Source organism: Lotus japonicus, chromosome 2, assembly GCF_012489685.1.
Source record: "Lotus japonicus ecotype B-129 chromosome 2, LjGifu_v1.2".
NCBI lineage: Eukaryota > Viridiplantae > Streptophyta > Magnoliopsida > Fabales > Fabaceae > Lotus > Lotus japonicus.
In genome coordinates, this window is record NC_080042.1 from 39830165 (window position 1) to 39974343 (window position 144179).

The 144179-nt window shown below is 40.0% G+C and overlaps 4 protein-coding genes across 7 annotated transcripts; 3 read left to right on the top strand and 1 right to left on the bottom strand.

The window, feature by feature from the left end:
- Positions 1-15813: 15813 nt before the first annotated feature.
- Positions 15814-21681, top strand: LOC130737993 (replication factor C subunit 3). Its single transcript, XM_057589867.1, has 11 exons — positions 15814-16015; positions 16128-16238; positions 16648-16680; positions 18193-18361; positions 18708-18889; positions 20040-20176; positions 20275-20373; positions 20580-20649; positions 20724-20798; positions 21112-21157; positions 21403-21681. The coding sequence occupies exons 1-11, from the start codon at positions 15932-15934 to the stop codon at positions 21459-21461; spliced, it is 1065 nt and encodes a 354-aa protein (XP_057445850.1). The 5' UTR covers positions 15814-15931; the 3' UTR covers positions 21462-21681.
- Positions 21682-24664: 2983 nt separating this feature from the next.
- LOC130737994 (uncharacterized) lies at positions 24665-25928 on the top strand. The gene is made up of 3 exons (XM_057589868.1): positions 24665-25031; positions 25157-25210; positions 25687-25928. The coding sequence occupies exons 1-3, from the start codon at positions 24759-24761 to the stop codon at positions 25852-25854; spliced, it is 495 nt and encodes a 164-aa protein (XP_057445851.1). The 5' UTR covers positions 24665-24758; the 3' UTR covers positions 25855-25928.
- Positions 25929-27225: 1297 nt separating this feature from the next.
- Positions 27226-27870, top strand: LOC130736422 (uncharacterized). The gene has a single exon (XM_057588257.1). It carries the CDS (start codon positions 27226-27228, stop codon positions 27868-27870), a length of 645 nt encoding a protein of 214 aa, XP_057444240.1.
- An 18801-nt stretch (positions 27871-46671) lies between these two features.
- Positions 46672-96687, bottom strand: LOC130737995 (valine--tRNA ligase, chloroplastic/mitochondrial 2). Of its 4 annotated transcripts, none has more exons than XR_009019078.1 (27): positions 96415-96687; positions 96032-96116; positions 95484-95610; positions 94521-94604; positions 91730-91824; positions 90278-90369; positions 90035-90088; positions 89483-89535; positions 89336-89403; positions 88438-88513; positions 86162-86245; positions 82528-82676; positions 82329-82446; positions 82097-82213; positions 77824-78044; positions 73921-74010; positions 70296-70407; positions 64071-64181; positions 63823-63960; positions 62155-62205; positions 61960-62072; positions 61642-61795; positions 56555-56716; positions 49298-49402; positions 49081-49182; positions 48433-48815; positions 46672-47228 (listed from the first exon to the last, which is right to left on the bottom strand). XR_009019078.1 is itself a non-coding variant. In XM_057589870.1 (27 exons), the coding sequence occupies exons 1-27, from the start codon at positions 96569-96571 to the stop codon at positions 47100-47102; spliced, it is 2925 nt and encodes a 974-aa protein (XP_057445853.1). In that variant the 5' UTR covers positions 96572-96686; the 3' UTR covers positions 46672-47099. The 4 variants fall into 4 exon arrangements, 2 of the variants coding, with proteins under 2 accessions (XP_057445853.1, XP_057445852.1); XM_057589870.1 differs by lacking the exon at positions 56555-56716 and having other exon boundaries at positions 48433-48599; positions 48743-48815; positions 96415-96686; XR_009019079.1 differs by lacking the exon at positions 73921-74010.
- Between the last annotated feature and the right edge of the window lie 47492 nt (positions 96688-144179).

Below are 144179 nucleotides of genomic sequence, written 5' to 3' on the forward strand. Positions count from 1 at the left end.
TTCTAAGTTTTGTGGAGTGCTTAATGATGTGACAAACAACATTGTATCTGTTGTACAACCTCATGTCCGGACATCTGGTAGGACATTGTGTTTAAGGTTGCTGGTAGTGTTTTACGTGGTTCACGTTTTGATTTTTATTGTGAAGATTCATCGGTGCTGCACACGGTTTCGTTAGCTAGACGTGTCTTCTGTGTTTATGGAATTAACCTATTTAGGGAAATAGAGTTCATTTGTTTTAGGCCGATTTAAATGTTGATTTGGTCTTATTTGTGGAGAAAATCTTCTTGATGACTTACTGCCACTTTGCTACATGGACTCCTTGATGCTCAAGCCCATTGAAGACCTCACCGGTGGAGCATCTATTTTAAGTGTTGAAGAAACCCTAGCTGATCACGAGAGAGATTTGATAGTGTTAGTTGTTTTCAGGGTTTTCTTTGAGAGTTCGTTGTGTGTGTTTTGTAATCAACTCACGTGCTTCCATTGATCAAAATAGGCACTGAGTTGTTGTGTTTCATTGAGAGTGTTTCTCTGCAACCATTTGTACTTTGAGATTCAATCACTGAGGCAGTGATTGTGAGAGGGGTCTCATACTTAGGGGGAGTTCTAAGTAACAATCCATTGGTAGGAATAAGTAGAAAGGCTGTGAACAGGGTCTGTTCAACTAAGACCTTGATATACTTGATTCTCTATAATAGTGGATTATCTTTCTCAAGCTGAAGCCCTCCAGACGTAGGTGACATTGCACCGAACTGGGTTAACAACTCTTGTGTTATTTACTTTTTCAATTGTTGTTACTTGTGTTTAGTTTTAACGCTGTGTTTTATTTTGTGCATGTTCTGCACAATGTTCTGAACATTGTGTAATACATCTGTCTGAGGTGAACTAGAATTTTCATTATTTAGTGATTGTATAATGTTCCAAACGGAGCGAAAAAGATACTTTCCATCTACAAGTTTGGGATTTGTTCGCCACTCAGGCGAGGTGGAAGGATTGTCAGAGGAAATATGGGAAGTTATTGAGAGGGTTTGACCAATAGGAAAACTAGAGCTGGAGGGCATGGTAGAGGACGTAGAGTCAGAGTCGTCCAAAACAACGACCTCATGACTGACATTGACCTCATCGTCGTCGGAGAAGGAAGAAAAAGAAAGAGAATAAAGGGTTTCGTTTTGAATGGACATTCTAGGAAATTTCATAGAATGAAGATGAAGAAATAAAGATAAAAGGAAGCAAAAGCGAAAAGAAGGAGAGAAAACTGACCGAAAGTGAGAGAAGTAACAGGGAAGCAGCAAGCAATGGTGGCGGAAGAAGCACAGAGGTCACCGGAGCAACAAAGTGAGGGGACACTGGAAAGGAAAACTATAAAAAGTGAAGAGGGAAAACTATCACTCGGGTTTTATAGAAAGAAAAAAAAGTGAATGAAGAAGAGAAAGAAGGAAAGAGGAAACGACACGTTCGGGATTCGAGGGTTTTCATGAAACGAGGAAATCCCTCGAATCCCGCGTGAGAAGACAGCGACAGTTAATGCTAATGATGAAATTTTTTTGAAAACGGTGAAGCGTGTGTAAGACGAAACGGTGTACCGATTGATGACGCGAGCAAGGAGGTGGCGATGGATTCAGGATGCCAAGTAGGAAGGGGCGAGCGATAGTCATGGGCGAAGTTCAAATTCTTTTTCTACTTAGAAGACATCTCAGCTTCAAGAAAGTTCAAGCTTCATGTCTTATGGGCTAGGCGCGCGCCCATGGACAACAATGACACAATTCTTTTTCTACTTAGAAGACATCTCAGCTTCAAGAAAGTTCAAGCTTCATGTCTTGTGGGCTTGTGGACCGGGCAGGCTATCACAGGCCCGTAACCCCGCCCGGTATAAAGGATGCTCGCTAGGAGAAGGGACACCCGGCCTGGCGACTATTAAGGCAATGAACAGACACGCAGTAAAGATGTGGTCCCAAGCCTATTTTGTCTTATTTGTATTATCTTATATGTATTTATCTTATTAGTATTGGGATTTGAGTCTTGGTTGTAAGGCCCAAATCCAAGAATATTCTAGATAAGGACCATACCTGTAACACCCCGATTTCGGTGGCGTCACTTTAGTAACCAAAAATAAACTAAATGCGGAAAACATGAATATTTTTTTTTTCTTCGATAATATAAACAAGATTGAAATAAATAAAACGCAAATGCGAAAGACAACAGAACTGATATACAATATAAATTACAGCCCCCGCTGTAAGTAGCAACCTCGTCACGAGTAAACCTCTAGTGACGGAAAGTAGAAAAGTGTAACGCCCGAAGGCAATATGTACAGGCTAAAGTAAAGGTGAAGTGTCCCCAACACAAACCTCAAAAACGAGAATGAGTTAGCCCAATCGGCCTAAAACAAGACCTCCTAAGTCCAACCAACTCTCTGTGATCCCCGTAGAGAACCACACAAAAAGCTATCGGTGGAAACTACCCTGTCCCCAAAGAAACAAATGATGTTCAGAACTAAGACTCTACTCCTACACTAGTCCTATCTCGACGAGTTCACACCAGCACTAAAACCTACATGCTAGCATGATCGTCGTCTGAATCTGAATCCAGAACGACCAAGTCTATGTACACTACCCGTCCTCCTCTCGCAACCGCGATGCGCTCCGGTGCTACCCTCTCGGGCTTAGGTCCCGAACCATGATCATCAATGATAGCAACGGTGGGTGCGCTGGACTCTGAAGAATGCACTCCCACAGGCTCCTCCTCTGAAGGGTCCTCATCATCAGAAGATGACGGTGGTGGCGGTGCTCCTAATCCTGGTCCGCAGTGTACTCCAGGCGGCAAGTTGAAACTGACAGTGCACCTCCTCAGCACTCCTTCCATCAAGTGTCCTACTCTGTCTACCCGATCCTCCATGATCCTCCCCGAGTACGTCGCGCGATGGCTAGCGGGGTCTACCACCCACGCGCCGGGGTCATCCTGATCTATCATCTCGTATCTAATCCCCCCCGAAGGGTGGACCATCGTGAACCAGTCCGCTAAAGACATCTAAGAATGGGCGTAGTCCGCCAAAACACAGACAGAAGACGCGAGGGTCAACTCCAAAGAATTATGTAAATAATATCACCAATAGATACAGATAAGAGATTAGCCACTTAGGCTTATAGCTAGGGATAGCATCCTAGGATTGTATATTCCATAATGAATGTAACGACAGTAATAACAAATAGCATGCTTCAAGTAGGATTAACAAGTAACAATCACACTCCGCAACTAAGTTAGTATGCATGTTGCATGAAATGCAATGCAGGTTAACCCAGTTAACCAAATGCATTCCGGAACGGATGGACATCAACGGATCAGCCCTAGCACCAGCCACGGTGGGACCATTTCAGCCCGCGTGCCTCTTATACCAACAACAACGGTAGTCAGATCGGCATAAAACCCGAAGGCCTGCCATTTCGGTCTGCTACTAAGAGTCACCTAACAACGCTCTTACGCGGAAATCCGGGTCTTATAACCATTTTGGAATCCGCCGTGGTCCGGCATCTCACCGTGTTTAAACCACTTAATGAGTGCATGCAATGCAGTGATTAGCCATACAACGTCTCCGACCTCACTCGACACGTCGCCACGTGTTCTAGCTAAATTAATGTCTCTAAAAACTTACCCTAAGGTAAAGTCGATTCTGCGACAGAAGACACTTCTTTACAACAACATAGTAACTCAAGATGATCTCCAAATCATCCGACTCATCTCAATCCCATGGTCAAAACTGCTCAACGAGCAAAGAGTATCAACATACTCGGAAACTACCTGTTTCCCGACTTATCTCTCAGATAGCCCAACAACACAACTGCTCCCAGAGCACAAGAGTATCAACATACTCAAAACTACTTAACATTCTCAACACTTGGATCCGACGACACTTCTCGCTTTCCAAAACTAAGATTTGCATCCTAAGCTTCCTTTCGAGTTTATTATCATTATTTGAAGATTTAGAGGTTGTTTAATGTCTTATGAGTTTTCTTTCCAAAATAATATCCTTTTAGTCTTATCGCAAATCTTATGAGTTTCCAACATCCCATAATCCCAATTAACTCCCCGAGAATGTCTCGATCCATTATAACCATAACAAGGCCCGAATCTCATTCGTCCTATCAAACTTTCCCCAAAATCTCAAAATAAAATCGGCATGACCTGCCCGCTATTATCACTACTCAGAATCACAGATATCAGTGAAAAGACATAATTAAATCAGCACAGTCAACAAACATGTCATATATCAACACATCCTAGAATAATCACGTAGCACTTAGCATATAAAGCATGCATCACACATCCTAGATTACCCACTTAGCATGTACCATGTAACTCAATCTCAAAAACAGTCAGTAGATGAATCATCTACATTGTCAGTCGAAGCCTCAGAAAACATTTTTCCAATCAAACACAAACAAGTGCATAAACAGTAAATCAATGTCGAAAGCATCGACCCTAAGCATTAACTAAGGATTCAGTGAGTAGCCCTCACCTGTAGATTCTCCAGGGTTCCCGTCTAGCGTTCCTTCACAATCAATGCCTTGCTCTTCAGGAAAATCCTCAAAAGCACCTTTAGAGTTAAACCACAGAATTCCATCAAAAACTATCAGAAACTCAGTAATCAAAACTCACTAAGGCTACACGAAGTAGTACATACTCCGAGGTACGATAATCTAGCGCGAAAGGACAAGTTTTTGAAATAAGAATTTTTTTCCTCCCCCCCTAGGGTGCTCGGCCACTATTGGTAATTAGATGGGGTGATTTTTCTTCGATCAAACTTGGTTCCTAGGTGATTATTAGTCGTAACTAAGGGTATTCTAAACTCGGAAAAATTATCGGATCGAAAACTGTCGCAGGGGTATTTTGGTCAATATTTTTAGCTCAGAATTTCAAAACTGAAATTTCGAAAAACAAATTGGATGGGGACGTCACCAACGACGTTTATGACAACTAATCCTACTAGCACTAAGCTAAGGCGATAGTTTTCAGCCCAAAGGACGAAGCTTTGCCCCAAAATGGGTATTTTAAGCAGAATTGAAACTCGACGGTAGTTTTTCGAGAATCGGCGGAGTATTATTAGCTAAACATGCTCTTGGGCACGTAGGGAAGATGTTTAGATAGAAAAATGAAGTTATCAGGATAGTTTTGCAAAAACCTCAAAACTATGAGCACAGAAAGACATAGAGAAAAGCTATGGAAAAGACGATCAGAGGTAAGGATTAGCGACTATACCTCGATACCTTCAAGCAGCAACTGTCGAATCAACGATCAAGCAAGAAATGGAGAAAATCTCTTCTCCTCCTCCTCTTGTGAAACTCGCGGCCTTTGGAGAGAAAATGGGTAAGATTTTGTGATTTTTTTCTCATTTCTTGGCTATATATAGAGGTTGGAAAAACGCGGGAAAATGAAAGTTTCGCGATTCCGATTTTTCCGGCTTCATTCTCCGTGAATTCTAAGATAGGTTTTGGCGACATAATTCCAAAACTAAAAAGAGGTTTCCCTGTATTTTAGGTGACTAATGCAAAGTCGGTGTAAAACTATTTTACCCGATAAGTTACTTTTTGCATCGAATGTCGGAAGAGAAAACTTCCTTCTGAAGAAAGATTGAGATCATCAAGAGAAATGGGTGTACGCGTGTAGAATCTTCATTTGAAGCTCCGAATAGAAAAAGTCTTCATTGTCGGTTGATTCTAGGGTTTTGAACTATCAGGGTTTTAGTTTCGGCAAACTTCCGAGGATTGGAATCGGACGTTCGTACATCCTAGAGTTTCGCCTTGAAACGATTGTTATAAAAAGGAATAAGAGAAAGTCTTATATTCCTCTTGAAGATTTTTGGAATTATTCCTATAGTGTTCCAAGGGTGGAACTTAGTCTTTTCCTAAGGTTCTTGTCCTAGGTTTAAGCGAATCGATCGTGCTATACCTTTTATCGATTTTGATACAATCCTTAGACTTTTCCTAAACTTTCTTCTTCATAAATTTATTTCATTTGGTAAACTCTTGTTCAGGTTTCCTTTCACAATACATCAACCCTAATCGTGAATAAGTTTTTATTCACTTAGCATAACTTAAAAACTTGGGTCTTACATTACTACCCTCCAAAAAGAAAGTTTCGACCTCGAAACTTAAGGGTCAGTAAAAAGTTCTGGATATTGTTCTTGGATCTTCTCCTTCAGCTCCCATGTCGCATCACCGGTGTCTTTGTTCCATATGATCTTCACTAACTCGATCTCCTTTCCCCTCAACTGTTTTATCCTGGTGTCACCAATGCTAATTGGCGGTGTCTCGAAAGGCAGATTATCCTTCAGCTCAATGTCATCCAGCTCGATAACATGTGTCGGATCCGCAATATATTTCCTCAGTTGTGACACGTGGAATACGTCATGAATGTTCGATAGAAATGGAGGTAGTGCAATCTGATAAGCGACTGGTCATATTCGACGAGTGATCTGATAAGGTCCAATAAACTTCGGCGTAAGCTTCTTTGACTTGATTGCTCGACCAACTCCCGTAGTCTGAGTAACTCTCAGAAATACATGGTCTCCTTCTTCGAATTCCAGAGCTCTGCGCCTTTGATCTGCATAACTCTTCTGTCTACTCTGAGAAGTCTTCATCTTTTCTCTAATCTGCTTGATCTTCTCGGTTGTCTGTTGCAGAAGTTCTGGCCCTACTAACAGATTTTCTCCATTTTGATACCTACACAAAGGTGTTCTACACTTGCGGCCATACAAAGCCTCATACGGTGCCATACCTATGCTGGTATGAAAATTGTTGTTGTATGTGAACTCAATCAATTGCAATAGGTCATCCTAACTGCCCTTGTTGTCTAACACGCAAGCTCGTAGCAAATCCTCCAATGATTGGATAGTTCTCTCAGTCTGTCCATCAGTCTGTGGATGATAAGCAGAACTTAGTCTCAGCCTCGTTCCCAAAGCCTCCTGAAGAGTTCCCCAGAAATGTGAAGTAAACTTTGGGTCTCGATCGGAAACAATACTGGTCGGTACTCCATGGAGTCGTACAATCTCAGCTATATAAATCTCTGATAGTTTCTCCACGTTGTACGTAGTCCTCACAGGTACAAAATGAGCCGACTTAGTCAATCGATCCACTATTACCCAAATAGAATCATATCCCTTTTTAGTTCTTGGCAAAGCCACGACGAAATCCATTGATATGCTATCCCATTTCCATTCTGGTACATCTAAGCTTTGTAGCATACCTGAAGATTTCTGATGTTCCACCTTCGCCTTCTGACATGTCAAACATGCAGCGACATACTCAGCCACTTGTCTTTTCATTCCTGGCCACCAAAAATTTACCTTCAAGTCCTGGTACATCTTTTTCATTCCTGGATGAATGCTTAACTTGCTCTTGTGACCTTCATCCATAATCAACCTCCTCAAGTCAGGGTTGTTAGGTACGCAAACCCTATCCTTACACCGTAGGATATTGTCATTTCCTACCTTGAATTCCGGGTCCTTACCTTGAATTACCAAGTTCCTTTTCCCGAGTAGGAACTCATCTTGTAACTGTTGGTCTCGGATTTCTTCCATCAATCCATTGGCAATTCTGATCATTCCGAACTTCAGTTCTCCCTCGGATAATCTCACATCCAAGCTCAAATCTCTAAATTGTTCCAGTAGTGGAAGCTCCTTAATCATCATTGACGAGATATGCATCTTCCTGCTCAAGGCATCAGCAACAACGTTAGCCTTTCCAGGATGATATTGTAGAGTAAACTCATAATCTTTGAGAAATTCCAGACAACGTCTTTGTCTCATGTTCAGCTCCTTCTGCTCAAACAAGTACTTCAAGCTCTTATGATCACTGAATATGGTGAAATTGCATCCATATAAGTGATGTCTCCAAATCTTCAGCGCAAATACGATGGCAGCTAGCTCTAAGTCATGAGTTGGATAATTCTTCTCATGAACCTTCAATTGTCTTGAAGCATAAGCAACTACCTTCCGATGTTGCATCAGCACACATCCCAAACCTTGATGCGAAGCGTCACAATACACTTCATACGGTTCCTCTGGTTGCGGTAAGACGAGTACAGGTGACGTCGTCAAACGTTCCTTCATCGTCTGAAAACTAGTTTCGCACGCTTCAGTCCATGCGAAAGGTTGATCCTTCCTTGTGAGTTGAGTCAAAGGTCCAACAATCTTGGCGAAATTCTCAATGAAGCGACGATAGTATCCCGCCAAGCCAACGAAACTCCTAATCTCAGTCACTGTCTTTGGTCGTTCCCATGACAATACGGTCTCTACCTTTGCTGGGTCCATAGCTATACCCTCCTTAGAGATCACATGGCCTAAGAATTTTACTTCTTCGAGCCAAAATTCGCACTTAGAAGGGTTGGCGTACAACTCCTTCTCCCTCAGCACTTGTAAGACTTGTCGCAAGTGCCCCTCATGATCCTCAGCATTCTTTGAGTAGATCAGAATATCGTCGATAAACACCACGACGAACCGATCTAAGAATGTATGGAAAGTCCTGTTCATGTAGTCCATGAATATGGCAGGTGCGTTTGTCACCCCAAATGGCATCACTAAGTACTCATAGTGTCCATAACGGGTTCTGAATGCCGTCTTCTGGATATCCTCAGTCTTGACTCTGATTTGATGATAACCCGACTTCAGATCGATCTTTGAGAATATCGCAGCTCCTCGCAGTTGATCCATCAAATCATCAATTCTAGGTAACGGATACCTATTCTTGACGGTTACCTTGTTCAATTGTCGGTAGTCGACACATAATCTAGATTTCCTGTCCTTCTTCTTCACCAATAAGACTGGGGCTCCCCAAGGTGATACGCTTGGTCGGATGAATCCCTTCGACAAAAGATCTTCTAGTTGTGACTTCAATTCCACTAGTTCCGCAGGTGCCATACGATATGGTGCAATCGAAATCGGCCCTGTTCCCGGTACGATGTCAATAGCAAACTCAATGTCGCGTACAGGCGGCAATCCAGGTACATCGCCAGGAAAAACATCCACGAAGTCTCTCACCACTGAAATATTATCAACTTCCGGATTCCCTTTACTCTCCAAGCTTAACAAAACGGAATACTCTTGAGATCCCTCGTTCAAAGAGACGCTAATGTGATTGGCAGATAGATACTCGGAAAGATCCGAATCAGGAAATACCACTCTCTTTCGGTTGCAGTCCAAAAGGCAATGATAGTAGGACAACCAATCCATTCCTAGGATAACATCTAGGTTCTTGAGAGTTAGGCATACTAAGTTAGCATGGTAGACTCTATTGTTATATGTTATCGAACAGTACATACATGCTGTATTAGCAAGTAGAGTTTTGGCAGGAATGGTAACTATAAGGTCGAAGCTCAAAGCAGTAATAGGAAGTCTTAATCTGGTCGCACATTCTCTAGAGATAAATGAATGCGTTGCACCGGAATCAAAAAGTACGGATAGGAGATTACCGTCAATTTCGCAGTATCCCCTGATCAGCCCATCGACCCCTTCAGCATCTTCACCATCCATGGTGTAGACTCTTGCCTTTGCAGCAGGACGCTTTCCACAAGCAGTGTTGACGGTTGGTTCCGTCTTGGGTACCCTGCACTGAGCAGCAGTATGCCCCAATTTGTTACAGTTGAAGCATTGAGGTCTCGTGTCGGGACAATCACGAGCATAATGCCCCGGCTTCCCACACTTGTAGCAAGTCATCTCCCTGTTCACGGTCTGGTTTCCGGAACCACCGGCAGTACCCATCATGGGCCTGTAAGATCCTAAAGCAAACCCTCTACCAGCAGGACGCTGATACGGCCTCCTGTTCTGAAATTTCCCTCGGCCTTGGAAATTTTGAGAGCCCGACCTCATCGGCCCTCCAGTTCCAGCACGGTTCACTCTCCGGTTCTTCATCAGTTCCACCTCCGTGGCTTTCTCAACCAAAGACTGAAAACGCATGATTCCCAGCGGCCTCACTGAGTCCTCAATATCAGGCCTCAGTCCATTAACAAAGCGCTTGCACATGTAGCGCTCATCAACATGATCATTAAAGAATTGAAAATGCTTCGCCAAAGACTCCAGCTTGGAAGCAAATTCTGGTATAGACATACCTCCCTGACGGAGTGTCAGAAACTGTGCCTCCCGCTCATCCCGGGCACTTGTTGGAAAAAACTTTTCCAAGAACGCGGTCCGGAAAGAGTTCCAGTTGATCTCTTCCTGGTTGGCTTCCATGATTCCCCTGGTGCCCTTCCACCAGTACTCAGCATCACCGAGTAGCAGATAAGTTGCCATGCCCACCTTGGCACCCTCAACAGTCTGCAAAACACCGAAAATCTTCTCGATTTCCTGAATCCAGAGATCCGCTTTGTCTGGGTCAGTACCACCCGAGAACTTTGGTGGATTTTTTCCTCCTGAAATCATTCGGGCCTTTGTTCTGGTCCAGAGTTACTTCCCTCTGGCGTTGATGCTGATCACGTGCTTCTTCAGCAGCACGCCTGATAGCATTATCGTTCGCTTGCGCTGTCACAGCTTGGGCCATAGTGGCCATCATCTCAGCTAACTGGTTAGTATTCACCATGTTCTGTTAAGTGAAACAAACAGTTAGTACTTATCATAAGATAGCATCTAGCATAACTATACAGTATGATTAAGCAATAACTTCAATCAATTCTAAGTGAAAAATCTCTTGCAGACAATCAATTTTCACTCTTTGCAGAGTCACACAACCTAGCACAGAAGACCTATTCCCCAAAGACTCCCGAAAGATTCGACAAGCTCTGATACCACAATGTAACACCCCGATTTCGGTGGCGTCACTTTAGTAACCAAAAATAAACTTAATGCGGAAAACGTGAATATTTTTTTTTCGTCGATAATATAAACAAGATTGAAATAAATAAAACGCAAATGCGAAAGACAACACAACTGATATACAATATAAATTACAGCCCCCGCTGTAAGTAGCAACCTCGTCACGAGTAACCTCCAGTGACGGAAAGTAGAAAAGTGTAACGCCCGAAGGCAATATGTACAGGCTAAAAGTAAAGGTGAAGTGTCCGCAACACAAACCTCAAAAACGAGAATGAGTTAGCCCAATCGGCCTAAAACAAGACCTCCTAAGTCCAACCAACTCTCTGTGATCCCCGTAGAGAACCACACAAAAAGCTATCGGTGGAAACTACCCTGTCCCCAAAGAAACAAATGATGTTCAGAACTAAGACTCTACTCCTACACTAGTCCTATCTCGAGGAGTTCACACCAGCACTAAAACCTACATGCTAGCATGATCGTCGTCTGAATCTGAATCCAGAACGACCAAGTCTATGTACACTACCCGTCCTCCTCTCGCAACCGCGATGCGCTCCGGTGCTGGCCTCTCGGGCTTAGGGCCCGAACCATGATCATCAATGATAGCAACGGTGGGTGCGCTGGACTCTGAAGAATCCACTCCCACAGGCTCCTCCTCTGAAGGGTCCTCATCATCAGAAGATGACGGTGGTGGCGGTGCTCCTAATCCTGGTCTGCAGTGTACTCCAGGCGGCAAGTTGAAACTGACAGTGCACCTCCTCAGCACTCCTTCCATCAAGTGTCCTACTCTGTCTACCCGATCCTCCATGATCCTCCCCGAGTACGTCGCGTGATGGCTAGCGGGGTCTACCACCCAGGCGCCGGGGTCATCCTGATCTATCATCTCGTATCTAATCCCCCCCGAAGGGTGGACCATCGTGAACCAGTCCGCTAAAGACATCTGACAATGGGCGTAGTCCGCCAAAACACACACAGAAGACGCGAGGGTCAACTCCAAAGAATTATGTAAATAATATCACCAATAGATACAGATAAGAGATTAGCCACTTAGGCTTATAGCTAGGGATAGCATCCTAGGGTTGTATATTCCATAATGAATGTAACGACAGTAATAACAAATAGCATGCTTCAAGTAGGATTAACAAGTAACAATCACACTCAGCAACTAAGTTAGTATGCATGTTGCATGAAATGCAATGCAGGTTAACCCAGTTAACCAAATGCATTCCGGAACAGATGGACATCAACGGATCAGCCCTAGCACCAGCCACGGTGGGACCATTTCGGCCCGCGTGCCTCTTATACCAACAACAACAGTAGTCAGATCAGCATAAAACCCGAAGGCCTGCCATTTCGGTCTGCAACTAAGAGTCACCTAACAGCGCTCTTACGCGGAAATCCGGGTCTTATAACCATTTTGGAATCCGCCGTGGTCCGGCATCTCACTGTGTTTAAACCACTTAATGAGTGCATGCAATGCAGTGATTAGCCATACAACGTCTCCGACCTCACTCGACACGTCGCCACGTGTTCTAGCTAAATTAATGTCTCTAAAAGCTTACCCTAAGGTAAAGTCGATTCTGCGACAGAAGACACTTCTTTACAACAACATAGTAACTCATGATGATCTCCAAATCATCCGACTCATCTCAATCCGATGGTCAAAACTGCTCAACGAGCAAAGAGTATCAACATACTCGGAAACTACCTGTTTCCCGGCTTATCTCTTAGATAGCCCAACAACACAACTGCTCCCAGAGCACAAGAGTATCAACATACTCAAAACTACTTAACATTCTCAACACTTGGATCCGACGACACTTCTCGCTTTCCAAAACTAAAATTTGCATCCTAAGCTTCCTTTCGAGTTTATTATCATTATTTGAAGATTTAGAGGTTGTTTAATGTCTTATGAGTTTTCTTTCCAAAATAATATCCTTTTAGTCTTATCGCAAATCTTATGAGTTTCCAACATCCCATAATCCCAATTAACTCCCCGAGAATGTCTCGATCCATTATAACCATAACAAGGCCCGAATCTCATTCATCCTATTAAACTTTCCCCAAAATCTCAAAATAAAATCGGCATGACCTGCCCGCTATTCTCACTACTCAGAATCATAGATATCAGTGAAAAGACATAATTAAATCAGCACAGTCAACAAACATGTCATATATCAACACATCCTAGAATAATCACGTAGCACTTAGCATATAAAGCATGCATCACACATCCTAGATTACCCACTTAGCACGTACCAAGTAACTCAATCTCAAAAACAGTCAGTAGATGAATCATCTACATTGTCAGCCGAAGCCTCAGAAAACATTTTTCCAATCAAACACAAACAAATGCATAAACAGTAAATCAATGTCGAAAGCATCGACCCTAAGCATTAACTAAGGATTCAGTGAGTAGCCCTCACCTGTAGATTCTCCAGGGTTCCCGTCTAGCGTTCCTTCACAATCAATGCCTTGCTCTTCAGGAAAATCCTCAAAAGCACCTTTAGAGTAAAACCACAGAATTCCATAAAAAACTATCAGAAACTCAGTAATCAATACTCACTAAGGCTACACGAAGTAGTACATACTCCGAGGTACGATAATCTAGCGCGAAAGGACAAGTTTTTGAAATAAGAATTTTCTTCCTCCCCCCCTAGGGTGCTCGGCCACTATTGGTAATTAGGTGGGGTGATTTTTCTTCGATCAAACTTGGTTCCTAGGTGATTATTAGTCGTAACTAAAGGTATTCTAAACTCGGAAAAATTATCGGATCGAAAACTGTCGCAGGGGTATTTTGGTCAATATTTTTAGCTCAGAATTTCAAAACTGAAATTTCGAAAAACAAATTGGATGGGGACGTCACCAACGACGTTTATGACAACTAATCCTACTAGCACTAAGCTAAGGCGATAGTTTTCAGCCCAAAGGACGAAGCTTTGCCCCAAAATGGGTATTTTAAGCAGAATTGAAACTCGACGGTAGTTTTTCGAGAATCGGCGGAGTATTATTAGCTAAACATGCTCTTGGGCACGTAGGGAAGATGTTTAGATAGAAAAATGAAGTTATCAGGATAGTTTTGCAAAAACCTCAAAACTATGAGCACGGAAAGACATAGAGAAAAGCTATGGAAAAGACGATCAGAGGTAAGGATTAGCGACTATACCTCGATACCTTCAAGCAGCAACTGTCGAATCAACGATCAAGCAAGAAATGGAGAAAATCTCTTCTCCTCCTCCTCTTGTGAAACTCGCGGCCTTTGGAGAGAAAATGGGTAAGATTTTGTGATTTTTTTCTCATTTCTTGGCTATATATAGAGGTTGGAAAAACGCGGGAAAATGAAAGTTTCGCGATTCCGATTTTTCCGGCTTCATTCTCCGTGAATTCTAAGATAGGTTTTGGCGACATAATTCCAAAACTAAAAAGAGGTTTCCCTGTATTTTAGGTGACTAATGCAAAGTCGGTGTAAAACTATTTTACCCGATAAGTTACTTTTTGCATCGAATGTCGGAAGAGAAAACTTCCTTCTGAAGAAAGATTGAGATCATCAAGAGAAATGGGTGTAAGCATGTAGAATCTTCATTTGAAGCTCCGGATAGAAAAAGTCTTCATTGTCGGTTGATTCTAGGGTTTTGAACTATCAGGGTTTTAGTTTCGGCAAACTTCCGAGGATTGGAATCGGACGTTCGTACATCCTAGAGTTTCGCCTTGAAACGATTGTTATAAAAAGGAATAAGAGAAAGTATTATATTCCTCTTGAAGATTTTTGGAATTATTCCTATAGTGTTCCAAGGGTGGAACTTAGTCTTTTCCTAAGGTTCTTGTCCTAGGTTTAAGCGAATCGATCGTGCTATACCTTTTATCGATTTTGATACAATCCTTAGACTTTTCCTGAACTTTCTTCTTCATAAATTTATTTCATTTGGTAAACTCTTGTTCAGGTTTCCTTTCACAATACATCAACCCTAATCGTGAATAAGATTTTATTCACTTAGCATAACTTAAAAACTTGGGTCTTACAATACCCACTATAAAAGGGGGTCCTCACCTTATACTAGGTACCTTTTTTGATCATTAATAAGATAATTCTGTTATTCTTACATCATTCTTACACTTTATACTCTACTAGGGTTTGATAAGGACATAGTACGTTACCTTAATAGACCTTAGAAAAGAACATTAATAATTATTGTTTTCTTCATAATTCGCCTTCAAGTTAGTCAAAAGTAGACCTTACGTCACTTTCACAAAATAGTTCCTCTTGGCTGCACTTGTATTTGAATTTCTCTCCACATTTTAACCATGCTCATGAAAATTAATCACTCACTTCATGTTCTATCCTCAGAACATAGAAATAGGGTATAGTCCCTAATGTGAGAGGGTTGCGATGTAAGAGTCCTAGAGAGAAAAAGTGAAACCGGTTAGAGAGAGAATGTAACTGAATTTTAAGCTTGTTATTTCACAAATGAGCTAAGAGCCCCTTACAATTGGTAACCGCCCCTATTTATAAGCTTGAGGTTGGGCCTAGTGTTCTTAACCGTCCTTAGTGGGCCAGTTGGGCCTCTCAAGGAGGCCCAAACTCTCTGGCTCACTCACCGCCCTAAGGCAAGCGCCTCTGGGCGATGGCCCCTGGGTCTCGCCCAGTCCACTTAATGATCACAAGATCACAAATAAAATATGGGTTGGAAAACACACATGGGTATTTCATATACCCTCACATAATAGAAGGGGGTTTTCTCCAGACTTGTCGCTGAGCACCTTCCAAACTAGTCTGATGTGTCAAACAATTAGTTGTGTTATTTATCTCTTCTTTTCATATTTTTTCTTACAATCATTTTTTATCGTGGAATTTTGTTTATTTTTATTTTTACATTAAAAAAATAAATTGCATCTTTTAGGGATTGAAACCGAACATCTTCTACCCAACCTATATGTTACATAACTTTTACCACTATTGGTGAAATTTTGTTGGAACCGAATAAACTATTTAAGTGTTTAATACTGAAAAATAAAATACCAAAGTGAGTGTCCTAGATAAAAAGCCTCTTCTTTCCCGCCACAGCTATTAGGGTATGTGCTCTGTTCTCCTCATCGAGCGATAGAGTGAGTGTGGAGTGTGTGCAAGGTTGAAGAAAAAGGATGTTGTGGGTGGACAAGTACCGTCCCAAAACCCTAGATCAGGTTATGGTCCACGACGATGTCGCTCAAAACCTCAAGAAATTGGTACTCTCCATCTCTCTCTCTACCCTAATCAACTTTGTGTTTGGTTTAATTTTTTTCAATTTTAATCACTTTTTGTTTCGATTATTCGTGTTGGTGACTCTGTTGTGGACAGGTTACGGAACAGGATTGTCCCCATTTGCTATTCTATGGTCCATCTGGTTCTGGCAAGAAAACCCTAATCATGGCGCTTCTCCGCCAAATGTTCGGAACTGCTGCCGAAAAGGTTCTTTTTTTTCATCTTTGTTTTCAACTTTGTAACTATTGAGTGTGACTGAAAAAGTAAACTGAGTGTGTTTGTTTCAGAGACAAATTTAATAAAAATGTGTATGAGTAATGTAGTTTACTTTTCGTTTATTCCGACTAGCTGGGATCGGCTACATGTATTAAACCATTCCATTTTGCTATATATTAAGTTTGACGGGAAATTGTTTAGCTTTAAATTTCTCTTAATAGAATTTAAGATAATATTATATTAATTCTAGTAAGGTTTATTGTCTAATATTTAATCGTTATTTTAATGTATCTTGGGTTTCTGTTTGGTTTTCTCGTGTTAGAATTGCGCTTCTTCTCGTCTAATCTTCGTGCCCTATACTTTTGGTTCCTTTCCTAAATGGTCTTTGTTGATGTTGCAGGTGAAGGTGGAAAATAGGACGTGGAAAGTGGATGTAAGCTTCATTCTTTCTCATGCGGTGTTCTTCTTTTTGTTGTTTTGACTTATCAGGAATACCCTTACGTTCGCATAGTTTAGGGTGTTTTTTTATATGATTTTACTGGTACCTTAAGTAATGACTAGTAATGAGTGTGGAGTATGTAACTGATTATTTGCCACTAGTTGCCAAGCAAGAGGTACTGGTTACCTGGGGAAAATGAAGGAGGATGCTGGCGAAACATTTAGAATTGTTTGGTTGGAGGAGAACGGAGGGGAGGGGAGGGGAGGGGAGGGATTTTTAAAATTTGATTTTGTTTGGTTCAAACTTTAGGAGGGGAGGGGAGGGAAATGGAGGGGAGCAAAATCCCTCCAACCTCAATTTTTTGTTCCCCCAAAAGTGGGGGAATTAAGAGGGGAAATAAATTTCGGACAAAAATAACCCTGCACAAATTTAAAAATTCCAATTTTGTATTCTAGGGCTTCCCCTCTACAATTCACATCTTTGGCTAATGACTAGGGAGGTTCCAACTTCCAAGCCACCTGTTGTGGAGGAAGACAAGGAGTTCCTGGAGAAGAAAGAAAGGATTCATGAACTTGAACAGTAATCAATGGTGCATCTCAACGGGTGTTATTTTCTTGGGGTTTAAATGATGTTTTTTTGCTTTTTAGTGAGAATTTCTCTTCAATTGAATAAATGTGATATCCATAACCAAGATGAAAAGCCTGGTAGTGTTGGTGCCGTTTTTGCAACCTTGTTTCGTGTTATAAACTAGAATGTTTTTGCTTTTGTATGATTGTTCATTGCTTTACATGCGTTTGGGTGGAATACATGAACTCTTGCAGAATTCGTACTTGTGGGGAATGAGGAATGGTTGAGTCATGAGCGTTGAGTGGTTTGGATTCACGAAACTGTTAAGAATCAGAGTAATTGTTTTTTTTTTTTTTTAAAAGAGAATCAGAGTAATTGTTGATGAAGAAGGATGTATGTTATATTGTGTTGTTAGATTCAAGAAAAAATATAAAAGGATATAAAAGTGATTTTAATTATAAAATCTCTTCCCTCTCATGAACTAAATAAAAATAAGTTTGTTTCCCCCCCCTCCCCTCCTATGAACCAAACGTAATAAGTATAAAAATCCCTCCCCTCTCTTCCCCTCCCCTCCCTTCCCCTCCATTAAATGTTTTGTTGAGACTTGAGATAGAAAGTTCCATCTGAAGTAGCTAATTTTGTCAAATATTTTGCCAGCGGGATATGACTTGGAGAATATCAAAGGCCAATTCACAACATGCAAACTTTTTTAGTTTTTCCTTTGGTTACAAATATCATGGTCTTAAATCTTGATTCTTGAGAATGTCCATACCATGTTCAATTCCCGTAGGAGCACATTTGTTCAACTTTGTGAATTATCCTCGGTGCTGCTCTTGAGGCACAAGCGTGAATTTTATTGATTTCTCATAGGTTTGTTATGTACAGTAAACTGAAGCAGTATTTTTATTTTATTTTGAAGTTCTTTGAAATTGGTTTCAGGCTGGAAGTAGATCAATTGATTTAGAGCTGACAACATTGTCTAGTGCCCATCACATTGAAATGAGTCCAAGTGATGCAGGCTTTCAGGACAGATATGTTGTTCAAGAAATCATCAAAGAAATGGCTAAGAATAGACCCATTGATACTAAAGGGAAGAAAGGATTTAAAGGTAACTGGCTATATTTATTTTAACCTTTGTGTTCTTTTAAGCATATAGAAAGCGGAACCTGTGCATGGTCAACAATTAGTTTGGAGTTTTTTTCGTATGTATGTTCTATCTTTTAAATCTTATCTGTGTTTGTAACATTGCATCTTCGATTGTGTAGAATGCTGTTATGTTTGCTAGTGTCTAATTTACTTATCTAATGCATCCTTCTTTTCGTTTTGTAATACCCATGTCAAATAAGTAAGCTCTCCACCTTGGCTTGAAAATCAATGCTAGGATTAGAAGCATTCACATTTATCTTTTTTGTTATACTTGATTTTTTCAAGCTGGTTTATTTTGTCTGTATCAGTACTAGTGCTTAATGACGTTGACAAGCTCTCTAGAGAAGCTCAACATTCTCTCCGCAGAACAATGGAGAAATACAGTGCTTATTGCAGATTAATTCTATGTTGCAATAGTTCTTCAAGAGTCACTGAAGCAATCCGCTCCCGTTGTCTAAATATACGAATAAATGCACCAAGTGAAGAACAGGTCAGTTAATTTTTAACATCTACTGATTTGGCCAAGGAAAGAAAGGAATCTGTTTCCGTTCTTGTTTTAAGTTTCTATTAAGTAAAGGGATTTTTAGCTTTGAAACTGTTGTTTTCTCTGGCAGGGTTGTGAGTAGTAAGTAGTTTCCATTTTTCCCTCAGTATTATTTTGCTTGCTTGTTATTTCTTGTAGATAAATTGTGGTCTTACCAGGTGTCATGTTGCTGTTGCAGGCATGAATGTAGGATAGGTTCATACTTCATAATTAATTTTTGTTATGCATTATTCCTTTTCATGAGTGATCTCATTGTTATAGAGAGGATGGTCTTATGATATATGACTGATAGCATAAAATACGATTAGTTACAAAATATATTATGAAGAGAGAAAGTTGGGTCAGCTCATAATGGAAACTATAAGAGTCTTGTCCTAGGTGGTTTGGAAATATGTGTGGAGAAGATATGTTGAAGGACTGGAGCATCGATGCGGAGGATACACTAGATGGAGAATAGTCCAATAGCTAGAATATATAACAAACCATTATTAGAAATTTAGGTTTAAATAGCCTGTTAAGGGACTTGATTCATGACAGAATATGTTCTATTTAGCTGCCTCCACCCAGTGGGTATTATTGTGGTTGTTTTTATTCCTCATCATGACAGGATTAAATACTGATTAAGAAACTTGGAGAGGATGTTTGAGTTTTAGATTATAGAACGCTTTTGCAGATGTAATGAAGGACAGCAATATTACTTTCTTAGCAGAGCTTTGGTGGCAAAATCTCTGCTAAGAATCTTACTTGTACTTAATCATCAAATAATTCAAAATATATCTTTGACAATCATTATGATTAGGCCTGGTACTTCTTTGAAAACAAAAAAGGCCTGGAGATCATGTAGTTAGCTTGTTTGTCTCGGATGCTATTCTTTCATTTTTTTTTTCTGGCTCCCGTTGCTGTAAAGGGTATGCCAAAGGTATTCATATTTCATAGGATTTCGTATGTTATGATAATATACGACAGATCAACCTCCACAAAAGAATACCATACCATTAGACAATATTATATATGCTGATATTGTCTGGCATAAGCATTCTCTAAATTTCATATTCATAATTCATCATTATTGAATTATTGGAAATCTATGTGGCAGATTGTTGAAGTTATAGAGTTCATTGGTAAGAAAGAAGGGCTGCAAATTCCTTCTGGTTTTGCTGCTCGCATAGCAGAAAAATCAAATCGGAATTTAAGGAGGGCCATATTATCATTTGAGACTTGCCGTGTCCAACAGTAAGCCCCAGAATCTAATTCATTAGTGGATGTGAACCTCAGATGGGTGACTACTGACAACTGTTCCTTTTGCATATTGTTGCCTGTGTTACTCATAGGTATCCTTTCACGAACAGGCAAACAATTCCCCCAATGGACTGGGAGGAATATATTTCTGAAATAGCATCTGACATAATGAAGGAACAGAGCCCAAAAAGGTTTGCTTTTGATACAGTTTACTATTGTCTGATCTTTCATAATAGAATTTTTTTTGAATATTGAAATTGGTCAGGTTTATAGATATCCTACCCAATTGTTTAGTCAACTAATCTCATGTTTTAGTTTCTTATTCAGTGATTTAGTGATCTCTGTGGCTTCTGTTCTGTGAAATGCATTTTTCATCTCTCGCTGTCTCATATCTTAGGTTGTTTCAAGTTCGAGGGAAGCTGTATGAGCTTCTAATTAATTGCATTCCCCCAGAGATGATTTTGAAGGTATGTGTGTTCCTTTGCAAATGTCCCTATGTAATTTTTTTGCCTGTCCTTCAATGTTAGCTTTGTTGGCTCAGAGGCTTCTTTTTGAGCTATTGAGGAAACTGGATGCAGAACTAAAGCATGAAGTTTGTCACTGGGCTGCATATTATGTAAGTGCATTGTTAATATTATATTGTATATAATATAATTCAGAATACGGCAGCTGGAATTGATATGGTGTTCAGGGCTGCTGTATTTGTTTCTCCTAATTTGTTAATTTCTAAGCCTCGACTGTTCTGTGGTTTGTTATGTACCTTCGGTATAAGCATTCGTAAAATATCCATGTGTTTTTCCCCACACTTATATATGGCCTCATTAACTTGGAATTTCTGAATTAATAGATGAAGATTTTGTCTAGCCATTTTCTCTTCTTATTTTTCAAGGGTAAGGATTCCCTCTGATTCTTCTTTTCAATCAATACAGGAACATAGGATGCGCCTTGGACAGAAAGCAATTTTTCACATCGAAGGTATATAAACCTGAATGTGTTTGATAGTTAGATTGACATTTACAGCTTATGGATTTGAGTGCTGACCATGGCAAGTTCTTATGGAGACCCTGTCTATATTTATGCAATGTGAATATAAGCTGGGCCTATAGAATATTTCTTGGCAAACTTCTCGTTATTTATTTATTTTTACCCTAACAGGAGGGTTTAGACATAAATTTATTTCTGACAACCTCTTTTTTTCTTTCGTATGTTTACATTGGCAGCATTTGTGGCTAAGTTCATGAGCGTCTATAAATCCTTTCTCATTGCTACATTCGGCTGAATGTGAACTGAAGATTTGCTTTTTCCATGCTACATGTTTAATGGTTTGTGTACTAGAAATAACTTCGTATATAATGGAGTTTTAACATCTTCCGTGAGTTTTTCTCATGTATGCATGCTGCAACTGCAATGACAGAATTCTGATGTTTCGGTTTGTAAGAGGTTTTATGATTTATTAGATTTTGTGGACTTTGCATGATAAATGGATATTGAATTCCCCACCTTCTCCTCTTCCCCTCTATTGCCATTTGAATACAAATAAAAAAAATGCTGATGTTTCATTATGAAAATACTATACATAACTAATTTTTGGGAATGTTATTTTTGTTGATGGATTAGATATATTTAAGGTTATTGAAATGAGCTCAACAAAGTTATATGTATGGATACACTGATTTGAAAAGCTTATAAAAGTAAGCTTAAAATAGCTAATATGTAATTTATAATCTCTTTTCATATGCTTAACTAAAATCTTATTAGGTGTAAATACTATAAAGTAATCTCAAATAAACTAAATACCCATTGTAGACCAGTATTGCAATATTTTTTCCAGCATTTTTTCTTTGCTTAACATACTTGTCTAACTTATATAAAATAATAGTTTTTTTTATTAAAGATCAGAATTTTAATAAAATACATGTAAATGCATAATAAATCATGAAATTATCAAAATTTTAATAGTTATTTTTACAACCAACGTTATATTATTGAAGTAAAATTCTCATTTAAAAGAAATAAGAATGCCTTGAGTTACCTTAATGATTTTTTTTTTGACAAAAATTGTCGAACGAAAAGAAAGTGTCTCCAGACTATCGGACAGGGTGGTAGTGACATGCTGGGGAGATAAGGAAAGACTCACTTTTAGATAGGGGCGCCAACTGATTTCCCTTAAGTTAGCTTAATGTTAGTACCTTAATTAGGTGTACCAATATAAGGAAGTAGGAGGTGCACACGGGTGGGGTCAACTAGTTATATTCAACCAACCCAACTCGATTCAAAGGCAAAACATCGGTTCGGATTGGATTCACAGGTCAATTTGGATTTTTATCAATCCGATCTTATTGGTTCTGGTCTCGGGTTCGAAAAATTTCAAACTAAACCTACCCGACCTATTACTAAGAGCTCATTTGGTACACCGTATTACTAAAAATTTCATGCGGTCGTGGGCCTATGTTGGAAAAAAGGAGGAGAAAAGTTTTGAAAATCACTACGAACGTGTGTAGGATTTTATCTCGAGAAATTACATGATATATGTGATATATGTATGACATTAGAGGCTTAGGAAACTTACTTGGTAAATGCTTTACTTGGACTTCTATGTGTTGAGGCAAGTTGCCTCTAAGGGAAAGTTCATAGATGTTGTTGATTGAGTGATGGACTCTTGGAGCAAAAGGAATTGGAACGTTCGAGTTTGGGACGAGCGTCCAAAGGGAAAGGGAAACAAGAAGAAAAACGAGGTGAGGGCAACTTTACCATTACTAGCTATATGTTAAACACCGAAGTGTCGGTGCGCTTGTGATGATATGAAATGATAATGATGCATGCTTGATTGAATTGTTGATGTTGTTGAAGCATGCTATTGAGATGTTGATTGATATTGATGCATGACTGATTTGATAGTATGCATGTATATTGTTTACATAAATGTTGAATTATGCTGAGAATTGATATTATATCGAGTGTAAACATGGAGTGTTTGAGTGTTAGCAAGTAGGATTTGACGGGTGGTTTGAACTACTGCTGTTGTTGTGGATCGAGACTTTCTGTGAAACGTTACCTCAGGGGGAAGGGGATCTTTTGAAAATGATAGATTTTGGAAAAAGAAGAAAAGACTTCAAAGTTTGGAGAATAAAACTTCATAATGAAACTAATCTAAGTAATAACATTTTTTGTAGTCCAAAGAGAATCTTTTGAGAAGGAGACTTAGGATGTTCAAATGAGTTTCAAAAACAGGAAAGATCGACGATCCAAGAATTGGGAAGAGGAAGAGAACCTTAGTTGTAGACATCAAGGTGATGTGCAGTAGTGACGAGTGGTTCACTAGGGTGCAGGTGGCATTCCTTGCTTGTTGAGGCAATTTTGTCGAAGAACCGATGTAACCTATGGGTACTGTGGAGACAGTGATTGTTAGCTAGATACGTGTATACTTGTGAGGACTTTCTGTTGCCTAACCATGTTGCACCATGTACACTTATTCTGACACATGCGAGTCAGAATGGTCGACTGGAGCGGGTTAGATCGATTCAACGATGTCATCAGACACACGCAAGTCAGTATGGTCGACTGGAGCGGTTAGATCGACTTAGCGATGTGTTGTTTGACATACATTATTCAGTATGGTCAACTAGAGTGGGTTGGTTCGACTTGACGATGTTTAGGTAGTAAGCGACACCCGAACGGAAATGGTTAAACACTAGGTCAATGTTACGACCGACTTTGAAGTGCCCAACCTATTAAGTGGCAATTCTGTTGTTTTGCCCCATCACCGGAGGGGGTGACGTTTATCCGGATCATCTTTGAGTATACTTTGCACTAGCATACCATGCAACTAACTTAATGCTTTGTCGTGTTGATTGTGACTTGTGGTGTGATAACATGACTTGGATAAATAACATGCTATAATATGTGATGTTGATTATGTTTAATAATGTTATTCATTGTTATAATATGACATGATGATGTGTATTATACTTTATGTTGGGAAGTTGACCCTTGCATGTCTTGTTTATATTTTTGTGTTTTAGCGGTCGACAAACTGCCAGATGTTGGAGGACTGGTGGTTGGGAGCTCGCCACGCGGGGTAGGTCCACTATGAGATGATCGATCGAGATGAACTCAAATCCTGAGAGGTGGACCACACCATCAGGAGGGGAGCCTATACTAGCAAAGTGGTCGAGGACATACATAACGAGTACGAACATCTAGTTAAGGGACGACTACGTCGGTTGATTGTTTGGTTGAGTTTTGTTGATTTATCCTATTTGTGAGAGGGTTGTTCTCATTATATTTTGTTCTCATCCAATAATATATCTTTTGCTGTAAAAAATATTATACTATCAAATTATCATCTTATTTTTCTTACTACAATATTAAACAACAATATTTGTGAAACCAGAGACTAAAGTTTACAAATCAAAGTCAAAGTATGGAACGCGTCAATTTTGAGTGGGAAAAATAAAATCAAGTTTAAACAGGTGTCCGGCTGTGATGTCATGTGCAAAATTATCTTCATTCTTCCCCATTCTCTCTCTCTATACAAAAGTCAATTCATCCAATATCCCAATTTCGTCGAATTTTGATGGCGGAAGAAACATCGCCTTCGCCTCCGCCTCAGCCTTCGCAGTTCCATGAGGTGAATTGCAGGATCTCCGGCAAGACGTGGCGGTTCGCGGTCGGGACCGATGCGGGATTCGCGGTGTCCCTCATAAATCGGAAGCTGAAGGGATCGGTTCCGGTGGTTGTATCGCACATAGAAGCAGTAAAGAATGGTGAAGAGGAACCAATCGCTTTTGGGCCGAATGCGGTTCTTTCCAATTTCGGTGAAGCTTGGAAGCTCCACACTGTTCCTTCTGGAAAGTTCAAAAAACCCTCACCCTCTTCTATTCTCAATATCAATGCCTTTTCATTCATTTTTATTTTGGTGTTAGCCACAATTATGATAAAATACTTACTATTGTTTTTGGATTAATGTGTGCAGAAGAAGTGAGAAATGGACACGTTCGGCTGATGGCAACACAGACACCAGGACTTGTAAGTTTATTTGCTTGATATATCTTTTTATAACTATATTCAATATTTAGTGAGAAATAAACCACTTTAGTGAAAGTATATATACCATATTTTTCACCCAAAACTCTAAGGTATTGTGTCTATGAGTCTTTCTAGTTCTACTTATATATTACTAAACACTTTCTTTTTTATCCAATGTTAGAATTCTTTACTATTTTTTATTTTTTACTCACACCTTGAAGTCTCCACAAATTCCAGATGAATAACTCTAAGTGATCATACATGACTTGCAAATTACGTCTACAATATTATTGTTTTTTTTTAATTAAAACTCTGAAATTTATGATCCTTCTTTTATCTTTGTTTCAATTAAGGCACCTTTGACTGGACTTTTATTTGAGTTTGGTAAAATACTTATTTAAATTATTCACATTATTTGAAGATTGTTAAGCTTAGGAGCTGAGATTATTGTCCGTTTGTTGACTTTCTTTCTCCAGGTTTCGGGATTCTCTGGTGATGAAAAGATGGTATTCAAGCCAATCAGTTTTCACTATGGTGTTAAAATAGTGTTTGCTTTTATTTTGATTTTTGTTCTTGGTGCAATTTTTACTTTGTTTCTTGATAATCTTCCTGCATTGATATTGTATGTTAAATCCATAGTTTAATGCTCTTCGATCTGTTGCTTGACACTTATGTATGAATTAAATAAATTGTTTGATCTATTGTCTTTTTTGGTTAACCAGAACTCAAATTACCAATGCCAAGTAAGCTATTAGGATTCGGTTTGATGTGAGAGATTTAGCTAGTTTTTATGCGGTTATATGTTTAATCCTCAATGCCATCACCTTAAAATGGAAAAACAGATGTGAGAGCACCATGTTCCCCTTACTGCACTCTTTACTCACTTAGACACTAATAACATCATAAATAAACAAGCTGGTAGCTCTTTCCAACGTTTAAAAGTAAACTGATACCTTTGTTTGCTTGAACACACATGGATTTCAAAACTATTCAGTGTGCAATGTGGGCATCATTACATAGGTTAAAATGGTATTTCCTGAGGGCTCTATGTGATGGGAATGGGATAAAAGATTTGTTCAAACTCTTTGATGATGTAGCTCAAAAAGAAAAGAAAAAATATTCTCACGTGGCCTGTAATTATATCCCCTGTTAAATTGGCTGGCTGCAATAAGATACATATGGTCCTTCTGTAATAAGGTGATCTTTAAGGAAGGACAGATTGATGTTTCTTCTGCGCTGGATGTGATTCAATACTGGTCGTGGATTTGGCTCAAATCAAAGAAAATAAAGGCTTCACATTCTCGTTATATGAATGGTTTGTAAACCCCCTTTGGTGTTTGGGAACCCTCTAACTTGTTTCCCTTGGGCAGAATCGTGTATGTGAGTTCCTGGTCTTGTCTAATGCTGCTGTCTATCAACTACAGGCTCTGCATTATATTTGGCCTCGTTGCTGTTTTGTTTTGCCTTGTCTCTGTTGGACTCTGGCTTTGCTTTGGGTCATGCTGGATGCTTTCTCTTTTTGCATTCTTTTTTGCTGCTCTCCTCTTGGCTTTTGGCAACTTGTTGGATCTTGAGGAATTTGAAGTCTTATGTGCAAACGGTTTTGTGGTTTTTGCACAGAGGCTCTATTTGTCCTGCTTTTCTGTTTTTATTCTTTCTTTGTAATTACAGTTTATCTATTGTACCAAGGGTTGGAGTAACCCTTGTACTCCCTTTTAATACAATCTTTTGGCTTACCAAAAAAAAAATGTCCCCTCTTTAATATTTGGGAATTTTGACAATCAAAGCAAACATTATTTTGCAACCATGGTATAAGATGTAGTATCTGCACCAAAGTGACAATTTTCATGGGGAGATTTTGTTTTTTCATCGAAAAGATAAATTACATCATTCAAACATTGCTTTTGTTTTGCTCTTCCATAGATTTACAAGGGTTATCTTTTCATCTTTCTCTTCTTCTAAACCTAATAAACTCTGAACTAAACTCTATTGTTAGAAAATATTCACGAACCCTAATGGAAGTGGAGAGCGAGACTGCAAACGTCGAAACCACTAACGGCGGCGGTGGCGGCCAAACCGGTAAGTCACTGGAGCCAATGCGGCGGCCAACATTTAAAGAGAAAGTGCTAGGGAAGAAAGCGGTGGAGGAAAAAAGGAAGCAGGTACGTAATCTTGTTGACGCTGGTATCATGAAGAAGGACCTTGTGGATGGGAAAAACTATTTCCCAATGTTTGATTTTAAGGATGACGACTCCTATGAAGCAATCTGCAAACCATTTGAGGACTGTTTGGTGGTGCAACTGCTTGGCAAGAGCATTGGCTACAAAGCCCTGTGTGATAGGCTCCAATTCTTATGGAAATCGACTGGTGGCTTTGAGGTTCGAGATCTACATCATGGGTACTTTCTAATTCAGTTTGATCTCACAGAGGACAGGGAACGTGCCATGGCTGGAGCGCCATGGATGATTTACGATCATTATCTTGCTGTTAAACCATGGACCCCGGATTTTGTGGCTGCAAATTCGAAGATAAGCATGACGGCGGTTTGGATACGCATCCCTGGGTTGGGGTTCCAGTTCTATGATGAAAGCATCTTGGTAACCCTAGCGTCAACAGTTGGCACACCTATTCACGTTGATATGAACACGACTGACATGTAGAGAGGGAAGTATGCACGAGTATGTGTCGAAATTGATCTCACAAAGCCGGTCCTTGGTAGGGTGGGTCTCCGAGGTGTGCGGTACAATATTGAGTACGAAGGTTTACACTTGTTACGTGCTAAGTGTGGCCGTTATGGCCACCTCTCAAGAAATTGCACTGGTACGCCAGTGCCCCAACCACAAAAGACAGAGAAATGTCACCCAAATGTGAAATGTCATCCTCTCCATTAACGTATGTTAAGATTTTTAAACGTTAAATTTTTAACGCCAGAGAGGCAGAGACTAACTTGAATGACGTTTTCCATATTTAGGGAGTGTGAGATGGATTTTAAAAGTTTAAGGACCAACTTGAAGGCGAGGGTGACACATTCAGGGACCAACTTGGCTATTTATCCCATAGGAAATATGAGGACAATCAAAATAGTATAATCAAAAGCTTATTAAGAATGTATGAATTGGTGTTGGGTTTGGAAGCAAACTTTCACAAGAGTAAGATTGTGGGAGTGGCAGCAGTACAAATACGAAATACGGTAGTTTGTTTGAAATGTTAAATTGGGGAAGTCTTGAGACAACTTTTGGGCAAGTTGAGAAGCATGCTTTTTACTTCATTCTTTTCTTCTTGGTTCAGCTTCATTAATTTGTTACTTCAGCATTTTTGTTCTTCTTATAGTTGGTTCTTTGAGTGATGATGTCTAATTGAGTTGAACTGTTGCTTTTCCTGTTGATACATGACTTGTATCATTTTCAGGATGCATATAATTGATCCTTATTGTCTTCAATTATTCTTTGTAGATGCTCGATTCTTCTTATTGGACGCTGAACGTTGCTTGCTGAATTCTGAAGTCTTCAGACGATGCATGTAGACTTCAGACTGTTGAGTATGCGGACGATGTTGTTCTATGGACTTTGTCCACTTGATCTTTGAGTAATTGCGTTGACTTCAGTGCTTTGTCATTTCTCTTCAAGTCTTTAATGTTTCTTTCTTGAGTTTATTTTCTCCATTCTTCTTTTTTATCTTCTAAGAGGCCTTTATCTTGATCTTCTTTGCTTTGCCTCGATCTTCAACATCTTGTCTTGATCTTCATGTCGCATGTTGATCTTCTTTTTTTCCTGAAGCTTTAGCATTGTTCTTGCTGCTTTGTTCTGGTCTTCTTTGCTTTGTTTTGTCTCCATTGTCTTCTCTTGTTCTCCGTTGCTTTTGACATGGTCTCTATAACTTTTGTCATTATTGAAACATATTAAATTATATGTTTTTTTATGGGAGAACTCATGTAGACCTTACAAATCTAATTATGAAAGGAAAATACAAACTTATACTATCAACGTAACATAAGATTGGCTTAGAATTAAGATAAGACTAATTGGTGACCTAATCATAAGAAAGTGAACGTTCTAAAATTAAAACAAAAGAAATAACATAACAACATTCTAAAATCAATAACTAAACATGAGTCTATTAAATGGGTCTCATGTATAAGAATGACATGCTCCAACCACGAGTTCTTATTTTACTTTTGGTTGGCTCCACAATACTGCATATATTTTTATTTTTATTTTCACGTGATTTGAATTTTAATATTTTTTAAATATTAATTCAACACAACTTATTTAATATTTATAACAATATGATATAATTAAATTTAACATGACAAATTAACAAAGGTTAGAAAAATTACATTATATTATATTATCAAATGTTTAAAAAGAGTGATTATATTATAGGTTTTTTATTAATGAAAAGATATAATATGCAATGCTTGACAAAAGTGGTTTACAGTTACTCCTTGGAAATATCTATATTATTTTCCCTTTTGCTTTTAAGTGCTTCACTCAACGCCTCTCTCACTCACTCTTGCGCTTTCTCCTTCTCAAGGAAAGGCATCTTCCTTCACTTCCCCTCTCCCTAAGACACTAAAAAGCCTCTCCCTTAGTGTCAGCTTCCTTACACTGTAATGCCCCGAATTTCGGGTGTCACTTTAGTAACCTATTAAAGTAAACATGCAATGTTTTCCAAAAGGAAGTATAAACACGAGTATATATATTTTCTTTTCTTTTCAAATGTATTTCCAAAACATGTAATGCCTACTCCCAACAGTAAATAGAATCTACATCACGCCTTGAACAAGGCGAGTACCCGAAACCCCAAATATAAATTTCTAAAATCATTATGCAGGCTTAAACCAATAATGGTTAGCTCTCTAACCCAAGGCTCTAACCGTACACCCGACTCTATTCTTCAAGTCTTCCACCGTTCTTCAAGTTCTCCTCTCCGACTCGTACGAAGGTCAAGCTCCATCGAAGATTCTCCATCGCCTAATAGCGTTAAGCGCCCAAACAACAAGTAGCAAATAGAAAGGGTTAACTCCATGCCATTACCACGTATGAAAGAGAAAAACATGCTATTCAGATATAATTGCATAACATAGCACATACGCTAGCAACCTAATTCAAGATAGATGACGACATATATTCAACAATATAGATTTAAATCAACTATCAACAACCTCAACAATATTTCTACTCAGATATCAGCAACTTAACAACCTATATATTAACTCAGATATCAACAACTTAACAACATGTAACATTTATTCAGACATCAACTTAACAGCATATAACAACTCGGATATCCACAACCTCCACCGTATAGGATCAAATCATATGACAACAATCTCAACAATATAACATCAAATCAAATAACAACAATCTCAATCTATAACATCTAATCAGATGTCAACAACCTTGACAATATACCATCAAATCTTATATCAAAGACCTCAACAATATCACGACAAATCAGATATCAATAATCCTCAACAATATAACAACAAATCAAATATCAATAATCCTCAACAATATCAATCAAACAATAACGTCTCACAAGACGGGACAGTCCTGTGAAAATATCCACTCCACTGTCACTAAGTAACGCCTCGAAGGACGGGATAGTCATGTGAAAATATCCACTCCACTACCACTTGATAACGTCTCGCAAGACGGGACGATCACGTGGGACAATCACCACCACACCGCCACTTAACGCCACTATGGACGGGATAGTCATGTGAAAATATCCACTCCACTACCACTTGATAACGTCTCGCAAGACGGGACGATCACGTGGGACAATTGTAACGCCCCAATTTCTCAACTGAGGAGTCACATTAGTAACCTAACAAAGTCTAAGGACTATTTCGTAACCCTAAGAAAACACGATAATTTTTTTCCTTTTCAAAACAACCAAACACAGTTTATACATATCATACTCTTAATTAAATATCCCGTTCCCGACATAATAATAATAGTGTCTTACATCATCATGAACAAGTTTCCAAAATAAGTACGCTCACTTAGACAAGTGGCGAATATAAGGTTTAAACAACAGAGTTTTCAGAAGGAAAAGAAACTCAAACATAGTTCTCCAAAAAGGGAGAAGCAACTGCTTCATCCACCTCTACTCGACCGCCCACGGTCACCAACTTGAACAGCTAAGCTTCAGCGGAAGGCTCTCCATCGCCTAATAGCGTTAAGCGCCCAAACAACAAATAGCAAATAGAAAGGGTTAACTCCATGCAACTACCATGTATAAAAGAGAAAATCATGCTATTCGAATTTAATTATCTAGCATGGTAAATAACCTAGCAACCTAACTCATCTCATATATCAACATCTTAACATAGATTAACTCAGATAATAATAACCTCAACAATGTAACATCAAATCAGATATCAATAAAACAATAACTATAATTCAACAACATAGGGTCAGGTGTTAGTTCCCTATAATGCAACTATATGCTGCTACCAAAATGGATCGATCAGCAACATCTCTCAAGACGGGACGATCACGTGGGACAATCACCACCACACCGCCACTTAACGCCACTACGGACGGGACAATCACGTGGGACAATCACCACCACACTGCCATTTTAGGACATCTCGAAAGATGGGACGATCACGTGGGATAATCACCACCACACCGCCACTTTATAACGCCTTAAAAGACGGGACAATCACGTGGGACAATCACCACCACATTGCCACTTCAAGTTCAAGCCCTAAATGTCGAGTTAGTCAACAACAATCCTCAACCTCAGTAATCACTCGACAACAGTCTCAAATCCAACAATCAATTCAAGGTAACCACATGTTATTCATAACCTCAACGAACATAAATCAATTCAATGCATACCAACTCAGTTCAATGACAGAAACCAGTAAACGGCCGAAGCCTCTCAGAAAACGGAGACACACGTCTCAATAAGTTTACTCGGCCGAAGCCTTCAGAAAACATTTGGCACAAGCCTCAGAAACAGTCAATATAAGCAAGCATACACCATTGCAAGCATAATAATCATAATCCAATGTCAATCAATATAAACATCTTCATCTCAAACGCAGGCAGTGCGATAAAAACAGGCAAGACTCAAAGACACTCTAAAACCGAGTTACCCTTACCTTCGTGAGTAGAAGTTGGGCATGGAAATTGCGAACCCAGAATAAAGAAAACACAATCATCAACACAAGCTTCACTAGGAGCAACAAGATCTACTAATACTAATCGAAATCGTAAAGAAAGCCTCTAAAGCTTCAGAGTTCCTATTTAGGCACAAATTGACAACGGAGACTTTGTTCGCTAAAACGAGCATAACTCGAGCTACAGAACTCGGAATGACACGAAACCGGCGCCCAAATTTCGACAATTGAAAGAGATACGCAATGGCTCAGGTCATAGAGACCCAAAAATTATTTTTGGACACGGTACCCAAGTAATTAGGTTTCGGCCACTATGGAAAATAGGGTTTTCGAACTTTTTCTTCGATCTAAATCAATTCCTAGGTATTCTTAGGCGATATCTAGGCCAGGGAAACTCTCAGAAAATTTATCGGGTCGAAAACTGTCGCAGGGGTATTTTGGTCAATATTTTTAGCTCGGAAACTCAAAATCAGAATTTCGAAAAACAAATTGGATGAGCGTGATCCTAACGACATTTATAACAACTAATCCTACTGACGCTAAGCTCAGACGAGAGTTTTTGATTCAAAAAGCGGAACCTCAGCATAAAAATGGGTTTTTGAGCAGAATTGAAGTTCTGCGGCGATTCGACGAGATTCGGCGAAATGTAATCCGCTAAACATGCTCAGGGCCACGTAGGGAATAAGTTTAGACACTAAAATCAAGTTATTTGGACAGTTTTACAAAAAGCTTAAAACTTTGAGCACAGAAAAACATAGAGAAAAGCGACAGAATTTACGATCAGAGGTAAGGAAAAGCATCAGTACCTCGAGGCCTACGCATAGCAACGAACAGAACGACGATCGGTCAAGAATTTTCAAAATCACTTTTCTCCTCCTCCTCCCCTTGAATCCTCGGCCGTGTGTGTGTGTTGTGATATTTTTTTGTTTTTTTTTTCATTTTTCAAAGTATATATAGGAAATTGAGAACGTGAGAAAATGATTATTTCGCGATTCCGATTTTTCCTACTGATTCCAACGTATTTTAGACACGATATTCTTCCCGCTGAATCTTCTAATTCTTCAAAGAAATATCAGTATGATTTTTGGTTTTCGAGGCTTGTTTTTTAATGTTTACCGGCTTAAAATGCACTTTATGCACTTTTTGATTTTGACCTCGGATGCAGAAACTTCCTTCTGAAGAAAGATTTAGAACGTCGATTAGAGTGGGCGCACGCGTGTGGAATCTTCGTTTGAAGCTCCGAACAGGAAAAGTCTTCATCGTAGGTTAATTTAATAGCTCTAGAAAAACCAGGGATTCGGTTCGGCAAACCTCCCGGAATTAGAATCGGACGTTCGTACATTCCAGGGTTTCGTATCGAAACGCTTAACATGGAAGGATTAAGAGAAATTCTAACATTTCTCTGAAGATTTTTGGAATTAGTTTCCATCGTGTCTTTAAGTGTAAATTAGTCGTTTACTAACGTTTTCTTCTTCATAATACTAGTCCAAACATTAAACGAAAGTCAAGCTCCTCTCACGCTTACCCAGAATCCTATGCGTGAGCTGGAAATTATTTATTTATTTAATTCTAAAATTTTGGGTCTTACAACAATCACCACCACACCGCCACTTATTGCGCCACACCAGGCGGGACAACCGGGTGAACACAATCACCTGACCGCGGCTTATACGTCACACAAGACGGGACAACCAGGTGAACACAATCACCTGACCGCCGCTTAAACGCCTCACAAGGCGGGACAACCAGGTGAACACAATCACCTGACAGCCACTTATTGCGCCACACAAGGCGGGACAATCGGGTGGACACAACCACCTCATTGCCGCTTATCGCCACACAAGGCGGAACAACCAGGTGAACACAATCACCTGATCGCCTCTTAGGCTTAGGCCCTAAATGCCAAGCCAGTCAACAACACTGCCCAAACCAATTATTAATTCGGAGTAACCACATGTTATTCCTATTATCAACGAACATAAATCAATTCCATTGCATACCAACTCAGCTCAATGACAGAAATCAGTAAACGGCCGAAGCCTCTCAGAAAACGGAGACACACGTCTCAATAAGTTTACTCGGCCGAAGCCTTCAGAAAACATTTGGCACAAGCCTCAGAAACAGTCAGCATAAGCAAGCATACAACATTGCAAGCATAATAATCCTAATCCAGTGCCAATCAATATAAACAACTTCATCTCAAACGCAGGCAGTGCGATAAAAGCAGGCAAGACTCAAAGACACGCTAAAACTGAGTTACCCTTACCTTAGCCAACTTCTCCATCCAAGCTCAACATCCCAGTCCAATCCAAAATAAAGCTCCCGAACCCAGCAAGTTCTCCGAGCGTCCTCCTCAGTTGTGAAACCTCACCAATTGCTCCAAAGTCTCTAACTCATTCCAAACCTTAAGCAAAGTATCATTGCTTAGTCGCTAAGAAACAAAACAACTAATAACACTATCAAAACCCGAAAAGAAGCTTTCGAAGCTCTAGAGTACGACATTTAGGCACGAATGGACAATAAGACATGTTTTCGCTAAAATGCGCATAACTCGAGCTACAGAACTTGGAATGACACGAAACCAACGCCAAAATTTCGACAATTGAAAGAGCTACGCAATGGCTCAGGTCATAGAGACCCAAAAATTATTTTTGGACACGGTACCCTAACAAATAGGTTTCGGCCACTCTCAAAAATAGGGTTTCCGAACTTTTTCTTAGATCTAATTTAATTCCTAGGTATTCTTAGGCTATCGGGTCGAAAACTGTCGCAGGGGTATTTTGGTCAATATTTTTAGTTCGGAAACTCAAAATCAGAATTTCAAAAAACAAATTAGATGGGGTCGACACCAACGACGATTATGACGACTAATCCTACTAACGCTAAGCTCAGTCGAGAGTTTTCAGTCCAAAGGATGAAACTTTGGCTAAAAATGGGTTTTTCAAGCAGAATTGAAACTCGGCGGCCTTTCGGCGACATTCGGCAAAATGTAATCCGCTAAACATGCTCTTGGGCATGCAGGGAAGAAGTTTAGATAGGAAGATGAAGTTATTTGGACAGTTTTACAAAAAGCTCAAAACTTTGAGCACAGAAAGACATTGAGAAAAGCTACAGAATTTACGATCAGAGGTAAGGAAAAGCATCAGTACCTCGAGGCCTACGCGTAGCAAATAACTGTGTGACGATCAGGCAAGAAACGGCGAAAATCTTCCTCCTCCTTCTCCTCTTGAAGCTCGCGGCCTCCATGGGTGAAAATGGTGAGGATTTTGGTTTTTCAAGCTATTTATAGGAGAGGGAAAATGCGGGAAAATGAAAATTTCGCGATTTCGATTTTTCCTGTGCATTCCTCTGTGGATTCTAAGATAGGTTCTGGTGACAGAATTCCAGAACTCGAAACGGGTTTCTCAGAATTAATGCAGACGATCCAAAGTCGGTGTAAATCGATTTTACCCGAAAACTACTTTTTGCAGTTGATATCGGATGAGAAAACTTCTTTCTGAAGAAAGATGAGAAACATCGAAACAAATGGGTGTACGCGTGTGGAATCTTCGTTTGAAGCTCGAATAGAAAAAGACTTCATCAACCGTTTATTCTAGGTTTCTTGAGCTATCAGGGTTTTAGTTTCGGCAAACCTCCGAGAACTAGAATCGGACGTTCGTACATTCCCGGGTTTCGTGTCGAAACACTCGTCAGGGAAAGGAATAAGAGAAATTCTAACATTTCTCTGAAGATTTTTGAATATCGTTTCTACAATGCTTTAAGAGCAAATTAGCCATTTACTAACGTTTTTGCCCTAAGGCGGAAGCGAATATGACTCGTGTTATAACCTATAGCGACTATAGAACTATTCTTAGTCATTCCCTGAGCTTTCTTTCTCATTATACTAATCCGAACATCAAACATAAGTCGAGTTCCTCTCACGCTTAAACATAATCATATGCGTGAGGTGAAAATTAATTAATTTATTTTAATTCTAAAATCCTGGGTCTTACATACACCGAGCCAACATCTCAACCTTTGTCTGCCACAAAGCTTCAACCTTTCTCACCACAAGGCAACCTTTATCACCCACGATCAATCCTTCCTTTCACTGTCGCAACTTTCGTCGCATCTTCCAGCATCGTCGCACCAGATCATGAAGCACATGGTCACCTAGGAGGAGCCCACCCCCACCCTCACCCGCTACCCACCCCAGAAACCCACCCCCACCTAGAACCCCTCGCAACCAACCCCACCTCACCCGCAAGTCTCCCTAGAAACCCATTATAAGTATATAATTGATGCACTTTATGCGTGACTTTCTAAACTACATTATATTTATTTTGTGCTTAATTTTTATGATTTATCCATGTTTTGATCATTAGTGCTTAGTTGAATTATTCTATGACTCTTTTTCTTGAACAGGTTGAATCCGAAGCTAGGGTGATCCGAATGGAGCGTGTAATATATTTTTGGAAATATAGAAGAAAGCCCTACAACTTTCATGTTTAGCCGAATTACAGAAAACACCTCTAACTTTGTAAGAATTGCTTTGCTGAGTTTCTGTCCCTGATCTTGGGAGACTTGAACAATTTGGACTAAATTGATCATAACTTAAGCTATAGAACACAGAATTAAGCGTGGTTGGAGGCTATAGAAAGATAACTTGAAGAGTTACAACTTACATGAATATATGTTTTGAAGATTAGGCTATCAACAGTTGTTTGTACAGCTCCGAAGTTAGTAGACCTGTCAACACTTTAATTGGGTCAGTTGAGCAATTGACCACTTACTCCTTTTGGGTCCAGAGTTGCATCAACTGAGATTAGCTTCTCAATTAGATAAGATATTATTTGAAAACAAGTTTACTTGACGGAGAAGTTTATTATTAGCGTAAATAAGTGAGGTTTAGGTCTTTGTTAGACACCGCATCGCACCTCACTTCATCTCATCTCTTCTTCTTAATCTTTATTTTCATAATTTTAATATGAGTTGCTAAACTCCTTAGTTAGTCTTAGGTTTTTTAATATTCTTGTGTTTGCAAACCTGAGGTTCGGTTCTTAATAAATTTATTATCCAAGCGAGTTGAGTCAGTTATACAATTCTTTATCTGATGATGAGACGATGAAGCGATTGTGAATTTGTTCTCTAAGAACATAGTGAAGGTATGAAAACACTAGAAATGGAGGTTTGAATAGGGTTTTGCAATAAAAACGTTTCCTTTTTGAGTTTCACGTAAAATCATTGGTAGCATTGAAAGAAGGGTGAAAAGGATGAAGGAAAGCACACCGTGATTTTATCCTGGTTCACTTGAACAAATCCTCAAGCTACGTCCAGTCCACCCGTTAAGGTGATTTTTTCCTTCGTTGAATGAAGGTAATCCACTAATCAAAGGTTGTTACAACTGCACTAGCACAACTAGCTCAGTGACTAACACACCTAAGAACTAGAAACCACTAAGACACACAAGTCTTAGTCTTCTCAAGGATCCTGACCTAACCGGTCCCTTAAGGAATACAAACAATATGATCAAGGTTTGGGTTTACAAAGAGTGCTTCTAAAACAAGCAAGGTGTAAACAAATTTAGAACAATGAAGAAAATGATTTCTAAGGTATTCGCTTGAGTGTAGATTGTATGCAATAAGTTTCTTAGCATTTTCTTCCTTTCTTTAGCCTTTAAATACTCCAAGCCTTGAGAGATTTTTCCGTTGTGAAATTCTATCCGTTGGAGGGTACATCTAGAATTTCCAGATCGTACAATGGCTAATCCTCGTTAGGTGGTGGTCAGGAAGTACACTGCGATTGTACTATTTGATAGTGACCCTTGCCTTTTACATTTGACTTCTGATCTTCAGATGCGCTTCTAATGTGAACTTGTGAAGCTTCTAATCAGAGTCACGAGGATGCTTGGATCTTCAGAACTTGAAGTCTTAAACATCGGGACCGTTCCCATCAGAACTTCTGGTCTTCAGAATAGAAGCACTTGGTCTTCAGATCCAGCTTTCTTTGGGTCTTTGTCCATTCACTCAGAAGTTCTAATCAGAGTCTTTGACCGTTCACTCAAAACTTCTGGTCTTTAGAACGTAGTGAGTGCAGAAGCGGTTTGTTGGTCAATACTTTGGTGTTTGACTTCGGATGAATACCACTTTCAATCAGAATCAAAACCTGTTTGTCAAGCACATAAAAGACAAACGTTAGAGTATCAAAGTTATTCATACTCAAAATATATACTTGTTATCATCAAAACCTAGAGATGTACACATAACCAAATCTTGGTCTAACACATAGATCTCTAACACCGATCGGTTGTTAGCTTTGAGGATTCTGTGATCATAGATAGTTCTTGTATTTAGAAGCAGCGATTGCCAAGCTTCTTAACTTCAACGAATCATATTCTTAATGATTGTTCAAATGAGAATCAGGATTTCCATCTCACGATTGTGAGTTGAGATTCGACTCAAAGACTTGATAAAAGCAGAATTAATCTTTCATAATCAAGGATGGTTTGTTGCACTTGAATATTATAATCCGAGGATTAACGCCATCTCTCGTTTGAATATAATTTATTTAATTATCGCTTTGTTACCTTGCAAACAAACAATCAAAACCCCTTCTTTATTTGCTTTTGTTTTACTCTAATCTCAGTTAATACTTCACCTAGTCCTTGTAAAAACGATCTTGGTGTTCAACACCTTGAATTGCACTTAATAGCAAAAATACTTCGAAATGCATTACAACACTGCGTTCGTCAATGTAACGCCCCAATTTCTCAACTGAGGAATCACGTTAAGTAACCTAACAAAGTCTAAGGACTATTCTGCAATCCCTAAAATCCAAGAGTATTTTTTTTAAAAATGAAAAGACTAAATACCATAGGGTTGGAAACGTTACATAACTTTATTTAAATAACCTTTTTCCCGACATAATAATATACATAACATAGAGTAGTTCACAACACCATAAACGGGGTTCCAAAATAAGTACGCTCACTTAGACAAGTGGCGAAAATAAGGTTTAAACAACATAGTTTTCAGATGGAGGAAGAAACTCAGACATAGTCCACCAAAAAGGGAGAAGCAACTGCTTCATCAACCTTTACTCGACCGCCCACAGTCACGGTATCCAACTCGAGCAGCTAAGCTTCGGCGGAAGGATCTCCATCGCCTAATAGCGTTAAGCGCCCAAACGACAAGTAGCAAATAGAAAGGGTTAACTCCATGCCATTACCACGTATAAAAGGGAAAAGCATGCTATTCAAATTTAAGTGCATATCATGGCACATAAACTAGCAACTTAATTCAAGATAGATGACGACATATATTCAACGATATAGATTTAAATCAACTATCAACAACCTCAACAATGTTTCTACTCAGATATCAACAACTTAACAACATATATGTTATTTCAGATATCAACAACTTAACAATGTAACATTTATTCAGACATCAACTTAACAGCATATAACAGCTCAGATATCCACAACCTCCACAGTATAAAATCAAATCATATGACAATAATCTCAACAATATAACATCAAATCAAATAACAACAACCTCAATCTATATCATCTAATCAGATGTCAACAACCCCAACAATATCACATCAAACCATATATCAACGACCTCATCAATATAGATTAACTCCGATATCAACCACTTAACATATCAGATGACAATTAAACCAACAATATGAGTCAAACAATAACGTCTCAAAAGACGGGACAATGATAGGACCACATTTCCTCATCGCCTCTTATATCACCACACAGGGCGGGACAATCACGTGGGACAAACCCACCTCATCGCCACTTATTGCGCCACACAAGGCGGGACAACCGGGTGAACACAATCACCTGACCGCCGCTTATACGTCACACAAGACGGGACAACCAGGTGAACACAATCACCTGACCGTCACTTATACGTCACACAAGATGGGACAACCAGGTGAACACAATCACCTGACCACCACTTATACGCCTCACAAGACGGGACAACCAGGTGAACACAATCACCTGACCGCCACTTATTGCACCACACAAGGCGGGACATTCGGGTGGACACAACCACCTCATTGTCGCTTATCGCCACACAAGGCAAAACAACCAGGTGAACACAATCACCTGATCGCCTCTTAGGCTTAGGCTCTATATGCCAAGTCAGTCAACAACAATGCCCAAACCAATTATTAATTCGGAGTAACCACATGTTATTCCTATTATCAACGAACATCAGTCAATTCAATTGCATACCAACTCAGTTCAATGACAGAAACCAGTAAACGGCCGAAGCCTCTCAGAAAACGGAGACACACGTCTCAATAAGTTCACTCAGCCGAAGCCTTCAGAAAACATTTTCCCAGTTCAGCACAATAATCATAATCCAATGCCAATCAATATAAACACCTTCATCTCAAACGCAGGCAGTGCGATAAAAGCATGCAAGACTCAAAGACGCGCTAAAACCGAGTTACCCTTACCTTCGTGAGTAGAAGTTGTGCAGGGAAATTGCGAACCTAGAACAAGGAAACACAATCATCAACACAAGCCTCACTAGGAGCAACACGATCTAATAATACTAATCGAAATCGTAAAGAAAGCTTTTAAAGCTTCAGAGTTCACATTTGGGCACGAATGGACAACGGAGACTTCGTTCGCTTAAACGAGCATAACTCGAGCTACAGAACTCAGAATGACACGAAACCGGAGCCAAAATTTCGACAATCGAAATAGCTACGCTATAGCTCAGGTCATAGAGACCCCAAAATTATTTTTGGACACGGTACCCTAACAAACAGGTTTCGGCCACTCTCAAAAATAGGGTTTCCGAACTTTTTCTTCGATCTAATTTAATTCCTAGGTATTCTTAGGCGATATCTAGGCCAGTGAAACTCTCAGAAAAATTATCGGATCGAAAACTAGAACAGGGGTATTTTGGTCAAGATTTTTAGCTTGGAAACTCAAAATCAGAATTTCGAAAAACAAATTCGATGGGGTCGATACCAACGACGATTATGATGACTAATCCTACTAACGCTAAGCTCAGTCGAGAGTTTTCAGTCCAAAGGATGAAACTTTGGCTAAAAATGAGTTTTTCAAGCAGAATTGAAATTCGGCGGCAATTCGGCGAGATTCGGCGAAATGTAATCCGCTAAACATGCTCTTGGGCATGCAGGGAATAAGTTTAGATAGAGAGATCGAGTAATTTGGACAGTTTTACAAAAAGCTCAAAACTTTGAGCATAGAAAGACATAGAGAAAAACGACAGAATTGACGATCAGAAGTATGGAATAACATCAGTACCTTGAGGCCTACGCGTAGCAACGAACTGTGTGACGATCAGGCAAGAATCGGCGAAAATCTTTCTCTCCCCCTCCTCCCTTGAAGCTCGCGGGTTGTGTGTGTGTTGGTGGTGATGTTTTTGTTTTTTTTTTTTCATTTTTCAACCTATTTATAGACAATGGAAAACGCGGGAAAATGAATAGTTCGCGATTCCGATTTTTCCTGCACATTTCTCTGTGAATTCTAAGATAGGTTATGGCGACAGAATTCCAGAACTCAAAACAGGTTTCTCAGAATTAAAGCAAACGATCCAAAGTCGGTGTAAATCTATTTTACATGAAGAAAGATTAGAAACATCGAAAGAAATGGGTGTACGCGTGTGGAATCTTCGTTTGAAGCTCCGAATAGAAAAAGTCTTCATCAACAGTTTACTCTAGGTTTCTTGAGCTATCAGGGTTTTAGTTTCGACAAACCTCCGAGAAACGAAATCGATCATTCGTACATTATAGGGTTTCGTGTTGAAACACTCGTCAGGGAAAGGAATAAGAGAAATTCTTATATTCCTCTGAATATTTTTAAATATCGTTTCTACAGTGCTTTAAGAGCAGATTAGCCATTTTCTAACGTTTTTGCCCTAAGGCGGAAGTGAATAAGACTCGTGTTATAACCTATAGCGACTATAGAACTATTCTTAGTAATTATCTGAACTTTCTTTCTCATTATACTAATCCGAACATCAAACATAAGTCGAGTTCCTCTCACGCTTAAACAGAATCCTATGCGTGAGGTGGAAATTAATTAATTTATTTTTATTCTAAAATCCTAGGTCTTACAGTCAAACCACCCCATCCAGAACCAAGGAGAAGATGAAGAAGCAGAAAACATAGATGCGAGAAGGAGAGCGATGGATATTGGAGTGCGAGGAAAATATTCTCGCATTGTTTCCGTTGCCATCACAGCCATAGAGATCTAAAGATGGCTTGATGTATTGGTGTTGGAGTGTTGGGAGAAAATTCTACGAAAAGGGTAAAGGGCCGAGGCTTTGGGGTTTTTCGGTTGTGAAGGTTGGTTCGAAGCTTGGTGAAACACCAAACCCGTAGCTCACCTCTTCTTCCTCCCCCTCCAGATCCGAAAAAGGTACATTAGGGTTTGATTTTCAAGAGAAGGGAAAAAGGGAGAAGGGAAGTGAGAGAGAACCGAGGGAGAAGGATGTTTGTTGGGTCTGTGGTGGCTATGGAGGCCTTGGCTTGGCGATCTGGTTGTGGGGAAAAGGTTGGATGAGGGAAATTTGTGTTCGGTTTGAGTGGTAATGAATTAGGGATGATACAAACAAACACTAATGAACTTGAAGAACACGTTGAATCTGGGTGAAATGAGATATGAATTCATTTAATTGAGGATTAACGTGTTATGGGTTAAACGTGAAAAAGGTCCCTGAACTTTGAGTAAAATTTGATTTTCATCCCTAACCAAAAAATCTTCTTAAATACGCTCTCTTACTAACTTAAGTGGTTGGAAACCGTCCCTGCCGTTGATCAACCTTCGACTGCCGTCCCCAGGTGTCACTAAGTATCATACGTTGACATACCACATCACTTAATGAAATTAGGTGTATTTTTTTTAAATAAAACACTAAAATAATTAAATTTGAATTAACCCCCAAAATATTCTTTATTAACCCAAACTTATAATCAACTAAATAACCCTAAAACTAATACCCTAATCGACACTTATCCCTAATCATTCACCCAATCTGAAACTCATCCCTTTCTTCTCATCTACTCGAACCACAATGAAGGCGACGACAATGAACTTCGAAGGCGAGGAAGGTAACTTTGAAACTCAGATCGACGACGAGGAAGGTGAGGTTTGTGTCCCTTTACTCTGTTTATGTCCCTTTTTTGTTTGTATTCTTCTTCTCTGTTTATGTCCATCTTTTGTTGTCAATGCTCTGCGGTTTATTTCGAAGGTTCTGGAGCCACAGAGTTATGATTTTTTAAGTTGGGGAATGTGATTGGGTGTGATAGAACCCTAGTTTGTTTGAAAATTTCTACTTGTGAGATTTGATAGAATATAGGGCTTTTGTTGTTGAACCACCTTTCTATTTTGGTCAACTTTTATGCATGCTTGTGATTAATCTCTACGGTAATGCTTAATATAGGATGGCTTTCAATGTAATTGTTCATCACCTCGGTCAATTTGTTGTGCAGCCACGCTTGCGTTACATAGATGTTAAAGTGACTGCAGTTCCAATTTCGGTTCGTAGGTGGAGTTCTTTTGAGTGCCTTGACAATGTAGCTGACTTGGGGTATACAAGAGGGAAGTTCAAAGTATTTTGGATGACATATGAGGATTTTGTTGCTCATAATCTTAGACCTTTTTTGACCAATGATGAGGCAATTGTGGTGGCTACTTATGCTACTAACAACAAGGGGAAAATGCATCTGTTTGTTAAGCATGATGTTGAAGAGTTGTCATCTACTCCACTTGATTTGCTCCGGGTCCTTGATGGCAGCAGCAATAGAAAGAACAAGGAGAAGAAAGTGGAGGCTCCAATGAAGACTAATCTGGTTGCAAATAAGTCATTTAAACCTCCATCCAAGAAGCAAGTTGATGCTCCAATGAAGACATCATGTTCAAACCCTAAGTAGTTGAAACCTCCTTCAAAGAAGCAGTCGAAACCTCCTTGCAAGTAAGGGTGAGCATCGGGCGGGTTCGGGCCCGAACCCCGGTTTTAATCGGGTGAAAATTTCCAAACAACCAGACCCACCACCGACCGAATACTATCTTCGGGTTGTTCGGTTCCGGGTTGTTCGGGTTCCGGGTTATTCGGTCGGGTACGAGCGAACTGTCACCGTTTTCGCTTCAGGCGCTCTTACTCACGATCTCTCTAACTAGTAATTATTTCCTTCTTGCAATCGACGTTGAGGATTGAGGAGAAAAACTAGATGACAGATTGAGGAGGTTGGTGAATGAAAAGAGATCGAAATGTGTTGAATGTTAGAGGAGGTGGTGCGGTGGCGTAGATGACTGAAGATGGTGGTCCGCGGTTGCGCCAAGCAGAGGTGGCAGCGGCGTGTTGCTGGGAAAGGGAGATTTAGGGTTAGGGGATGAAGTGAGTTAGTGAGAGATGAGAGAGTGGTGGCTGCTGTGCATTTAGGAGAGAGAGGAGAGATTGTCTAGGGTTAAGCATTTATCTGCTGAATAAGGCCTCTGAAGTCCGAACATGATTATTGGGCCTCTCACTATCAGGCCTTTCACTACCAGGTGCAAAGGGAAAAACAAAAAAATATATAAGACCGGGTTGGGTCGGGTATCGAGGTTTTTAAAAACCAAAACCGGGCCCGACCGAATTAACCCAAACAAATCCATTTATAAAACCCGTTTAAACCCTAAACCGACCCAGCCCGACCCAATAGGTTTTTTGGCCTCGGTTTTCTTAGGTTTGGGTCGGCCGGATAAAAGGTCGGGCCCAAAAGGTTTTTTGGCCTCAGATCAAGCTCTGTCTAATTTCCAATAGAAGAAGTTATCTCCTTCAAAGAGACCTGCAACCTCCAATCTTCCAGTAAGGAGGTCATATAGGGTAAGAAGCTTTGGCGCCCTCTGAAAGAACAACAATCGCGAGCCTGTTTTATTTTTTCCGTTGAAGGAGGTTCCTTTGAAGCTTGCTAATCTTCTTCTTACTTTCCTCAAGTTTCCTGTTTGTATCCTCCAATTTCGCCTTCATTTCATCCAGTTTGTTCTTCGTATCTTCCAACTCTATCTTCCACATATCAACACCTCCTTGTAATCCTGAACCTTGGACTCCAACATCCCCATCCCACAAGAAGAATCCACAGTCCTTTGGTGTCTGTAACAAAAATGAAAAAGGGTTGGGTTTGAAAAAACAGAACAATCAAATTGGCAGACATGTGCGAGACGATTTGCCTTGAAATTCCCACATCTCTTGAACTGTTTTCCGGGGTTTTTCTAGTGTGTGGGATGTCAAGTACAAAATTAGTTCCCCACACGCACAGATTCCTCCCAGAGGCATGAAGTGAGTACCCGAAGATGCACAATAAGCAGATGAACAAGGCCTTTTCATGGTTGAAGAGAGAAGAAATCGAACCAGAAGAAGAGAGAAGAAGAAATCGAGGGAATGAAGTGAGAAGAATAAATCGAGGGAATGAAAAGAGAAGAAGTCGAAGGAGATAAAGAGAGAAGAAGATGCTGAACCCTAAAAGATTTTCGAATTCAGAAGGAGGAATAATGAAATGGGTTGCCCAGAATATGTTGATCAGATTTTATGAAGTGATGAAGCTAGGTTAGTGTTAGTTTTAGGTTTTAGAATTAGAGTTTTAATTAAGAAGATTGGGGAGAGGGGGTTTAATTAAAATTTAAATATTTAGTTATTTTTATTTAAAAAAAAGTAATTTCATTGAATGATGTGGCATGTCCACATAGGATCCATAGTGACACCTGGACACGACGACCGGAGGTCGATCAGCGGCAAGGATGATTTCCAACCATTTAAGGCAGTATGAAGGCGTATTTAGGAAGATTTCCAACGAGGGACGAAAATCAAATATGAACTCAACTCACAGCGGAATCAGAACGTCGAATGAGATTGACTCTGTATCTCTTTCAGACGGGGAAGAAGTAGGTAGTTAACCGATAGCTTTAGGAGTTAAGGGACCTTTTTCACATTTAACCCATGTGTTTTTATGTAATGTTTATTTTTTAATAAATGACTATTTGGATTCTTTTAATTAATACGTTTAATTTAATTATTTAACAAATACATGTAAAATAAGTTTAATTACAATCGCGGAGGGATACACCTCCCTTTGCCTTAGCTTCTTTGTATTTTGATTCTGTTAGCAGACCTTAGTTTATATTTGTTACTTTTCCACCTGTAACAAAAAAAAAAAGTTTAATTAAAAATGATGTGGATAATATCATGTTAGCTCTAGCCTGCCACTAGGCATGCTCACCAGAACTCCGCGATCCAGTGAGGACAAAAACCAAAACACAAGAAATTTTAAAGAGATATAGCTTAATATTTTTCGAGGAGGGACTAAATTCAAAACCAACTACAAAGACATGGACTAATTTCACCATTAACGCTAAGTAAACAACACAAGTCATTTATCGCATTGCTGCTTTACTTTGGATTAGAGCACTTGATTTGTAACCAAATATTGAGGAACAACAAACATTAACCAATGGGGACATACAAAGACCCACTATTTCTAACATCTCACCTTGTGGTTACATAAGCCAGTGTAGAATGATCCACAACAACCAATATTTGTAAAAAAAAACTATTCTCTTGGAGTGATGCAGAGTAGAAGAGCTGTGGTTTGTATTGCTGATACGCATAGGGCATTCAATGCCGCAGTAAAGAGATGCCATATGTGATTAATCATGAAGAACCATGGCCTAGGTCCTTGGATATGATGGGCATTTAGCTTGAACAGGTAATGATGAAGTAGCAACTCTGGCCAAGCCTATTTTGAAGCTAGAACACTAGAGTTCAGGAATTCAAGGCGTTTTTTGGTTAAAGTGATCTTTTCTTCTGCTTCCGCTGCTTTTTCCTGCACCCCACGGACCACATTTTCTGGGGCCTTCTCCACAAACTGCAGAAAGTAATAGCCAGTGGCAATTGGAACAGATTAATTTTGTATGAACATTGCAGAAGAGATCTACACAGACAATTCTAGTATTAAAAAATGCTAGCAACACTCAATTTAATACATTTTCTAACACTTACATTGATAGGTTAAAAATGATAGGGGGACACATTTCCCCACATCCAATTTAGTGGGGACCCACAAAAGTTTCAACAAATCAATGAACAATGAGAAATTTTTTAAAAGAGAGAGTATATTAACATAAACAACCTCACAGTAACAGACGTCTTGCTAATTACTAAAGTAACACAAGATATTATGACATGTTGACAAGTTAAAAAACAAAAATAAAAAGAGACAATAAAATGAAGATCAGAGTGGGAAGAATTTACAATTTTAATTTTAATTAAAACTAAACGTAAGGATTGGAAGTCTTTAGAGAAGCATCCGCATTTATAACAGCAATAACCCTAATCCCAGTTATATAAGTTTTAATTCATATTAATTGCCATCTGCCAAATGAATTTATCTCTCACCAAATCGACTCTGCTGACATATCATCTTTGATATTCGCAACAATACTAGAATGGCAACCACAAAAGTTAGTTCCACAAGAGTTCAAAAACAGCTACCAGATAACACTCAAAGTCAAAACTTCAATGGGTTTATATTAATTTACATTAGAATGTTTAATCTTAATTTTAGATTGCCCTCCTAAAGATAGTGTTAAAAAATCAGAAAAACCCATTTCATTCCCCCACTTCTGTTTAATGTGTCTATTGAAGAATGAATACCTCTGACAGTATCAATAGCGTACTCAAGTATATAATCTCTACTCTCTGAACTTACAGGTTTTCAATCCACGGTGCTTCTCTTCTCAATATATCCTTCTGATGTTCCTCTTCCTCCCTATATATGTTGCCCTAAATGTTGAAACAGACTGCTCCGGACCATAAATGCCTATCCTCATTTTTATTTCTAATATAAACCTTTATCCTCATTTTATTCGTAATATATATAAACCTTTATTGGGATTCGGGGGGACTTACAGATTAAAATGCATGTAAATAATCAGCTCTGTATTTGTCTGTGCATTTAACTCCAATGGGTTTGCAAGCTGATTTTAATACTTAACAGCATATATGGACAATGGAAAAAGTAAATGTTTGTGCACATTTATCAAGTGGATAAAGTAAATTTCTTTTCATACTTGAGGAGAACTGATTTTAGCTATCAATGCGTCATACTCCTTCTGCATCTTGGAAAGGCGTTTTGAGAGACGTTGAGCTTCTGCAGAAATATCAACCATATCGGCCAGAGGAAGATATGCCTCAAGCCCTTCACCAGCCACGAGATGAACTGATTGATCTGCATTTCCTGAAGTATGTTACATGACATCCACCAGAGAAATTAGTCAGAGACCGGTACTCATTTGGACCCAATAAACAAGTGTCAAGGGGGGAAAAAAGGGTAAAATTCAGTCTTCAACCCGATAGTACAAAATTAAGTAGAAATCATGCCTGGAGAAGAATTTGAAAAATGCAGATTTGGTATATCCAGCCGGGAGAGAAGTGCTAAAACCTCTTTTTCTTCCTGAAAAACCACAAGACAAATCATAACAGTATATCCTAGTAACCGAAATCACATGACTCCAATGTGGCAGGTCATATTGTTAGCAGCTATATGAAAATACAAAGTATCAAAAGCATAGGGACAGGATTTATAGATTAAAAAAAGAGGTGCATGATACAAAGATTAAAAATTGGACTGACAATTAAAATTGCAATTCAAAGATAGGAACTATCAATTTTTCCCCAAAGACTGGGAATTTGAGAAATGGGGATTAAACCACACGTACAGCAATATATTCAATAACTTCATTGCTTGCAACCACAGATGCTGATATCCGTTTTGCAGGCTCAACAGAATATTCTGCCCGAGCATTCCGGATAGCTCGAACCTAAAAAGAAGATAAAATGAGATAAAATGATCCTATGGTTCTATAAAATCATTATGATGACCGTAAATAAATAACAAAGCAGTGTTAGCTAAAATGAGGAAGAAAAAAAACGGACCAAAGCTTGCAAATTTTCAAATTTTCTTATAGAGCTGGTGTTCCTTGGTAGTTGACTCTCTGGCCAAGGTGATACAATAAGGGCTTGCTTCCGGTAAGGGAGTGCCTGTTGATAAACAAAAATGACTACTTCAAAAAGCTTGCATCGTAACTGATTTTGAAGGAATACTGGTATAGAATACGTTTAGTTTTGGTCAAACGAGTGGAATGAGCAAGCACTTGAGTGAATCCGCGTGTCTCAATTACATACAGAATAATTATGTCATAAATACAGAAATCAATAGTTACCCTCTACTATAAATACATAAATAATACACAACAGAAGATCAGTCTAAAATTAACATACTTACATTATTTCCAGAGCAATATCTTTAAATGTGCAGGGCTTCCTAATTGTCACAAAATGAGTGCAGGGCGTCCTACTTACAAAAATCAATGTGCAGGGCTTCCTAATTGTCACAAATGAGTTCACCTTTGCAATATCTTTAAACCTAATTGTTAGATATCTTGTAAATAAGTAGGATATCTTCTACTAATTGAAAATAGGTAGAATAATCATGTAATTAGAGAAATAAGATATTCTGTATTTATTGTACCTTTATGGTACCTATTATATATAATGAACTCCGCTGTGTAGTTCAACACACGGATTCACCAATTCCTCTTGTTTCTTTTCTTGTCATTCAACATGGTATCAAGAGCCTAACAAGAGGCAACCCTAATCCTAATCCGTGTTTCGGTAGACCCACTGTCTATCGGGGATATTTTTTTTTCCAGAAACCGTGTTGCATCTCCGGTTTCTGGCTCTTAGTGTTGTCGTGCCGCATTCCGACAACCCTTTTTGGCTCGCACCGCTGCTGTCCAGCCGCTACCGCCGCCTTCACCCGACGGAAACCGACTCCAACCACCCCAAAAGGATCTCCTGGAGAAGTGCTGTTTGTTCCCGGCGATTTCAACCTGAATGCGCATTCCACGCGCCTTCACGCGCCACCGCTCTCTGCGCATGAATCCCACGCGCCGCTCACCTCAGCCGCGCGATACGGCGCGTCCCGGCTCCGTTCAGACCGCCGCTTCTTCCGCCATGCTCGCCTTCTCCTGCTCTCTCCAGATTCCGCCGTTTTTACCTCCAGCTACCACATCTGAAAAGGAGATCGAACAACGACAATCTTTTTTCATGCTTCTCGCATTATATGGGTTGCCTACGGAGTATTCATCTGTTCGTGATTAGATATTGGGCTCTCCTACAATCCCCACTTTGAATGCTACTTGGTCTACTTTGCTGCGTGTCCCAGCCAAATCATCCTCTGAAGGAGGATGCTACCTACACCAGTTGATTCATCTGCCTTGGTTTCTCAGGGGCGTGATCGTACTCAGGGAGGTGATCGTCCTCAAGGCAATGATCGTGGCCGATTCCAGAAGACGGGCAAGCCTCGTCCCAAGTGTGATCATTGTCATAAGCTTGGCCACACTATTGATCGATGTTTTGCTTTGAAACCCCCCCCCCCCCTCCTTGAAATGCCAACATTGCACAAGCGGTTCAACCTACTACTCCATCTCTGCCTAATTCTACAGCTCCACCGGCCATCTTCAATGACTTCATCAAGTGGTATGAGGAACGACAGGTTGCTGGTTCCATTGCTTTTGTCGCGCACATGGGTAATTCCTTTGCTGGTCTATCTCACTCCACATCTCTTGGCCCATGGATGCTTGATTCAGGAGCCACTGATCATATTACTGGTAATAAATCTCTTTTTTCCTCATTCTCTACTTCTGGTTTATTACAATCTGTCACTATGGCAAATGGTTCACAAACTCCATCTCAGGGTACTGGTACTGTCTGTCTTTTTCCATCTCTATCCATGTCTCATGTCCTTTATGTCCCCGGGTCTCCTTTTAACTTATTGTCTTTGAGTCGTTTGACTCATTCTCTTGACTGTATTGTCTCCTTCACTAAAGATTCTGTTTTCTTGCAGGACCGGAGTTCGGGGCGGATGATTGGCACCGGATGTGAGTCTAATGGCCTTTACCCACTTCAGACTTTTGCACATGCAGGCTCGTTTGGTGGCCAAAGGTTATACACAAGTGTTTGGCTTGGATTATGGTGACACGTTTTCTCCCGTGGCTAAAATGGCCTCGGTCAGATTATTCCTCTCTATGGTAGGTATTCGCCATTGGCCCCTTTATCAGCTTGACATTAAGAATGCTTTCCTACATGGTGATCTCACTGAAGAGGTTTATATGGAGCAGCCTCCTGGATTTGTTGCTCAGGGGGAGTCTTCTGGACTAGTTTGTCGTCTTCGGAAGTCTTTATATGGTCTCAAGCAATCTCCTAGGGCCTGGTTTGGGAGATTTAGCACTGTTATACAGCAGTTTGGCATGACACGAAGTGAGGCTGATCACTCAGTTGTTTATCGTCACTCGGCTGCTGGGAGTATTTACTTGATTGTGTATGTGGATGACATTGTCATTACAGGCAATGATCATCATGGAATCACACAAGTAAAACAACACCTTTGTCATCACTTCCAGACAAAAGACCTTGGCAGACTTCGTTATTTCTTGGGCATAGAGGTTGCACAATCCAAACAAGGGATTGTGATTTCACAAAGAAAGTATGCTATGGATATTTTAGAAGAGACAGGATTGTTAAATGCCAAGCCAGTTGACACTCCTATGGATCCCAATGCCAAGCCTATGCCAACTCAGGGGGAGCGACTCTTGGATCCAGAAAAATATAGGAGATTAGTTGGAAAATTGAATTACCTAACTATTACTCGTCCAGACATTTCATTTTCTGCTAGTGTGGTGAGTCAATTTCTTAATTCTCCTTGTGAAGGGCATTGGGAGGCTGTGATTCGCATACTAAAATATATTAAAGGGGCTCCAGGAAAAGGTTTATTGTACGAAGACAAGGGACATACACAGGTTGTAGGATACTCAGATGCAGATTGGGCAGGTTCTCCTTCTGATAGGAGATCAACCTCTGGGTATTGTGTTTTTCTTGATGATAACTTAATTTCCTGGAAGAGTAAGAAACAAAGTGTAGTGGCAAGATCAACTGCAGAGGCTGAATATCGAGCCATGGCTGCAGCTACTTGTGAACTTGTATGGCTCAAACAGTTGCTACATGACTTGAGGTTTGGTGATGTCTCACAGATGACACTTATTTGTGACAATCAGGCAGCCTTACATATTGCCTCAAACCCAGTGTTTCATGAGAGGACTAAACACATTGAGATTGATTGCCATTTCATCAGAGAGAAGATTTTATCTGGAGACATCAGCACTAGATTCGTCAATTCAAATGATCAGTTAGTTGATGTTTTTACTAAGTCTTTGAGAGGTCCTCGAGTTAATTATATTTGTAACAAGCTTGGTGCATATGACATATATGCTCCAGCTTGAGGGGGAGTGTTAGATATCTTGTAAATAAGTAGGATATCTTCTACTAATTGTAAATAGGTAGAATAATCATGTAATTAGAGAAATAAGATATTCTGTATTTATTGTACCTTTATGGTACCTATTATATATAATGAACTCCGCTGTGTAGTTCAACACACAGATTCACCAATTCCTCTTGTTTCTTTTCTTGTCATTCAACACTAATTTAATTAAGTAGCTGTCAGAGCCATCAAAGTTCACATGCTACTGATGCCATGGCTCGATATTGTAGTTTTGCACTTGACTTTACCAATGCATTCCATGTCTTGGTCTTCGAGGCGATCAAGTTATCACCAATGAAAATGCAGTGCTCAGAAGTGGATCTCCTGTCAAAAGTAGAACGTGTCCAATCTGCATCCAGTAGAATGTGTCCAACCTTTGTCTTTATACATGAGACACTTTCCTAGAACTTCCTTAATGATTTCTGCATCCAGTATCCAACCTTTATGGATGATTTCTCAAGGTATACTTCGAAACTTCAAACAAAGGATTGATTTGAATCATATGGTGGCAATGTGCTATATTTACAGCACTTCAGTACATCTGGGTGGAACATAGTTTGCACTCTCGATTTTTTTTGTCCTTAGAAGCCAACTGTATATTGACTTTACTAGTTGATAGAAACCTGATTTTTATTGATAGAAAACCCTAATTCCCAATTGGAAACTACGGAGAGATACAAGAGGAAGGGATACCAAACACCCTTCCCAGCCTAAGAGAGAACCACTTCTCTCTCTAACCCAATTCCTAAACAGAATAACAAGATACTCACTAACTCTCTCTCACTCTTATTTATAGGCCACAAGCCTCATTAACCTTCTAACTAACTAACCCTCCCAACTAACTAACCAAAAATACCTATTTATATGTGAGTACCTATCAATACTCCCCCCTGAAAATTCACCTTGTCCTCAAGGTGAATGACAAATTACAAGCAATCTAAATGAACAGCAACACCACAGAGCCAATGGAGACAATCACAGCTTCCAACTGGATCCCATAGCATGATGCAAATGGCCTTAGTCATGTATGAAGGGTTGAACACCTTCCCTGAGCACCCAAAACAGAATCTGGCAGGAGTGATATGGCAGAAATTCCAGCAGATGCAAACTAGAAACAGCCAAGGAGCAACAACTTCAAAAGCAAACTCAGCTAAAAATAAGTTGGTAAGCATCTCCCCATATCCAGCCCACAAATGCTCAAAGAGACCAATACTTGAATCAACATTAAAAAGGGGTTGAATTAGCACTAGAGCAACCTCTTCAAGAGCAAACTTAGACATGAAAGAATTGACAGGTATCCCAAAATTAGCCAACCAAGTCTCAAGTAGTCCAATACTTGAATCAGCACTAAAAATCAATACTCCCCAATGTGACTCAAGTTGGAACAGATTCCACCTGGTACAAACAGAAACATGTTGATACCAAAATAGAACATTGAACTTAGCCACTTGAGAATGGTCCCTTAACCTTTGAATTAGCAAGCTAGTGCAATCAGCAACAGCTAAGTCCCTCAAACTAATAATTCCCGAACCATTTTCCTTCCCACTACCAACTTCAACTTGATTTGTATGAAGAAATTTAAGGGTTGTAACATGGCCATCACTATGCTGAAATTTCCCTGTTAAATCCAAATTATTCTGGGCTCTTCCTTCCTCCCAAACCCTTTTGTTATATTTGTGCCCCAACAAATGTGCTAGGCCCAGGAATTCCAATGCTCTAGGAACAGAGGCAGTACACAGAATAAGAGCTACATCTTGGAAAAACAACAAGCTAGTAGCAAAAATACTGTCATGCTTCTTTCTTGTACCAAGTTGGAGATGGTCTAAACTAGCAGTAAAAGCTTCAACATACCATTTTATTGTACTACTTTGGCCTTGTTCCAGTCTACTAAAATATTTAAATGCATACCTGTGGTGCATCTCACAATTAAAGCGGAAGTATAATTTTGACACAACAGCCCTAACTTCTGTATTACCCCCCATTTGTAGTTAACACCATGGTTCCAGTAAAATCTTGGGAGTGACCACAAGCTCTTTCACTTAGCATTTGCAAATTACCATGTGACTCTTTGAAGTGAATTCTGATTCGTTGCTGCCTCAAGTAAATGAGTAAATTGGTTTTTAACCCAAAAGCTGTAAAGTTGGCCCAACAAGCCAAATTGTCTCTACCAGTCTGTTTTATGGCCCAATTCATTGCATCTGTGAGTTGAGAAGTGTTATGGGCTGGGCCCGTTTGGTCAAACAGTTGACCCAAAAATGCAAGTCTATCCTTCTCCTCTGCCCCCATGCTCTGCGTTTCAGATGCTTCTGCCCTCCATTCTCTGAGCACGAAAATCCTCATCCACCACCGCTCGATACAAGCTGCGGCGCCAAGTCAAAGCCACCGCCACCCCACACGTCCGGCGGTTCTTCCGGTGACCAATTCGCCTCTTCCGGCCTGCAAGGATGCCAGTTCAACAACCCAATCCACCCAAATAACAACCCTCCCGCATGCAGCACTCTCACCACGATGTGCGGCCGTTTCGGTGGCGGCCGTTGAAACGATTGCATCTTTTGTGGTTGCAACCTCTGCCCTTCCACTTGTCAGCGCCGATGGCGGTTGGTGATTGCGTTTCTCCATCACATTCGGTAGTTGATGGGTCTCTCGTCGTCGACTCCATCGGTGTCCAATCATCTTCCCCACACCTCTTCTTTCATCCATTGCTTCAAGATTGAATTGGTGCACCCTGGATTTCAGCGATTCCTTCCCCCTTCGATCCAACGCCACTCCCTGCATCTGAAATGATAATTCTTTCTTCATCTCCATGGGCGACTGTGGTTGTGTCAAAGTGATAGGAACCCAAATATTAGTAGTCTTAGTATTGCTAAGGTATTTGTTCGGAAGGGTAGAAGGGGGAATGCCAAGCTGATGTGGCAGTATCCTCAGGGTGCTAGGAGTGTGAAAGAGAGAGAATGCTGAGAGAGATTGGGGATTATATAAGCATGTTTTGGGTGAGAGAGAGGTTAGGCTTGAATTCGGATTAGGCTTGGACTTGGGAGAGAATAGAGGCACTCTCTAATTTGCCTCTGCTATCTTTTCTGTTTTCTTTCTACTTTTTCCCTGTAATTTTCCTGCAACACTGCTGCTTCTGGGTATTCTCCAGAGGATTCAGTGCACATGTTGAAAGTCAAATGCAATTAATTAGCACACTAATTAGAATAATTAGAGTCTGATTTGTACAGCTAATTAGGACTTTTATGTTAATGTTATTAGCATTCATAGAGAGAATATTTTCCCTGATTTTTAGGCTAGAATAGTGCCCAGGTCTTTAGTCATTTGTATTCTATAAATACTGCTCATGTATCATTTTACCTATCAATATAATATCATACATTTTCCGCAGCACATCTATCATATTTCTAGTTTACTACACTCTACTATTTTTCTGGTTCCTAACATTGGTATCAGAGCACCGATCTAGGTGCTGTGGTAGCCATTGATTCATGAAGATGTTTCCAGAATTTGATGGGAGATGGGCTTAAGGATGGATCATCACGGTGGAGCAACACTGTGAGGCTAAAGGAGTATCTGAAGAGAAGAAATTCTCAGAGTCAGAGAAGGTGTTGACGTGTGATGCGTTCTTTTGGTGGTATTCCTGGAAAAAACGAAATCAGAGGGCAAAATGGTGGGATTTTGTGATAGCATTGTTGAGGGAATTCGAACCACATTCAGAACTGTATCTGCCAGATCCAGTTGAAGATTCAGGGGAGGAAGAAATTCCTGGAGAAGAAGAAATTCAGAAGGAAGAAGCCAGAAACATCAAGGCATCAAACCTGGATAGGGATGGCACCCGCGCGGGGCGGGGGCGGAGAGTGCCTCCCCTGTCCCCGTCCCCGCATCTCTTTCATGTCCCCATCCCCACTCCCCATTCCTGTGGCGGGGTGAATTTTCTCGCCATCCCCAATCCCCACCTCACCACGGGTCCTCGCAGATTCCTATGGAAACCATTAACATATAATTAAAAATAAAATAAAACTAAATTAAATATAAAAATTCTTAAATGTCTACGTGGACTACAAATAGTTAAATATAGAAATCATAAATGAGAATGAAATATGTCAAGTTCTATGAAAATATATAATAAAGTTCAAATAACATTCAATTTACTATTAAAGGTATTATTGATTTTTTACCTATGCATATAAGGCTGGGATTGCGTGGGGCGGGGAGGGTGATCCCCACCCCCATCCCCAAATTTATCTCGGGAGAATTTTTGTCCCCATCCCCATTCCCACAGGGATAAATTCTCCAAGATCGGGGCTCCTAACGGGACAGTCCCCGCGGGGATCCCCATATTCAGGTGGAAATTGCCATCCCTAAACCTGGAACTGAGAAGAAATTGGTGTGAAGAATGGATCAAATCCAGAGGCTATGGTGATGAACAACGGCGCGAAGGAGGTGGAATTTCAGAGGATGAGAAAACTGAAGATGATCTGACAGAGAACGTCATTGCAGTGGAAGAGATGACCATTGCCGCAAAACTCCAGATCTGCGACATCCTTCAGGAATCAAGAGGTGAGGCAGTGGGAGTGATGCTAAGCGTCAAACAACCACCACCACAACCACTGGATCGATCGTGTCATGCAGCGGTTGAAGAGACGCTCAGAGGAGTAAAATGGAAGCAAACACAAAAACGGCCACCACCAAAGCCACCGGAGCTCTTGGACTGTGAAGGTAATCCGGCAGCGTACGCCACAACGCCGGCGCCGGCGAGGTCGGCGACCCAAGTTACACAGACGACGGTAACGACGATTGCTAAAGATGAGAGAGATATTTCAACAAGGAGGGGCAAAACTGGAATTACAACAAATTAGTCAACTCCTTCCTCTTAGTCAACATCTGAGGCCACCCTTTGACCTAATGGGCCTGGCCCAACATGATAGTTGCTATTTTGCAACAGGTAATTTGCTTCTTAAACTTCTGATTGCTTTTGGCAAAATAGAGAGAAAGTTACAAAATTTGGGCCTATTATTTAAACCAATAGATTATGGCCCAATAACTGGAAATAGAAATAAGCCTTCTAAAAAAGGGAATCAGATTTGTGGAGTTCTTCGTACATGTGTCAATGTTTATCCATGGTTGAATCCCAAGATGTTTATGGATGCTAAACGTGGTTCAAATGCTCAAATGTCCTTCTTTGAGGCTAGCAACCTACAAGTCCTCAAAGATTCATCCCTTATTCATTCTAATGCAAACCTGGGATTTCATGGACACAACTTTTTGAACTTGTCTGAACTTGGAAATTTGATTGAAGCCAAACATCTAATTTTGTCATTACTTACTAATAGCAAGGTTGGGACTGGACCTGTACTAAAAGGTCTTTTAGAGGTTTCGGGAGAAGATAACATGATGGTAGCACAACTCTACTGGGAAATTGAAAATTGCATGGTGGAATTGCCTCATCCTCCTGAAAAGTGTAACATGAATTCTTCATGGATTCTCACACTTCAGAAATGTCGGGTTGAAGTTGCAAGTGTTGAAGGCGCCACAACTGGTTCGGGTATGCGCTTTCACTGGATTAGAAGGCTCCCAGTAGAAGTGAGTATAGATGTGGATGTTCCAAAAATAATACAGCTCCAGGTACAATCCATAATATCATTCTGCAGTATTTTTAAAGCTCTTTCTCCTTATGAGATAGTCACGCAAGGGGTACAAGCTGTTTTCTTAGACAACACAAATGGAATTTGGTATGTGAATTGGCAGAAAGATTCTAAGTCATTCTTACTAGACTCTTGTGTAATTTACATGATATTGAGAGTTGTTAAAGCGGATGCTGAAAACACAAATAACATTCTAATGGAGAAGCACATGGACCCTTCCTATGTCATTTGCTCGTTGGAATACAGAAGGTTGATCCAGGAAATTCAGAAGCTCATTGAGGGGCAAAGTGACATAGTTACAGTAAGAGTAAGAATGAGGAACATGGTTGTTTGTATTATTACCACACTGACTAGTAGTACACTAGAAGTCAAGAAGGCTAATGAAGAGACTGAACAACAACTAGTGATCTCTAGCCATATGTTCATTTCTAGAAGGGTAAGGGCACCTGACCTTGTACCCTGTTAGAAGTCCCACATTGGCTAGAGATAGAGCATAGATAGCCTTTATAAGGATAGTGCAAACCTTAACTCTTGAGCTAGCTTTTGTGGTTGAGTATAGGCATCCCAATTTCTAATATGGTATCAGAGCCTATCCTAGATCCATTTGTTGTTTGTTGTGGAGACCTCCCATTATTGGGCCACCCGTTGTTGTTGATCCCACGTTCCAGGTTGTTCAGTCCTGGACGTGAGGGGGTGTGTTAGAAGTCCCACATTGGCCAGAGATAGAGCATAGATAGCCTTTATAAGGATAGTGCAAACCTTAACTCTTGAGCTAGCTTTTGTGGTTGAGTATAGGCATCCCAATTTCTAATATACCCCAGGCTGTCTGCTATGCTTACTCACAAGTTGATTTTGCTGAGGAAATTTTTAGCAAGTCCTGGACACATGATAGCAGCTAAGACTCTATTGCTTGGTTTGCTTCTTGCTATTGAATGCAAGATGAATACATGGGACCCTGGAGGTTGTTCTTATTTTTCATCAACAACTTGGTCTACATCCTGTTTCAAAACCCCGGGATCCAGGATGTGTATTTCTGAGTCAACCTCTTCCCTCTTGCTTAAATGAAGAGGGAACTGCAACCTGAACTTGAGCATCTACTGGCTTCAAGATCTGGACAGCAGGAAGATAGGGAAGTGCCTATGAAGTGGAGGACCCTACCTGATTTTGACAACTCATGGGAGTCCTTGGCAGCCATGAAGGAATGTTTCCAACCTCCATCCTTGAGGACAAGGATGTTTTTTAGGAAGGGAGAGATGATAGGAACCCAAATATTAGTAGTCTTAGTATTGCTAAGGTATTTGTTCGGAAGGGTAGAAGGGGGAATAAAATTGATTCCCACTAGTGATAACTGCCAAGCTGATGTGGCAGTATCTTCAGGGTGCTAGGAGTGTGAAAGAGAGAGAATGCTGAGAGAGATTGGGGATTATATAAGCATGTTTTGGGAGAGAGAGAGGTTAGGCTTGAATTGGGATTAGGCTTGGACTTGGGAGAGAATAGAGGCACTCTCTAATTTGCCTCTGCTATCTTTTCTGTTTTCTTTCTACTTTTTCCCTGTAAATTCCCTGCAACACTGCTGCTTCTGGGTATTCTCCAGAGGATTGAGTGCACATCTATCATATTTCTAGTTTACTACACTTTACTATTTCTCTGGTTCCTAACACAGAGATTCTTGACCCAAAATGTTGCTGTTTGCGTTCTTGGAAGCTTCATTCTTGCTTCCGATTTCTGTTTCTCCTTTCTGCTGGAACAATACAACCTCTGCGATCTCTTCCTCTTGCGACGCCTCCGCCTTGGTTGATGCTCGCTCTTCCTCCGCTGTCGACTCCGTTACTCTCAGTGACACCTCTACTGCTGCTTGCTCAGCTGCAATTTCCGCCTCTGTTTTCACTGACTCAGCCTCAGATCTCTCTGCGATGCCTCTGCTTCTCTCCTTTCTTGTTCCCTCTGTTTTCTCCTCTCTTCAAGCTCTCGCAATCTATTCTCCAATCTTGAGATTTCCTTCTCAAGATCAGGGTTTGCAACGAATTGCACCCCCAATTTCTTCACAACTGCTGCAAGAAATGACTCGTTCTTCGCTGTCATGGCTTCAAGCGACTCCATTCTCGCCATGATCTCTTCCATAGCACAGCAAAGAATTTGTGGTTCAGGCACCAGATCGGTGCTCTGATACCAATGATAGAAACCTGATTTTTATTGACAGAAAACCCTAATTCCCAATTGGAAACTACGGAGAGATACAAGAGGAAGGGATACCAAACACCCTTCCAAGCCTAAGAGAGAACCACTTCTCTCTCTAACCCAATTCCTAAACTGAATAACAAGATACTCACTAACTCTCTCTCACTCTTATTTATAGGCCACAAGCCTCATTAACCTTCTAACTAACTAACCCTCCCAACTAACTAACCAAAAATACCTATTTATATGTGAGTACCTATCACTAGTCTATATGTTTAATCATCTCTGTAATTTTTATTTTTTATTTTTTTGAAAATACAAATGTATTGAAGTAAGTCAAGAATACACAATCCTTCTTGAAAGGAAAGTAGGACCCAGCAAAAAGGAGGAGAGAGCAAAAAGAAGCAAACAACCCTAACACCCCCAAAAATCCAAACAAACAGAACAGTAACCCTTAATCACAGCCAAAACCCCAAAGCAATTTCAGGAGACCAAAGAAAGTTTTCACGGAACCACCCAAAAAGAGTAAAGCACCTCAAGCACTCAAAAATCCAAGAGAACAAACAGCCTAAAAATCATGCAAGCCAGCTCACTATTCTAACTCTTATACCCTATCTCAATCTGCGAGAACTAATCCGAGCCACAAGGCTTTGAAGAGCAACCTCGCCAGAGCAATCATAAACCATACCAATAAAAATCAAGAAGAAAAAACTAAAAACAAATCGCAATGCTAATCAATTGCACCAAATCACAATATATTAGAACATATTTCAAATGAAGGTGTCACACTGTCACCTAAGTTGAGAGGGAAAGTGCAATATTTACTGCACTTAAGGACATTTACGTGTAGCATAAGTATGCAATTTTGAATTGTTTTAGGATATCTACAGAAAAAAATGTTGGTGTTTCCCTGTAGAAGCAATTGTATATTGATTTTATATTTAATCATCTTTATGTAATATATGAGAATATAGGTCAAGAACAATAAACTAAAAATAAATCGCAATAAAAAACAAGAACACATTAAAGTGTCGTTAGACATCTATTCATGCAGCACTATATAGATTCTGCATCATATTTACCTGCCATAGTTCCTCAGTTACAAATGGCATGAAAGGATGCAGCACTTTGAGTACGTTCTCAAAAGTATACAATAAAACAGCCTGTGCCACTGAAGCATCCGAGCTGCCTCCAGTTCCAGAGTTATAAAGCCGCACTTTGCTGGCCTCAATATACCTTAAGAGAGCAAGAGGGGGAAAGGATTCAGAAATCAGAACTCATAATAAAGGCAAAGAAGACACGCCAACATCATATAGAAAATATTAGGCATGTGAACAAAAAATAGTTAAGATCTTTTGGGATATGTACATAAATATACTAATAGTATAAGAGCAACATACCAATCAGCAAAATCAGCCCAAAAGAAATCATATGTTTCTCTTCCCACTTCTCCAAAGTAAAATTTATCGTAGCTTGCACTGACAGAATCAATGAGCAAGTGAAGTTTTGACACCTAAAAAATATATAATAAAATTATCACAAAGCTGCGAAAAATTTTACAAACATAAAAAATGTAAGTACACATATTGCCTTACCACCCAACACTCTGGCAAAGGAAGATTAAGTACAGAGCCTTCACCATCAAACTGAACACACAAAAAAATATGAAGTGTAAGTTGAGACCAGTAATAACTAAGTATCTGTTTTAGATAAAATAAAACGAAGTTGCAGTACTATCTAAAATATGTATGTCAAAATGCAATGTGGCAATGAATTAGCAGTACTAATTAGCTGCATCTTTCTTCCAGCAACAGGACCGGTTGTACAGTATTATGATAGTCCCTGCAAGTTGTCAAATATGGAACGGCAGTTTCTTATTTGTTTAACTTCCCAATTATTGAAGATCACTGCCTAATTGATTTTATAGTTTCAAATGGATGTTCACATGGAAAATGTATATCCACCTTTGAGCGTTGGCTTTGTGCGAAACTGGGTAATGACTCTCATGTTAACTTTAGGGAGGACCCTGAATAGTGAATTTCCCTTTTAGGGATCTCCATCAGCATATTTATCTGCTCTTCTCCTGACAAGAATCCCATATCCGTAGTTTTTATAGTGAGTTTCCATGACTTCTTGAATCATCTTATAACCTGGTGAAAAGGATTTGGTCCCCCCACATTTTTAAGTGTTTGCGTGCAAATCTATTTTTACCATTCCTCACTCATGCTTTGAATGAGGGATGCTTTTCTTCTTGATAAATCCCTTCTTAAATCCTAAGTTCCCTTAACAGCCAAGTGTTTTATTTCAACTGCAATACTTAATAGAGTAATTACGAATGAAATGTTCCATGTTTGTAATCTGCTTAATCAACAATGACATGTATTAGAGATAAAGACAATTTAGAAGAAGATAAGTTTCTATTATTGATACACTTATTAGTTACAAAAGCAGAGAGAGATTAGTCATCAAACTTCCTAACTAACTTCTAAGAATCTAAGAGACTAACCAATAACTAACAAAACTACGATCCTATACAACTGACAGTAGAATAGGTACTGTGCACTCTCCGATTACCATATACTCTGATAACATGAGTAATATATGTTGTCTGCTCAGAATAAGCTACATGTTCTCAGATTGTTCTGAGATGGTTTCTTTATGACATCCTTTGTTAAGAATATATGTTTTTTTTTTGATAGGCAGTTAAGAATATATGTGAATGTTAGATGCATCCTAGCTCTCTAGATAAATTTTTGTTGATTAGTTTTAGTGGCTTAGGTAGAAGTAAACAGGAAAATATTTTGAATTTGCAGCAAAGCACAGTCTAAGCTGTGTTTTGGTGTATTAGTTTAAGTGTAACTCTAGTAGTTTTGAAGAGATTCGGATGGTACAACACTTGATTTGTGCTATTATGAGGTGTTTAGCTTCTAAAATAAGGCACATGGCCTCTTTAATGGGCTCTAGTAAGCAGATATGTTAAAGAGTTAAGTATCTTTGTCACATTAATTTCCCTTCATTGTTGTTATTTTCTATTTTATACTGTTCAGAAGGATTCCATATCTTCCCCTCTCTAATTTTTTCCATTCGTCTTAACGATTTTTTTCTTTTATCAGAAGATAAAAAAATAAAATACATTTTATATAGAAATTAAGTAACAAGCGATTCGAAGGGTTAAACCTATTGTCATCCTTTCAAAAATGTATTAATCACATAAAGGAGAAAATTCACCTAACAATTTCTTTGATGCTTAGACTGTTTCTCACCTTATGAGACAATATGTTTTCCCAAGCAGATGTATCATTCTCATTGGGCAAATTCTGTAATATAAATTTGCCAGCGTTCCACAATTTGTTTGTGAAGGCCTTGTTGGACGTTAAGCGCTCAGAGGACAAATTAAGGTCCTGTAAAAGCAGTAAAGGAATCTCATCATTGTCATTAATAAGCTAATCAAATTCCTCAGGGAACAAATATTAACTAACAGTTAGACCTCTATGAGCACATCAAAACAAACCTGGCCAGCTGTTCCTAAAGCTAGTGTGAATCGTAAAGCATCTGTCCCAAAGTCTTTGATAGTGTCAATGGGGTCTATTACATTCCCTAAGGTCTTAGACATTTTTCTACCCTGAAAAAATTTGTTATATAATCAGCGCACTGATATGGAATAGTTTCAAGCAGGGTTAGATTATCAATAAATACCTCAATCAAAATTATAAGCTGTAAGATTTGATACTGAGAAAGTTGACGTATCACCATATCAGCGAAATCGTATATAAAAAATAAAACTACCCAACTAGTGCATGAATATAAGTATGTCAATAATTTATGCTGTGCCTAACAATAAATAAAGCTTCTTTTTTTAATAAAATTAAAGCTTAAATTTCTTTATAAACTAGAATCAGAATTTCAATCGATCGGGTGTGTTCAATTTATATCTTAATACATAAATTTGCTAATATGGAATTCAAGAAAGGATTTCATAGTATTTCTTTGTTTTACCTTGACCTATAATTTTCAAACTGATGGTGCAACGCTTCTTTCACACTTATAAGATCAATCTAAATTTTAATGTAGAACCTCACCATACGTTAATCAGGTATGTGTGTAGAAGACCAATCGAAGCACGAATAAAGAGGGTAGAGCAGATTCAGGATAGTTAAGTAGTTGGAAGTAGAGGTCCAACATCCTCTTACTAAGTATGGTTTATATAAATAGTTAGTTGTACTTTGGATTGACAAATGCAGAGAGCACTTTTATAAGGCTTATGAACCATGTTTCAAGGAAATTTCTAAGGAAGATTGTTGACATGTTGTTAATTGTGATGACATACAAGTCTTTCATAAGAGTCTTGATGAGAATATTGAACCGATTTGCATGTGCTAAGGAAAGAGAAGGTGTTGCCAACTTGGATAAATGTTCCTTATGTACAAATAATGTCCTTCTTGGTCTTGTTGTGAATGCTAATGGTGTGCAATCCGATGAAGAAAAAGTGAAAACCATTAGAGATTGGCGAGCACCACAACTAGTGAGTGAAGTGAGAAGTTTTCATGGTTTGGCTAGTATCTATAGGAATTTTGTACAAAATTTTGTTACATTAGCATAACACATTAATGAGATTATTAAGAAGCATGTTGAGTTTGCTAAAAATAGGGTGTTACATGTCACTACCCAACCTCTAACTCCTAATTGATTTGTTGCCTTTGCTTAACATTTCTACTTTATTGCTTAAGGATGGAAAAGCTAAGGCCGATTATATGAGGAAACTCCATGAAGAAGTTAAAACTCAAACTGAAAAGAAAATGAAGCATTATGATAAGTGTTGAGAAGTCCCATATTGACTAGAGATATGGTCCGGATAGCCCTTATATATATGGGAAGGAAATTCTCACCTCTTGAGCTAGCTTTTGGGGGTAGAGTTAGGCCTCCCAAATACTAATATTGTATCAGAGTCTATCCGAGATCCGTTAAGTGGAGACCACCTGTACATGGGGGACCCGCAAATGATCATTCCTACAAATCCCTCGTTCCAGGCCTTCAGCCCTGGGCGTCAAGGGGTGTGTTGAGAAGTCCCGCATTGACTAGAGATATTGTCGAGATAGCCCTTATATATGGGAAGACAATTCTCACCTCTTGAGATAACTTTTGGGCTAGAGTTAGGCCTCCCAAATTCTAGTACTAAGCAAAAGGACGAAGAAAATAGTGTTGAACGCGGTATTAGTTGTTTCACATGAGGAAGGAGAAATTTACTTCTCAAAAGAAATCCTATTAGAGTATATAGTGATATGAAAATATCGGTTATGCTTAGTGTGTGTGTGCCAGCTGGACACAGTTGTTAATTCTGTTTTGAACAGCTGTCAATTCTGTTAGAGGTTGTTATCATTCAGTTAGAGTTAGTTACCATTGAGTTAGAGTTAGCTTAGCTGTTAGCTTAGCTTGTAGAGCAAGCTTCTTCAATCCTATATAAGGATTCTATACTCATTGTATCGGTTAACAATTCATAGTGAATATTTCAGATGCAAATCTTTTTCTCTTTCTCTGGTTTTCCTATTAAATCCAAGCTCCAACCTAGAGGAGTTGACACATTCAAGTGTTGGAGAGAATCAATGATTACAAGATTAACTTTCATGATGTGAGTGAAACATTTTATGCAGATAATTTGTCTCCTTTTGATGCCGGTGATGAAGGTCTCAATTTGAGGACGAATTCAATTAAAGAAGCAAGGGATGATGGGAACCAAGAAGGAATCATCCTCAAGAAGGAAGGAAGCAATGAGAGTGATGCTTTGCAAGGAATAGGTGGGCCAACAACAAGGGGTAGATCAATGAAGGTCATGGAAGCTTTGAACCAAGAAGTGGTAAGTCTGAATAAATAAAGTCAAGATACGAAAGGAATAGAGAAGAAATTAATCCATTTGATTCAGCTAGAAAATATTGGGGCAAAAGAGCCTAATTATGCAGGGCTGAATTTTCAGTTTTAATTTTCATTGTTTTGAGCCTTATTGGTTTTAAACTTTATTAGTTTTTTGAAGTACTATTCGAGTTAATTCTTTTAAATTCATTATGCAAGTCTTGGCTTGAGTAGTTAGCCATGATCCCATTGGTATTTTAGTGAATATTTAATTTTCTTAGAACTTATTGGGATGAGTTAGTTATAAGCTCTTAGCATTCGGGCTAGACTTAACGATATCACAAAAGCTAGCTCCGGGGTGAGAATTAACAAACCCTCAGGTGCAGTTTGCTGGAAGAGTGGCCCCATTTATGGATGGCCCAATAAGCAGATGTCACAATAATTTTAATTTATTTCACCTAAACGGGAGAATTCAGAATTAACCAAAACAAAATGTCAAAATGTTAGGACCCAATTGCAAGGTATGGAAATTGAGTCCCACATTAGAAGTATGGTAATCTAATGTGGGGTTTATAAGGCCTGGGGCTCTCTAACTACAACAGCTAGCTTTTGTGGTGTGGTTCTCCCAAGGTTCTTATCAATTGGTATCAAAGCCTTCCACCATGTCTCTCAGCTGCAAAAGAGCAGCGCGGTTGGTGACGCCGGCATTGCAGTGTTCGCCCGGGACTAGTCAAGGGGCTAGTGCACAGCCAGCCCGCGTGGGCGCCGGGGCTGCGGAGCGTGGTGGGATGTTAGGACCCAATTGCAAGCTATAGGACTTGAGTAATAATTATATCAACTATTCTGATGTAAAATTCCAATAGCAGATCTTTTTTTTAATACTTCTTTTTTTGGTTTGAACTCCGTAAGAGTTCGTCGATATTTCTGAGGAAATCTTATAGTTCCTTAAGAGAATTGAAGTGTAACAGAAAGAGAGAGAAGAGAGAGAGAGAGGAGAGAGAAAGTAGATCTGAGATCTGAAACAGAATATTCTGTTATTGATGATTGTAACAGTATGGGATTACACTATTTATAACATGCAAGTCATAGCTTACTGAATAACAGAAACCTAACTGCCTAACTGACTAACTGTATAACAGACTAACTGCCTAACAGAGTGTATACTCTATTACTTCCCCCTCAAGCTAGACTGGGGTGTGGTGTGTAGCATCACAGACAGTTAGCTCGTTCCTTAAATCGAAAAACCTTGTTGAGGGTAAAGGTTTTGTCATAGCATCTGCAGTTTGAAGATCTGATGGAAGATGTGAAACTTGAAGCACCTTTTCTCTGACAAAGAACAGATCAAGCTCAATATGTTTGGTTCTAGCATGAAGAACCGGATTATGTGCCAAAGCCGTTGAGAGATTATCACAGAATATGGAAGGTGTAGAAGAAGTCACTTTAAGTTCTGAAAGTAGACTTTGTACCCACAAAATTTCTGCAGTGAGATGGGCTAAACTCCTATACTCTGCTTCTGTACTGCTCCTTGCTACCACTGATTGTTTCTTGGACCACCAAGAAATGAGGTTAGGACCAAGATAAAGTGCAGCACCAGAAACTGATCTTCGATCATCTGAATCTGTGGCCCAATCTGCATCTGTAAAGCCTCTCAGCTGCATAGGACAAGACAAAGCTGGCCTCATATGAAGACCACGGGTGAGAGTACCTTGAAGATACCTAAGAATCCTCTTGACAGCACCACAATGAGTGTCTAGAGGGTTTGTCATAAATTGACAAACCTCATTGACTGGGAAACTGAGTTCAGGCCTGGTTATAGTAAGATATTGTAAGGCACCAACTATGCTTGTATACAAAGAAGGATCCTGAAATGGAACACCTTGGGTTTTAGACAACCTTGAGGTACTGACCATAGGAGTTGGCAGTGGATTGCACCCTTCCATTTTTGCCTTAGCTAGCAAATCTCGAATATACTTCTTCTGTGTAAGAAATAACCCTCCTGTTTTGGTCTTTGTGACTTCAATACCCAGAAAATAATTCAGTGAACCCAACTTCTTCAAAGCAAAAGCAGTGTCTAGATGATTAATCAAGCTAGTAATCAAAGAAGGAGAACTTCCCGTGATTATGATGTCATCTACATAGATGAGAGCATAGATCACTGCATCTGGCCTGTGCATGATAAACAAAGAGGGATCACATTTACTGCCTTGAAAACCCATCTGCAGAAGTACTGTATGCAGCCTTGTGAACCAAGCCCTTGGAGCTTGTTTGAGGCCATATAGAGCCTTTTGAAGCTTACAAACCTTTGTCTCATCTCTAGTCTTGAAACCAGGTGGTTGGTCCATGTAGACCTCCTCCTCTAGATAGCCATTAAGAAAGGCATTATTAACATCAAGCTGTTCTAAAACCCAATTCTGAGTCAATGCCATTGTCAACAGAATTCTAATGGTAATAGGTTTGATCACTGGAGAAAAAGTTTCTGTATAATCAAAACCAGGCTGTTGATGGAACCCCTTGGCCACCAACCTTGCCTTATACTTTTGAAAGGAACCATCTGGATTTTCCTTAACCCGAAAAACCCATTTACAACCTATTGACTTCCTTCCAGAAGGTAAATCACATAGAGTCCAGGTCTGACTCCTTAGTAAGGCATCATATTCCTCTTGCATAGCTTGCTTCCAATGAGGTTCAGCCAAGGCTTGTTTTACACTTGTGGGTTCCATATGTGTGAGAAGAAGAGTTGGATTGAGTCTAGGTTTAAAAATACCAGCTTTTGATCTAGTAACCATGCTATGTGTGTTAAGAGGAGGTGCAGGAGGAGGAGAATCCTCTGACAAAGAAACAGGGGACTGAACTGGAGCAGAAGACTCTGCAAGAGAAGGCATTGAAATATGTGACTGTACAGGGGCAGAAGACTCTGCTAGAGAAAGTGCGGAAACAGAAACATGTGAGGAATGATGTGACGAAAAAGAAGGATCTGAAACAGATGGAGTGGATGGTGTATTATTCTCTTGTTGATGCATGGGCAAGGTGGGTGAACACAAAGGAATAGAGGCTGGAACTGGTATAGAGGATGGGGTGGTGGACAAAGAAGAGGTGGCAAACAATTTGGAATAGGGAAAAAAAAACTCATTGAACAAGACATCCTTAGAAATAATCATTTTCCCTTCTGGAGTGAGACATCTATACCCTTTATGAGATAAAGAGTAGCCAAGAAATACACACTCTTTGGACCTATAATGCATTTTATGATTGTTGTAAGGCCTGATGAAGGGAAAACAGGAACAACCAAATACTCTGAGAAATGCATAATCTGGTTTGGTGTGAACATGTTCAGAGGCTGCGCGTGAACTGGAGGTGGTGGCGGCGCGTGCGGCGGCGCGTGTGGTGGTGCGCGTGGCGGTGATGATGGAGGAGTTGATGGCGGTGCTCCGGTGTCAGCCATGGATCCGCCAAAAAATCAAGCTCTGATACCATAAGAGAATTGAAGCGTAACAGAAAGAGAGAGAAAAGAGAGAAGAGAGAGAGAGAGAGAGAGAGAGAGGAGAGAGAAAGTAGATCTGAGATCTGAAACTGAATATTCTGTTATTGATGATTGTAACAGTATGGGATTACACTATTTATAACATGCAAGTCATAGCTTACTGAATAACAGAAACCTAACTGCCTAACTGACTAACTGTATAACAGACTGACTGCCTAACAGAGTGTATACTCTATTATTCCTAGTGTTGCATATTAATAACTAAATTGGAGCTACATGACACAGTTCTGATAAATCCATTTACCTTATAAAGATACAGCGGCGTTAATTTTGTCATGTAACAAGAAGATTCACCACGATAAAACAGAGCATGATAACTCCAAAATACACTTAATAAGTGAAGTCAGTTACCTGTGAATCCCTGATGAGTCCATGCAAATAAACATAAGAAAATGGAACAGTTCCTGTGAACTCGATTCCCATCATCACCATTCTCGCCACCCAAAAGAACAATATGTCATGCCTGTCAAAAGTTAAAGAGCAAGATGACCCTTTAGACATCTGCTAAGGAGACAACTCACAAAGGACAAGAAAATGGATTGCAATATGGAATTAAATTGAATAAAACAAATACTCACACAAGGTTGCAATACTACAATAAAAGCATAGGCAATAAAACTTTGCACACGGAACAAATAGTAGAATAGCTGCCTTCTAAAAAAATAAATGAACAGTACTATTTTAAACATAATGCATGAACAATAACTAACACATCTAACGACTCTCATTTGATAATGCATTTCCCATGTTAAATACAAAAATATCGGATCTGAATTCTTAATAATCACTAAATGTTCATATCAAACCGAAAGAAAACAAACTTTATGGACTCATCATCTAAACTAGCAACAAATTGCTCCCACATTAGTCATCAAAGTCACAACGGAACAAACTATCTCTACGTCATAAGCAGACTGATAACTGAGGCATGACCTACATCAAAGTTTTATTTAGGGTTCGATACCCTTTACAAGGGAACATCATTGTATAGAGAGTTGATCTACTTCCTTCTCATCCATTTAAAGTATTAAGTGTTTTATTCTTTGCAGGACAAGGCAAAGGCAGTTTATTTATATATTGATTTATTTTTATCATAAAATTTGAATCAAAATATCTCGAATCAGTTTATCAACATATAAATTAATTCAATTGGGGCCTAAAATAACTTTTGGATACGTGTAGTTTGGGTCAAAACAAATTGAGTTCAAAAAAAACATGAGAACTTTTTCTTCTTTACTGCAGACACTAAAAGGTTGAGTGGATCCGAAAATTTAGTGAATCTCCTGCAGCTCTGGGTCCATCCATTGTTTCATTTCTAAGAATTAGGAATTAATTTTCTTCGGTCCAAATTCAAACTTTAGAACAAGATAAAAATGATAATAATAATAATAATATTAGAGAATACTAAGTGAGGACTCAAAGAAGTCCCACATCGGGTAGATTAGCTAGTTTACAAGTGTATATATAATAAAGAACACACACTATATGGGAATTACACTTGCTAATCTACCCAATATAGGACATCTTGGAGTCTCTACTTGGTACTCTCTAATAAAGTATAATCTAGAGGGTTTTGCATTATTTTCATGTTTTTCAATTTCAGTTGATAATTACAAAAATGGCATTAACTTGTCAAATTGTTTTGTTTTCAAAATGTTGTAAAGGTTATGGTAAAATCAACATTTGTTTTCAATAACTATGGGGAAAAAAACAGAGAACATGACGTAGTGATGCAGCGGAAGTCGTACTAGGATTGCAAGCGCAAATCCTAAAAGAAAAGGTTTCTGGAATCCACCAGAAAGTAAGGGTTAGCAAGCACTGAACCCTAAAAAGATAACTCTGGAATCCACCAGTAAAGAGAGAAAAATCTCAAATTTGATTATCAATAATAAACTGAATAGGCTATTGCCTTACACGTGCTTAAATAGAGAAATAGGAAAACCCTAATGAAACTAAAAATAATGAAAATCCTAACTAAAAGATCCTAAACTCAATTAGAAAGTAATTAAAAATAACAAATCCTAACAAATTGATCCTAAACTTAATTAAAAACAGAATAGATTCGGAATGATCCTAAATATATTTAAAAATACTAAAAATAATAAATTCATAATTAATTTGCTCCTGCATCAGGCTCCTCTTCTTGTGAAGAACTCGACCCCGAGTTCTAACGTAACAAAAAAAAACAAAGGAGGCCTCTGTTCGGAACTCATGAACGACATTAAGAATGCCAGGGTCAAATACCCAAATTTGTGTAGAACTATCTGATGTCCGCATGAATGCGTCACAACCAAGTGCCTCTGATGTCTTTACATTCTCCTCTTCTTCCAAAGAACTTGACCACAAGTTCTCTTCTAAATAAAAGGCTTCAATATGCAAACCAACCAAACGAACAACACCATTACTACAACTTCGAACTATTTTTTCATCATCTCCTTCAACAAATATCTCATGAGCACCATCACTATCTTTAAGCAATTCTAACCTCTCCAGTTTCTCCAAAATAACATTGGGGGCTTTTGAATTATAGGGGATAATGCTTTGTACTCCTGTAGGAAGCGGAGTTGAAGATTTGAATGTAAGAAACTCTGAGGACTTCATGTGGCCAAAGTTTTCATCTTTTGTAACGTCTACTTCCCTTGGTTTCTGCGCAGATGGTACCAAATCATCCACCAACATTTTTGCCTCATCTTCCATGTCAACAATAGAGGATGGCGCAAATGAAATTTGAGAATCTGATTCCGAAGAAGTTGCGTACATAGGTCTTGCAGATGGACATGAATTTGAAATAGGTTTTGGTAGGGGTTGTGGCAAGGAAATTGGATTTGCAGTCGGTGATATGTTGGGGTAAGGATTGATAAGGTTGGATGTAGCAGGTTGGGGGTGTGGAGTTTCGGTGGTTTTAGAGGTTGGGTACTGAACTTGGTAATAAGGATGAGATACGGATGGTGAATGCAAAGATTGGGAAGGTAAAGATATAGCGGAACGATTGTTGTTGTTGTCGCGCGGAAACCTATGTGGTTTCCCTCTCCTGTCTCGTCGCCGGTTACCGTTGTTGGTATTGTTGATCTGCGCCGTTAAAGCCGCCGTGAACGTCGCCATATGTTGTATCATCTGTTGTGTCATATGTTGCGTAATAGCAGTTAGGGCCGCGGTAAGAGCCGCGGTAACATCCTTTAGGTCTGCTTTGGTCATTGGTTGATCTTCCATGGTTGATCAAGCAAAGAAAAGAGACAGGAGAAAGCCTGCTCTGATACCACTTGATGCAGCGGAAGTCGTACTAGGATTGCAAGCGCAAATCCTAAAAGAAAAGGTTTCTGGAATCCACCAGAAAGTAAGGGTTAGCAAGCACTGAACCCTAAAAAGATAACTCTGGAATCCACCAGTAAAGAGAGAAAAATCTCAAATTTGATTATCAATAATAAACTGAATAGGCTATTGCCTTACACGTGCTTAAATAGAGAAATAGGAAAACCCTAATGAAACTAAAAATAATGAAAATCCTAACTAAAAGATCCTAAACTCAATTAGAAAGTAATTAAAAATAACAAATCCTAACAAATTGATCCTAAACTTAATTAAAAACAGAATAGATTCGGAATGATCCTAAATATATTTAAAAATAATAAATTCATAATTAATTTGCTCCTGCATCACGTAGTGTTTGCCTAATTATAATAAAAATATATAAACTAGACGAGAATAGGGAACCGCCCAAATATCCCCCTAAACTAGGTTGCATACTTGCATATGGAAAAACTTACTATTATCAGCCAAAATCAACACAAGTGCCTATGCAATTTTTGTTCTGAAAATAACAACAAAAAGAACGTACAAATACCAATTCCCTCTGATTCACATGGAACCTCCTCAAATTCATATAAAATAGATTACAACACATCCATGGGTATATTATCTTTCAAATATTAACAGGCTAAGTCATCAAGGATCAGAAAGCCCACAAATAAGCACATACCCAGTTTCAAGCACTGTAGTTGGATATAACCTCTTAAAATCTTCTGCATTTAAATCTGGCCATCCAAGTGTACTAAAAGGCCATAAGGCACTGATAAAATATACAAGAATCTGTAGTTAGTTGATACATTTGACGGGCGGGGGGGGGAGGGGGGGGGTGAAATTCAACAATCAGAACTGAAAATACTGCCATCAAGTTTCAGCATCGGCTCATGCATACATGTAAATGCTTGGAAACAGGAAAAATCACATGAAAAAAAAATTAAGATTACCTCAAAAAATCATGTTCAAAACTAAATAAAGGATTTTTTCAGCAGCAACACATTTGATATACACATGGTGATTCAGTTATAAAATAGAAACTCCAAACAGGAAAAACAATAAGCAAAGCATGCATCCCTAGACATTTAAAAAACTATTTATAAAAACATTTCACATAAAGAAAAATCTGAGAACATGAAAATATTCCAATATATTCATTTAGAGGTTAGAAATGCCTCACTACATACCAAACTCTACTGAGGTTTAGTGGAGGCGCTCTTCCAGTTATATCCTTGGGCATGTACCATCCTTCAATAGCATCTCCCTCCTAGATTTTTTTTTTCCATAATTCCTAGGTTTCACTCTATCCTACTTCTAGTTGTCATGTTAGTTTTGCACATTGCTAGCGTGCAGTTCAGAAGAGTTACTAAGTCGATATTTTGAGGACATTGCCTGTCCACATACACACCATCAAAATGGGAGTGTAGAACGAAAGCATCGCCATTTTGTAAACATGTGTATCCTTGATGGGAAGAAGTATAACCGAGGAACACACACTCTCCATACCATTTTGTGAGACCAATGGTATACAAGAAGAAATTCCCAAAGAAAAAGAGTCAGAAACAGAAGTTGGAAACAATGTAGTGTAAGGAAATCTGAACTCATTGAATTTTACATCTTTGGAAATATAAATCCTGCCATCACTATCTAGGCATGTGTATCCTTGATGGGAAGAAGTATAACCGAGGAACACACACTCTCTAGACCTGAGCTCTAACTTGGAAGAATTATAGGGCCTCAAGTGAGGATAGCATACACTTCCAAACACTCTCAAGATAGAGTAATCTGCTGGAACTTTAAACAGTTTATGATAAGGGCTGAGATTACTCAAAACAGGTGTTGGAAGTCTATTGATGAGAAAAACAGCTGTAAGGAAAGCATGATCCCAATATTGGGAAGGCATGTTAGCACAAGCTAGTAATGACAAACCAGTTTCCACTATGTGGCGATGTTTTCTTTCCACACTTCCATTTTGATGGTGTGTGTGAGGACATGTAATTCTATGATCTATACCTAATTTTACAAAGTGAGGAATGAGAGGCTTAAACTCTGTACCTCCATCAGTTTGTACTGATTTCAGTTTTGTACTAAATTTTAACTCTGTCATTGCTTGGAATTGAAGGAAAACTGAGCTTGTATCTGACTTTTTCTTATTGGGATATATCCAAGTAAACCTAGAGTAGGCATCTACACAAGTTAAAAAATAAAGACAACCAAAATTGGTTTCAAATGATGCAGGACCCCAAAGATCAGTAAAAATTAATTCCAAGGGTGTAGAATAACTAGTAGTAGAAGATGAAGATGGTAAACGATGAGACTTAGCAACACAACAAGAATGACAAACATGAAATTTTGGTTTATTAGGAATTGGAATCTTACAAGTGGACAAAGCATTTAGCAGCTTGTGGTAGAACACCACTTTGTGAAGAAGGCGCACAGGTTATTTCATATTTTATTCCACAAACTCCACCAACTGTCCTGTTTATCCTGTTTCACCTCCTCAGGTTTCTTCTTCCAACAACACACAGCAGTCCCATGTTTCTCCAGAGTCCTCTTCTGCAGGGCCCAGTTCTTCACCTCCTCCTGAACCACCTGAAGTTGCTACTGAACCAGTTCCTGCTGTAATAGGCAACATTCACCCCATGTAGACCAGGGCTAAGTCTGGCATAGTTATGCCAAGACTGTTTCCTACCTTGTTGCTCAGCCAAGCTGAACCAACCACTACTAGACAAGCTCAACAGGACCCTAAATGGCATGCTTCTATGCAAGCTGAGTATGATGCTTTGCTTGCAAACAATACCTGGACCTTGGTCCCTCTTCCTAGTCATAGACAACCGATTGGATGCAAGTTCGAGTTCAGAATTAAAGAGAACGCTGATGGTTCAATTAACAAATATAATGCTAGGCTGATTGCTAAAGGATATCATCAAGTACAAGGCTTTGACTATTCAGAGACTTTCTCACCAGTGTTAAAGCCTATCACTATCAGGTTGCTCCTTTCTTTGGCAGTTACTAAAAAGTGGCACATTCTCAATAGAGCACTTGAGGAAGAAGTGTATATGGTACGAGCTCTAGGCTTCCAAAATTCTGACAAGTCTTTAGTGTGCAAGTTGAATAAGGCACTCTATGGTCTCAAACAGGCCCCTAAGGCCTGGTTAGAGAGGTTAAGGAAAGCTCTTATGAAGTTTGGGTTCAAGCCTAGTTGTTGTGACCCTTCATTGTTCACCTTTCACTCAAACACTTGCTGCATTTATGTTCTGGTTTATGCCGACGATATAATCATCACTGGGAATTCTTTACCACTGGTTCAGCAGATTGTACAAAATCTAAACTCTGAGTTCTCTTTGAAGCTGTTGGGACAGCTTGATTACTTTCTTGGGGTCCAGGTTCATCACTTGCAGAATGGACCCTTGTTTTTTAACTAAACCAAGTATATTGGTGATCTGCTTGAAAGGGCAGATATGACTAATGCAAAGGGAATCTCAACACCAATGGTTGGTGGAGCCAAACTGACTAGATATGGTGCTAATTACTTTGACAATCCTACATTATATAGGTCTATTGTGGGAGCATTGCAATATGCAACTTTGACCAGACCTGAGATCAGTTTTGCTGTGAACAAAGTCTGCCAGTTCCTTAGTCAACCAGTGGAGGAACACTGGAAGGCGGTTAAAAGGATTCTTAGGTATCTCAAAGCAACCATTCATCATGGATTGCTAATTAAGCCTTGCTCCCTGACTTCACCAGTGCCTCTTGTTGCTTTCTGTGATGCTGACTGGGGTTCAGACCAAGATGATAGAAGGTCAACATCTTGCTCTTGTGTGTTCTCTGGTCCTAACCTAGTATCCTGGTGCTCTAAGAAACAGACTTAGGTGGCCACATCAAGTACTGAGGCAGAGTACAGAAGTCTGGCCAACACTTCTGCAGAACTTCTTAGGGTTCAATCTCTTCTACAAGAGCTAAAGATTCCTTTCCAAGCACCAAAAATTTATTGTGATAATAGGGGAGCAGTAGCCTTAACACATAATCCAGTTCTTTATACTCGAACGAAGCACATGAAGCTATATTTTCTTTGTCAGAGAGAAGGTCATCATTCATCAATAAGTCACTGTTTGTGAGTTATATTACATCTCTTGATCAACTAGCTGACATCTTCACCAAACCTCTCTCACCAACACGGTTTGAAGCTCTTCGTGACAAACTCAATGTGTTTGAGAAATTTCTTTCTCAACCACCTTGAGTTTGAGGGGGTCTTTTAGAGAATAAGCACATCTGCTTCTATTAGCAGTTATAAGCTTGCCTTCAGCAAGTTAGTTAGTTGTTGTAAACTGAATCAGATGATCTGTTATTCTGTTACGATTAGCTTGTGTAACAAGCTTCTTCTTACACTTTGTAAACTCTATAAATACTGAGACCTACTCTTGTAATCTTTACCTTTGAATGAATAACATTTTTATTCAGTTTTTTATTAGATTTTCAACACTCTGCCATATGCCGCCGCCCGCAACTAACAACACTGAATTGCAAAAGAAGATGCTCAAATATGCATCTCCAATGGAAAGATACACAAAAAATAATGTACCTTGAAAACCAAGTGTCAAGAACATCAGGATCCTGATATATTTCTACATCCTTTCCATATTTCTTGCGAGCTTTCTCAAGTGCTTCATCAGCATTCCTAGCAACTATATAGTCTTCTTCATTACGTTTTCCGACAATGTACCAAACAGGTATCCGGTGTCCCCACCATAGTTGTCTGCTTATACACCAATCCTTAATGTTGGAAAGCCAATGGTTGTAAATCTGCCATGAACATAAAGTACACAAGGGTGAGGATGAGGTATCCTCTTAGACATAATAACTAAAACAAAAACGTATCATAAAAAACAAGAAAAACGGAGTTCAGGAATTGCACATTGAAAACCGAAACTCCCTTGAAGCACCCATAATCAGGTTTTTTACCTGTGTTTTTACTAAACCATTAACAAGTTAAAATGGTTCGGGGTAGAGTGACAAGCCCAGTAATCTTCTAAAATCTAGAAAAAACTGTTGCGAAGAAAATTAGAATGCAAAATTTACCCCCAGATTTAAACATTAGGTCAAACTTTTTAAGGGCATTTTGGGGTTTTCTTACCACTTTGTGAAACGCTGCGTTTCATCCTTCTTCAACCTGGAGCTTCTACCCTTTACTCAAAAAAAACAAAAACCTGGAGCCTCTACGATCTCCTTTTTCTTCTCAATGAAACACTGTGTTTCCTCCTTTTTCTTCCTCCTTCCAGCGTCCTTCTAATCCTCCTTCTTCGGCGTAGCGACCATAGCGCTACACACTATAGCTTTTTTTGGGCTTGCCGCTACGCAACGCTCTCCGCCATTAACAACACTGATTTAAATCAATTTTGGTCCCTGCTCTTCCACCTTCATCATCTTCCTCTTCCACCTTCTTCCGCTTCCTCAATAACTCGAAACCTTAAACCCAGAAATTCAGAACCCTAAAAAACCCAAAAATTCCTAGAAAGTTCAAAATACCACTCTAACCAATCTCTGCTTCAGCAACAAAATTAGGATAACAGTAACAATAACTAAGACTCTGTGTTCCAAGTTCACAGGCCACATCACAACAATTTCAAAGAAAAGGATTTCATCATTGATTGAGGTAATATTTGACTCAAGAAATTTAAGACCTGCAGGAATATCAGGAAATGTCCATTCCTGTAACAGTAGAGAGAGAAATATATTGCATCTACTTTCTCCAAGCCATATAATGCAACTACATTGATGAATTTAAAAATGAGAAAATGCAAAAACAAAAAATAAAAAAAATAAAAAAATTGTTGAATGAAACTCTGACCCATCTCTGGATTTCTATACAGGGGGGAAACGGTGGAGAAGGAAAGCGGTGGTGGGTGGCGCTAGTTAAGAGTTTCCGTTCAAGTGTGGAATTGTTGTTGGAAGAATGCAGAAAAGGTAAGAAAGGATCAAAGAAGAAGAAGAAGAAGATGCAAGCGTATATCCCTTTCCCCAGATCTGAAAACTCAAAATCTAATTTCCCTCAAATCCTCTCCAATTTATGAATTTAGGAACTCATCGAACCCTAATGCTAAAATTGAAGCTAATTTCGACTCAAATCTTCTCCTATCTTTCTCGCCATCAATCTCTTTCACTGAATCGTCGTCTTCCTCTTTTCTATGCGACGTGCCACGCCGTCATCACCCAAAGCTCAGCATCGTCGCACCAAGAAATCCGTCACTAGTCTTCTCCGCGACAGCCAGCGTCGTCATTGCACCGTTCTGCCACTGCTGCACCAAGAAGCTCGGCTTCTTCCCTCGATCTCACTCTCCCCACCATCTCTCTCTCTCTTTCTCACTCAAGTGCGGCTAGGGTTTTACGTCAAGGGAGAAAAAAGAAGAGATAGGAGGTGGCAGCTGGTTGACGGGGAAGAGGAATATGAAGGTCGGCAGCTAGGGTTTTGCAGGAATAAGATGGTGAAGAGAGGAAGGAGGAGAGTGTTGAATCTGGGAGGACGACGATTTATTTAATTTCTGGATTTTAATTTTTGAGTTTTTTATTTTTAGGTTTTTAATATGATGTGGAATTTAAAAAAATGACAACGATATGTAAAAGCCACGTGGACCATTTGACTGGGTAAAATGTGACATATAGGCAGAAAACACACTTTGTCCTTAATTTTATTAAAAAAAATTGTTCAAGACATTTCAAAGAAATTTTTTTCAGAGACATTGATTCCTCTTACAATTTTAGAGACCTCAAACATACTTAAGCCCATTAAATTCAACTAATTTTTTAGTTACTGTTATCGACCAATTCTATCAAACCCAAGGGGCTCACGCGTAAAAATTATATAAAAATGAATCATGAGTACATGAGTCATTGCATAATAGCTTAAACTCTTTAAATAGTTGGGCTAATGTCAAAAGCTATATGCATGTAAAGCTAGTCCGCGAAGTTCTCTTTGTCAGCAAGAGACTATATGATGCTAATGATAGCACTGGTACTGGAAATGGAAGATAGAAGAAACCAGAAAGGGAGTTGGAATTGGTACCCCCTCTTAGAATTGGTACCCCATGTATTTTCTAAAAAACCAAAAATTCCCCCCTGTTTTAACACCCCCCATTTCCCGAGCCTTAGATCTCGGAATTGCAACTTGTTGTTCCCGAGCTTTAGGTCTCGGAATTGCAACTTGTTGTTCCCGAGCCTTAGATCTCAGAATTGCAACTTGTTCCCGAGCTTTAGGTCTCGGAATTGCAATTTGTTCCCGAGCTTTAGGTCTCGGAATTGCAAGTTGTTCCTGAGCCCTCGGAGTTTTCTGGGTTTCCCTAACAATGGAAGTGGGGAAAATGCAGGAGGGAGAGTTGATTGGAGTTTGGTGGGGTGTTAAATTGGGAAGTTATGAGGAAGTTAAGGTAGTTATGAGGGAGTTATAAGGTTGTTAGCATGGTAGTTATGGGGGGTCTGGGCGAGATTAAAATACCGAGCGATAGGCACCGGAAACATCCCAAGACCTAGGTCCCGGGAAATACTATTTTGAGTCAGGTATAATTTCCCGAGGTTTTGTAACCTCATAATCAATTTTTGAACATTCCAAGCTTTGTGAAGCTCAAAAAATTTACGTTATTCTTACCAAGGTATAAGGCTCGGGAATTGATCCAATTTCTTCCAGGATGGTTTCCAAGGTTTGACAACCTCGAGAACACATTTTTCTCCACATTTATAAATTACCGAGGCATAGCCCTCAGAAGAATTCCGGGAATTAGACCTCGGGATGTTTCCGAGCCACCAAATCTCGGGATAGGCATCAAGAGACGTTATAAAATATCTCGAGATTTAAAGCTCGGGGTGTTCCTGAGGTACCAAAGCTCGGGAAAATCATCAGGAAAATTATAATATATCCCGAGACTTAAGAGCTTGGGGTGTTCTCGAGATACCTGTCAAGTAACCACTTATCCCAAAAGCTTAAGCTATTGGGTAAGGGCCACTTTAATGGTTTTATATTATATTCTAACACGCCATCTCACGCAAGAGCCCTTTGGGCTTGAAGTGTGGATAAATGCACAGGCCCACCTACCATGTGTTTAATTAAATTCCACTTTTTTAATTAGAAAGTGAGGGGAGCAAGGATCGAATTCTAGACCTCTCGGCCATAGAGGCTGTGATACCATGTTGAATCTGATTAAAATATTTCTTGTGTATATTTCATTAATAATACTTGATTATAGACTACAATATATATAGACTAACAAAGAGATAGAAAGAAACTAAATCTATCTAAATCTATCTCTATTTAAATAAATATCATCTCTATTTAAATAGATACTAATCTAAAATAGATAAACAAATCTTAACTATATCTCTATGAGATAAGACTAATATCAAACTCAATTTTAACATATATTCAACAGTACCAAAGCTAGGTAATTATTTAAACACGGATATTTTGGACATTTCCCACTTTAAAGAGGGGTACCAATTCCAACTCCCAACCAGAAAATGGAACCAACACTCAAGAACAGAGAGAAAACAAGAGAATTTTATTAAGCTTGTAGAAGAAGCAACAAGAACTGAGAATTACAATTGAGAACTCAACTGAATCCCTATTCAGTTGAGAACCAGAACCAACCCAGTTATTCTAACTCCCAAAATGACTAAAATTTACTAACTATGAGCTCAAGCTCTTATTTATAGCCATTTCCAACTAACTTCTCATAACAGATCAATTCTGTTGGCGACTAGTGTAAACATTTGTAATAGGAGGCTTTGGGATCCTCTTAACCCTATCAGCTAATCCATTATTTGCATCTAAGATTGAATGTGAATGTCTAATTAGGAATATGACAAACCTTCTCAAATCTTTCCGGAATTATAGTCAGCTCTCCTTTTTCAACTGCTTGAAGAGCTTTCTCGGCAAGAGGCTCCATACTTACAAACCATTGCTTACTTACAAGTGGCTCTATCACCTGATTGAAAAAAGAGGAAATCATCCCAGTGGGAGAATCAATAGCAGAACAAATCAGTGAAAGGATACCAATTTATTTATAATTTTCAAGATGAACAAAGAAACTACTATCTCACTTCTCCACCACGCTGAGATCTGGGAACGCGTAAAGTGTGTGGTTCCTTTTTCACAGCTAACCCTGTCTCCTCAAGTTCCGCCCACAGTTTCTTTCGAGCCTCAAATCGATCAAGGCCACTAGTAACAAAGATTAACTTCCATTTATTAGTCTAAACATGCTAAATCTTCAACAGCTGAATAAGATATTCACACCAGTACCTGTATAAGCCAGCAACATCATTTAATGTACCATCCTTGTTCATCACATTGAGTATAGGAAGACCAAGCTTGCGAGCAAGTAGATAGTCATTATGATCATGTCCTGGACTAATTTTCAATACTCCCGTTCCAAACTCTTTATCAACATGCTGTGACACCCATTAATTTCAACAGATAACATGGAAATTAAATTAGAATTGTCACTCAAATAGTGGTCGAAAGATCATTTGAGGCAAAAAAGCAACACTTCAAAACATAATAAAAGAGGCAACAGAAATATTAGTGCCACAAGCAGAATTGTTCAACAGTAGTGACGTTAGAACAGACCAGTTATTAGCCTAGGATTCAGCAGGTCATACTACACATGACTTAACTATTAGTCCAGAAATGCTGGGGGAAAAGGAGTGTTTCTCTATGCACCTTTTTATTGATATTTATACATTTTTAAAATTTAATAAAAAAAAGAATTAATCACAGGAGACAGGACTAATTACATTCCAATAATCAGCTAATCAGAAATGAACATGTAATTGTTAGGACCCAATTGTAAGGTATGGGACGAGTCCTACATTGGAAGTATGGGATTCTAATGTGGGGTCTACAAGGCCCTGAGCTCTCCAAGTACAACGGCTAGGTTTTGTGGTATTGGTTCCCCCAAGATTCTTATCAATTGGTATTAGAGCCTTCCACCATGTCTCTCAACTGCAAACGAGCGCGCGGGTGATGCCGCCAGCATTGCAGTGTTCGCCCGGGATTAGTCAAAGGGGCTAGTGCACAGCCAGCCTGCTTGGGCGCCAGGGCTGCGGAGCTTGGTGGGATGTTAGGACCAATTGAGGTATGGGACTTGAGTCCCGCATTGGAAGTATTGGATTCTAATGGGGGGTTTATATGGCCTTGGGCTCTCCAACTATAACAGCTAGCTTTTGTGGTATGGTTCTCCCAAGGGTCTTATCATTAATATATATTTTTTATATGCCTAAATCTAACAATAAGTCTAACAAAAACTTGTTATAAAATCACAGAATTGTGCCTCATCTTTTAATACAAAGAAAAACTAATGGATAATAAGGCCAACGAAAACTTGACTGCTAGTAATAGTAGAGATGCAGATCGGTAAAATTAATTAAAGAAAAGAGTAAAAGATCTTCAACAATTGTAATCAGCAGTCGTTCCACCAAGGAAAAAAAACATAGCATGAAAAAGGTGTTCACAAGACATTATGCATTGATTTAGTTATTTTATTGAACTGGGAAAGTTGTAGAAGATTGCTTACTTCTCAATCAACTTTTGTATTGATATGTCTATAATCAAGCCTACTATGCATAGATTGAGGAGCAACATGTATTGCACTTTCCTACCTTGTGGATTACACTAGAAGGATACCTGAATTTTAGTTTTTCTGCCTCTACAGTCTACCCTTCTTCACAAACACTGTACATAAAAATATTATAAATAAAACAGCACCTAAGATAATAAGGGATATCTGCTCTCTAAAACTATTCAAACAGACGTTTCACAGTATACTGTTAGGACCCCATTGCAAGGTATGGGACTTGAGTCCCACATTGGAAGTATGGGATTCTAATGTGGGGTTTATAAGGCCTTGGGCTCTCCAACTACAACAGCTAGCTTTTGTGGTGTGGTTCTCCCAAGGTTCTTATCAATGGTATCAGAGCCTTCCACCATGTCTCTGAGCTGCAAACGAGCGGCGCGGGTGGTGACGCCGGCATTGCAGTGTTCGCCCGGGACTAGTCAAGGGGCTAGTGCACAGCCAGCCCGCGTGGGCGCCGGGGCTGCGGAGCGTGGTGGGATGTTAGGACCCCATTGCAAGGTATGGGACTTGAGTCCCACATTGGAAGTATGGGATTCTAATGTGGGGTTTATAAGGCCTTGGGCTCTCCAACTACAACAGCTAGCTTTTGTGGTGTGGTTCTCCCAAGGTTCTTATCATATACCAACAAGAAAATAGTGAAAAATGAGTCGAGTATATGGAGACTGTAATGTTAGAGTGTACAGATTACGAAGGATAAATTTATCATTAATGTTTTTCAATTTACTACATTTTCATTCATTCTGAGATTTCAACTAACTGCAAATTCTTAAATATTCCTCTTTTCTATCTCTCGCTCTTTAAGATGCCTGTAGGGAATGAAAGGTTCTGCAAAGGAATCATCAGAAACTTCCTATGGGGAGGTCTCGATGGTTATAAGAAACTGGCATGGATCAGGTGGAAAACTCTCTGTAAGCCGAAGGAATATGGAGGCCTGGGACTAAATGATTGGAATGCGTTTAACAGGGCCCTCCTAGGCAAATGGTGGTGGAAACTTATGCATGATAGGCAAAGTCTATGGAGCAAAGTAATCAGAGCAAGGTATGAAATCCCTTGGGAACGCCATCCTGTGACCAGATCTCGTAGCCCCTCTGCTTGGTGGAGCGACATGCTGAATGCTTCCAGTCTGAATCTGATGGTATTTGCTGGTTTGAGGCTGCACTGACCCGCAAGCTTGGGGAAGGTAATGAAGTTAAATTCTGGGAAGACCAATGGCTTGAAGGAGAAGCTCTAGCGACAAGGTTTGAGAGGCTCTGCAGATTATCTAGTCAGAAATTCTGCTCCAGACTATCTAAGAAAGAGAGGAATTCCTCTAAACAGCGGTGATGTAAGCTGTCCTCTATGTGGTCAGGTAGAAGAGTCTTCTGACCACCTCCTTTTTAACTGCTCCTTCTCCCTCATTGTGTGGCAGCACTGCTATGGCTGCTCAGGAACTCGGTTGTCTTCTGGGAAGGAGTTTTAAATGCAGGGAAGGTTCTTGATATTGCACAAATGAGGGATGGGAAATGGCTTTCAGCCAATCAAAAGGAGTTTCGCTCTTCACACTTCGAATGGATCTTAAATCCACTCCAATGCTTAGCTCAAATATAATTTCTTGTGAGGAAATCTGTTGTGCAATTCACTCCTCGGTAGCTGGTATTGTTCGTGGTGCCTGATGGGATTTCTCATTGCAGGATTGGTCTCGCCCCCTTTAAATGGGGTCTTACTGGTTTTTTCATTTTTCCCTACTATTTGAATGTATTGCTCGCTCTATGATGGCACTTGATTGCCTCACTTCTTACCTTTTTCTCTTTGTACTTGGGTTCTAGCACCCCTTGTGCTAAAAAATACAGCACGCAGATCCAGTTGATTGAAAATGATATTTCCATAGAAGAATTCATATTAATAAAAAAATAAAATACTAATTGAATTTACTACTAAACCAAGAAAGATACAGTACAAGGAGAGAGATAAAAATATATTCCTTTTAAAATATTAAGAGAATACAGAAGAATCAGAAAAAATACATCAATAAAATGAAGACTTTAAACATCCAAGATTCCCTGAAAATAATCATTGGATAAACAGCAAAGCGAGACAGAAAACAATCCAAACAAGTGAGTTTATGATTGTCTTCTAATTTTTCAAGTAAACAATACTATTAAGAAACTAAGAGTAAGATATGATATCGAAGTACAGTGGCACATTACATACTCTTTATACAACTGAATTTTAACAGTAAATAAGAAGTAAACATAATCTGTATTCAAGCACTACAATAATAATTAAAAAGGTGCACCAGTTGCACAAATTGGATTATTTTACCTTGTCATAAATAATAGGAACATGACGGCCAAATGTCTGAGGCACAATTGCCATCTGACCAATATACTTGGAATAGCGATCATCCTGCAACTCAGTGAACAATTTAATATATTAGGCATCTTTTACCTAATATTTGGGAGCTATCTTGTAACTCAATAACATAATCTCAGCCACATTGAACTAGTTTGCATGTATATTTTCATATATATGCATTTATATCCATGTTTTCTGTTTAAACTTTTGATCATAAGACCCTCACCATGTTGCAGCAAATTATCTTCTCAGACCAAACAGGCCCTAATATTGTAAAAACACACATGCAAATATTTTTTCAAAAGCTCATAAATACACATGCAAATACTTTTTCAAAAGCTTCTATTAAAAATGTAAAAACACACATGCAAATATTTTTTCAAAAGCTCATATATACATATCACGTAATTTCTAATGCTTAAAAATTAGTATTTGAGATTTGTGATTGTCGTTCTAGCTACATAAAAATATAAATAAAATCATAAGAGAAATATACTGAGTAAATATGCAAAAAATAAAAATAGAAGGATATATTATGTTAGACATTAAACTTTAAGTTGACTAGTCAAAAACAAGGTTGAAAATTATTCCTTTTTCTTGAAACTGGAGTTATACTGAATAATTGATTGATATTAACGTGGCTAAGATGTATGATAACAAACTATACTGTACACAAAGAAATGCTTGTGCAAAGTTACACAAACCTATATTGACCTGTTATCACAAGTTTAGTAGCAGGTCACCTTTTTTAATTTAAAATGGGGTTAAAATAAAAAATTAAAGAAAAAGACTAAATCTGCCATCACCATCCTTAATCTTCTTCCTTCATCTTAACCCCAGAAATTCATTTCACTCTTCATCTTCATCATTATGCACGAAAACCCAGATTGGAACCCCAATAACCCATACCACACCAACACCGCACGACCACCACCAACCCCAGCCCACACCGCACCAGCACCAAGTTTCTGTATTTTCTTTCGGATCTGACGCTTGTTCAACATTGAAGCTCAAATATGAGAAAGAAAATGTGAAAGCTTCAAGCTTTTCAACCCAGATCGGAAGAGAAAGCTTCAGATCTGGCCTCAGCATCTGAGCACGTGGCACGCCATCGTTCCTCCTTGCTCCGTCGTCGTTTCTCCTTGCTCAAGCCCAACCGCAGCTCCAGGTCCTCTTCCATGAGGGAATCGGTGAATCGAAGCTCCTTCCCTTTCCTTCGCTGCTGCTATTTTGGTTGGGAGCCATGAACTTGACCCAAAATCCAGAAATAAGAGATAATAAAAATTGAACCTTTATAAGTTGCAAATGGAGGGGATAGTGGGGCTGTTGTTGGCAACGGCGGGGAGATGATAGACCTCAGCGGCGCGGTGGCGGTAGCCGCCGTTCTGGCTCATGGTGGTTCAGGGACTGTTGGTTCGATTCTCTTCTAAGAGGTTTTCTTGCTCCATTTTTCTGTGCCTCTCGCTAACAGCAAACTCCCTATATCTAATTATCTATGTGTGTTAATGTGTTTCACGGATGGAAAAGCTAAACTATTCCAAATTTCCATTGGAGATGAGTTTCATTGTCATGCTGTTTCTTTTTCTAGACTTGGGAGTAGAAATTGAATAAGCTCTGAGTCACCTCCTTGTTGGTACCGTTCGTTCAATCTCATCCTATTAATCATCAATCTCATCCTATTAATCATCAATTTCTATTTCAAATAAAAAAAAAGAGGGTTGATGATGAATAATTGAATACATTTTCTTTTCTGAATTTTATTGTTAAAGTAAGTAGGTGATAATATTAAAGATTAGAGATTAAGGAGATGTGATTTTCTTACAATAATTTATTTATTCTTAAAAAAAATGATTTAACTTGTTGTAACCTGATATAACAGGTCAACCTAGGTTTGTGTAACTTTGCACAAGTATTTCTTTGTGTACAATAAATGAACCCTAAGATAACAAGGAATAATCATAAAATAAAATCTTATCCTTACAAAATAACCTCTAACAGAACTATCACAACCGACTGTATCCTAAAAGAATTATCTCAACAAACTGTCCTAATGGATATCTCCACACTTTTGGATCCACTCATTATAGTGGGTATGGCTATGTGAATGTTCAATTATGCTACAGTTACACAACTGTGCGAGTAGGTCAAGTGATTTCGGCTTTCAATTAATATGGAACAGAAAATAGAATAGCTTGTGTTGGGCCCAACCGTACAAAGACAAGAAGTCAAAAAATTCATCTTACGTGTGGATTAACTGCTAGTGCTACATCACCAAATAAAGTTTCTGGGCGCGTTGTAGCCACAGTCAAGTAGTCACTCCTAAAAAATGAGTAATCATCAGAATAACAATGCTTACAAGGTGTAACCATAAGCAAAATAAGAAAATAAGGCAAACACACAAATAATCCAATTCAAATGAAAAGATAATACAAGCTTCTAGACATCACTTGAAAAGATGTCCAATTCGTATATTCTGGTGAGATGATAGACAAACACCTCAGCCACATAAGCAGAAAATAAAGACAGCAAGAAACAAATTTGTGAGGTGAGAAATCTGAACTTTTCAAGCAAACTTACAGTGACTTACAAGCACTCTTGAAAGATCATTTTTGTAAGGGTTACAGGGGTGCCCCCACAAATTCATTGGAGAGAAGAACTTGGTCACAAGAAACATAAAAATAGTACAAACCCCAAGTGATAGAACTCATGAGATGTGGTTTGTGTGAGTCAAAACAAGGGCGAATTGATTAGGCATGTAGTCACTAAATTTATCATTAAAAGCACTACATCAAGAGAAAGCAAATCTTAGAAATATGTTTGCTTCTTATGGGTGGAGCAAAAACAAATAAAGAATCTAAGAGGAAGCTGATAAGAACCTTGGGAGAACCATACCACAAAAGCTAGCTGTTGTAGTTGGAGAGCCCAAGGCCTTATAATCCCCACATTGGAATCCCATACCTCCAATGTGGGACTCAAGTCCCATACCTAGCAATTGGGTCCCTATATGCATGTGTTTCATATATATATATATATATATATATATATATATATATATATATATATATATATATATATATATCTCCCTCCCTATATATATATATATATGAACATGAATTACTAAAAAAGGCATACACCATGTACCTTGAACCTCCGGCAATGCGATACCTAATATAATAAAGATATCCAGACTCTTCTGAATATTCAACTTCCTAAGCATAAAAAATAGGTTTAATCCATAGTCAAAGAAAAACCAAATAAATAGTAAGACAAGTACACTAAGCTACTTACCAGGTCAGAAACAGCAGTCTGGAGAGTAGGTGACCAGTTTACCATATATGAACCTGTAGCGAGTTGAACCTAGAGATTAAGAATTGGTTTAAACCAGTTTTTCTTTTTATTATTTAGTAAAAAAAAAAAATTGAGTTAAATATCGTTTTCAGTCCAGTAAAGGCTCAATGCAAGGTTAAATGATCTTTATATGAGGTTCGAGGGTGAACTATATTAATATTTACCATTTAGCATATTATTATTGTTATCTCCATGATATATAAATGTAAAAAGGGTATTGTAGTGTGTAATTATGGTAATATTATATTATGTAGTCATGTTCTCCGTGTAATTCAAACACACGGATTTATTCTATGTCGCTTGTTTCTCTCTCTATCAATAAATTACAAGCGTGTAGAACACTCAGTATCTCATACTCTTTCATATAGCACCACCGCAACTGAGCATAGCCATCAAACGCCTTCCAAGATTTAACAAGTTTCAAGCAATCAGTAAGTCTAACAAAGTGTGATATAAACGAAATATATAGCATTATGTAACCTTCCCTGATACCTTGATAAATTAAGCCTTTCTCATGAAGCCTAACAAATGCCTCAACTACAGCATCTGCCGAAATTATAAGGAAAGGTATCAGTATGTATTACAGCCCCAGTATATAAATGCTAATAACCATTGACCAAAATGCTAGATTTAAATTGATGAGAGAAATTTTGATTCACATATCACCATAAATTTTCCATTATATGCTCATAATTTCTAGGTTAGCCAGTTCCAATTAGTAGAAAACTGTCTTACGACTTAGCTGTTCATCAAGGGTGAAGTGCTCTCTTGACCAGTCACAAGAAGCACCAAGTCTCTTGATCTGATTTGTGATAGTTCCGCCATACCTGAAAAAAGTAAAAATATATCGGAAGGGGAGGACAGAATTTAAAAATATGCCAATGAAGAACGTAAATGAATTTGTAACTGAACTTGGACCTCTATAGATGATAATAAAATAGAAGGCGATGTTTATTTCAGCAAAATGCAGTACCATCATGACTCTTCCAAACTAAACAAGAATGCAAACCTATCTACAGCATGTTCTATAAAATTTCAAATATTCCTTGTAGGAATTGAAATAAGAATAAATGGAGTAAGAATACCAGAAAAAGCAGGCCTGGTTACAGCTTGTTAGAATATAATATAAAACCATTGATGTGGTCCTTACCCAATAGCTTAAGCTTTTGGGATAAGTGGTTATTTGACACAGCTAATTTGCAAAAGCATAAATATTGAAAATGAAGAAAAGTGTATATCAGACAAGAGTGATTTCTCTTCCCAGAGGCAACAGCCACTCCTAAATAACTGGAAAGATAGCATTTTCTCCAAAAATGTATATCAGTAGCTTTTAGAGTTTGTTATAACAGCTCTTACAACAAACTCTACCAGTAACTGCGACTATAGGTCAGTTACTTCTATACATGTGAGATGTAACAGTTGAATCATTATCAATTCAATCATTCTCTCATTTCGGAGATTCAGGATTCTCTCTCTGTCTCTTGATAATATCTCATTATAAAAAACCCAGACGGGTTCATTTTATGTTCATGTTCATTTGCATGATCCCCAGCATCTTCATCACCTACCCCTTGATGACAGTTATCCATTCAATTAGATCCCTTCAATTGCTCTCTAACAGAATTCTCTTTCCCATTTATGTCCCTTCACCCTTCCTTACTTTTGCAGTATACTTTGATTGGAAGCCCAAGCATCATGGGCCCATCAATTCCTTTGGAAGATAAATAGTTATGGTACATTCAATAAGACAGTATTATTATGGAAGTAGTCTGTTTGGACTTAGAAAGTATTGTTTATATTTAGACCAAATGGGCAACCCAAATATCACATTGTAAAAGGCCTTTCTTAACCTCTACCAATTCCTTTTGTTTACAATCCATATAACTTAAGTAATTACTCTACTTCAGATTGTAGTGGGGTGGGGTGGGTAGCTCACGCCTCACATGGTTGAGCTAAGGGTGATTGCATGTGAAGGGTCAGGGTTCAAACCCTAAGGAGGGATAATTTGTACTAATTACTAACAACTAACATTTGCCTATCAAAAAAAAAACTTCAGATTCTAATTAATTGGAAAAGAAATAACTTCAACAAAAACATAAATAATAGGAAATAAAAGGGCATTCAACTGGTTGTGCAGAAACAAAAAATGTGTCCAGCAAGAAGGTAAACAAGGATGTAAAGACATACTTCTCTTTCCACTGCCATACTCGTGTTGTGAATTCATCTCTAGTCATTTCAACCCTTTTTATTCCTTCAGAAGCTAGCATTCTTTCAACAACCAACTGGAACAAGGAGAATAAAATTCAGAGTGGAAAACCAATAGCTTTAAACAGAAAGAAGTAAGGAGAAAAGAATAGAATTCTCTTTGACAATAAAACTCCATAGAAATTGACCACAAAGCAAATGTCATGACCAAATTTTCCTAAAACCTTAAGTTATTTGGTAAAGACAAATTGATGATTTTTATATTATATGTCTAAATACCACCTCATGCACAAGCTCACTTACTTCTGTGTTTTCATATTTTTATCAGAAGAATTTGGAGAGGGGGGGGGGGGCAATAGTTGAATTCAAGACCATTTTGCAGGAGAGGCTCAAGAGACAGGCCACAAACCAACACTATCAAAAGCTTAAAATGTTAGGTGGAAACATACGAGTGGTTTTTATATTATATTTTTAATACAACTCAACTTTTTTAGCTTAAAGAATGAACAATACTCAAGTCCAGATACGTTCACTGAAAACCAACATTTTAAAAACAAAAATTGGCACATCGTCATAGAAGCTCGGATACTGATACAATGTCATGAACCAACTGCCCCCAAAAACTGAAGTTATTAGGTGGAAGATGCATGAACTAATTTTTATCTTATAACTCTAACAAAAGCAATACTGAATGACTTAACCAAATGGGGGAGAAAAAAGTACAAAAATAGCAAGGCAACTAAAAATATTAAAAGTACACTTGTTGAGGAAAGTCATAACTTAAAGACAATAATATATCATACATTAAATCTTTAGCATAAAATTATCCTCAATAGTGTTATCAAATAGTAACATGGTGGAAATTATGCAAGCCGCCATACAAGAGCTGTTGCATGGCGGGTAATGGCGTAAAAAGCTTAGTGTTAGCAGAATTGGATCTGACTAGAATTGGATCTGGTAACATGAGTTTAAGTGACGTGATTTATGTTTGGATATATTTACCCAGAATTGATTTTCGTTGCTGAATTATAGTACAAATACACAAAATCAGATCAGCCAGATGAAGAAGCTAACCCAAGACAATTCTACCAGATCCGGATCAAACTCGTAGAATCGATTCTCAAAATTGGTTCCCAAACATCTTCAAAACGATGGAGATCCACGTTTGGAGCTCAGATCCACATTTGAGAATTGGAACCATATACACCCTTAAGTATTTTGAAAGATAAAAAAAACTCAGATAAACTCTTGGGCTGATGGCCTCTGCTGGCCCAATTTCTGGGTTCCGGTACCAGAAAACCCTAATCCCCCCTCACAAACCCTAATCTCTTCTCACTTTCACCTAAGTTCAACCTCCAACCTGCTCTCCTATTCAGCCTCCAACATGGTGTGCTCCACTTCTGCTTCCAACCTCTTGTGCGTCCAAGCACCGGTGGCTGCTCCGATCTACAGCAACACACGTCCATTCACCAGCGTCTGAGCTCCATCCAGCTTCGAAGGTGCTTTTCTGTGATTTTTCCCCCTACCCTCTTATTCCCTATCAAATACTCAAATGTAGCTTGAAACTTGAAATTGTCATGGTGTTTTACTATCGATTGATTGTATGTGTTAGAAATATAATATTAAATCATTCAGAGTCATTCGATCCCTACCGACTCCAATTCTTCTAATAAAATGTTGAATTTCAGCACATGAAAGGTGGGTGGGCTTGTGCTTTTACCACATCCACGATTCAAACCCAAGTAGGCTCTTGAGTGAGGGCGTGTGTTAGAAGTATAACATAAAATCATTTAGGGTCATTTACCCAACAGCTTAAGCTTTTGCGAAAATTGGATCATGACAGTATGTGTATGAGACTCATGGTGTTAAATTTAAGATTTTGTGGTATGTTTGAGAGTTTTCTATCAATTTAAATTATTGTTCTTGACATAAATTGTAAGTTCTCTTTTATTGTAGTGTACTTTACAGGTTTTTCAATGCATTTAAATAAATAATATGTTTTTATAATGGCCGCCATGGCTTCCGCCATAACCCACAACGCAAATATGGTGGACTTTTGGCTTGCCACCAAAATCTTCCATCCACCATTAGCAAGAGTGATCCCCAATGACTCTTCTAGCCTTTGAATTCAACCATAGCACCAATAAATCAGTGCTAACATCATTCTCTTCTACAATTAATTTATAAGAGCATGAGAAAAGAAAAACGGATACAACGCAAAAGTGAACCCAGGAAAAGATATTAGAAAACTTAATAAACTAGCATAAGTCATGTACATCCATTAGGAAAAATATATCTTGTGATTATGGTATTAGTATAACTCTGCCTATGTTGCGTCATCATCGGTCCTAAGCTTGGATAAAGGAGGAAGGTTGTGTTAAGCCTGCGACAGCCACCGTAAAAGTGGTTGTATCTTTAATATGGATCATGTGATCCATATAGCCGACCTCACTTAGTGGGATAAGGCTTTTGTTTATGTTTATGTATTATGGTTATTAGTATTTTTTCAATTCTTCTAAATATTACATAATTTTATATAACAAAGCATTTGTAGTGTGAGTCAGACACATCAATTTCATTAAAATTACATAATGCAGTAGTAGTTCGTGTTCTTCAGATCTATTAGATGACATTAGAGTAATAACCTATGGAGTACCATTATATATAAATAAAATCCTTGCAAAGTACAATACCAAATATCAAAAGAAAAGTGATAAGCGTAATGAATGAGTAACAAAAATAGATTCAGTTTGGGGTCGTGAAAGTGAAAAACCTGAGTCGCAATACCAGCATGATCTGTCCCAGGAAGCCAAAGGGTTGGCCTTCCCTTCATGCGATTGTACCTAACCATTATATCCTGCATGGATAAGCATGATAAGAAATAAAAGTACATATTTTATTGTAGAAGGTAAACAAAAAAACTAACACATGGTCCATTTGGTTTAAAGTTGAGTGGTCCGTAGAATTAATTTAGAAAGAATTCACTTTGGTACAATTTTGTATTTGAAAATGATATAGTAAAAGTAAGTTTAAGGGGATTGTTTTTGTTTGAAAGGAAAGATAGAGTTAATTTTGAAGTTTAAATACAACTTTTATGCGTCCCACACATGTCTACTCATAATAGCAACATATATCACTATGTGGTCAAACAAGCAGAGAGAAATTGAGAGTAGAGTACAGAGAGAGAATTGAAAGGTTTCTGATTACAATTGTATGAATCTGAATGAGTACAATCACTAATATATAGAGCTACGTAACTCTAAGAGAATAACTAACTTGACAGCTAATCCATAACTTTATATAAAAAACTATGGATTGTAAATAATCCTGTACAAAAAGTCTAAGTTTCGAGACTACACTATCTGAGAGTATAGTATACTAACACTATACTCAAATATTAACAATCATGTGCGCATAAAACAAGCAGCTAGCTGAAGTTGAATGAATTGCACCAGAAATCCATTGTTATAATGACGTTGGGAAACCATGTGACGGGTAAAAACAAGACGGAAACTTAGCACAACGTAAATACAGAAAGTATTAGTATTACAAATTTAAACATGCAGGGGCATCAAATGATACTCTCTTCATAACAGAACCATATAATATATCTTGCCTTTTTCCATCCAAAAACATTTATGCACAAGAAGGTACATCTAGATACATAAATACTCAGGTAACAACAAAATAGTAATAAATACGTGACGGACAATAACAGACTGAAAATTTGTAACACCTCAAGTGTCACAAACATCGCATGCCCCATGTGCAGAGAACCAGTAACATTAGGAGGCGGCATTGATATCACAAAAGGATCACTTCCCCGGTCAAAAGTCGGCTTAAAATACCCTTGAGACTCCCACCTAGCATTCAATAATTGTAATTAAAACAAAATATATATATACACATAAAGAAATGCCACCCATGTTCCAAATAGCTTTAGAACATCAAGGTATTAAATAATTTGGGTGCACACAGTTATATACATGTCCTAACATTTTGTTCTCTATTGCCAACAACACCAATAAAAAGCCTTTTTTCTACTAGGTTACTACACGAAGGTCATTGTGTTCAGACAAAATACAAGTTTTCTAAAAGGCCATTGTTTCTTAATAGCATTGCCGCAATTTACAAACAGCAGGCTCCAGCATTTTTATTTGACATATTGGAAAGCACCATGTACAATAACTGTGCAATACTTTGGTTCCCTTTAAAAACCAAGAAAAGAAGCAACTTTGCACAGAGCACATATCACAGATATGAGGACTAGTTTTAAGAACCTACCAATTATATATGCGTTCTTCGGCGGAAAAGTCGAATGATTTGGCTATCTCAGGAGAGGTAAAGACACCATTCTCTGAAGCAGCAACTGAAATATCAAAAAAGAATAAAAAAAAAGAACTAGTCACTAGAAAACCAGCAAATAATATTTTTTCATCTTTATCCTAGCAAAATTTCTAAAAAGAAAAGGAAAACAACGTTTCACTCTTCTAATTATTTCAGAAAAGGAGTGTGCAAACAGTCCCTAAATTCTCGAAAAAATTCTAAAATGGTGACATTGTTATATTGCTGTTTTCATCAACAAAAAATACAATTCTAACTGAAAATTTGTTCAAAGAGAAAATAAACCATATCATAGTTGGAAATGTGAAGAGAAAAAGGGGAACCTGCGAGAAGGCGAGTTGTGGTGAAGCGGCGGCAACAGGGAATGGCGCGACGGCGCGTGTAGAAGAGAAGAGGGTTGAGTCTGTAGCAATTGGAGAAAGGAGAGAAGAGAGAGCAAGAGGAGTAACACGAAGTAGAAAGAGAGACTATCGTGGTCATAGTTGTATGCTTTGAGTTCAGTTGGGTTATCAGAATTCACGGCGTAAGGGGAAACCCAGCAGCGGCACTGGGTTGGGAAATGGGATTACGAGGATGTTGCTCCATATCTTGTAGAAAAATCTATTTGTAGAGACAGAAGACAAATTAAAACAAAATTATTTTGGCTTAAAGGGTCCAAAGGCCCCTGAGATTACAAAGGGAATCAAATCCAGGACCTAGAAAATTATTTCATCAAATTGGGTCCCTAAGAAATTTTTTTTAATTCAATTAAGGACAAATGTTGCCAGACTTCAATTTTATCCTAGTCAGCAATTCCACGTGGCTTTTTTTATTTATTTTTTAATTAAAAAATTATAAAACTTTATTTTTTAATTCCAACTCATTTATTTAAGCAGAAAAAAAATAAAAAAACTTAATAAAATTCCTAAACAATAGAAACTAATCAATAAAAACACAAAATGCTGCACCTAAAACAGAGCTTAGCCTAATCAACGAAAACTCCCCAAAAGAAATCATAGATAAAATCAATTCACTATACAATGATGAAAATTTGATGAAGATGAATGTTAAATAATGAATGATTGTAACGATAATTAGAGGGGAAAGGGAAAGGGAAGGAACTGGAGCGAGAAGGGTCGTTGAAGAACTTGTCGGCGTAAGAATCGACGCCGACGATGCAGAGGGAGTTGCGGCAGTTCTGACAGACCCATCGGGGCATATTCAGATCCACTGGTAGGGTCTGACTTCGACCCTTCTTCATCTCTGAAAATCCAAACACGATTCTCACCCATCTCTCTCGTCCCCTCACTTTGAACCCAGATCCAAAGCCATTTGGGTAAGCAACAAATTTTATTAGGATGCAGAGCCAATACATAAAATTGGTTGCGAGACCCACTCGAATTGGATAAGAGGCTCTCCCTTGTCCTTCAAAGCAGAGAATCATCCACTTGAAGGTTGAAGATGAGCAAGGAACATGACGTGGAATCGGACAAGCAGAAGAGGCCACCGTAGGAGACGACGTTGGCGCAGGAGGAGGGTGAAGAGTCAGAGAGGGAGAGGGAGAGGGAGATGTTGCGCCAGGTGCCGCGGGTGCAGTCGTAGAGAGGGTAGTGGCGGTGGAATTGAGGGTGGGAGAGTAAGAGAAAGGAAGAGATTAGGTTTTCAGGTGGCAATTTGCTCCAAATTTTGGGATCCATTGGTTCTTGTTCAACATCATTCTAGGTTTTGAGGTTTCTTTTCCAGATTGGATTAGGGATTTGTTATTATATAGATTAGTTTAGGTTATGTTTGGATTAGAGATTTATGTTTAGATTAGAATTTTATTAAGTTTTTTTTTTTTCTGCTGACATAACTGACTTGGAATTAAAATTTTATTTTTAATTAATTTTTCTAATTAAAAAAAATTAAAAAAGCCACGTGGAAAAGCTGACTAGGACAAAATTGTGCTCTGGCACACTTTGGCCTTAATTGAATTAAAAAAAAATTTCTAGGGACCTAATTTGATGAAATAATTTTCTAGGTCCTGGATTTAATTCCCTTTGTAATTTCAGGGGCCTTTAGACCCTTTAAGCCAATTATTTTTTATCTTTTTGTTTTTATTTACTTAATTCAAATATTTTACTATATTCAAGAATTATCATATAATAAATAATTAAATATGCATAAAAAATTCAGATAAATATGAGTTTAATTAAAATTAAAAAATCTTATCTTAATCTATGTATTATTTCATCATAAGCTTTTACTCTCATATTATAATTAGTACGTAGATAATGTCATATTTATATTTTTCTGATTTTTGTGGTAATTTAGATATTAAATAATTTCATATATTTAATGTATTAATATAGCATTTAATAATATTGATGACATTAGAATAATTAACAAAAGTCAATTATCACTTTTTTCGAAAATAACTGCTATATTCATTTGACATTTAATAGTTTTTAATAACATTGGAATAATTAATAAAAGATAATTGTGTTTTTTTTTTACCATTAAGATGTATGCTGACAAAGTTTTTTTAAATGATTATGATTATATTTTATATAAAAAAATAAAATAAAAAATTTTAATGAAATGTCTTGTCTTCAAATTAATATCAAATATGTTACAAAAAAAAATTATATCAAATAGTCCTAAAGGATTAATTTGGAAATTAACTCAAAATTTTTGTATTTTATTTTTTCGTATATGCATGATTAAAATGGTTTTGTTATATTTATTCTAAGCATAAAAAATTAAAAAGAAAAAAAAGGAATTAGAATGTAACTAGAATAAGAAAAAAAACTTAAATAGATGATAAACATATTTAAAAAAAAAAAACGAGAGAGGAAATATGAAAATGTGTGATGTATGCTGACAAAGTACTCTTATTTAATTCGTGCACAACACATGATCAATACTAGTAATAACTAATATTATATAAATTTAAAACATCATCATTTAAAAAAACATGAGCCCATTAGACTCACTTAGTGTAATTGGTTAATTAATATCTTAGGAAAAATTTATGGTGCCACCCACACCCATGGTGATGAACTAATGGTTATCTCCCCACAGAAGAACAACCAACGTATATAGTTATCTCCACAGACCGCGTCCAATGTTTGTCCTAGATTATGGATTCCTTCTCTTATTGTGCTTAGTGACTTAGCCTAAAAATGTGGTCGTGTTAGCCTCAAGAGTAGAGGGTAAACATGCAAAATGTAACATCATATTCTTCTCCTACTAAAATTTATGGAATTTATATTACGAGTGATAAACAAGAGCTAGGTGGCATTTAGTGAAGGCTCTTAAAGCCACTCATCATTCTCAGAATCTTCTACAAATAAGGGGCTCCCTTCACGTTTTGGAGCATCGCTCCATTGCAGTATTGAACCTCTAAAGCACTGAAGCCCCACGAATAGAGAGACAAGCTCCAACCACTCACTACAAACCCAAAGAATGCTCTTCAAACCTTCTTTTTGTTCTTTGAAGAAGACTTGTTCAAATCCCTCTAAAACCACCACGAACACGTTATTGATGTTGGGGCTGTTGAATTGTTGAATAAGTGAATAGGAAAACCTAGCCCACCAAGTGTTTGAAAAAATGCTCCAATTAAAAAAGCTTCGAGTTTGTTGTGTAGTCTTTGAAAAATCTTTATTGTTTAGGACTCAAAAGCTTATCTTTGATGAAAAAACTTGGTGTGGCTTGGTTTTTGCAATTTTTGGAGAAGTGAAGGAGTGAGTGTGAGCTAGTGTGAGTGTTTTGTTCTCCCTTGTTTACTAACAATTTGAGCTTGTGGATGTATTATTGTTGCTTTAATTTCAAATGCCACCAAACGGAGAAGGGTGCAGCACCCAACCAAAGGCCAATCTTCAAGAATCCTTCCTCTCAACTTATTGAAGAGGAGGAGCTGCCAATTCCCGAAGAGTTCAATGAAGAAGAGTTTCTCTTCGCAACCAATGAGAAGTATTATAGGCAAATGCTTAGATGATCCTGGAGAGGCCAAATTCCATCAAAGCTGGTAAATACCCTTAGGGAATTGGTACTGCTCTAGCAAAGAGAAAGTGGGATGACGTCTTGTGCAAACCCAGAGGGCTTAGGAGTGCAAACTTAGTCACTAGGTTTTACTCTAATGCTCAACTTGACTTTTCTGGACCTCTCCCACTGGAGCCGACTTACAAGTCCTACTGTAGAGGGCATGTGATCGACTATAGTGCTGATACAATAAGGAGGTTCTTGAGATTTCCTTCTCTAGATGCTGAGGCCAGAATTTTCGTAGAGACAAGCCTACTTTCCATGGGCTTCTCAACCACCTTCCAAGGGAGGAAATCCTTGAGACCCTTGTTGTTCCAGGAGCCATTTGGAAGGTCAGGAAGGGAGATGAAGAAGTTGAGGGGAGCATCTCCAAGGTGACTTCCCGTTCTAGGCAGGTCCAAGAAGAAGAAGAAGATGATGAAGATCAAGCTGCACCGGCCATGGAGATTCCACCCTACAAGCTGGAAGTTATGAGAGCCAATGATGAGGCTCATGGGAGGAATTTTCCAGGATGTATGACCTCCTCCATGATGTCCAGATGTTGTGGCAAGAGGGTGCATACACTAGGCCAGGTTTCAAAGGGCCTATGGAGTTGAATGACTTAAGAAGGAGGATGATTGGTCTCTCCATTGATGACTATGGAGCTGGGAGTAGCGGACCAGCTCGAGGAGGTGATGACAATGGGGATGATAGCTTCTATGACCCCATGCACAAATTCTAGACCGGGTTCTTTTATTTTTGTTTTTCATTTTTAGGTAGTTTTGCATATAGTCTTTTGCATGACTTTTCTTTTTAGGATTGAGTCAGTTTTTAGATTCCTATTACCATGTCTTTATGCTCAACTTGCTCAAGTGGTTTCACTTTTATTTGGCTGCTCATGAATCTTTATTGATGATACTTTCACATGTTCTTATGTTGTGGTCTTGTGCATGCCAATGTGATTAAGAGGAAGAGTGAGAGAATGATCTTGCATGATGTAAGACCCAGGATTTTAGAATTAAATAAATAAATAATTTCCAACTCACACATAGGATTATGTGTAAGCGTGAGAGGAATGTGACTTGTGTTTGATGTTGGATTAGTATTATGAAGGAGAAAGTTCGGGAAAAGGACTAAGAATAGTTATATAGTCGCTATAGGTTATAGCACGAGTCTTATTTACTTCCGCCTTGGGGCGAAAAACATTAGTAAAGGGCTAATCTGCTCTTAAAGCACTGTAGAAGCATAATTCAAAAATATTCAGAGGAATATAATAATTTCTCTTATTCCTTTCCATGACAAGTGTTTCGATACGAAACCCTGAACTGTACGAACGATCGATTTCAATTATCGGAAGTTTGCCGAAACCGAGTTTTTGATAACTCAAGAACCTTAAAACGAACTACAGATGAAGAATTTTTCTATGCAGAGCTTCAAACGAAGATTCCACGCGTGAAGACCCATTTCTTTCGATGTTTTCGACCTTTTTTCATAAGGAAGTTTTCTCATCCGACATCAACTGTAAAAAGTAACTTTTCGGGTTAAATCGATTAACACTGTTAGTGAATCATTTGCTTAAATTCCAAGAAACCTGTTTCAAGTTCTGGGATTCTATTGTCGGATTCTCTCTTATTATTCACAAAGGAATGTGCAGGAAAAGTCGGAATAGCGAAATTTTCATTTTCCCGCGTTTTCCATCTCCTATAAATAGGAGAAAAACTCAAAAATCCTCACCATTCACCCATGGTGGCCCGATTTTTTCCTGATAATCGCTATGTTCGTTGTTACGCTTCGACTTTGAGGTACTGATGTTATTCCTTACCTCTAATCGTAAATACTGTCGCTTTTCTCTATATCTTTCAGTGCTCAAAGTTTTGAGTTTTTTGTAAAAGTGTCCAAATAACTTGATTTCTCTGTCAAAACTTATTCCCTACATTCCCAAGAGCATGAATATCCAGTTGTTTTCCGCTGAATCTCGCCGAATCGTCGCAGAGCTTCATTTTTCTGGAAATACCCATTTTCATGTAAAAGCTTCGCTTTTTTATTCGAAAACTCTCGACTGAGCTTAGCACCAGTAGGATTAGTTGTTATAAATGTCGTAAGGATCAAGCTCATCAAATTTATTTTTCGAAATTCCAACTTTGAATTTCCGAGCTAAAAAAATTGACAAAAATACCCCTGTTCTAGTTTTCGACCCGATAATTTTTCTGAGAGTTTTCCTGGCCTAGATATCGCCTAAGAATACCTAGGAATTAAATTAGATCGAAGAAAAAGTTCGGGAAACCCTATTTTTGGAAGTGGCCGAAACTTGTAGGACATGTAGCGTGTCCAAAAATAATTTTTGGGTTTGTATGGCCTGAGCCATAGCGTAGCCCTCTCTGTTGTCGAAATTTTGGGTTTGGTTTCGTGTTATTTCGAATTCTGTAGCTCGAGTTATGCGCATTTTAGCGAAAACATGTCTTATTGTCAATTTGTGCCTAAATGTCGAACTCTAAAGCTTCGAAAGCTTCTTTTCGGGTTTTGTTAGTGTTATTAGTGGTATGGTTTCTTAGCAACTAAGCAATGATACTTTGCTTAAGGTTTGGAACGAGTTGAGCTGAGGAAAGAGGCTTTGGAGCAAGCAGTGGGGTTTCACGACAGAGGAGGACGCTTCTGGGAACTTGCTGAGTTAGGGGACTTGCCTTTGGATCGGATGTAAGACCAAGATTTGGTCATGTAGTACAACTATATGTTTTGATGATTACAAGTTAATTATTGTATATGAACAATTATGGTACTCTAACGTTGTTCTCTGAGTGTTTAATTGACAGGCTCTGACTCTGGTCCAGAAACACACTTATCAGAAGCACAAAGCAAAAAGAGTAGCCAACAAAATGCTTTCGCTCTCACTATGTTCTGATTGAACAGTAGTATATGCTTCAGAAGTTCTGAAGATTATAAGCTCTGATGTGGATTCAGATCACTTCAAGTTCTGAAGACCAGAAGCTCTGAAGGTCCAGAAGCTCTGAATGTCCAGAAGTTAAGAAGTGAAGACTCTGAAGTTCAAGAGTAAGCTGGCTCTGAAGACCAAGTACTTCCAACTCTGATGACTAGAAGTTCTAATGAACAATCCAGAAGCAGAAGCTACGAAGGTCAGAGGATCCAAGCTTCCCTCTGACTCTGATCTCATAAGCTACACGCGTCCCAACATGAAGCGTCGTCAGATCAGAAGTCAACTAGGATAAGGCTCACGTCGCTATCAAAGTACAAAAGCAATTGTACTATTCTGACGGCCTTACCTAAGATGTTCAGCCATAGCAGAATCTGGAAGTTCCGGATTTGCCCTCCAACGGTAGCATTCCATGCAACGGCTACAACCCTAAACCTTGGAGTATAAATAGAGGCTGAAGTTGGAAGAAAGAAGCCAAAAAAAAAAACTTTGTGCAAAACTCAAGCAAATATTCAACCGATCTATTATCAATCTTTCTTCATTCGTTCTTATTGTGTTTACCTTAGCTTTCTTAGAAGCACTTCATTGTAAACCAAAACCATTCAAACAGTGAGTTTGTATTTCCTTAAGGGACCAAGTTTGGTCAGATCCTTGAGAAGACTAAGAGAGTGAATCTTAGTGTCTTCTAGTTCATTGTATTGTTAGTCAATGAGCAGGTTGCTAGTGCAGTTGTAACAAACATTGAATAGTGGATTGTCTTCATTCTAAGAAGGAAGAAATCACCTTAACGGGTGGATTGGATTAGCTTAGAGATTATCAAGTGAACCAGGATAAAATACTTGTGTGCTTCTCTTCATCTCTTATCTTTGCACCTTGTGTTATTTGTTCCAAAAAGATTTGTCTAAATCTTTGAGTGGGAAAAGTTTTTATCTGAAAACGCTATTCAAACCCTCATTTCTATCGTTTTTCATACCTTCAATTGGTATCAGAGCGTAAGTTCTGATTACCATACTTAACAGTGTTCAGAGATCCGGACCGGTGTGAAAAACTCAGATGGCTACCACCACCAGCGATGCTCAAAGAGAGCACTACAGTGCTAAACCACCTATGTTTGATGGAGAAAAGTTTGAATATTGGAAAGATAGAATCGAAAGTTTCTTTCTCGGATTCGATGCTGATCTCTGGGATCACATTACTAATGGCTACACTCGCCCCGTTGATGCAGATGGAGAGAAGATTCCCAGAGACAAGATGACCGAAGCTTAAAAGAAGATGTACAAAGATCATCACAGAGCAAAAACTATCTTGCTGAGTGCTATTCCATATGAAGAATATGAGAAGATCACAGACCGTGATTCTGCCAAGGTTATCTTTGATTCCTTGAAGATGTCTCATGAAGGAAATGAAGAAGTCAAGGAGACAAAGGCGTTGTCCCTGATCAAAAAGTATGAAGCCTTCATGATGGAACCTGATGAAACAGTTGATGCTATGTTTTCCAGATTTCAGACGATCATTTCTGGAATCAGAATACTTGATAAAGGCTATACCAATGCTGACCATGTGAAGAGAATTCTCAGAGGCCTTCCTGAGAAGTGGATGCCTTTGATGACTTCCTTGAAGCTGTCTAAGGACATCAAAAGGATGAGCTTAGAAGAACTCATTGGTATCCTGAGAAGTCATGAGATAGATCGTGTTGATCATATGATTCAGAGGAAGAAGTCTATAGCTTTGAAATCCAAATCTGAAAAGCCCAAGGCACTTCGAGCAGTAGAAGAATCTGAAGAATCCTCTGAAGATTCTGATGAAGATGAGCTAACATTGATCTCCAGAAAGCTCAACCGCATCTGGAAGCATAGGCAGAACAAGTACAAAGGCTCAACAAAGGCCAGAGGAAAGCACGAATCTTCATCCAGCCAGAAGAAATCATCATTAAAAGAAGTCACTTGTTTTGAATGCAAAGAACCTGGACATTACAAGAGTGACTGTCCCAAGCTGAAAAAGGACAAGAAGCCTAAGAAGCATTTCAAAGCAAAGAAAGGTCTCATAGTGACTTTTGATGAATCAGAGTCAAAAGAAGCTGATTCTGATGGTGAAGTCGTAGAAGGACTCATGGCGATTGTCAAGGACAAGGAATCAGGATCAAATAATGCACCTTATGTTGAATCTGCATCAGAAGAACAGTGTAACGCCCCAATTTCTCAACTGAGAAATCACATGGGAAACCTATTAAAGTCTAAGGACTAATTTGCAATCCTAAAATGCAAGAGTAATTTTTTTAAGAACTAAACACAACATCGCTACAGTGAATACTCCTGCCACTTGTTTGATAAAACACTTCAACCATAGGTTTGAAAACATAACATAACCTTAATTAAACATCCCTTTCCCAATATATAATAATAGTGACTTACAATAACATAAGCATGGTTCCAAAATAAGTACGCACACTTACCTTCGTGAGTAGTGCATAGAAGTTGCGAACATCGTGATCTTTCAGATCTAAAAAATTAATCGCTTTCGTAAATGCTATTCTTCTAGATCCTAACTTCCGCTCCGCAAGACTCAAGAATTTTCACCAAAAACTAACTCACACAAAACTAGTGTTATTGTGAGTAGTATATGTGAATATATGTGTGTGTTACAATAGCTTCAAAGTGTGATGCCACATCTAAGCCACTTACGAGTACAGATATATAGGCTCCAACAAATGCCTAAGGGTGAAGGAAATGTGGCAGCAATAGCCACGTCCAATTACGGCAAGGAGGAGGTGTAACGCATGCAAATCTAGCATGAGGTGGGAAGCATGCAGCATGCAAGAGTTGGAATGATCTTAATGAATGATGCAACAAATTAAGCATGAGGTGCCATGCTTAGATACTTCTTACTATCCTTAGTCATAAAGCTAGCTGGTGGTGGAAAGTAAGTTGGACACGTATTTTTTTCTTTTGATCCTTGTCATACTAGCTTAATTACACCTCCTGCTTCACAATTTCCGTTCAAAAGACTCCTCCAACTTCCATTTGTTTTGTAATTCTCCCTTTCTTACTGATATCAATTAGAGAAGTATACATATAGAAATAGGTATTTAAGTATAGAATGGTCTTAGTAGTGTTCTGGGAATGAACATTGAGGATAGGGATAGTACCCAGAGTGTGGAGGAATGTGCTAAGAGTCAATGAGAATGAGAGAGAGAATGCTGAATTTCAAGTATTATTTTCTCAAATGAGCAAAAGTCCCTTACAATTGGTAACTACCTCCTATTTATAGAGCTTGGGCACTACCTATTGGGCCAATTGGGCCCCCGAGGCTGAGGCCCAACTTAAGGCCAGGCCCTCGCCCCTGGCGGGCTACACACTGGGCGTTGCCCCTCTAGGGGCTCGCCCAGTCCACTAGTCCACAAGACACCGAGCTCGAAGCTTGAGAGCTAAGTGTGTCTTTTAAATGTTTTTAGAAAGCAACCTACAGTACGCTGGAAATGGCTTAAGAGAAAAGAAGAAAACTACGTCGCCAACATGGCGTAAGCAAAAGAAAACAAGCATTTTTAGTCGTCCAGTCCACTGATCCCGGCGAGCGACCCAAACTTGGCAAGTCCACAAGTCCACAAGCGGCGAGATCGATCGCTCCGCTCTGGCGATTGGTTGGAATAGGTGAGTGATCGCTCGCCGGCGAGAAAGGTGATCATGTACTGATCATCCAAGTGTCGACTGGCAATTGTCAGGCGATGGCGCTTGATCTTTATAGTGGCGAGGCCTTTCGCGCTTTCTCCCATTCCAAAAACCTTTCAAATCCCTAACTGCTCCACGTGATGCGTCAGTTACGTCAGTTTCCCTCTTTATCCGGAACCGTCACTTCACTTTTCATAACTGTCCCATCATGCGCAGTAACTCCCGTCACACGCGCTCCACTTTCCCAAAAACCATCATGACTTTCAGTCTTCCACACGCGTCCAACATGCATCACTCCTCCAACCTCCCCCTTTTACCTATAAAAACCCTTTTCCCCTACAATCATCCCTTTCCGAGACCCCTTTTTACCTCTCTTATTGCCTACCAAGCTCCTTCTTCCGACTTCCGCTCCGGTGCCGTCGCTTATCACCCTTTCCGCTACCCACTCTTCACATCCTTCTCCGGTGAGTCCTGCTGCCCTTATCTCTGCATTATATATATACTCATCTTTTCCTGTTTCCTATTTCACAGTCTAAAATGGCTTCAAACCCCAACTCCCCTAATTCCCCTAATCACTCCTCTTCATCTTCTGGGAGCGACCCTGATTCCACCGCAGCCGGCGGCCTCCGTTTAGAGGTCTCGGATATCCCTTCTTACCGACTAAAAACCTTCGCCACTCTGCCCCTTCCAGTCCAAAAAGCCCCCTCCCACGAAGCTATAGACCAACCTTGCATTTTCCAGGATATTGATCTCATTGTGGAATTCGTGACCTCCCTGGGTGGTTTGTCTAACGATGATGAGTTTAACGCCAAACTCAGGATCTGGATCTGCAGTTCTGAGGATCGCCCCTGGCTTCATAAGCTCGACGGCGACGTAAAGAGATCCCCCTTTTTCTTTGCGTACGAATACATGTTTGGCGAGCTTGGAATCAGGCTTCCTTTTTCGCCCTTTGTCCAAACCGTCCTCCGCGACATCAACGCGGCTCCCTGTCAACTTCACCCCAACGCCTGAGCCTTCATTCGGTGCTTTGAAATTTTATGCGCCGCGGTTGGCATCGCCCCATCTCCCACCAGCTTCTTCTACCTCTACGATGTTGACTCCAAGTCCATCAAAAATAGGGGATGGATTTCCTTAAAGGCCCGAGCCGGCCGAAAGTGCTTGAATCCCCACAAAAGTAACGCTAAGTCCTCCTTTGCGCGGAGGTACTTTCGTGTGGCGGTTCACCCCGCCTATCTAGAGGTCTTCACCCTTAGGGACGAGACCGCTCTTTTCCCTTTTTACTGGACGGAGAAGCCCAATGGGATTACTGATCCTTCAGAGGAATCTTTGTCCGCCGACGACAAAGCCTTCCTGAATCTCCTTGCCCCGCTTCCCATCCTTGAGTGCACAACAGTCCTTGAGGGCGCTGGCCTCTCAAGGACTCCCAAATACTTAGGTTATCTATAGCTTACTTTTATCATCGGCATTTTCTTTCTCACCTCCTATGTTGTCATTGATCTTCTTTTTTTATTGTTGCAGAAGATATGAACTTCACCAACGCCGAGCTCCTGAAAGCCCGCGAGAGGAGAATGGCTCGTTTTTCCCCAAAATTCAACGCTGAGGGCGATGTAAAAAAGCGGGGCGGTGCTGAGAACCAAGCTGAGGGCGCCAAAGCCCCCAAGAGGAGAAAATTGGTCAGAGCCTCCTCTGTCGCCGGCTCCTCCAACCCTGGCGCTCAGCCCACCACTGCTGCTGCGACTAAAGGCAAAAATGTCGCTGAAGCCTCTGTCGCCGCGGCTTCCGAGTCAACCACCGTCCCAGCCTCCATTTCTGCCACCGCAGGTGCGGCCGCCGCTGTTGCCGCCGAGTCCACTGCTGGCGCCACAGCCGCCTCCGCCGGTGCCACAACCACCTCTGCTGACCAGCCACCAGCCGCTGACACAACCACCGACATTTCTCAATCCTCAGCTGTTGAGAAACTTGCTGCCGTCAATGCCACAAAAGCGGCTGCGTCTTCCGACACTCCTGTTGGGGAGAAAGAAAAAGGAAATGAAACCCCAAAGTCTCCCTCTCGCCAAGACGCACCTCCTAGCCCGCCCCCAACAAATGATGGGGGCTCCATGCCTTCCCCGCCTCAACAAGGGGAAAAATCCTGTCCTGGTGCTGCCATTACCTCTGAAGCAGCCCGGATTGAGCAAGCTCCTGCTCCCGAGGGCGGTTCTTCAAGCTATTATAATATGCTTCCCAACGCCATTGAACCTTCAGAATTCTTACTCACTGGCCTCAACCGTGACGCCATAGAAAAAGAAGTTTTGAGTCGGGGCCTTAATGAAACCAAGGAGGAGTCTCTTGCTTGTCTCCTACGCGCTGGGTGCATCTTTGCCCACGCGTTTGAAAAGTTCAACGCCGCCGCCGTTGAAGCTGAGCGGTTGAAAGCCGAGAGCGCTCAGCATCAAGAAGCCGCCGCCGCTTGGGAAAAGCGCTTCGACAAACTGGCGACGCAGGCGGGAAAAGACAAAGTCCATGCTGACAAGTTGATTGGCACAGCAGGCATTAAAATCGGCGAACTGGAGGATCAGCTGGCGCTGATGAAGGAAGAAGCGGATGATCTCGATGCAAGTCTTCAAGCGTGCAAAAAGGAAAAAGACCAAGCTGAGAAGGACTTGATCGCCAGGGGCGAAGCGCTGGTTGCTAAGGAGTCAGAGCTCAAAGCATTACACGCTGAGCTGGAGTCAATGAAAAAGGCGCTGGCGGAGCAAGAGAAAAAGTCCGCTGAGTCCTTGGCTTCGGCGAAGTCTGACATGGAGGCGGCGATGCGAGCCACGTCTGAAGAGATCAAGAAAGCGAACGAGGCTCATGGGGAAGCCCTCGCCACTAAAGACGCTGAGATTACCACCCATCTCGCGAAGATTAAAGGGCTAGAGGACGAGCTGGCGATGGAGAAGGCCAAAGCCGCTGAGGCGAGAGAACAAGCCGCTGACATTGCCTATGACAATCGTGAGCGCGGCTTCTACCTCGCCAAAGACCAGGCCCAGCATTTGTTCCCGAACCTAGATTTCAGCGCCATGGGGGTAATGAAAGAGATCACCGCTGAAGGACTGGTTGGTCCTGACGATACTCCTCTGATTGACCAACACCTCTAGACGGCAGCTGAAGAAGAAGAAGAAGAAGCAGGAGAGGAAGAAAGAAATAATGAATAGTGTAATTTTAATTTTACTTAGCTTTTAACGCCTTCTATAATGCACTTTCCGTCATTCCTATATATAAACAACCCCTCGCCATAGCTTTATATTGTCTCCGAATACTTTGTAAATTTTGTTGGATTGCTTTCGCCGTACACTTTTTGGTCGCCACATTCTTATCGTTTCAAAAAATTTAATGAATTTCGTAGTTTAACGCCCCGACACGCCGGAGTAATAAGATACTCAATCATCCTGAGTGACCAAGCACTCGCCTTCCACCTTATTCATTCGCCGACCTTATATCTTGCGCTATTTTTTCACGCGTCATATGATTGAATTACGCCTAACGACTTCGTGCATTAATTTTAACTAGGACTTGTTGCTTGGCATTTCACCGCCAAGACTTTAGACGTTTTCCACAAAGGAATAAACGACCTCCATTCTTGAGGGCTTCGCCCGGGGCTTCGCCCGCTCGGGGCTTCGCCCGCTCGGGGCTTACGATGCTTGGGTCCCAATGGCCATTTGGGGATCCCAAGTCTTTTGCCTAGTTTGTGGCGCTCGTCGTATTCTGGCGAGACTTACCCAGCACGTCGTTTACGGGACCGACGATCACATCAGACTTTCCGGGAGGGAGATTCCCAGGCGTCAAAGGCCCTTTGTGGAATCGCCACCACCTTCAGGGTTCCAGCAAGCCCCTTTGGGGATCAAGCGTGTCCCACCTAGTGATCGCCGTAATTCTTTATATCGACCGGCAATTCCGATCGTTAGGGAATCCCTGGAATTTTGGATGTGAATTTCATGAACTTTCGTTTTATTGATAGAGCGTCTCGTTAAAAAACTCCTTTCGGAGAAAAAGAGCACGCTTTTGTTACAATGGAGAATTTTGAGGCACTTTTTTAAAGAAATTGAAAATATCTATCTTCGGCGAATTCCCTTTGCCCACGATCAACTGTAATAATAGCGCAGGTTCAAGCCGTTGAACGACCTGGGTAGTCGCCTTCCATCAAGCTCCTCCAAATGATAGGCCCCTGTACCGAGAACTTTGATAATGCGGTAAGGCCCTTCCCAGTTCGGGGTCAGCTTGTTTCCCGGGGCTCCTGACCGCCACTTTAGGACCAGATCGCCAACTTGCATGTCTCGGACGCGAACCCTGCTATTATACTTTGCGGCCACGCGCTGCTTCATCGCCGTTTCGCGAATGTGCGCCTCGTCCCGCGTTTCGGACAAAAGGTCCAACTCCATCGCCATATTGGCTTGATTCTCCCCTTCAAAATCCGGCTGGGTCCGCCATGTGAAATTGTCAATCTCCACCGGCAACATGGCATCTACCCCATAGGTCATCCTAAAGGGGGTTTCTCTTGTAGTAGATTGCACGGTGGTGTTGTACGACCATAGTACCACTGGGAGCTCATCCAGCCAGGCTCCCTTAGCTTCCTCAAGCCGTCGCCTTAGTCCACGCAGAATTACCCTGTTCGCAGATTCTACTTGCCCGTTCGTTTTCGGATGCTCCACAGAGGCGAATCTCATCTGTATGCCCATTTCCTTGCAAAATTCCCTTGTTTGGTTGCTTGAAAACTGGGTCCCGTTGTCGGAGACAATCGCCCTGGGGATCCCGAACCTACAAACGATACGCCTCCAGTAAAAGTTGACTATCTTTGCAGAGGTTATTTTGGCCAGGGGCTCGGCTTCAATCCACTTAGTGAAGTAGTCCACCGCTACCAATATAAACTTTATTTGCGACCTGGCGGTCGGAAAAGGTCCTACCAAGTCTACTCCCCACATGGCGAAAGGCCATGGGGCGCTCATCGTTACCAGTTCTTTTGGTGGTGCTTTGGACAAATCGGCAAATACTTGACATTTTTTGCACCGCTTTACAAAGTCCATACAATCTTTCCTGAGGGTGGGCCAATAGAATCCCGCCCTTAGCACCTTGCAAGCCAAAGATCTTCCCCCAATGTGGCTTGCACACACTCCATTGTGCACCTCAGACATTATCGCCTCGTATTTTTCCGGCGGTACGCATTTTAGCAATGGCGTCGAAAAACCTCGGCGATACAAGTGTCCGTCGATGAGAGTATAGTGGCTCGCCTCTCGCCGTTGCTCCTTCGTGCATTGCTCCACTTCCGCCGGGTCCCCCGCCAAGATGGATAATATGGGTCCCATCCACGTCGCCCCTCTATCCACACATGCCATGAGCTCACCTTCAATGCTGGGAAACGCCAGCGTTTCCTGAATCACACTTTTGTTGTTGCCGGGCTTCCGCGTGCTCGCCAATTTGGCCAACGCGTCCGTCCGCTGGTTTTCAGCCCGAGGAACATACTCTACTACAACCTCCTGAAAAAGTGTCATCAAATATCGCACTCGCTCGAGGTACTTGATCAGATTGGGATCTTTGACCTGGAAAGTGCCCTTTACTTGGTTCTCCACCAACTGCGAGTCCGTTCTTATCAACAAACTTTCGATCTTTACTTCACGCGCCAACTTCAACCCGGCAATGAGAGCTTCATACTCTGCCTGGTTGTTTGTGGCCTTGAACTCGAATTTCAGCAATTGTTCTAGTACTAGATCTCCTGGTCCCTCCAACGTTACTCCCGCGCCACTGCCACTGCTATTGGAGGATCCATCCACAAAGAGAGTCCACTGAGTGTCCACTCTTTCAAACCGATCTGGGGTCAACTCCGCCACGAAATCAGCCAACGACTGTGCGCCAACCGTGCCTCGCTTATCATATTGCAACCCATATTCGGACAATTCAACCGACCAGGCGACCAATCTACTTGACAAATCCGGCTTTTGTAACACCTGTCTTAGGGGCAAATCCGTCCGCACTTTTACTGGAAAACTCTGAAAATAAGGTCTCAACCGCCTGGCGGTGACAAGGACCGCCAGAGCTGCTTTCTCAATTTTCTGGTATCTGACTTCTGCACCCTGGAGTGTGTGGCTAACAAAATAAACGATTCGATGCTCGCCATCTACCTCCTACAATATCACAGAACTCAGAGCACTATCACTCACAGCAAAATACAAGTGCAGCGGGTGTCCCTGTATTGGCTTTGACAAGATCGGCGGTGATGACAGGAGTTCTTTGAGGCGAATAAAAGCTTCTTCACACTCTGCTGTCCACTCGAATGCAACATTTTTCCGGAGACACTTGAAAAAAGGGAAAGATCTATCACCAGACTTAGGAAGAAAACGAGATAAAGCTGCTATTCGCCCTGTTAAACGTTGGACTTCTTTCACATTAGAAGGGCTTTTCATCTGCTGAATCGCCTTGCATTTGTCTGGGTTTATCTCTATTCCTCTGGATGTGATCATGAATCCTAAAAACTTGCCACCCTGAACACCAAAAGAGCATTTCTCCGGGTTGAGGCGCATATTGTGCTTCCTTATCTCGCCAAATGCTTCTTCCAGATCTTGATGATGGTCCAAACCACGTACTGATTTAACAATCATATCATCAACATAAACTTCCATGTTTCTTCCCACCTGTCCAGCAAAGACTCTATCCATCAATCTTTGATAGGTCGCCCCAGCATTCTTCAAACCAAACGGCATGGTGCGATAGCAATAATTGACTCTGGCGGTCATGAAAGCCGTTTTGTCCTCGTCTGCCGGGTGCATGCGAATTTGATGATAACCAGAATAGGCATCCATCAAGCTAAGCAGCTCGTTACCCGAGGCACCATCAACAAGACCATCAATGCTGGGAAGGGGATAAGAATCCTTTGGGCATGCTTTGTTTAAGTCTGTGTAATCCACGCACATCCGCCATTTTCCGTTCACCTTCTTCACCATCACGACGTTCGCTAACCACGTCGGATATTTCACCTCCCTGATGAACTCTGCCGCCAACAACTTGTCTACTTCCTGTTGAACCGCCTTTCCCTTGTCTCCGCCCAAGCGCCTCCTAAGTTGTGAAACTGGTTTGACACTTGGGTTCAATGCCAGTCGATGGCAGATGAAGTTTGGATCAATTCCGGGCATATCCTTGCAGCTCCAAGCAAACAAATCTAAATTCTCGCCTAACAACTTCGTCAGGCGCGTCTCCTGCTCGTCCGTCAATTTAGTCCCAATCTTCAAAGTGCGATCGCCAAACTTTAGCGCCTTTGTTTCCTCAATTGGCGTGGGCCTGTTCACTCTAAGTTTCATCGCCAGCGAGAGGAGACTGATATGGTGATGAATACAGATTTAACGGAAATGCTCCGAGGGGCGAGGGATGCAAATCTAGTGGATGAGCCAGAGGTCCCAAAGCATCAACCACGGGACGCCAATCCCAAGAAGTGGTGTGAGTTCCATCGGTCCGTCGGGCACGACACGGACGACTGCTGGACTTTGCAGCGGGAGATTGATAAGTTGATTCGGGCGGGATATCAAGGAAATCGCCAAGGCCAGTGGCGCAACAACGGCGATCACAACAAAGCGCATAAGCGAGAGGAGGAGCGAACGGACAATAAAGGAAAGAAGAAGCAAGAATCGGCGGCTATCGCCACAAAAGGGGCTGATGATACGTTCGCTCAACACTCAGGACCGCCCGTAGGGACCATAAACACCATCGCCGGAGGGTTTGGCGGTGGAGGCGACACCCATGCGGCACGGAAGCGCCATATTCGTGCAGTTAATTCAGTTCATGAAGTCGCTTTTGGATTCGTACACCCTGACATAACAATCTCGATGGCAGACTTTGAGGGGATAAAACCTCACAAGGATGACCCGATCGTAGTACAGTTAAGGATGAATAGTTTCAATGTTAGAAGGGTACTCCTGGATCAGGGTAGTTCGGCTGATATTATCTATGGTGACGCATTCGACAAGTTGGGACTAACTGACAGTGATCTGACTCCATATGCGGGAACCTTGGTAGGTTTTGCGGGTGAGCAAGTAATGGTGCGAGGATACATTGATCTAGACACGATATTCGGGGAAGATGAGTGTGCCAGGGTTTTGAAGGTAAGGTATCTAGTTCTCCAGGTGGTGGCATCTTACAATGTCATCATTGGGCGAAATACATTGAACCGCCTTTGCGTTGTAATTTCAACAGCCCACTTGGCGGTCAAGTATCCGCTAAGCAATGGAAAGGTTGGAAAGCTGAAGGTGGACCAGAAGATGGCGAGGGAATGTTATAATAATTGCCTTAACTTGTACGGCAAGAAGAGTGCGTTGGTCGGACACAGATGTTATGAAATTGAAGCTTCGGATGAAGATCTTGACCCACGTGGCGAGGGGCGAGTGAACAGGCCCACGCCAATTGAGGAAACAAACAGAGGCTTCAGCGACATTTTTGCCTTTAGTCGCAGCAGCAGTGGTGGGCTGAGCGCCAGGGTTGGAGGAGCCGGCGACAGAGGAGGCTCTGACCAATTTTCTCCTCTTGGGGGCTTTGGCGCCCTCAGCTTGGTTCTCAGCACCGCCCCGCTTTTTTACATCGCCCTCAGCGTTGAATTTTGGGGAAAAACGAGCCATTCTCCTCTCGCGGGCTTTCAGGAGCTCGGCGTTGGTGAAGTTCATATCTTCTGCAACAATAAAAAAAGAAGATCAATGACAACATAGGAGGTGAGAAAGAAAATGCCGATGATAAAAGTAAGCTATAGATAACCTAAGTATTTGGGAGTCCTTGAGAGGCCAGCGCCCTCAAGGACTGTTGTGCAGTCAAGGATGGGAAGCGGGGCAAGGAGATTCAGGAAGGCTTTGTCGTTGGCGGACAAAGATTCCTCTGAAGGATCAGTAATCCCATTGGGCTTCTCCGTCCAGTAAAAAGGGAAAAGAGCGGTCTCGTCCCTAAGGGTGAAGGCCTCTGGATAGGCGGTGTGAACCGCCACACGAAAGTACCTCCGCGCAAAGGAGGACTTAGCGTTACTTTTGTGGGGATTCAAGCACTTTCGGCCGGCTCGGGCCTTTAAGGAAATCCATCCCCTATTTTTGATGGACTTGGAGTCAACATCGTAGAGGTAGAAGAAGCTGGTGGGAGATGGGGCGATGCCAACCGCGGCGCATAAAATTTCAAAGCACCGAATGAAGGCCCAGGCGTTGGGGTGAAGTTGATAGGGAGCCGCGTTGATGTCGCGGAGGACGGTTTGGACAAAGGGCGAAAAAGGAAGCCTGGTTCCAAGCTCGCCAAACATGTATTCGTACGCAAAGAAAAAGTGGGATCTCTTTACGTCGCCGTCGAGCTTATGAAGCCAGGGGCGATCCTCAGAACTGCAGATCCAGATCCTGAGTTTGGCGTTAAACTCATCATCGTTAGACAAACCACCCAGGGAGCTCACGAATTCCACAATGAGATCACTATCCTGGAAAATGGAAGGCTGGTCTATAGCTTCGTGGGAGGGGGCTTTTTGGACTGGAAGGGGCAGAGTGGCGAATGTTTTTAGTCGGTAAGAAGGGATCTCCGAGACCTCTAAACGGAGGCCGCCGGCTGCGGTGGAATCAGGGTCGCTCCCAGAAGATGAAGAGGAGTGATTAGGGGAATTAGGGGAGTTAGGGTTTGAAGCCATTTTAGACAGTGAAATAGGAAACAGGAAAAGATGAGTATATATATAATGCAGAGATAAGGGCAGCAGGACTCACCGGAGAAGGATGTGAAGAGTGGGTAGCGGAAAGGGTGATAAGCGACGGCACCGGAGCGGAAGTCGGAAGAAGGAGCTTGGTAGGCAATAAGAGAGGTAAAAAGGGGTCTCGGAAAGGGATGATTGTAGGGGAAAAGGGTTTTTATAGGTAAAAGGGGGAGGTTGGAGGAGTGATGCATGTTGGACGCGTGTGGAAGACTAAAAGTCATGATGGTTTTTGGGAAAGTGGAGCGCGTGTGATGGGAGTTACTGCGCATGATGGGACAGTTATGAAAAGTGAAGTGACGGTTCCGGATAAAGAGGGAAACTGACGTAACTGACGCATCACGTGGAGCAGTTAGGGATTTGAAAGGTTTTTGGAATGGGAGAAAGCGCGAAAGGCCTCGCCACTATAAAGATCAAGCGCCATCGCCTGACAATTGCCAGTCGACACTTGGATGATCAGTACATGATCACCTTTCTCGCCGGCGAGCGATCACTCACCTATTCCAACCAATCGCCAGAGCGGAGCGATCGATCTCGCCGCTTGTGGACTTGCCAAGTTTGGGTCGCTCGCCTGGACCAGAGGACTGGACGACTAAAAATGCTTGTTTTCTTTTGCTTACGCCATGTTGGCGACGTAGTTTTCTTCTTTTCTCTTAAGCCATGTTGGCGGCCTAGTTTCCAGCGTACTGTAGGTTGCTTTCTAAAAACATTTAAAAGACACACTTAGCTCTCAAGCTTCGAGCTCGGTGTCTTGTGGACTAGTGGACTGGGCGAGCCCCTAGAGGGGCAACGCCCAGTGTGTAGCCCGCCAGGGGCGAGGGCCTGGCCTTAAGTTGGGCCTCAGCCTCGGGGGCCCAATTGGCCCAATAGGTAGTGCCCAAGCTCTATAAATAGGAGGTAGTTACCAATTGTAAGGGACTTTTTGCTCATTTGAGGAAATAATACTTGAAATTCAGCATTCTCTCTCATTCTCATTGACTCTTAGCACATTCCTCCACACTCTGGGTACTATCCCTATCCTCAATGTTCATTCCCATAACAGTAGTGTAGGATTTAACTCATAGAGTTGTAGAAAAATATTAGGAAGATAAATCATTATCCTAAAAATTATGAGGGCTCTATAATATAATCTAAGATCACTTTGAGCAAGTTTAAGTGATAAAAAACAAGTGTTAATAAAATGTTTTCACTTACATATATTTATATATATACCAAATCACAAAATTCTTTTTTTCTTTAATTTTATTACTTTCTTCTTCATCATTTTAAGTCACGGAAGTGACTTGTTTTTCTTTCTGAAACCACCTGAAGTTTTCTTTTCTTTTTCTTTTTAGTTTGTTTTCTTCTATTTTCTTTTTTTTAAGGAAGAAAATAATAATAATATTAATAATACACTAATTTATATAAACACACAATGCACCATAAACACATCAACTTAAGCTTAATAGCGCTTATCGCCCTTAAGCCGATAAACAACTATTTAATTAAATGCTTAATCTACCTTGGTCTTACAATACTACCCCCCAAAAAGATAGTTTCGCCCTCGAAACTTAAGGATCCACGAAGAGTTCCGGATATTGCTCCTTGATCTTCTCTTCTAGCTCCCAAGTAACATCGTTCGTGACTTGATTCCAAATTACTTTCACCAAAGGGACCTGCTTGTTCCTTAGCTACTTGGTCCTACATTCTTCGATCTTCATTAGCGTCACTTCAAAAGATAGGTTATCTCTAAGCTGACTATCGTCTTCCTTGATAATATGAGAGGGATCAGGGATGTACTTCCTCAATTGTGACACGTGTATCACATCATGAATCTTGGATAGAAAAGGTGGCAATGCAAAACGAAAAGCTACGTTACCGACTCGCTCGATGATCTGGTATGGTCCAATGAACTTCAGTGTCAGCTTCCTTGAATTCATCGATTTTCTCACTCTGACACATCAAGTGACTGTAACATGCCCGCAGGTTTTTGGTGTTCCATTTTTGCCTTCTGACACGTCAGACATGCCGCCACAAACTTCGCTACATTCTTTTTCATACCTGACCATCATAAATTCAGCTTTAGATCTTGGTACATCTTCGTCGATCTGGGATGGATACTCAATCTGCTTTTGTGACCTTCATCCAGGATCATCCTTCTCAACTCCATGTCACATGACACGTGTAAGACCCAAGTTTTTAAGATTATGCCAAGTGAATAAAATTCCTATTCACGATTAGGCTTGATGTATCGTGAAGGAAAACCTGAACAAGAGTTTATCGAAAGGAATAAATTTGTGAAGGAGAAAGTTCAGGAAAAGTCTAAGGATTGCATCAAGGTCGATAAAAGTTATAGCACGATCGATATACGCTTAAACCTAGGGCAGAAACCCTAGTAAATAGCTAGTTTTCACTTAAAGGCACGATGGAAGCTAATTCCAAAAATCTTTAGAGAAATGTTAGAACTTCTCTTAATCCATATATGACAAGCATTTCGATACGAAACCCTGGAGTGTACGAACGTCAAATTCCAATACTCGGAAGTTTGCTGAAACTAAAACCCTGGTAGTTCAAAACCCTAACATCAACCGACAATGAAGACTTTTTCTATTCGGAACTTCAAATGAAGATTCCACACGAATACACCCATTTCTCTTGATGATTTCAATCTTTCTTCAGAAGGAAGTTTTCTCTTCCGACATTCAATGCAAGAAGTAACTTATCGGGTAAAATAGTTTTACACCGACTTTGCATTAGTCACCTAAAATACAAGGAAACCTCTTTTGAGTTTTGGAATTATGTCACCAAACCTATCTTAGAATTCACGGAGAATGAAGCCGGAAAAATCGGAATCGTGAAACTTTCATTTTCCCGCGTTTTTCCATCCTTTATATATAGCAAGAAAATGAGAAAAAATGGCAAAACTTCACCATTTTCTCTCCCAAAACCCGCGAGCTTCACAAGAGGAGGAGGAGAAGAGATTTTCATCATTTCTTGCTTGATCGTTGATCCAACAGTTGCTACTTGAAGGTATCGAGGTATAGTCGCTAATCCTTACCTCTGATCGTCGTTTCCATAGCTTTTCTCTATGTCTTTCTGTGCTCCTAGTTTTGAGGTTTTTGCAAAACTATCCAGATAACTTCATTTTTCTATCTAAACATCTTCTCTACGTGCCCAAGAGCATGTTTAGCTAATAATACTGCGCCGATTCTCCATAAACTACCGTCGAGTTTCAATTCTGCTTCAAATACCCATTTTGGGACAAAGTTCCGTCCTTTGGGCTGAAAACTATCGCCTTAGCTTAGTGCTAGTAGGATTAGTCGTCATAAACGTCGTTGGTGACGTCCCCATCCAATTTGCTTTTCGAAATTTCAGTTTTGAAATTCTGAGCTAAAAATATTGACCAAAATACCCCTGCGACAGTTTTCGATCCGATAATTTTTCCGAGTTTAGAATACCCTTAGTTACGACTAATGATAAACTAGGAACCAAGTTTGATCGAAGAAAAATCGACCCGCACAATTACCAATTGTGGCCGAGAACACCCTAGGAGGAGGAAGAAAATTCTTTTTTCAAAAAACTTGTCCTTTCGGGCTAGATTATTGTACCTCGGAGTATATACTACTTCGTGTAACCTTAGTGAGTATTGATTGCTGAGTTTCTGATAGATCCTGATGGAATTCTGTGGTTTTACTCTAAAGGTTCTTTTGAAGAATTTCCTGAAGAGCAAGGAGCTGATTGTGTAGGAGCATTCGAAGGGAATCCTGGAGAATCTACAGGTGAGGGCTACTCACTGAATCCTTAGTTAATGCTTAGGTGTCGATGCTTTCGACTTGATTTACTGTTTATGCACTTGTTTGTGTTTGACTGGAAAAATGTTTTCTGAGGCTTCGGCTGACAATGTAGATGATTCATCTACTGACTGTTTTTGAGATTGAATTACATGGTACGTGCTAAATGGTTAATCTAGGATGTGTGATATTTGCTTTATATGCTAAGTGCTACATGGTTATTCTAGGATGTGTTGATATATGTGACATGTTTGTTGACTGTGCTGATTTAACTATGCCATTTCGCATATATCTGTGGTACTGAGGAGTGAGAATAACGGGCAGGTCATGCCGATTTTATTTTGAGATTTTGGGGAAAGTTTGATAGGACGAACGAAGATTCGGGCCTTGTTATGATTGTAGTGGATCGAGACATTCTCGGGGAGTTAATTGGGATTATGGGATCTTGAAAACTCATAAGATTTGCGATAAGACTAAATGGAAACCACATTATAAGGAAAATTCATAAGATATTAAACAACCTCTAAACCTTTAAATAAAGATAATAATCTCGGATGCAAGCTTAGGACTGAAATACTAGTTTTGAAAAATGAGAAGTGTCGTCGAATCCAAGCTTTAGGGAAATTGTAAGTTCTGAGTATGTTGATACTCCTTCGCTCTTTGAGCAGTTTGTTTAGCCATCCAAGGGATGAGTGTAAGACCCAAGTTTTTAAACTTATGTCAAGTGAATAAAATTCTTATTCGCGATTAGGGTTGATGTATCGTGAAGGGAAACCTGAACAAGAGTTTACCAAATGAAATAAATTTATGAAGGAGAAAGTTCAGGAAAAGTCTAAGGATTGTATCAAAATCGATAAAAGGTATAGCACGATCGATATACGCTTAAACCTAGGGCAGAAACCCTAGTAAATAGCTAGTTTTCACTTAAAGTCACGATGGAAATTAATTCCAAAAATCTTCAGAGAAATGTTAGAACTTCTCTTATTCCTTATACGACAATCGTTTCGAGGCGAAACTCTAGAATCTACGAACGTCCGATTCCAATCCTCGGAAGTTTGCCGAAACTAAAACCCTGATAGTTCAAAACCCTAGAATCAACCGACGATGAAGACTTTTTCTATTCGGAGCTTCAAATCAAGATTCTACACGCGTCCACCCATTTCTCTTGATGATCTCAATCTTTCTTCAGAAGGAAGTTTTCTCTTCCGACATTCGATGCAAAAAGTAACTTATCGGGTAAAATAGTTTTACACCGACTTTGCATTAGTCACCTAAAATACAAGGAAACCTCTTTTGAGTTTTGGATTTATGTCGCCAAAACCTATCTTAGAATTCATGGAGAATGAAGCCGGAAAAATCGGAATCGCGAAACTTTCATTTTTCCGCGTTTTTCCAACCTCTATATATAGCCAAGAAATGAGAAAAAAACACAAAAAATCTTACCCATTTTCTTCACCAAGGCCGCGAGTTTGCTAGAGGAGGGAGAAGAGAAGATTTTCTTCATTTCTTGCTTGATCGTTGATTCGACAGTTGCTGCTTGAAGGTATCGAGGTATAGTCGCTAATCCTTACCTCTGATCGTCTTTTCCATAGCTTTTCTCTATGTCTTTCTGTGCTCATAGTTTTGAGGTTTTTGCAAAACTATCCTGATAACTTCATTTTTCTATCTAAACATCTTCCCTACGTCTCTTTAGTATGTTTAGCGAATAATACTGCGCCGATTCTCGAAAAACTACCGTCGAGTTTCAATTCTGCTTAAAATACCCATTTTGGGGCAAAGCTTCGTCCTTTGGACTGAAAACTATCGCCTTAGCTTAGTGCTAGTAGGATTAGTTGTCATAAACGTCGTTGGTGACGTCCCCATCCAATTTGTTTTTCGAAATTTAAGTTTTGAAATTCTGAGCTAAAATATTGACCAAAATACCCCTGCGACAGTTTTTGATCCGATAATTTTTCCGAGTTTAGAATACCCTTAGTTACGACTAATAATAACCTAGGAACCAAGTTTGATCGAAGAAAAATCGACCCACCTAATTACCAATAGTGGCCGAGAGCTATGTAGGAAGAGGAGGAAAATTTCTTTTTCGAAAACTTGTCCTTTCGCGCTAGATTATCGTACCTCAGAGTATGTATTACTTCGGGTAACCTTAGTGAGCATTGATAGCTTAGTTTCCGATAGATTTTGATAGAATTCTGTGGTTTTACTTTAAAGGTTCATTTGAAGATTTTCCCGAGGAACAAGGCTTTGCTTGTGAAGAAGAGTTCGAGGAGAATCCTGGAGAATCTACAGGTGAGGGCTACTCACTGAATCCTTAGTTAATGCTTTGGGTCGATACTTTCGACATTGATTTACTGTTTATGCACTTGTTTGTGTTTGATTGGAAAAATGTTTTCTGAGGCTTCGACTGACAATGTAGATGATTCATCTACTGACTGTTTTTGAGATTGAATTACATGGTACGTGCTAAGTGGGTAATCTAGGATGTGTGATGCATGCTTTAAATGCTAAGTGCTACGTGATTATTCTAGGATGTGTTGATATATGATATGTTTGTTGACTGTGCTGATTTAATTATGTCTTTTCACTGATATCTGTGATTCTGAGTAGTGAGAATAGCGGGCAGGTCGAATGAGATTCGGGCCTTGTTATGGTTATAATGGATCGAGACATTCTCAGGGAGTTAATTGGGATTATGGGATGTTGAAAACTCATAAGATTCGCGATAAGACTAAAAAGATATTATTTTGTAAAGAAAACTCATAAGACATTAAACAACATCTAAATCTTCAAATAATGATAATAAACTCGAAAGGAAGCTTAGGATGCGAATCTTAGTTTTGGAAAACGAGAAGTGTCGTCGGATCCAAGTGTTGAGAAAAGTATAAGTTCTGAGTATGTTGATACTCCTTGCTCTAAGAGCAATTGTGTTGTTGGGCTATCTGAGAGATAAGCCGGGAAACAGGTAGTTTCCGAGTATGTTGATACTCTTTGCTCGTTGAGCAGTTTTGACCATCGGATGGAGATGTGTCGGATGATTTGGAGATCATCATGTGAGAGTGTGTTGTTGTGAAGTGTTGTCTTTTGTCGCAGAATCGACTTTACCTTAGGGTAAGCTTTTAGTGACATTAATGTAGCTAGAACACGTGGCGACGTGTCGAGTGAGGTCGGAGACGTTGTTTGGCTAATCATTTCGCATTCATGCACCATTAATGAGGTATTAACACGAGACGGACTTCGGACCTCGGCGGATTCCAAAATGGTCATAAGACCCGGATTTCCGCGTAAGAGCGCTATTAGGCGACTCTTAGTAGCAGACCGAAATGGCAGGCCTTCAGTTTTTTGCTGATCTGACTACCGTTGTTGTTGGAGTAAGAGGCACGCGGGCCGAAATGGTCCCACCGTGGCTGGTGCTAGGGCTGATCCGTTGATGTCCATCTCTTCCGGAATGCATATTGGTTAACTGGGTTAACCGGCATTTGCATCTCATGCAAATGCATACTGACTTAGTTGTTGAGTGTGATTGATAATTGTTAATCCTATTTGATGCATGCTATTTGCTATTATTGTCGTTTATATTCATTGTGGAATATGCAACCCTAGGATGCTATCTCTAGATATAAGCCTAAGTGGCTAATCTCTTATCTATATCTATTGGTGATATTATTTACATAATTCTTTGGAGTTGACCCTCGCGTCTTCTGTGTGTGTTTTGGCGGACTACGCCCATTGTCAGATGTCTTTAGCGGACTGGTTCACGATGGTCCACCCTTCGGGGGGGACTAGATAGAGATGATAGACCAGGATGACCCCGGTTCGTGGGTGGTAGACCCCGCTAACCATCGCGCGACGTACTCGGGGAGGATCATGGAGGATCAGGTAGACAGAGTAGGACACTTGATGGAAGGAGTGCTGAGGAGGTGCACTGTCAGTTTCAACTTGCCGCCTGGAGTACACTGCGGACCAGGATTAGGAGCACCGCCACCACCGTCATCTTCTGATGATGAGGACCCTTCAGAGGAGGAGCCTGTGGGAGTGCATTCTTCAGAGTCCAGCGCACCCACCGTTGCTATCATTGATGATCATGGTTCGGGTCCTAAGCCCGAGAGGCCAGCACCGGAGCGCATCGCGGTTGTGTAACACCCCGATTTTCAGGTGCCACTTTAGTAACCAAAAATAAACTTTACGCGGAAAACAAGTAATTTTTTTTTGTTTGATTCCTTTTAAATAAAGCAATAGAAAGTAAAGACATAACCCAACCACTAAACTAACCAATATACATCAAATATAAACATGTACAGCCTCAGCTGCACTCCCACGTCACGCGCACTCGCAGTGACTCCAAAGTAGTAAGCCCGCAGGCAAATATATACAGACCCAGAAGTGTGAGTAAGAAAGTTTATAATTACAACCCAGTAGGAGAAAGTCGGCCTCAAAATGGCCTAAGCAAAGACCTCTATGGTCCGACTGACTCACTGTGATCCCTCAGTAAGAGAACCACACAAAAGTCATGCGTCGGGATCTTACCCTGTCCCAAAAGCAAAACGAATCAGAGCTCTACACAAAATATGACGCCTGCCTAAACCTACCCTTCCAGTACCGCTCTAGTTCCTCCTCCTCATCCTCGTCGCTCGGCGAGTAACTGTCAACTTCGGTGTCGGAGTCAGAGTCCAAGTCCACAGCGAACTGAAGACGGTAAGTTGAAGCTCAGCTCCATGCATCGTAGAACTCCTTTCGTCAGACGTCCACGCTCATCAGTCCGGTCCACCAACTCAAACCTGATCCCCCCTCGAGGGAGAGACCGTCGAAACCCACTCCACCGTCGGCATCTGGCAGCAGGCCGACCGCCCAAACACAAACATGAAACCAAAGCCAAGGCGCTAGGGTCAACTCACGGAATAAGGTAGATATACACTCAACATGTGATATGGGGTATAGATGTATATGTTGTTATATAAACATATAGATAATCCTAGCATGTTATGGCTCTAACAATGCTTCAATAAACAAACAGCACACAATTCAAGTCAGAATGAATGTATGCGTGAAATGCACAATATGATCCGGATTTGTGAGGCGTTCCCGTTCGCCGCAAGTGAAGCATTCCCGTTCTTCACTATGGATGAACCATTCCCGTTATTCACCATATGATGAACCATTCCCGTTATTCACCATATGATGAACCATTCCCGTTATTCATCATAAATGCAAGGTGAACCATTCCCGTTATTCACCATGATATGCACAGGTGAACCATTCCCGTTATTCACCCGATTGATGCAATATGGTTAGCCAAACAACGAATCGTCCTTACCACGAAAGTGTTTAGCTGACAACCCAATCTCAACAACCCAAGAGTTAGTGTCGGTCAATACAACACAACTCAGAGTAAGTGTCGGTCAATACAACACAACTCCACCATCAAGAATACACAAGGGTCTAGTGTCGGTCAATACAACACAGCCCAAACAACAAGAGCACTAAGTGTCGGTCAATACAACACGGCTCCAACAACAAGATAACCCAAGGGATTAGTGTCGGTCAATACAACACAACCCCAACAACAAAACCCAAAAACAAAGCCCAGAGTCTGTGCCGGTCAATACAACACGAACTCGAACAACACTCCCAAGAGTACTGGAGTACTCAGTGACTTTCAATCATCACCATAGCTCACCTTAGTGGCTTTCCCAATTCCAATAACTCTCCAAACCCACAACAAAGTCGACTTTTCCCCGTCTTTCGTAAATATTTTCCCCTTCAGTTCTCCTATCCTTAAACGTTAATAAAAATTGTTTCGATCCGAATTAGTCAAGTTATGAGTTTATTTCTCAAAGTCTAAGTCTCCCAAAGTCTCTAGTTTTCGAAATTCTAATCATTCTAAGTTTTCCAAAAAACCCTCCAAAAGAAGTTTCCCGGGGAAAGTCTAAGTATTCAAACGAATCCCAACAGATGGCTAAGTCTCAAACCCCACATTTGAACTTGCCAAGGGTTGTTCATCCAACCCAAAATATCAAAGATCACCAGATCAATGAATCTCCACTCCGAAATTGCGTCAAAACGCACAATCCAACAAAAGAACAACATCACAAGTTATGGAAAAGCATCATAACATCAACTCATCATCATAAACAACATCAGATAAAGCATAAGTCGAATTTATCGACGCCTATCATGCAATCATAGCTAATATAGTAAGTTGCCCTAACCTCGAGCTGATCCAGCCTCGTAATCAAAATCTCCTTCACACAAATGCTCTGAAACTCCCAAAGTTCCTTCAACTGAACCTCGGAGAAAAACAAAGCAGAATCCAAACAAAATCGATTAGTTCGATCGCAATACAATACATAAACGATAGACAAAGCATTAAAGCTTCAGAATACGACATCCGGGTACGAAAAGACAAGTTTTCGAAAACGAAAACTCCCCCCCCCAACACTACTAGCTCACGGCCATAAAGGAAAAAGGGCTTCGACTCTTTTTCTTCGATCAAATCAGTTTACAAGGTAGTTTTAGGGTGAAACTAAGGCAAAGAAACTGTCAGAACAATTTTCGGACAATCGGGTCGAAATACGGCTATCCAGGGGCATTTTGGTCCAAAATAAAGGCTCAAAACTTCAAAGTTATCAGTTCTGAAAACAAATTTGACAGCAATGATCCTCATGACATCCGTGACAACAAATCCTAAAGGCACGAAGTCAGATTACAGCTTTTCGACAATAAAGTTTCGAAATGTGAGACAAAAAGGATTTTTAATCAGTTTTTCAGATCCTTATCAACTGGATCACAGTCAGCGTTTACTGACGGAGGTTTTAGGCTCTTGGGAACCTAGAGAACAAACCCCAACCAAGAAATCAAGGAAATCAGACAATTTTAGAAAAAGCTCAAAACTGTGAGCATAGAAACGACTTCAGAAACTCAGCAGAAACAGTAATCAGAGGTGGGATTCATGCTAGTTACCTCAATACCTAGAAGTAGGGACGAACTGCACGAAGATTGGTCAAGTTTTCGCGAAAATCTTCTTCTCCCCCAAGCTCCTCAATCTCGCGGCCTTGAATGGGTGAAATGGCAAGATTTTTGCTTTTTCGCCTATTTATAGACGGGTGAAATCGCGGGAAAATGAAAATTTCGCGATTCCGATTTTTGCAGTACGTTCACCGAGAAATTCTAAGAGAGATTCTGGCGTCAGAATTCCAGAACTCAAAACATATACCTAAGATTTGGGAAAAACGATATCTAAAATCCCAAAAGCGGTGTAAGTTAATCTGTCCCGAAAAACTACTTTTTGCTGTGATGCCCAAACGACAAAACTTCCTACTGAAGAAAGATTGGAAATGTCAAAACAAATCTGGCATCGCGGACGGAAACTTCGTTAGAAGTCCCGAATAGAAAAAGTCTTCATCCATCGCTCGAATCTAGGGTTTCGAAGCAAAGAAAGTAGCGTCGGCGAGCTTCCGAAAAGTGAAACCTATCGTGCGTACAGTCCAGAGTTCCGAAATGAAACGCTGGTCGAAGGAAAAATAAAGAGAATCTTTAAATTTCCCAAAGATTAGAAATCTCACTCAAAACGTTACTCTAAGGGCGAAATAGCCTATTCTGGACACGCTCGCCATAAGGCAAGTGTGCAGACGACTCGCACTAACTCCGAAAACGACTACGCAACATTCCTCAAGCAATTCCTGAACTTTCTTCTTCATTAATCTTTCTCAAATATCAAACTCTTGTCACGCTTACACTGATTCTACTCGTGAGTCGGAAATTAACTTGTTCTGCAAATCCAGGTCTTACAATACTCCCCTCCAAAAAGAAAGTTTCGTCCTCGAAACTCAGAGTTCTGCGAAAAGTCCGGAATACAGTTCCTCGATCTTATCTTCCAAATCTCATGTAGTATTGCCTGTGTCATTGTTCCTCATAACCTTTACTTAAGCAATCTGTTCTCCCCTTAATTGTTTCACTCTTCTATCCCCACTGCTAACTGTCGGCGTCTCAAAAGACAAACCATCATTCAAATTCATGTCGTCTGGCTCGATCACTTGCGTCAGATCTCTGCTTGAAATGATACCGGTTGGCATTCCGTGCAGTCGCACAATCTTAGCCACTTACTTCTTTACTTTCGGTCGTCCGAAATTCTTCTTAAACTCGGTGCCTCTCTGTCATCTCAAAGTAAATACTCAACTCGTCCTCGTGATCTTCATCTACAATCCAAAACTCCACTTGTCCGTTCGATAACTCCTAGACGATTCATCCCCATGGAAACTGCTAGTCCATTAATACACCTCCAACTTCGTAAAACACCAAGAAATCAAACTTCTACTTTGTCACTACTCGAATTTAGAACTCGACTTTTGTCCTAATTTCTTGTCCTTCATTGATCTTATGGTTCAACATCAATTTATCAACAACTTATAAGATAATCCTCCTCTTAATATCTAACAATCCGTTATTACCGTATTCTTCCTCAAAACTTCCCTCACTCAAGCCTATTTACACTTACTAAAATCCCTAACACTTCGCACAAATCGAGACTTATCCTCTAGTAGATTACATTATAACTATACCTCAAGGGATTTAACTAGCCATTTTATCATCCGATCCTTCAACATTCTGAGATTTAACCGTTATCGTAACCGCTAACACCACTAAATCTCGTATGTGTACATGAATCTCAGCTCACTAGGTCAACCTTAGCCCTAGGATTCTCATTCAACTTTAGTAAAATTCACTTGTTACCCGTAATATGCACCATCAAAATCCATAACAAAGTTTCATTCACTCTTAGGCTCTAAGAAACTTGTCCAAACATAACAACTTCAAGTATTCATCTTAATACTAACACTTTCCTTTTTGTCACTCAATCACCATCTCGTCAATCAACTTCTTAATCTCTCAATCAAATTCTGACAAACTTCGAGTCCTACACACCTTAGACAGACATTCATTGATTTAAAACCTAAACCTTCACCAAGTTTGGTCCTCTAATGACCTTTAATCCTTCAATACTTCTTAAATGAATATCCGTTTCTTAAAATTATAACTCCTTCACTTACCCAAACGACCTGATAAGTGTCGTCATGCTTCCACACTCACCACTTGATCCTGATATCCATAATCATAACTTATTATGCTAACATCATTCAAATCTTATCACATGTCATTATGTCCGCAACCTCATAATCAACATCAATCGATCACCAACTTATAACCAACCTTAACACCCTACACAACCCAAAGTTCATTTACTTCAAGATCACTCTTATATTATACCTCAATGGATTTAACCCGAAACTCATCTTCAGATCTCCAATCTTCTAAGATTCAACTCCCATTGCCACACCTACAACCATAAGATCTCCTACTCGTACGCGATTCCCGACTCTCAAGATCAATCTTAACCCTAAGATTTCAATCCAACTTAGTAAATCTCACTTAGTAATCTTAGCATATTTCTTTAGAATCCATATCACCAACCTCAAGTATTCAACTTATGCTAAAACTTCCTTTCTCCAACTTAATCATTAATTCAACACTTTTCAAATGAAAATTCATCTCTTAAGACTATAATGTCTCCACATATTAATCAAATGCTTAGCAAAACTTATTCCTCGAACTCAACTATAACAATCTAGTTCAGAGGTAATTCTTCTCAATCTTGCTACCATCAAGCTATCATCTAAAACCTGATTAAATCCAACTTATTTAGTCTCTAACAATTCCACTCAGTAATCACATAACCTATGACTTCATAACTTCCGAGAAACTAGTTAACACTTTTCCCGCATTAAATCTCTTGACTTAGTCTACCTCTACTTGGAGTAATCACACGAACTAACCAATCAATGTCTATACGACACTCATCGACTTCCAAAGATTTAAATCTTAATCTTTTACAATCAAATGCTTAACACGAACTTGCCTCCCAAATCCGACTAATCCTCGATCAATTCAAATTCATCTTACACATCCTTCTATCAAAGTCCATTACCAGCTGTGATTCCGAATATCACCCCCTCAATATTAGGTTGATCAGGCCTAATACATCGAAGGTGGAAATTTAGAAAAACCCACTGGAACAGTCAATGAGTTCCTATCCTCCAGTAACCACAAATATCTTGATACTAAATCCTTTAATGATCCCGCTACGGAACTACACACCCTCAACATGACACGTATACTACCCATACGGAATCTCCCTAAGATTCGTTCTTCAGCTACTAGCTTCCTCATAATCGCATCGGTGGAAGACTACTTTCTAGACTTAGTGTGCTATTCCCAACCTCGTGTAACTTCTATAGTTAAAACACGAGCAACTTCGAATAAGGTCCTACTAGGGATAATAATCATAAGATCCTAGTCTAAGTAGTAAATACAAGTTAGGCGCGTCACACTCGCTTCGAAGATAAAAGAGTAAGTTATTCTAGAATAAGAGAACAGTTAAAATATTACCATCATTCCCACGTTCTTCCTCGTTCGACTCCTCAACTCTTGCTCCTTCCTTGATATGAATCCTTCCCTCTGTAGCAAGTCGTTTTCCTTTCCCAACATTCCCTGATGATTCGCCCTTGGGTGCCTTACAATCTCTGGAGAAATGTCCCGGTTGGTTGCAATTAAAGCATAGTTTTCCCTTGATCTTGCACTTAATGGCATAGTGCCCTACTTCCCTGCACTTGAAACACGTCACTGTTTTTCCCGAAGTCTTGTTTCCTGTCCCTCCGGTAGCATCATTCCCTTTCATCTTACTGTCAGACATTTCCCCCTGGAGTGTCTTGCAGTTCACAGCTAGAGGCCCCTCTCGGTTACACTTGAAGCATCTCCGTCCAATCACTGAGCACTTGTTAGCAAAATGCCCAAACTTTCCGCAACGAAAACATGTCACACCTTTGTCACCAACTGGCTTCCCTCCAGTATCAGCAGTCGTTGGTTTGTACGCTCTTGAGATAAGATCTCTTCTCTCGGGACGTTGATACGGTCCCCACTGATAGTAACTCTCCCTCCTGTTGTAGCCTTGGGAACCTGACCTCATTGGTCCCCCAGCTCCTGTTCGGTTCATTCCTCTTTGTTGATACATTGCCGTCGCCATCAGTCGTTGATGATGCTCACGTGCAGCCTCTTCAGCGCGCATGTAAGCGTCTTCCGCAGCCTGATTCATCATTGCCTCGATCAGTGTAGCTATTGCCTCCGCCATCCGGTTAAGGTCCACTATCCTTTATCCCATCATACGTCCGATTAGTACTAACCATACGGTAGCACTAGACAAACCACTCAATCCGATTAAGTAGTAACGCAAACAATTAGAGCGAAAATCGCTCTGCAAACAATCAATTTTCACTCCTTGCAGAGTCACACAACCTAGCACAGAAGACCTATTCCCGAAAGACTCCCAAAAGACTCGACTAAGCTCTGATACCACAATGTAACACCCCGATTTCCAGGTGCCACTTTAGTAACCAAAAATAAACTTTACGCGGAAAACAGGTAATTTTTTTTTGTTTGATTCCTTTTAAATAAAGCAATAGAAAGTAAAGACATAACCCAACCACTAAACTAACTAATATACATCAAATATAAACATGTACAGCCTCAGCTGCACTCCCACGTCACGCGCACTCGCTGTGACTCCAAAGTAGTAAGCCCGCAGACAAATATATACAGACCAAGAAGTGTGAGTAAGAAAGTTTATAATTACAACCCACTAGGAGAAAGTCGGCCTCAAAATGGCCTAAGCAAAGACCTCTATGGTCCGACTGACTCACTGTGATCCCTCAGTAAGAGAACCACACAAAAGTCATGCGTCGGGATCTTACCCTGTCCCAAAAGCAAAACGAATCAGAGCTCTACACAAAATATGACGCCTACCTAAACCTACCCTTCCAGTACCGCTCTAGTTCCTCCACCTCATCCTCGTCGCTCGGCGAGTAACTGTCAACTTCGGTGTCGGAGTCAGAGTCCAAGTCCACAGTGAACTGAAGACGGTAAGTTGAAGCTCAGCTCCATGCGTCGTAGAACTCCTTTCGTCAGACGTCCACGCTCGTCAGTCCGGTCCACCAACTCAAACCTGATCCCCCCTCGAGGGAGAGACCGTCGAAACCCACTCCACCGTCGGCATCTGGCAGCAGGCCGACCGCCCAAACACAAACATGAAACCAAAGCCAAGGCGCTAGGGTCAACTCACGGAATAAGGTAGATATACACTCAACATGTGATATGGGGTATAGATGTATATGTTGTTATATAAACATATAGATAATCCTAGCATGTTATGGCTCTAACAATGCTTCAATAAACAAACAGCACACAATTCAAGTCAGAATGAATGTATGCGTGAAATGCACAATATGATCCGGATTTGTGACGCGTTCCCGTTCGCCACAAGTGAAGCATTCCCGTTCTTCACTATGGATGAACCATTCCCGTTATTCATCCTGGATGAACCATTCCCGTTAATCATCCTTGGTGAACCATTCCCGTTATTCACCATATGATGAACCATTCCCGTTATTCACCATATGATGAACCATTCCCGTTATTCATCATAAATGCAAGGTGAACCATTCCCGTTATTCACCATGATATGCACAAGTGAACCATTCCCGTTATTCACCCGATTGATGCAATATGGTTAGCCAAACAACGAATCGTCCTTACCACGAAAGTGTTTAGCTGACAACCCAATCTCAACAACCCAAGAGTTAGTGTCGGTCAATACAACACAACTCGGAGTAAGTGTCGGTCAATACAACACAACTCCACCATCAAGAATACACAAGGGTCTAGTGTCGGTCAATACAACACAGCCCAAACAACAAGAGCACTAAGTGTCGGTCAATACAACACGGCTCCAACAACAAGATAACCCAAGGGATTAGTGTCGGTCAATACAACACAACCCCAACAACAAAACCCAAAAACAAAGCCCAGAGTCTATGCCGGTCAATACAGCACGAACTCGAACAACACTCCCAAGAGTACTGGAGTACTCAGTGACTTTCAATCATCACCATAGCTCACCTTAGTGGCTTTCCCAATTCCAATAACTCTCCAAACCCACAACAAAGTCGACTTTTCCCCGTCTTTCGTAAATATTTTCCCCTTCAGTTCTCCTATCCTTAAACGTTAATAAAAATTGTTTCGATCCGAATTAGTCAAGTTATGAGTTTATTTCTCAAAGTCTAAGTCTCCCAAAGTCTCTAGTTTTCGAAATTCTAATCATTCTAAGTTTTCCAAAAAACCCTCCAAAAGAAGTTTCCCGGGGAAAGTCTAAGTATTCAAACGAATCCCAACAGATGGCTAAGTCTCAAACCCCACATTTGAACTTGCCAAGGGTTGTTCATCCAACCCAAAATATCAAAGATCACCAGATCAATGAATCTCCACTCCGAAATTGCGTCAAAACGCACAATCCAACAAAAGAACAACATCACAAGTTATGGAAAAGCATCATAACATCAACTCATCATCATAAACAACATCAGATAAAGCATAAGTCGAATTTATCGACGCCTATCATGCAATCATAGCTAATATAGTAAGTTGCCCTAACCTCGAGCTGATCCAGCCTCGTAATCAAAATCTCCTTCACACAAATGCTCTGAAACTCCCAAAGTTCCTTCAACTGAACCTCGGAGAAAAACAAAGCAGAATCCAAACAAAATCGATTAGTTCGATCGCAATACAATACATAAACGATAGACAAAGCATTAAAGCTTCAGAATACGACATCCGGGTACGAAAAGACAAGTTTTCGAAAACGAAAACTCCCCCCCCCAACACTACTAGCTCACGGCCATAAAGGAAAAAGGGCTTCGGCTCTTTTTCTTCGATCAAATCAGTTTACAAGGTAGTTTTAGGGTGAAACTAAGGCAAAGAAACTGTCAGAACAATTTTCGGACAATCGGGTCGAAATACGGCTATCCAGGGGCATTTTGGTCCAAAATAAAGGCTCAAAACTTCAAAGTTATCAGTTCTGAAAACAAATTTGACAGCAATGATCCTCATGACATCCGTGACAACAAATCCTAAAGGCACGAAGTCAGATTACAGCTTTTCGACAATAAAGTTTCGAAATGTGAGACAAAAAGGATTTTGAATCAGTTTTTCAGATCCTTATCAACTGGATCACAATCAGCGTTTACTGACGGAGGTTTTAGGCTCTTGGGAACCTAGAGAACAAACCCCAACCAAGAAATCAAGGAAATCAGACAATTTTAGAAAAAGTTCAAAACTGTGAGCATAGAAACGACTTCAGAAACTCAGCAGAAACAGTAATCAGAGGTGGGATTCATGCTAGTTACCTCAATACCTAGAAGTAGGGACGAACTGCACGAAGATTGGTCAAGTTTTCGCGAAAATCTTCTTCTCCCCCAAGCTCCTCAATCTCGCGGCCTTGAATGGGTGAAATGGCAAGATTTTTGCTTTTTACGCCTATTTATAGACGGGTGAAATCGCGGGAAAATGAAAATTTCGCGATTCCGATTTTTGCAGCACGTTCACCGAGAAATTCTAAGAGAGATTCTGGCGTCAGAATTCCAGAACTCAAAACATATACCTAAGATTTGGGAAAAACGATATCTAAAATCCCAAAAGCGGTGTAAGTTAATCTGTCCCGAAAAACTACTTTTTGCTGTGATGCCCAAACGACAAAACTTCCTACTGAAGAAAGATTGGAAATGTCGAAACAAATCTGGCATCGCGGACGGAAACTTCGTTAGAAGTCCCGAACAGAAAAAGTCTTCATCCATCGCTCGAATCTAGGGTTTCGAAGCAAAGAAAGTAGCGTCGGCGAGCTTCCGAAAAGTGAAACCTATCGTGCGTACAGTCCAGAGTTCCGAAATGAAACGCTGGTCGAAGGGAAAATAAAGAGAATCTTTAAATTTCCCAAAGATTAGAAATCTCACTCAAAACGTTACTCTAAGGGCGAAATAGCCTATTCTGGACACGCTCGCCATAAGGCAAGTGTGCAGACGACTCGCACTAACTCCGAAAACGACTACGCAACATTCCTCAAGCAATTCCTGAACTTTCTTCTTCATTAATCTTTCTCAAATATCAAACTCATGTCACGCTTACACTGATTCTACGCGTGAGTCGGAAATTAACTTGTTCTGCAAATCCAGGTCTTACAGCTTGCGAGAGGAGGACGGGTAGTGTACATAGACTTGGTCGTTCTGGATTCAGATTCAGACGATGATCATGCTAGCATGTAGGTTGTAGTGCTGGTGTGAGCTCCTCGAGATAGGATTAGTGTAGGAGTAGAGTCTTAGCTCTGACCATCATTTGTTTCTTTGGGGACAGGGTAGTTTCCCACCTATAGCTTTTTGTGTGGTTTCTTTACGGGAATCACAGAGAGTTGGTTGGACTTAGGAGATCTTGTTTCAGGCCGATTGGGCTAACTTATTCTCGTTTTCGAGGTTTGTGTTGCGGACACTTCACCTTTACTTTGGTCTGTACATATTGCCTACGGGCGTTACACTTTTATCCTTTCCGTCACTGGAGGTTACTCGTGACGAGGTTGCTACTTACAGCGGGGGCTGTAATCTATATTGTATATTAGTTCTGTTGTCTTTCGCATTTGTGTTTTACTTATTTCAGTCTTGTTTATAGTATCGACGAAAAAAAATATATTCACGTTTTTCCGCATTAAGTTTATTTTTGGTTACTAAAGTGACGCCACACGCCACCGAAATCGGGGTGTTACAATGAGCCGAGAAGCTTCACTGAGGCGTGAGACCTTGTGAATGCGTGATACTTCACTGAGGCGTGAGACCTTGTGAAAAGCATGGATCTTCACTGAGGCGTGAGACCTCGTGAACAGCATGAAAACTTCACTGAAGCGTGAGACTTCGTGCAAGTGTGTAAATTCACTGAGGCGTGAGACCTCGTGAAAGCATAAAACTTCACTGAAGCGTGAGACTTCGTGATTGTATAAGACGTCACTGAAGCGTGAGACTTCGTGAGAGTATTGATGACTCGAAGAGTTATCGTGAGTGATTGCACTCTTTTACGATTAATTGTATTTTGTCGCAAAATCGACTTTTACCTTAGGGTATGTTTTTAGAGACAATAAGTTAGCTAGAACACGTGGCGACGTGTCGAGTGAGGTCGGAGACGTTGTTTGACTAATCACTTTGCATTCATGCACACATTTTGAGGTTAATACACGGCGTGATACCGGACCTCGGTGGATTCCAAAATGGTCATAAGACCCGGATTTCCGCGTAAGAGCGCTATTAGGCGACTCTTAGTAGCAGAACGAAATGGCAGGCCTTCGGGTTTTATGCTGATCTGGCTACCTTTGTGTGGTGTAAGAGGCACGCGGGCCGAAATGGTCCCACCGTGGCTGGTGCTAGGGCTGATCCGTTGATTTCCATCCTTACCGGAATGCATTTGGTTAACTGGGTTAACCGTCATCTGCATTTCATGCAACATGCATACTGACTTAGTTGCTGAGTGTGATTGATAATTGTTAATCCTATTTGATGCATGCTATTTGTTATTACTGTCGTTTAGAGTCCTTGTGGAATATGCAACCCTAGGATGCTATCTCTAGCTATAAGCCTAAGTGGCTAATCTCTTATCTGTATCTATTGGTGATATTATTTACATAATTCCTTGGAGTTGACCCTCGCGTCTTCTGTGTGTGTTTTGGCGGACTACGCCCATTGTCAGATGTCTTTAGCGGATTGGTTCATGATGGTCCACCCTTCGGGGGGACTAGATATGAGATGATAGATCAGGATGACCCCGGCGCGTGGGTGGTCGACCCCGCTAGCCATCGCGTGACATACTCGGGGAGGATCATGGAGGATCGCGTAGACAGAGTAGGACACTTGATGGAGGGAGTGCTCAGGAGGTGCACTGTCAGTTTCAACTTGCCGCCCGGAGTGCACTGCGGACCAGGTTTAGGACCACCACCACCATCATCCTCTGATGATGAGGACCCCTCAGAGGAGGAGCCGGTGGGAGCGACTTTGTAAGACCCAGGTAAGATTAAACGTTTAATTAATTATTAATATTATTAGTATTTTCTCCCAAACTAGATAAAAAAGAAAGAAAGAAAACAAAGTAAAAAAGAACGAAAGAAAAAGATCACGTAAGGACCAATTCAGTTTGTGAGGGAAGAATAGAAAATTAAAAGTAAAAGAGAAGAAGAAGAATACTATGAAGTGTAAGAATAGATTTATATGTATATCTAACTTGTTAACACTTCTACACTTGATCACTTAATTTTGCTTAAAGTGATTTTAAACTATATCATATAGTTTCTCATAATTTTTGGTACAATAATATATCATCCTTATATTTTTCTCTTAACTCTATGAGTTAAATCCTACACTATCCAAAATCATCTCATTATATATATATTTACCTTCATCACTAGTAACTTATTTTTAGTTTTTCTTCAACTTCTCCCTTGCGTGGCAGAGAACGACGGTCCCAAGGTGTCATTAAGCATGACACTTCAATTTCCATGCTGAATCATTTTTCTATTTAAGCATGAGCATGCAATTCAAGTGCTGAGTCAATTGCTATTCTCTTAAAAGTCCTACACGTATGTAACTATCCTAACAGCTCATGATCTATGTTTCCCTCGTAGACATCCAGTGCTTGCGATTTCTTCACCATTAAGTTTCATTATTTTATTAAATTTCAAAGCCTATAAAAGGCAAACCATGTCGTGAGTTTAAAATATCAACTTACTATGAGTTGAAATGCTGAGAATGGAAAATACATGCCTTGTCCAACAAAAAATTAGTTTAGGCCGTGGGCACCAAAGTGTTTCTTCATTTTGGCGATACAAAGACTAAAGCACATTTTATCGGAACAAAGAGCTTAAGCAAAGCGAGCCGGTACGAGAAGTAAGGTCGTGATCGGTTTGAAGTCAGAACTTAGGAAAGAAAGTGGCTAAGATGAGGGCACTTCGCTTCGGCTATTTATATTATTGAATATATTCTATATGTGATTGTTATGAGCTATTCGCTTAGGGTATTTATGTTATTGAGAGCACTTTGATGCTTGCTATTTGATATAATGACTTGTTGTGATGATGTCTGTTGGCGGCATATCGTTTTTGTAACCAAAGGGTTTTTCTGAGTGTCGGTTAGAGGAAATTCTAACGATGCTTTTGATCTACTGAGGTTTTTGATTGAGAGGTTTTCTCAAAAAGTATTACATAGGGTGGGAACTTTTATTTTCACCTATCAAAGTTTTCGAAAAAGAACAAACGTATTCATGATTTACTTATAAACTTCATCTAAAATAAATAATCGAAGTATACACATATTTTGAAAATTAAAAGAAAGTTTACTTGCAACGCAAAGCTTCTAAAGAATGAGAAAGATAATTTCAGAGGGGACTTCAATCAATTCTTTTTAGAAAAGAGAATTTCAATGGGGAACTTTATTTGATGATTTTTGAGAAAGAAAGACGAGACTCGATGACACGGTTACTTGGAGTGGAGTGACCTGTCGTTGTGTAAACTTCGGTCACTTGGAGTGGAGTGCAACCGTTGATGTTGAATCTAGATTTGTTTTTTTAATATGACTGTTTTCTTAGAGATAGACGTGAACACTAGAGAGGGTGTGTCCGTTTGTTTGGCTAACCATGATTCATATCATGCATGCATACATTTTATCAGGATGGTGGAGTGGCCATGCCTGTCTTCTGAGGACGATGGAGTGGTCGTACCTTCAGATGTTGATAATGGAGAGGTTATCAACGATGTTGATAATGGAGTGGGTATCAACTATGTTGATACTGAAGTGGGTATCAACTAAGTGACATTCACTAGTCAGAGGTCGATACTGGAGTGGGTATCGTACCGACAAAGTGTTGTCCCGCCTACCTCATATGGAAATGGCGTTTATATCCGGATCATTTGATGTGCCTCTGTGGCATTGCATTTGCACGAGCATATAGACTAACCTTAGGGTTGTCGATTGAGCTTAATATGTGCTATGAGTTTTGATATGCTTGAGATAAGCTAAATGTTATTTAATTGTTATGTGTGTGGGAGAGGTTTGTCATGGACAACCCTCATATTTTACGTAAGCCACGTGATCGATAGATCTGCGTGTGTGAGTGTGAAACGTATAAGTATGTGATTATGTGTATACTGTGTGACCTACTATTATTTATATACCTATATTCTGGAAGTTGACCCTCGCACGCCATTGTATGTATTGCTTGTGTTTGGGCGGCCGGCGACTGCCAGGCGATGGGCGACGACATTAGCAAATACCATGCCTTGGGAAAGTCGCAGTGGTGCTGCTGATGTGGATGATTCATGATGATCTGATAAAGTACCATGGCTTTGTATCAGAGTTCGGTGGAGTGCATTACGAGGAGTTCGTGGGATTGATTACATGTTTGTTGATGTCAGAACCCTGTTGCAGAACTTATTAGAGATTGATTGTTCGACCGTCGAGGAGACCCACTTAGAGGAGAAGTAGAGTCTTGTATAAGGCTTGAGCCTTTTGGGTAGAAAGCTTATCGTTGTTGGTTGAAGCTTGTAGGACTATCATATGAGTTTGTATTCCTTTGGTTTTAGAGGAAGGGTAGGTTCCGATGTTTTGCGGCTTTGTGTCCTACCTAGTGTGGAGATGACAGGAAGCATGTCGAGCATAAGTATTTTGATATTTCTTTTTGAAGACTCAACTGTACCTATACTTTTGGATATAAATTTATATATTATTGGGTAATTACTGTGTATTCGCTTGAGCATGTTGTGGAAAAAAAAGTTACTCGCATATTTGGACTCCGAAAGTTTAGTCAGCATATTTAGTTTGGATAAAGGTTACTAAAGTGACCCTCGAGAAATCGGGGCGTTACATTGTGGTATCAGAGCTTGTCGAGTCTTCGGGAGTCTTTGGGAAATAGGTCTTTTGTGCTAAGTTGTGTGACTCTGCAAAGAGTAAAACCTTGATTGTCTGCAAAGCGATCTTCGCTTTAATTGGTTGCGTTAGTACTTAATCATATGGAATAGTTATGTATAATGCTATCTTATGATTAGTACTAACTGTTTGCTTGGAGGAACAGAGGATGGTGAACACTAACCAGCTAGCGGAGATGATGGCCACTATGGCCCAAGCAATGACCGCACAAGCGAATGACAACGCACAAAGGCGTGCTGCAGAGGATGCACGCGCACTACATCAGCATCAAAGGGAAGTGGCCCTGGATCAGAACAGGGGATTGAACGATTTCAGGAGACAGGATCCACCCAAGTTCACGGGTGGGACTGACCCGGACAAGGCGGATCTCTAGATCCAGGAGATTGAGAAGATTTTCGGAGTTTTGCAGACTGCTGAGGGAGCCAAAGTGAGCTTGGCTACCTATCTACTGTTGGGGGATGCTGAGTACTGGTGGAGGGGCGCAAGAGGAATGATGGAGGCAAACCATGAAGAGGTAAACTGGAATTCTTTCCGTGCTGCGTTTCTCGAGAAGTACTTCCCCATCAGTGCTCGGGATGAGCGGGAAGCACAGTTTCTGACTCTCTGTCAAGGGAGCATGTCCATACCGGAATATGCTTCCAAGTTGGAGTCCCTGGCCAAGCACTTCCAGTTTTTCAACAACCAGGTTGACGAACGCTACATGTGTAAGCGATTTTTGAACGGGCTGAGAGCAGACATAGAGGATTCAGTGAGGCCGTTGGGGATTATAAGGTTTCAAGCTTTAGTTGAGAAGGCCACAGAGGTGGAGCTGATGAAGAATCGCTGAAGAAGTAGACAAGAAAGTCGGGGGCTGATCAGGCCGAGCCATCAAGATTATGACGGGCGTAGTAAGGGGAAACAACCTCAGAAGAAGCCTTATGACTACCAGTAAAGCAACGGTCGAGTTTTAGGTCAAAATATACCCGATGCTGCAACATATGGACGTCAAGGGAACCAAGCTCAAGGGAAGGACGTGACTTGCTTTAAGTGCGGAAAAGTGGGTCACTATGCCAACGTCTGCAAGAAAGACCTTAAAGTGTGCTTTAAATGCAATAAGTCAGGACATGTGGCAAGGGACTGCAAGGCGCCAAAGGTTGAAGCAGGAGCAACCTTGAACGCTGCAAGAGGAAAGTGTCCAGTAACAGTAGGGTGAGTGTACACCTTGAACGTTGACAAAGCTGAGAGCTCAAAGGAGCTAGCTCACGAATAGGCTAGTGTCGTTAGTGACCTTGTCACCATTTTGTTTTGAGCTTGATGCTTTGTTTGCTTTCGGTGGAATTGTATTTACACCTATCTATGTCGTAGCAGTCGCTACCCTTGTTTTTTGATTCCTAAATCAAGGATGTAACCTCTTGATGATATTCGATAAGAGATTTCCTTGCAACCCAAATCTTTGTTTGAGTTTAGCTTAGCTATATGTGTGTGCTATGTGATTGGATGTTCTGAAAGCTCATTATTGAGTCATAAGGACGGGAAGCACGCTAACTGAGTCAATGTCTTCCCTTGATTTTGTGGTGTTGTGTTTCACTCTTGATTATCTTCACTTAGCAAAGATGGTGGGAGGAACCATAGGCTAAGGAAGGATGGTGGATTGAACCATCGGTTGAGCAGGAATGGTGGATGGAACCATTGGTCAGACCGAGATGGTGGATGGAACCATCAGGAAAAAAACGGGATTGGTGGATGGAACCAATGATCATATATGGTGGATAGAACCATGGTCGGACAAATCAGATGGTGGATGGAACCATCGAATGGACTAGGTGGTGGATGGAACCACTGAACGAGTGAATTGGTGGATGGAACCATTGAGCTCGGTGTGCGGAAAGTTGTTTTACCGTGTCTGAGCTGTTGATGTTTCATCTGGATCACCTGGACGGGACGCCGACCAATGTGTACCGGCATGAGCATAACGCCCGTTTGACTTAAGTTTTGTGGTGGTCGTGTGGCTGCATGAGGCAGTTTGGGTTGTGTTCTTGCGGAGGGGTTCTGTAAGATTCTAGGACGAGTGTCTTAGTTGTGGGTAACTTAGTGAGGGTAACTTGTCTAGCCCCACCAGTGATTTTTCTAATTGTTGTCTTCTAGATATTAAGCCTAATCAACTTAATATTGGGGAATGGTAATCAGAATTATAGCTGGTATTAGACTATGAAAGGAACGTTAAGGGAAAGCGGATTCCTCTTGTGAAAGTGATATAGAACCAGACCACTAGAGATGACACGTGGGAGCTGGAAAATAAAATGAGAGAACAATACTCCGAGTTATTTGTGGGACCTTACTCTTAGTTTCGAGGGCGAAACTATTTTAAGGGGGGTAGTAATGTAAGACCCAGGTAAGATTAAACGTTTAATTAATTAGTTATTTATTGGCTTAAGAGCGATAAGCGCGATTAAGCTTAAGATGATATGTTCTTTGTACCCTGTGTGCTTTATATAAATGAAGTATTATTAATATTATTAGTATTTTCTCCCAAACTAGATAAAAAAGAAAGAAAGAAAACAAAGTAAAAAAGAAAGAAAGAAAAAGATCACGTAAGGACCAATTCAGTTTGTGAGGGATGAATAGAAAATTAAAAGTAAAAGAGAAGAAGAAGAATACTACGAAGTGTAAGAATAGATATATATGTATATCTAACTTGTTAACACTTCTACACTTGATCACTTAATTTTGCTTAAAGTGATTTTAAACTATATCATATAATTTCTCATAATTTTTGGTACAATAATATATCATCCTTATATTTTTCTCTTAACTCTATGAGTTAAATCCTACACTATCCAAAATCATCTCATTATATATATATTTACCTTCATCACTAGTAACTTATTTTTAGTTTTTCTTCAACTTCTCCCTTGCGTGGCAGAGAACGACGGTCCCAAGGTGTCATTAAGCATGACACTTCAATTTCCATGCTGAATCATTTTTCTATTTAAGCATGACAATGCAATTCAAGTGCTGAGTCAATTGCTATTCTCTTAAAAGTCCTACACGTATGTAACTATTCTAACAGCTCATGGTCTATGTTTCCCTCGTAGACATCCAGTGCTTGCGATTTCTTCACCATTAAGTTTCATTATTTTATTAAATTTCAAAGCCTATAAAAGGCAAACCATGTCGTTAGTTTGAAATATCAACTTACTATGAGTTGAAATGCTGAGAATGGAAAATACATGCCTTGTCCAACAAAAAATTAGTTTAGGCCGTGGGCACCAAAGTGTTTCTTCATTTTGGCGATACAAAGACTAAAGCACATTTTATCGGAACAAAGAGCTTAAGGAAAGCGAGCCGGTATGAGGGGTAAGGTCGTGATCGGTTTGAAGTCAGAACTTAGGAAAGAAAGTGGCTAAGGTGAGGGCACTTCGCTTCGGCTATTTATATTATTGAATATATTCTATATGTGATTGTTATGAGCTATTCGCTTAGGGTATTTATGTTATTGAGAGCACTTTGATGCTTGCTATTTGATATAATGACTTGTTGTGATGATGTCTGTTGGCGGCATATCGTTTTTGTAACCAAAGGGTTTTTCTGAGTGTCGGTTAGAGGAAATTCTAACGATGCTTTTGATCTACTGAGGTTTTTGATTGAGAGGTTTTCTCAAAAAGTATTACATAGGGTGGGAACTTTTATTTTCACCTATCAAAGTTTTCGAAAAAGAACAAACGTATTCATGATTTACTTATAAACTTCATCTAAAATAAATAATCGAAGTATACACATATTTTGAAAATTAAAAGAAAGTTTACTTGCAACGCAAAGCTTCTAAAGAATGAGAAAGATAATTTCAGAGGGGACTTCAATCAATTCTTTTTAGAAAAGAGAATTTCAATGGGGAACTTTATTTGATGATTTTTGAGAAAAGAAAGACGAGACTCGATGACACGGTTACTTGGAGAGGAGTGACCTGTCGTTGTGTAAACTTCGGTCACTTGGAGTGGAGTGCAACCGTTGATGTTGAATCTAGATTTGTTTTTTTAATATGATTGTTTTCTTAGAGATAGACGTGAACACTAGAGAGGGTGTTCCCGTTTGTTTGGCTAACCATGATTCATATCATGCATGCATACATTTTGTCAGGATGGTGGAGTGGCCATGGCTGTCTTCTGAGGACGATG

Coding starts and splice junctions, on each gene's coding strand:
- LOC130737993 (XM_057589867.1), top strand. CDS start 15,932: ATGTTGTGGGTGGACAAGTACCGTCCCAAAACCCTAGATCAGGTTATG. Junction 16,239..16,647: donor TCGGAACTGCTGCCGAAAAG/GTTCTTTTTTTT, acceptor TTGATGTTGCAG/GTGAAGGTGGAAAATAGGAC. Junction 20,650..20,723: donor CCCCAGAGATGATTTTGAAG/GTATGTGTGTTC, acceptor TTGTTGGCTCAG/AGGCTTCTTTTTGAGCTATT.
- LOC130736422 (XM_057588257.1), top strand. CDS start 27,226: ATGGAAGTGGAGAGCGAGACTGCAAACGTCGAAACCACTAACGGCGGC.
- LOC130737994 (XM_057589868.1), top strand. CDS start 24,759: ATGGCGGAAGAAACATCGCCTTCGCCTCCGCCTCAGCCTTCGCAGTTC. Junction 25,032..25,156: donor AGCTCCACACTGTTCCTTCT/GGAAAGTTCAAA, acceptor TTAATGTGTGCA/GAAGAAGTGAGAAATGGACA. Junction 25,211..25,686: donor CAACACAGACACCAGGACTT/GTAAGTTTATTT, acceptor TTCTTTCTCCAG/GTTTCGGGATTCTCTGGTGA.
- LOC130737995 (XM_057589870.1), bottom strand. CDS start 96,571: ATGACCACGATAGTCTCTCTTTCTACTTCGTGTTACTCCTCTTGCTCT. Junction 91,825..94,520: donor ATGCTGGTATTGCGACTCAG/GTTTTTCACTTT, acceptor TCCTTGTTCCAG/TTGGTTGTTGAAAGAATGCT. Junction 74,011..77,823: donor CTTGACACTTGGTTTTCAAG/GTACATTATTTT, acceptor ATATTTTATCAG/TGCCTTATGGCCTTTTAGTA.